We start from the raw sequence: 137,621 nt of genomic DNA on the forward strand, positions 1-137,621 counted from the left end.
TCTTGGTATCAATTCCACATTGCTATGGCGGGCGAAAGTCTCTCCACAGAACAAGCACGGTTGACTTTCCCCACAAAGTGGGTACTCACTTTATCGACCGCTCCGCCGCCGCCCCGGAGTGATGATGGGCTGAGTTTATCCAGGATTTTAACCCGCGACCATCCTCGCCACCTCCTCGCTCTCCTGCTGAGAGGGCCACCTGAGCGAAAATGTCGAGGTACGGTACAACACCCTTGCTCTCCGTGGCGTGTATGTGCGTGCACGTATTTGTGTAGTGTGTACGTGTGTGAGCGTTGGGAGTGGTGATGTAGCGGTTAGCGCGCTGCGCTATGAACCTGGCGACCCGGGTTCGATTCCCACTCACGGCCAACACCAGTGTCGATTATCTGAACCGGTCCTGGGCATCCCCTAGGTCAACTCAGCCTCAAATGAGCACCTGGTGCGGTGTGTAAACATCGCCACTAGGGAGACAAAAGCGGCCGGGTGTGGTGCTGGCCACTAACTCCCTCGTGTGCCGTCCCGGCCTTCATTTGCGCTACCCGCAAACAGCACTTGCCCCAACAGTCTGTTAAGGCTATATAAGGATATTTTGTATTTGTGTGCAGGGGAAGACGTTTTTGCAGTGATTCGTCTCCTGCGCTACGCGTCGAGCCACTCAAGTTCGATTCCACATCACGGCTATCAGCAATAGACATGCATGTGATACCTGAACTGGTTCTGGGCTTTCTATCCCCTGAGCACTGGACATGTTTACACACCAATTACTACGTACACGAGTACTCTCTGTACACGTTCAATAATTGCAATCCGTGAAGCTAATATGATTTCGATTTACAGCTGGCAATAAATAGAGATAACATTAGAACTTGGCACTGTGTTATTGGTTTCAATGCGCTAACGCCTATCATTAATGGGTGTGTATATATGTATAACTATTACGGCTGTATATAACTTTACAATATACAGAAAACGACACACGTTGGCTATAAAATGCACGCGTTACTAGAATGTTACTCACACGTGCAACGTGTACGCGTGGCCACGCGCTATGAACCCGAGTTCGATTCCCGCTCACGGCCACCAACGCCAGTGGCAAACATCTGAACCGGTTTCGGGCTTCTCCTAGGTCGACTCAGCCTTAAATGAGCAGCTGCTGCGACGTGTAAAAAATATAAAATCAGCGCTGGGGAGACAAAGGCGGTCGGGCGCGCTCTTGCACATACAACCCTTTTCACGCGCCATACCGATCTTAATATGTGCTCGCTAACAGCAAGTACGTATCGTCTGTCTTGATATTTCCGATACATCTTCTTGGTTCTTTCGGTAAAGTCACGTAGAAGGGAAATAATAAAATTATAAAAATAAAACATAATAAAATAATTTATCACGACGTTTCGGCCACAACGCAAGCAGCCGTCCTCAGTTGAAGAACAGGTCTGTCGGGAAGACAGCGTCTGATACAGTATAGCCCAATTTCAGCTGGGCCTAAGATAATCTTACGCCGAGATAATCGCGTGATTTGTGGTTATTCGTCGATGATCGCTCACTGCCGTGTTCTGCCGATAAGACGATACGCAGAGTGACACGCTCCCCGTGATCGCTGCGCATGGCTGCCAATGCAGTGACACGAAGCAACACTTGCCTTGCAGTATAAGACGCACGGCTGGGGATCAGTGCGTCTTATACTCATCGAAAGACTACGGCAGTCGGATTAAGTAATCTCTGTGTAGTCACGCCTCAACCAGAACTGTAAACTACCCGTGTACGAACGCGCATATGTATTATATTCTAAAGCAGAGATTAAATGGGAAACTCTTAACATGTTAATTACATTCTAGATTTGAAGCTTTCGTGACTGCAAGGATTCATACTCTTAGTTCTTTCGGTAAAGTCAAAAGTCTGTATCAGATTGTTTGCTGTGACAGTTTCACCTGAAGACGGAAGCTTGTGTTGCCTCCGAAACGTCGTGATTTTATTGTTTTTATTTTTTATTAATTTAATTTCATTTTTTACCTACGTGACTTTACCGTCGTAGCTGTGACGGTTCCACCTGAAGACGGAGGCTTGTGTTGCTTCCGAAACGTCGTGAATTTTTTAATTTGTTTTATTTACTTTTATTAATTTACATTTTTTACCTACGTGACTTTACCGAAAAAACCTAAGAATATTTACCGAAAGAACTAAGAGTATGTTAATTACATTCACACGGAGGATATTAAGACATTTAGTTGTCTCGCAATAACTGATAAACGGCTATCTATATATATTTACAGTTTAAAATGTATAGCATGACACTTTGATAACACTCTAGAATGCTTTACTGCACAGTCGAATCGGAGTCACTTACCAGGTCAGCATCGCCGTGAAGCAGCGGCGATTGAAGTCGGAGGTTCACTGGATGTGCAAGAATCTGCAGAGATATTCTGACGGCTTAAACTAAATTAGTCTGTGTGTATCCGTGGCTGCCTGCAAGCCAGCACTGTAGATGCAGCAGCCAGGGCTGGTGGATCACCGCACAGATGGTCTGAAACTCCCTTTCTAGATTTGAAGCTTTCGTGACTGCAAGGATTCATACTGTTAGGTTTTTTCGGTAAAGTCGCGTAGGTAAAAAAATAAAATTAAAAGTTAATAAAAGTAATAATGGAAATAAAATAAAATAATAAATCACGACGTTTCGGAGGCAACACAGCTGATGCAGTAATTTTAGCTGTGACGGTCCCACCTGATGACGGAGATTTGTGTTGCCTCCGAAACGTCGTGATTTATTATTTTATTTCCATTATTACTTTTATTAACTTAAATTTTTTTTTTTCCCTACGTGACTTTACCGAAAAAACCTAACAGTATGAAACTCCCTTCTTCCCGTGGGGGTCGAGGAGCCGTACCCCGGCTCGCCAGGAGAAGGCGGTACAGCAAACTCCCTGTTCTGTGTGGATGGGGATAGAGCGTTGCTCCCTCGCACGCTTGGGTTTTCTCCGGGTGCCCCGGCTTCCTCCCACATGTAAACATTAATTAATTGGCCGATTACACCTTGATATATAGAGGACCGCTGAACGTCTGAAGATACGTGTCGGATGAATACAACTGGAAAATACATCAGGGTTTGTATACCTCGGGTAGTGACTGAACACCGGCTGAGATCAAACGTACTAAATCAAGAGGGCAGATTATTTGCTGCTGCGTTGGCAGTAGTGCATAAGGACATTCAACAACAAACACTCATCGTATTTACACTATGAGACCTCCTTTACCAGTGGCAAAATATAGTGATAGGTTTTTACCCTTTCAACTGGTACAAAAACTGACGCCTTTATACAAGGCATCATGTTTGCAATAACCACAACACAAGCAGTCGAAATGCAAACAAAAATAAACAACTCTGATAATGATATGCACTGTCCTTGAAGTTGATTGGTACCCTCCCGAGACAGCTTTTCTTAGAGCCTAGTCTCCATTGGTATTGGACTCATCGTATTTGTCAATAACATTGTGAACTTAAAATAAAAATATATAACTGGCGACGTTTCGGGCAATAGGTCTTCTTTATTGCACACGAAGAAGCGGATGGGAGGCGGCTGAAGTACTTTTGGAATGCTGAGCTTAGTAATGAAAATGAACACACTGTTGCCAATGTAAGGATTTTTTTGTAATTCACCTCTATATAAAATTGGGCACGACATGCTACATAGGACGTGGGCCAGAATCATGGACATTGGCAAATGCAATGGGACAAAGCTGAAAAGTGCATAAATCAATCATCGAAGAGTCAATTCTTCAAATTCCACCGAGACAGAGAAATTACCGCAACCACCAGGAACGTTTGACGATGACACCACATTTCGGCCGCCGCGGTGGCGAGATGTTTACTCCCTCGCCTGGTATGCACGAAGGTCGTGGGATCGACCCCGACGCCCGTGTTCTCCCCGTGGTTGCGTGGATTGTCTCCTCCGGTTTTTCCCTCCAACATTTGGTATAGACATGCGTCGAGAGCATTTGGCCGCTATACATTTTCCACACAATAAGCCACATCGATGGGCTATTATCTGTGATAGCCAGGTTGCTTTTGAACTATAGCTTAGTGGGTGGGGCCTTACCTGCTAAAAAAAATGTGAATAAAATAAAAAGAATATTATTTAATTTATTATTTTCTCTTTATACGTGACTTTACCGAAAGAACCAAAGAGTAATTCCTGCAGTCACGGAAGCTCCAAATTAAGTTTAAAAAGAATAGTCTCGAACGGGCAGGCGGTGCAGTGCTTTGCAACGGCAGTACGCCTATTTAAAGCTTTCGTGACTGCAGGGATTCATCTTCTTGGTTCTTTCGGTAAAGTGACGTAGAAGGGAAATAATAAAATAATAAAAATAACACATAATAAAATAAAATTATCACGACGTTTCGGCCACAACGCAAGCAGCCGTCATCAGGTGGAGACGGCTGCTTGCGTTGTGGCCGAAACGTCGTGATTATTTTATTTTATGATGTGCTCAGGTGAAGAACAGGGCTGTCGGAAAGACAGCGTCTGACGCTGTTATGACCGAAACGTCGTGAAAATGTTATTTTATTATGTTGAATTTTTATTATTTTATAATTTCTCTTCTACGTGATTTTACCGAAAGAACCAAGAAGACAGTACGGCACTCACACCACTGCGGGCGAAAGGGCCTCCACTAGAGGGAGCATTGGAGAGCCCCCTCTCTAGAGGCTATCTTGTTCACTCTCCCACGCACGCTGGGCCAGACGTCTTGGGAAGAAGTCCGAGTTACCAAGACTTGAGCACACGGCTCGTGACCTGCCGATCGACTGTGCCATAACCCAATTTATAAATATATGAATGTACATATCTATATATATACTGTTCAGTGGACAGAGGGAGGGCTGGTGTGTTGAATCATCTTGGCCCCCATTGTTTCCACTGCGGTAGGCATCAGTGGAGGTAGCAAAAATCCCCTTTGTAGAGGATTTAGCCATTTGGGAACTTGCTGTTTTTGATGGTGGTTTGGTCCATGATCGGAGGGGTGCGGTGAAGGCGGTTTAGAAGGGGGGGGGGTGGTGATGGTGATGGCGTAGAGGTTAGCGCGCTGCGCTGCTACGAACCCGGCGACCAGAGTTCGATTCCGGCTCACGGCCACCAACACCAGTAACGATTATTTAAACCGGTCGTGGGCCTCCCCTAGGTCGATTCAGCCTCAAAAGAGTACCTCGTGCGGTGTGCAAATGTCAACGCTGGGGAGACGTGGTGTTGGCCAAACCACCCCCACCCCCTCGTGCGCCGTTCCGGCCTTCATCGGTGATCGCTAACAGCACTTGCCCCAAAAAGTCTGTTAAGGCTATACGGGGGGATCTTTGTCTTTGTGGAGGGAGAGAGGGGGGGTGCAGGGGGTTTCGGGGAGGGTGTGACGGTTGTCCTTTGCCCGGGGTCATATAATTGCAATCGATTTTCACCCCTGCCTTTTTTCCAGATCCACGTGAATGCAAACACGGCGTTGGCACGAACGTGCACACGAGACGACACGCGCGCACGCACGCACGCACGCATATACACAGACAAAGGTCCCCTGTACAGCCTTGCACGGGGTATTGGGGCAAGTGCTTTTAGCAAACACGTATGATGGCCGGAACGGCGCACGGTAAGGGGAGTAGTGATGGGGCCAGATTCACGTCTCCCCCGTGCTGTTGTTTTCACCCCGCAACGGGTAAATTTAAGTCTGAGTCGACCTAGGGGAGGCTTATCAGCAGAGTCAGGCGCGTTAAACACGCTCGTTGTACGGGGGTCCTTACGATGTTACGATACTTCTCAACGCAAGGCCGTAGCCACGGAGTCAACATTGGGGGTGACCAAATCTTCCAGAGTGTCTGGGGGTCCCAACCCAGAAAAATATATAAATTGGAAAACTCATTTCCTGCCTAAAATATTAAAAAATTCACGAACACATGGGATGGACTTTTAATTGATTTTTTACAATAAGTTCTAATAGTATATTATATTACATTGCTCTGTTTTTACTTTTTTTTTACGATTTCTTGTTTCATTGTATGTAATGGCAGAGATTAGGATGAATAAAGTACAACCATAACCACAATCATATAAACTATGCATTGATTTATATGAAGACAAGTCCAGATATTGTGGCCAAGGCTTATCAAATTGTTGTTTTTATTTACAAAGCATAGCAATTATATTTTTATAGCAATATATTGGGGGGGGGGACATTTTAAGCATATTCCCCCTCCAATATATATTATCATTACGGCCTTGTCTCAACGTAAACAGCAATCGGTCGATGGACTGAAATATGCCTCATTGGTTTATATGTGAAGACACTTAATGGAGTTCTGCTCATATTTGCAAGTACATCTGTTATCGCGCTCCGTGGAGAGGGTTAACACTTATGGCTTCAATGCATACGTAGTGCATTTAATACCGACTTAACGGCCGTGGTCATAAATACTGATAACCCATACCGAACCGGGAGTTATTTATATATATATATATATATGAGCACTACTACAGAGAGCATAACGTACTAGTGAACCCTACGATGTGCTGTGAGAACATTGTTGAAGAAAAAAAACGTGGTTTGTTTACGAGGGAGGGGGGGAATGTGAAATAAATCCTGATAGATGCTTAAAGAAGCCTGGAAAGATGCACGTTTATTGTGATTACAGTGAGATGCAGGATGGGAGGAACACGCGGATTCGAGAACACACTCGCATATTAAATTTCGATTTAAAGCTTTCGTGACTGCAGGGATTCATCTTCTTTGTTCTTTCGGTAAAGTGACGCAAAAGGGAGACAGACCTGGTCTTCACCTGAGGACGGCTGCTTGCGTTGTGGCCGAAACGTCGTGAGAATTATTTTATTATGTTTTATTTTCAAAACATTTATTTATTTCGGTACAGTCACGTAGAAGGGAAATAATAAATTAATAAAAATAAAACAATCAAATTCTCACGACGTTTCGATTGCGACACAAGAAATCATTATCAGGTGTGAAACCCACAGCAAGAAAATTTGAAAAAAACGCCACTTTTTAAACATTTTCTTGCTGTGGTTTTCACACCTGATGATGATTACTTGTGTTGCAATCGAAACATAGTGAGAATTTTATCGTTTAATTTTTATTATTTCCCTTCTACGTGACTTTACCGAAAGAACCAAGAATGAATCCCTGCAGGCACGAAAGCTTTAAATCGAAACACACACGCAGTTTAATAATGACATTATCTTTGCCAGGAGGACCCTAGTGGCAACCTATAAAATAATTAGATAAACATTTGTATTATTGTTTTTGGCCAAAGTGTTTCGAGAGCCCGCATCACACGCGGAGCTACCCGAACACAAACACAGCAGCCTGGTATACAGCAGATGACAACAACAACAACAACACATTCTGACTAAAATAAACAAGATAGGTGATGGAATAAACTGCGTCTATTCAGCTTCATGCTCCCCCTTATTATTCTTGATAAATAATGTCGACTGTCGTTACATTTTGTCGTCACCAAGACGTTCCATAATGACCCCATTCCCTCCCACACTTAATCAATTATATTTTAAGTAGAATTATGTTTAAGATTAAAAAAAAATTATTTTTTGTTGAACGGCTGCCCGCAAAGGGGGCAGCCAAAGAGCCGCGTGGGGGGAAGCCAAAGAGCCACCGCCAGGTTATCGAGCCCTGGTCCAAGCCGTTAAGAAACGTTATAGTAAGTGGGGGGGGGGGAGGGGGGGGGCAAATTCATTATTCCAACATTTTCAACGCCATGGCAAAAACGCACCATGATGGCCAACTGGAAAGAGCCACGCACCCACCGACACTGCAGGAATGGGGCCAATAAATAGTCAACAATTGCCACTCTAGGGGCGTCTGAGTGCAAAATGAAGAGACACGGAGTGAAGCTCGCCACCAGACGTGAAACCCCTTCACTCCCTGTCCTCCAGCGGCCATTGATTCTTAAGACCTTTCATTCGGGCATTGACGACTCGCCCCCACCCCCCCGTGCATTTTCTTCTTCTCCTACAGGAGTATCAGAGCTTAGGAAGACACCAGAGGTCGCAAACGGGTTTTGATTCCTTACCCGTACCCGGCCGCACCAGGGTCGCAAACGGGTACCCGTACCCGGCCGTACCCGTACCCTTCCCGTACCCGGCCGGGTACGGGTATCGGGTACCTGATTGCGACCTCTAGGATGAAGCCATGTTGCAGGCGCGGGTGGGTTGATTCTAGGAACTTGAATTGTGAGAAGAGACAAGACGTTGGGAAATGAGTGACAAACAGTTACTCACCAGTGACTCACGGTCTACCCGTACCTGTACCCGGCCGCACCAGGGTCGCAAACGGGTACCCGTACCCGGCCGGGTACGGGTAGCCGGGTATCGGGTAGGTTACGGCTATCGTGCACCCGGTTGCGACCTCTGGAAGACACCCACCAGGGCTGTCAAGTTTATTGAAACAGGCGGCTTAGACAGGTTTCCATCGCGCGGTAATGCGTAACGCGTGTGTTTGTGCTGCTGGTGTCAACCCCGTTGCGTATCGTCTGTGTCGATAATAAAAGGTACTTTTGGAGAAAAATTAAAGCGAAGTAAAGTTAGGAGAATAGGTTTTCCCCTTTTTTTCTTCCAACAAAACAGGTGTTAAGATGTTACAAGGAATCATGTCTGCATTAACCACAATGATTGTGGCGTCCTCTGGTCTAACTCCGTTTGGAGACGAGGCTCGAAAGAAAGCTGTCTCTGGTGTGGACCAATCAATTTAAAGACCATGCATTTACTATCAGAGTATGTTTTTTTGTCTGCATTCTGACCACAAGTATTGTATCGCTAACAGCATTTGCCCTAACAGTCTGGGGGGTCTTTGTCTTCGTGTGTGTACGTGTATACGATTATCTTGATGTGTGTATGCGATTGTTAGTGTGTGTATCTTCGTATCTGTGTGCGTGTAGGAGCGGTGGTGCAGTGGTTAGCGCCTTGCGCTTTGAACCTGGTGACCCGAGTTCGATTCCCGCTCACGCCCGATAACAATATCATTGGCGAATATCCGAACCTGTTATGGGCATCTCTTAAGGTCTACTTAGTTGTATTGGTATGTGTGTGTGTAAGTATGGATATGTGGGTGATATTTATGTGTGCATGAGTGTAATGTGCTTGTAGTTCATATCTCTATTAGTGTTATTGTATTGCCATTGATAATGTTGCGTATTGATTTGTGTGAAAAGCCTATCTCAATTGCACATTTTGTGCGCAATCTTATCAATCGCCGCGCGTGCCACACACATACATACATAACAAAAATGTTTTTTTTTTTATGAAAGCCATAAAACTCTGTTTACCAATCTCTCTCTCTCTTTTAATTGCCCGTGACGTTTCCGTTATCAATGCCGGCGAAATCACCTAGGCAAGCACGTGTCCCAGACTCACCTCGACCCACGCTCACCACCAGCAAGACGACGCAGCCCCGCCAGGACAGATTTGGCATCGCATTTTTATTTTAAAATCGCTGTTCTGCAGAGCGGTTCACGCGAATGGCTGTCGCAAGAAGGTCACACGTTTGGCGCAACGGTCCTTCGCCGACCATGCGTGTGGACCCAGCGAATCAGGATCTGTGTTTATACTGAAGGAATCCAATGAGCTGTAAAGCTCTTTTTTACAGATGTCCAGTTAGGGGCACGGGGTAAGAACGTTACAACAACAACAAACACGACAGTAGGTGCAGAGGACACACCGCTATCCCCACCCCGCACCCCGAACGGGCCAAAACACCAAGCGGCCAGCAACGAACAGCACCGTTAACCTTCTTCTTGGTTCTTTCGGTAAAGTCACGTAGAAGGGAATAATAAAATAATATTGATAAAACATAATATAATAATTCTCACGACGTTTCGGCCACAACGCACCGTTAACGTTGCGAGAGATACGAGTGTAACGCGTGTCTAGAATACGTGCGCCCGGTTATAAGATACCCAGGAACAGACACAACGGGCCTGAAATATGTCGACTGGAGTTGATAGTGTTACTCTCTCATGGTCTTTATTTGCCGTTTTGGGTAATGACATTTCTCGAGGGCCATTGCCCGAAACGTCGCCTATTATATACAGTACCTTTTTAAGGCAGCGTTATCGACGAATGTAGGGTGTTTTCTTGCTGTTGTTATTTGAGCTTGTGCACCACTGCCAACGCCATATAATGTGTCGAGACCTTTTGACACACAGCCCTCTGTCAATTCACTGCTGGATGAGGGCCTTTTTCACGCCGCGCGGTTCAGGGGGTGTTGATTTGACCATACTTCACCATGCTGGTCAGCGCAGCCCATTGAAGGTGGGGAGCATAGATGCCGAAGCACAGAAGTGCAATACAACTTTGCTTTTGGCACTGCCCTCTGCTACCCACCACGTAGCCCCGGACCAGCCGTTATAGCAAATTGGTGTGCATGCTGATCACACATCCAAGCATTGTCCAAATGCTTAGCATTTTAGGCATTAATTAAACCCGTGGCATACTTTGTGCGATCGGGTCATATGCCACCTTCTTTACGACCAAGTTATAACGAATATATTCCTTTATTGACCCAAAGAAGCCTCCTCACTGAGGGCCCAGCTACATTGCGGTGTGTGGCCCGTTTGCTGAGGCATTGGGTACCGCGTTGAGCAGATGCGTGTCACGTGACCTGTCTTATGGCCTTAGGAGCCTTATGATGCACACCAATTAATGAGGCAATATCTCCACGTATCTGTCTCTCCACGTGAAACAAAATCAAGGACATCTCACGCAACCCATCGGCCAGTGCGGCCTACTCTGGGATGAACACGATTTCAGCAGCATTGGTTCAACACACGAGCAACATCTCTGCACCGTCTTCTTGGTTCTTTCGGTAAAGTCACGACAGCCCTGTTCTTCACCTGAGGACGGCTGCTTGCGTTGTGGCCGAAACGTCGTGAGAATTTTATTTTATGATGTTTTATTTTTATTATTTTATTATTTCCCTTCTACGTGACTTTACCGAAAGAACCAAGAATACGAATCCCTGCAGTCACGAAAGGTTTAAATCGAAATCTCTGCACCGGTTTCGACACACAGTGTCTCGTCAGCAGAGTCAGGCTTGCGTGGATCAATGCTGGTGAACTGCCCCAGATGTTAACGGCAATGATTCACTCACTCGCTTTACGTCATGGGTTCCCAGTTCGACGCAACACGATGAACTCATAGATAAATAAAGCTTTCGTGATTACAAGGATTCATTTTCTTAGGTTTTTTCGGTAAAGTTACGTAGGTAAATTTTTTAAATTACAATTAATAAAAGTAAAATAAAAATTAAATAAAAATCACGACGTTTCCGAGGCAACACAAGCTTTCGTCTTCAGGTGGAACTGTCACAGCGCGATTGCTATATCAAGTGATACAGCTATCGTGCTGTGACGGTTCCACCTGAAGACGGAAGCTTGTGTTGCCTCTGAAATTTTGTACCTACGTGACGTTACCGAAAAAACGAATAGATAACCAAAAACAACTATTCGCGTCGTTGTGGTGAAGTATGGTAACCTTAGTTGTGTTTGTAGGGTTGGATAGTGGGGGGCGAGGACCCCCCCCCCTACTCAATCAAGTGGTCTTAAACTAAAACGAAACTATTTTTTATATTTTACAGATAAGGCCCGCTGAGCGATGTAGCCCTTTTTCCGAAGCTTCCTGGCTACAAATGAAAGCTCAACGAAGTGGCTTATCACGTGGAAATGTATAGCAGCCAGATACTCCAGTTGATTGGGGGTGTGGGTGGCGCCATACCAAAGAGGTTGCGAATACACCGCTCTAAAGTTTTGTGGTATTTCGGAAATTCGCAAGAACAGCAAAAAAATCAACGCAAATTCACTCCGCATTCCGCCCCTCCGATTGGCACGATTGACTACGTACGGTCCAAAAGAAAAAAATCAACATACATAGATACATCGATCCAGCTTGTCACGCTTCTTAGTCCCTCCGGATACTCGTGTCGGATAAATACGAGCCATGGAAACACAACCGCATGCGTGTGCGTGTGAGCGTCAACGGGGAGTGGTGGCGCAGCGGTTTGCGCACTGCGCATGCTACGTGACCGGCGACCCGAGCTGGATTCTACCTCGCGGCCTAAACATCGGTGACGAATATCTGAACCGGTCCCGCGCTCCTCCCTAGGTCGACTCAGCCTTAAATGTGTATCTGGTGCGGTGTGTAGACATCGCGTGCCGTCTTGGTCTTCATATGTGTTTGCTCGCTATAACAGCACTTGCCCCAACAGTCTGCGAAGGCTTTAGGAAGGGGGGTGGGGATCTTTGTCTTTGCGCCTGAGTATTGATCGCCGGAGTATATCATAGTCCACGCTCACCCACGCACGTTCAACTCACCCTTAGCCCCACACCTACCTCTCGACCCCCTGTCTCTAAGCTACCCGGGGTGAGGGGCGGGGAGGGGGAGGCCGAGGGTCGGGGTCCGTGGTGACGTCTGTGCCCGCGTTGAACCCGCCTCGTGCATTCGTGGCCTTCCGCGGGTAGACTCTGGTTCAATTGGTGAATTGGTTTTTGTCAAACCGCCACCATCACCACCAACTATAGTTTAACCACCACCACCGACAACTATAGTTTAACCACCACCATCACCACCACCGAGTAGAATCCAACCACCACCACCAACAACTATAGTCCAACCACCACCACCAACAACAACTAAAGTCCAACCACCACCACCACCAACAACTAAAGTCCAACCACCACCACCAATAATCGTGCATTGAGCGTGTGGATATGTGCCCTCGCCCACGTTTGGATCGGGAGGTGATAGGCAATTGGCAGCATTGCATCAGTAGCGAGTGCGTGTTATAGTAACACGTGCCCCTCGCCTCTCTCAACCGTTTATTTGTTTGTTGTTGTAACGTTCTTACCCGCCCCGACTGGACATCTGCGAAACAGAGCTTTACAGCTCATCGGATTTCTCCTGCAGTCTAAATCCCCAACAAATCACTCAATCGACGCATCAGTACACGCCAAGTGGAAGAGACACCGGAGCCAAGGGAGTGAGTTACAATCCAATTCACCACCCCATCGTCTCTCTCCGGGTGGTCCATGCGCCATCCCTGCTGCGCCAAATATTTGAGCCCCAATGAGTCGATTCGGGAAAGTGTCCTCCTAGCAAGGGAGAGGGCGGCCGCACGGGGCAAGGGCCCGGGCCATCCCCGGTCGCCCTGGCCATCACCACCCACCCTGGCCATCACCGCCCGCCCCACTCCCCCATCCTTGCTACGTACGAGCGCTGAGAAACGCGAGAGAGTTTGCGAGGTCGTGAACATATCAGATTGTGCCCAGTGGCCTCACGCGCTACATAAACACCCCGTAAACGGGGCAGTATAATCCGCAGTAAACTCACTCGGCCCCTGAATGCCGTCCCCTCCACACACACAAACATATATCCACGTAGTTGCCTTTACACACTGTCGGGGCAAGTGGTGTTAACGTGTAGCACCTATAAAGGTCGGCACGGCTCGCGAGAGGGTGGGTGGTAAGCACCACGCCCGGCCGCCTTTGTCTCCCCCAGTGCTGATGCTTACTACACACCACACCAGTACTTATTTGAGGCTGATTCGACCTCAGACAGACGCACAGACACGCGCGCGCGCGCATCCGATCGATAGGGGACTTCGTCACCTGCCCTTGGTAGTGGTCGCGTCGAGAATGATTCTGGCTCGGGTCGTGTTCGATGTTCACACAAACACACGCACAAAGACAAAGATCCCCCGTATAGCCTGAACAGACTGTAGGGGCAAGTGCTGTTAGCGAGCACCTACGCACAAAGACCCACACACGCGCACACACACGCGCAGGTTAATAGGGACTATGACGATGATATCGTTCGGACGAAAGAGCCACGTGCAATTTGCAGTGTACTCAACACATGAATCAACAACGCCGCCCTGAGATACTAACGCGAACAAAATTAACTATTCTAAAATAGACGACGTTTCGGGCGATGACCCTTTTCATAGGCGATAGAGTGGACAATTTATTTTAGCCAAGAAAGTTTCGCCAAGTCTCAAGACTCGTTTTCAGGAGGATTGCTGCCTTCCGTTGGGATTGTATCCAATCACGTGCAAGTGCGTGTCCGCGTGTCTTCAAGAAACCAGAGGGCCCGGAGGAAAGCCACTGGGCAGTATACGAGGGGCACAATTCGGTTATTAATGCGCCGCACAGATGGATTCCGGAATTCATTGCGGTGCTACAATCTCCGAGCCACCTTGCCACCAAAGCCCTACAGGATCCTGCACTCCAGGCAGTTTCCTGTCCAAATACCAATACCAGGCCTAAAGCCTGCTTAGTTTCTGAGATCTGATGCATTCGGGTGCTCCAACGCTCTCCCCTTAGACAAATCTGTCGCCGGGCAACATTCTTTGTCGATGATGTCGATCAAGTAAAGTTCGAAGTGTATTCTTGCGAAAATGAAAAATAAATCGGCACTCATTTTCAATGGTGGCTTTAAGCCTATTCGAAATTGTCTAAATGGAAATTCCCAATTCTCATGGTCGAGCATGGGATAAGTGTGTGTGTGTGCTTCTTTGAAAGTGTGTGTGTGCTCCGTGAGGAGTGTGTGTGTGTGCTTCGTGGGGAGTGTGTGTGTTTCACTGGAAGTGTGTGTGTGTGTGTGTGTTTCGTGGAGAGTGTGTGTGTTTCGATCATCTGAACCGGTCCTGTGCCTCCGCTAGGTCAACTCAGTCTCAAATGAGTACCTAGTGCGGTGTGTAAAAACATCGCCACTGGGGAGACAAAGGCGGTCGGGCGTGGTGCTAGCCACTCACCACTCGTGTGCCGTTACGGCCTTCATAGGTGCTCGCTAACAGCACTTACCCGAACAGTCTGTTCACGCTGTAAGGGGAGCCTTTGTCTTTGTATGGCATATTAGTACTCTTTCGTGTCGTACCACCCTTAATAGGTGCTCGCCAACAGAACTAACGGGGGGTTCCCAGTGTCTCTATGAGGCAGCTGGTGCGGTGGGTGTGAGCAACAAGGACTGTGGTGGTGTTGTCCACACCGGCGCATCGTGGTGTGCCGTGCCACCTTTGGTGAGCGCTCGCCAACGAACGCTCGCCACGGGCCCAACAACAGCGAGTCTGTAAGGCAACGTGATGTTATTCCCAGTCTCTGTAATTTTTTTTAGTTCGTGATATTTTATTTTTTTTTAAGGAGATTGTTGCTTTGTTATGTTTGGCCAATGGCCAGTCTCTTATTAAGTATTTCACTTTTTTTTGTGTCTCTTCAGTTTTCTTTTCACCCGACGCTGTTTCTCTTCTTCTGTCTCCCCCCCCCCCCTCCCGTAGACCCCCCCCCCCCCCACAACCTCCACCACCCCGCCTCTCTTCCCCCCCATAACCCGTACAGAAAATCCCTCCACATGCCTCCCCCCCACCACCGCACGCCCCCCCCTACCTCCCACCACCCCGCCCCCTCCACAGTCTAAAAACGGAATCTGACTTAAGCCATAACCGCTCTGGCTCTGATAAGAGCCGCTGCTATTTGAACAAGGCGCCTATGAGGCAGGGAGTGAGTTAGACTTGGGACTCATGGGGCAAAGATCCTAGGCCACCCTCTCTCAACTCCACCACCACTACTACTCGCAGGATTACCACCACCACTACCAAAAGCATTATCATCATCATCATAACCTACATTACCACCGTAATTACCAACAAAGGCAGTCCTGTTATAGCTTTCACGACTAACAGGACGACCACCGTAATTTCCACCGCCAATACCATAATAACTACTACCATTTGTATCACCAACACCAAAAACATTATTCGCATAACTACAACTACCACCGCAATAACCACCATCACCAAAACTACCGCTGTAATAACTACAACTACCATCAGTACCACTACCGTCATTGCCACCAACACCAAAACCATTACTCCCGTAACTACCACCACCACCACTACTACCACCGTTATTACCACCGACGCCAAAATCAGTTGCACACTTTTCAGCTTTAGTTCCACTTTCTTCTCGTCGATACCCGCGCCACTGATCCGTAACGGCGCAGCTCGCGACAAAACACGTGGTGGGGTTTTGTTCATTTTCATTGCCAAGTTCAGTTTTCCCGAGGCACACCCAACCTGCGTATTGCATAATTGTTTATCCCAGTTTGTCTTAAACAACTTCCCAAAGGGATACATATGGCAAACAAAGATGTGTCCGTTTGACAAACACATTTAGATGTTTTACAGAACACGTTGAACATCTGTATATCTAATTCAGCTGAAGCTTCCCGTAAAAGCACGTGACTTTGAATCCCTCCTCTCTCATCTATTGATCTACATCTCTAGACCTAACTCAGTTTAAACCTCTCGTATATCACGTGACTTCTGTGTGCCCCCCCCCCCCCCGCCCGCTGTGGTAACAGACGCCGCTTCGCCGTGCAGTGTCGAGGCCCTGATGTAGCATCGTCCTCCCCATCCTCTTCTCTCCTGAACCCTCTGCTCCCGTTTCTCCGTTCCTTTTCCATCCTCCCTTATTTCGCTTCTTCTCCCTTGCCTTTCGCCTTCCTTGATTACCTAGCAGCCTTCTTTAGTAAGTTCACCATCGGGGGTTTACTTCACCACGCTGGTCAGTGTGGGTTGGCGAAGGAGGAGGGGTCTGAGTACCGGTGCGGCTATTACTTGCCACTGATGCTAGCCGTGGCCATGAATTACTATTAAACTCAGGTAGCCGAGATGATAACGCAGCGCGCAACCAGTGGTGGTGGTGGTATTTCAGAAACATTTTGAATGTGGTGGCCTCGAGTGGCTGTGGGGAACACGTGGAACCAATCGCATGCAACATTGTACACGAGCTTGAGAATTGGTATTAATTTGGAGGCATCGATGCGTCAATAGAATTCTAAACATTGACGTTTGAAACAAACCAATGAAGCCAAACGGTTGAAGGGTATTTGCCAAGTTACATGTGTAGTGTTTTTAATTTCCCGAGGTCGACTCAGCCTCAAATGGGTACCTGGTGCAGTGTGTAAACATCGCCAATAGGGAGACAAAGGCGGTCGCCACCCACCCCCTCGTGTGCTGTCCTTGCCTTCATAGGTGCTCGCTAACAGCACTTGCCCCAACAGTCTGTCAATACTATATGGGGGATCTTTGTCTTTGTGTGTGCGCAGTTGATGGTTGGCCGTGCTGAGACGGATCAACTAGCTACACTATAGAGCCCAGTCTAATCGCAGGGAGCCAAACCCTAGATTCGAATCCAGGATCCCAGTGGCTCACAGCTCTGACCTCTACGCCACCCGGCCACCAGTCATCGTGAGGTCGTAATCGGTAGAGATTGGCGGTTGGGCCGAGGTTGAGCGCGTCTGATGCCTCAAGATCCCACGTGATGGGTTTTCCGATTTCCTCCCACGTGAAGCTAAAACACTCATGGTGAGCGGAATTGGCCAAGCATCTCAGTGGAGCACCCTCTTGTCAGAGAGTCGTGCGACTCAGTGGAGGCCTTCCTGGTTCAGTACAAGGTACATGTATTATTATTATTGTTGTCCTTCAATACATTCAATGACAAATTCTCTTGTGCAGGGGGCACACCCCTCTTTTGTAAATTATTATAACCACCATGCATGGGAGTAAAAGTGCACGTTTAGAATGCGTTGGCTTTTCAATACCGAATATGGTAAAGGGGCAACCCGTGCAATTGCTTGCTCGCGCCACTGCTGGCAGATAAGGGAGCTCCAGGCAGCTCATCTAAAGTGTATTTTGGCCTTCTCTTGTCCACTGCCCAGACGACTTTGTAGAGGTGGGAGTGCCCACACCTTATCCCACCACACGCGACTTGGCGGTGGACTACCTGTGGTCCACCGATTTATTTATACTGCTGGATGGCGGCAGTGGTGGTGGTAGTGGCAGTAATGCATTTGGTGATGCTGATAATAATTGTGGTTGTGGCGTGGTGGTGGTAATGGTGCTAATAATGGAGTTGGTGGTGGTAATAGTGGTGGTGGTGGTGGTAGTGGTGGAGGTAGTGGTGGTGGTGGTGGTGGCGTAGCCGCCGGATGTGACGACGGTGGTTGTTGTGGCGGTGGTGGTGGCGGTAGCGGTTGTTGTTGTGGTTGTGGTGGTTGTTGTTGTGGTTGTGGTGGTGGTGGCGGGGAGTAGAGCCTTGTTTTCCCGGGGTATTGTGAGCAGGCAGAATGGCAGGAACCTCCTGGCTGGTTCCCAGGCAGTGAGCAAAGCCCCCCGCTCCCCCTGCACCAAGGGGCTCCGCAACCCCTCCCCTCTCAGCCATCCACGCTGACCAACATCGCAACACAACATCACCACCACCAGCACCACCCAGCACACTGCGTGTGAAACATCGGGCAATTTCACCGCACAGTCATCGCACAGCACCGTCACGCGACATCGCCGAACATCATGGACCCATCCTCAACGTACAACGTCATACAACGTCACAAAGCCAACATCAACACGCAACAACACCCCACATCGTGACCACACTACACATCGCCACACGTTGTCACCCTGCGCTTCAGCAACAACCACCACCAACTACCACCAGATACTGTTCCATCATCTACCAACACCCACCAACACCGCTACTCAACACAAGAACCTACCACCATCCACTGCCACCAAACTGCAAAGAAAAGGCAAAGACCCCGCCGTGTAGCCTTAACAGACTGGTGGGTCAAGTGCTGTAAGCGAACACCTATGAAGGCCGGCACTGCACACGAGTGGGTGGGTGACCAGTACTACGCCCGACCGCCTTTGTCTCTCCAGTGGCGATGATTACACACCACACCAGGCACTAATTTGGATGCCGAATCGACCTAGGGGAAGCCCAGGACCGGTTCAGACAATGGTCACTGGGTCGCCGGGTTCGTGGTGCAGCTACGAACTGCACATCCACTACCACCCACAGCCACCCACCACCACCACCACCATTCACCGCTACTGCCTGCCAATAGGCACCACACCCATCAAGCCAGAGCCACCCACACTCCACGAACCCCGTGTGGCACTCGCTCACTCTCTCTCGGCTCAAATTAGAGTCGCTCCTTAAAAGCGTCATGACGTGCTGATGCTGGGGATGTGTCGGGCGATCTTATCTCGCTCACCCCACGCGTGTCTCCTCTTATCTGCTAGATTCTCGGCAGGGGTGGTGGAGTTGGGGGGGGAGGAGATTTCGATGGTGGATGGCGGGTCGCCGCGATATGGCGACACTGCGATTCATCGCACGACATGAGATCAACGATAATGGGCGCCGCGGTGGCTAGGAGATGTTAACTCCCTCGCCTGGTGTACAGGAGGTCGTGGGTTCGATCCGGAGCCCTGATGCATGTTGCTGTATATCTGGAATTCGCGTGTATCTCTCTCTCCCCGTTCTCTCTCTCTCCGTGACCGCGTGGATTTTTCTCCGGGTCCTCTGGGGTTTCCCTACACATTTAGAGTATTTAGCTGCTACAAATGTCCACGTGATGATGATAAGCCACTTAAGTTGAGCTATCATTTGTGATAGCTCAGTGGGCCTTACCTGCGAAAACAAAAAAAAAAGGTTATAGCTTTAGAGTTGTAATGGTATGGGATAATCATAGCGCAGTGTGCCAACCACTGTGCCACCGCTCCACCGCACGGATGTACATAACCCGTGATGTTAATCGGAGCGCGGTGGTGAGAGCGGAGTGTGAATTAAGTCCAATTCAACTCGTGCAAGGCTATGATTGTCAGTGGGGTTGCCACGTGTTTTATTTGACGGCACTCCGACGCATCGTCTGATGTATAAGGTCCGCAATCTCTGTAACCGTCCGTTTTGCAAAATGTACTCAGATCGTGATTATCGTTTCTCGATTGATTATATATCTTTTATTGGTGTTAGAAAATATTTACGTGAATTTTTTTTACGAAATCACAAAGATTGGAGAGACCCCGGGGCCGGCTCAGGACACGCCTGGGGGGACGATGTCACTCGGCTGGCCTGGGAACGCGTGGGAGTTCCCCAGAAAGAGCCAGAGTCGGTGTAGTGTAGTAGTGTAGTGTATAATGTAGTGTATAGTGTAGCAGTGTAGCAGTGTATAGTAGTGTAGTGTTTAGTAGTGTAGTGTATAGTGTAGTGTATAGTAGTGTATAATGTAGCAGTGTATAGTAGTGTAGTGTATAGTAGTGTAGTGTATATAGTGTAGTGTATATAGTGTAGTGTATATAGTGTATAATGTAGCAGTGTATAGTAGTGTAGTGTATAGTAGTGTAGTGTATAGTAGTGTAGTGTATATAGTGTAATGTAGCAGTGTATAGTAGTGGAGTGTATAGTAGTGGAGTGTATAGTAGTGTAGTGTATAGTGTAGTGTATAGTAGTGTATAATGTAGCAGTGTATAGTAGTGTAGTGTATAGTAGTGTAGTGTATATAGTGTAGTGTATATAGTGTATAATGTAGCAGTGTATAGTAGTGTAGTGTATAGTAGTGTAGTGTATAGTAGTGTAGTGTATATAGTGTAGTGTATATAGTGTATAATGTAGCAGTGTATAGTAGTGTAGTGTATAGTAGTGTAGTGTATAGTAGTGTAGTGTATATAGTGTAATGTAGCAGTGTATAGTAGTGTAGTGTATAGTAGTGTAGTGTATAGTAGTGTAGTGTATAGTAGTGTAGTGTATAGTAGTGTAGTGTATAGTAGTGTAGTGTATAGTAGTGTAGTGTATAGTAGTGTAGTGTATAGTAGTGTAGTGTATAGTAGTGTAGTGTATAGTAGTGTAGTGTATAGTAGGTAGTAGTGTATAGTAGTGTAGTGTATAGTAGTGTAGTGTATAGTAGTGTAGTGTATAGTAGTGTAGTGTATAGTAGTGTAGTGTATAGTAGTGTAGTGTATAGTAGTGTAGTGTATAGTAGTGTAGTGTATAGTAGTGTAGTGTATAGTAGTGTAGTGTATAGTAGTGTAGTGTATAGTAGTGTAGTGTATAGTAGTGTAGTGTATAGTGTAGTGTATAGTAGTGTAGTGTATAGTAGTGTAGTGTATAGTGTAGTAATGTAGTGTATAGTGTAGTGTATAGTGTAGTGTATAGTGTAGTGTATAGTGTAGTGTATAGTGTAGTAATGTAGTGCTGGAGTCTGTAGCCACTACTCAACACGCAGCCGCCGCGACCCTCACCAGGACAAAGCGGACCGAGAAACGAGCGGAACGAACGCTACGGTCGTACAAATTCGCCTCTTGTTGTCGCAGATGGTTGATGGGTTCGAATCCAGCGGCCGCCCTGGTTATCGTCACTGCGGGCGTGTTAACCGTGAACAAACAACAACCACAAGCGGTGTGTTGCTTTCACCGTGGGCGGTCACGATCCCCGTTACCATCGTGTGGCCGTGTCACGGTCCAAATTAGAAAAATAAGTACCCACATAAGTACTCAGTTTGGGGGGTTACGCATCAGACTTCATCTACCCCCACACTCCACCCCCGATCACTGCTCGCAATGACTGCGAAAATATTAGCAGGGTTACGACACATTTATAAATAACGCGATCTAAACCCAAAAACGTTGATTATGAATATTAGCAGGACTCTGCGGAAAATGTTAAAATAAGGGGAGACACAGTGAGGCTTCACTGGGTAAAGGAGTATGGTCATAATATAATCATCGTCATCACGATCCATGGGGCAGATAGCCCCATAGGTGTCCGCTGCACAGTTCGTCACTTTATTTCCACTTCACTCTCTGTCTTGTGTGCCGATACGGCTCGAGTAGTGGCCACATCCTTTCGGCACAAATCTCTGTCGATGTCGCCGTCAAACCATTCTCTCCGTGAGGTCTACCTTTCTTTCCGGTTCCTTCCGTTTTTCTCTCCGAACAACAACAACAACACGCTTTTCATGTATCTGTTGTTGTCCACCCTACTACATATGGTGTCCATTTAGTGCCAGTTTCCTTCTCGTAACTTTCAGGTCGTCTTCTATGTGCGACCTTATTCTTCCTTCTACGTTGGGCACTCTTTGGGTCCAGTTCAGTTGCAGTCTCCAAGACATTTCTGGTGCCAATATCTTATCTCCGTCAGTCTTTTTCGATATCCGAGTCTCGCGGGCATGCAAAGCTGTACTGAACACGCACGTTCTAAAGACGTTCCGATTGGCCTTGTAATGTGACCCGCTTGCTTCTTCTCCAAGGAGGCACTTTGCGGGCCATCCTGAGCCTAAGCCACTTTTGGAAGTGTCCACATTCTCACGGCAGGATCAAGTCTATCCATTTGAGGACGACCTTTCAGATTCCCAAGGCGTTGTGCTCGTGTCAGCACTGGCGGCGTCTGTGCCGTGTCTCGACGCGGCGTGGAATGCGGCGCTGTGCGATGCCACATTGTATGAGTTTTAGTCTAGCCAGGAGAGGGGAGAGAAAAAACATTTCACCGAGAGATAGAATGAGAAACGCGTGGATTATGTACGCACGCGTACGTGCGTTGAACGTCTTTCGCGCCGTACGTAGCCAACCGTGCTAATCGGAGATGTGGGGGGGGGGGGACAACGAAAGATAACATACACAGGATAGAGACATCACGGTTACTGTTACGGTGAATTCAACCGTGAATTATTCCACAAAATGTCGAGGGCTCGGGTCGAGCAGACACTGGCTGCTTTTTGTCTCTCTCACACCGCGTTCGACCATCGCAACGGCCACAATTTGGGAGAATTGGTGGAGACAGAATGGCTGATAACGATGATGAGTGAATTGTACTTAAATATATATTTGGTTTTGATAGAGCCGATTTCCCTCACTGCCGAGTGGCCTAAAAGTTACGAACCTCAAATGCTGTCCCATAGCGATGTATTGTCACCACAAACTCGAGTGCATAAATGGAATCAGAATATATATCATACTAGAGGAATCCAATGAGCGATAAAGCTCTGTAAAGCTCTTTTTCGCACATTTCTATTACGCGTAAAGGTGTCGGCAATTATTCTTATAAATTATCGGGATTGCATGTCACAATCGGTCTTTGTCAATCCACTGCTGGATGAAGACTTCCCCAGCTGCCATTGCCACTGCCTTCTATAACGATCCGAAGCGCTCGCTCGTCACCGTGGCGTGCGCGATGACACCACAACCACGTGACTTTTCTTTTGTATTGTGCGCGGTGCTTTCAGCGCCACAGCGCGTGGATTTGTAACGATTTGTTTTCTTTTGTTTGCTGGTGACTTTGTGTATTTCATATTGAAATCGCCTCCAGTGCTTTTGCTGCTGGCGGCAATAAACGTTGTTTAAAAGTCAAGTCTATAACGATCCGACGCTACAACAATCCACCGGGCACTGCCACTGTATTGTAAATAATATAATTGTTTTATTTTATAACCAAGCGGCCAGGTGGCTCCAACATCCCACCGGGGTCGCTAAAATCGGCACCACTTTGTTGTGAGGTCGACAGCGGCTGCCTCTGCTAGGGCAGTAAACGGGAGGCGAGCGCCAATGGCTCGGAAACTCGCGATGAACAGGAGACTTGCCTCGGTTCAAATCGTAGTCCGCCTCGTGTCATTGCAAACTAGCGGCAATGCCATCGATGTTTGTGGAACATTCATCCCCACTTCTCCCTTCCCCGTGGCACGGTTATGATAGCATTGTTCACGAAGAAAAAGTGTGTTGGGCACGGGGCAAGACATATCAAGGCTAGGAGGAGGTATGGGGGGGGGGTCATAACGACGATGGCAAAAGGGACGAGAGGCCGGTGATGGTATGGCAGCCGAATAAGGGGTTAGGGAAGAACACGCCACAGAGATGGAGCAGATGACATCAGTCTGTGTCCCGCGTGTGCGTGTGTGTCAACGAGCGGCGGTGAAGCGGTTAGCACTACGCCGCGCTACGAACCTGGCGACCCGAGTTCGATTCCCGTTCACGGCCAACACCGGTGACAATTATCTGAACCGGTCACGGCCCTCCCCTAGGTCGACTCGGCCTCAAATGAGTACCTGGTGCGGTGTGTAGTAAACATCGTCGCTAGGGAGACAAAGGCGGCCGGGCGTGGTGGTGGCCACCCACCCCTTCGTGCGCCGTGTCGGCCTTAATAGGTTCTGGCTAACAGCACTTGCCCCAACAGTCTGTCAAGGCTATACGCGGGGGGGGGGGGGGGGAGAATGTTTGTCTTTTTTATGGGTGGGGTGACTCCGTATTGGTTAGCGCACTGCACTATGAACCCGGCAACCTGAGATCGATTCCCTACCGCGACCATCACTCGCGGCGAACGATATCTGAACTGGTCCTGGGACACCCCTAGCTTGACTCAGCCTTAAAACGAGCACCCGGTGCAACGTATAAACATCGGCACTTGGGATATGAAGGCGGCCAGGCATGTTGCTGGCAACAGCGGCCTTAACAAATGCTTGCTAAGGGCATTCGCCCCAGCAGCCTGTGAAGGCTATATGGTGGATCGTTATCTTTGTCTTCACGAGTACAGTGTACGGGTCTGCGTGCGAGATGAAATTCATGGCCAAACATCCCAAAGCATCAACACCCTCCTGAAACAGTCTCGAGCAGTGTGGATATTCTTCTTATTATTAACCTGGGTGCACACGTTGCATCCGCGCTGGGGGTGCGAGATGCCCTTTCTGGGGGTGCGGGACGTGGCCAGATCTTTTTCGAAGGCAAAGAATCGAAAACACAAATTAAGCACGAGCACGTAAGTCCCAACTACTTTGTTTCATCAAGCCCCTGTGTATTTACATTATATATATATATACACGTGTTGTTTTAACGGTGATAACCAAATGGGTGCACTGCTGCGGTGAGGGTTAATCTGCCACTGGTCTAGATACTCATTGAGGCTTTCTGGGGTATCATAATAATTGTAATAAATACATCTCAGCATAGGAATGGGGAGGCCCTCATCCAGCAGTGGATCGACAGGTGAAGGGGCCGCGCAGGTACAGGCGGAAGAACGAACGTCAAGTGTCTGACTTGCTGGGGGCTGGGGAGCAGACGAATCTGGGATAAGGGGCCGTCCATAAATGACGTCACGCAACTAGGGGGGGGGGGTCAGACATTTGTGACGATGTGTGACGAGGGGGGGTGTGTTGAGAAATGTGACGTCGCATAAAAATGCGCAACTTTAAATAAAGATAGACAACACGTTCTACTTAATAAATAGACGTTTTTTTTATTTAAATGTTTCTCCTACAACATCAACTGCACACTAAATACGCACTACAATGACAATAGTTTAAAGCGATTTGAAGCATGTTTATTTTATTTGGGGGGGCAGAGCTTTGTGACATATTTGAGGGGGGGGTCTGACTTTTTGTGACGCCGTGTGACGAGGGGAAGGGGGTGGTCAAAAATCGGCCAAAATCGCGTGACGTCATTTATGGACGGCCCCTAAGGTCAGTTGTGTTTACAACTCTACATTGCCTACCCTGTAAACCGGGGCTAACACCTCAATGGGCTTTCGCGTGGTTTAAATCAACAAAATGGCAATTGCCCACTAAATCAATATATCAATAAAATAACTTTGCTGTCAATTATTGCAGTCGCGGCAGTGAAATTAATTATACGTATTTGTGTGCGTGGTTATACACGGTTACACTTAGAGCATCATGGGCGTACGGCAGGGGATAGAATCAAATCACGTTCAGGCGTAGGATTGATCCATCACGTCATCGTGAACGGGATGGTAGAGGCTTGGGGTATTTAATGGTTGTCTTCTTGTCACAGGCTGAGTCACAAACCGTACCTCTCCATAACAAAGGCTCAGCCTTTGTTATGCAGTCTATTCTTAGTTTTAAGCCTCACCTTACCATATGAATAAAAAGTGTGCTTTACTTGGCCCCCCGCTCTCCAACCATTATATAAACGGAGTGGTAGCTCCTGCAATCTCTCATTTACTTGATACAGCTGTCGTGGCTGTGACGGTTCCACCTGAAGACGGAAGCTTGTGTTGCCTCCGAAACGTCGTGATTTTTATTTTATTTTACTTTTATTAATTTTAATGTTTCTACCTACGTGACTTTACCGAAAAAAACCTAAGAATAGCTTGGGGTAAGCTAACACCTAGCAATGGATTGACCATTGTTCGCATCCCATACCGCCACCAGCCTTTCAATGTGTGTGGAAGAGGGGGGGGGGGGGCACGGGACACAGGGTGTGGCATGGATACCGTGCAGTAAAATTTTGAAAGTGTACAGGGAACGTTAGCACCTCGTGTCGGCGTCAAACACACACTGATACACCACGTGAAACACGTGGCTTACTAACACAAACTCATTGATACACCACGTGAAACACATTACTAACACAAACTCACTGATACACAACGTGAAACACATTACTAACACAAACTCACTGATACACAACGTGAAACACATTACTAACACAAACTCACTGATACACGATGTGAAACACGTTACTAACACAAACTCACTGATACACGATGTGAAACACGTGGCTTACACCACGGAGGCAATCTCTCTCTCTGTGTTTTGGGCCACTGAGTAACCTTAGTTGTGTTTTGAAGCTGAGAAGAGGGTGGACGACATGGGATAAGGTGGCCTTGATTTGGGGGGGGGGGGGTGGTGAACATTCTAGGGGTGAATTTGTGATTTGGGATTTGTATGTTTTTTCCAGAAATATTCACATCAGTCTGTATCTTCAAGCTCACAAAAAAGACGTCACTTATGCCCTGTAACACTATTGTTGGCAGAAAAACAACAGAAGTGACGTCATATTCGTGGCGTGACTTCCCTTTAGATAATCCAAAACGTGTCTTTATTTGGGATCGTCCAAAATGTAACATCTACGCCTGGGTTTCAACGTTTTTTGCGGGGGGGTTTAATTCGAAAATCTAGAGCACATCCCAACGCCATCCATTCCACAAAAGGCCGAGATCACCAACTGTAAACAAACCAGCAGAGAGAGAGACAGAGAGAGAGAGAGTGCGTAGCATGGAGTGAGAATGAGATAATGAGACTACGATAATGATTGATGATGATGATGGTGATCAGTAGGATGGCTCCTCTCACAAGAGAAGGAAGAGAGAGGTGGCTGGCTCTGGTTTGTATCTTGCCAAGGAAGGATGCAGTGATCGGTAAATAAACTATCTCCTAATGCTCATTGAATTCTGTATGTAGATAAATAATCTACTTCTGTGTGGCCACCTCCACTCTGAATCTCTCCCCGCCCACTGTGAAAACAGACGCTGTTCCTCCGTACAGCAGCAGCAGCATCGAGGCCTTCATCCAGCCTTCTCCTCCCCCATCCTCATCTCTCTTGACCCTTGGATCCCGTTTCTCCATTCCTTTCCCTATTATGTTAACTACCTCGCCTGGTATGCAGGAGGCCATGGGTTCGATCCCGATCCCGACCCCCGACGCCTGCTCTATATTTGGAGTTTGGATTTTTCACCGGGTCCTCCGGTTTCTTTTTATTTTTCCCCTACACATTTAGAAACATTCGTTTAGAGTATTTGGCTGATTTGAAGCTTTCGTGACTGCAATGATTCATACTCTTAGGTTATTTCGGTAAAGTCACGTAGGTAAAAATATATAATACAAATAATATAAATAATAATAGAAATAAAATAATAAATCACGACGTTTCGGAGGCAACACAAGTCTCCGTCATCAGGTGGGACCGTCACAGCTACATTTACTGTATCAAGTGATACTTGTATAGTATATGGCTGCTGTAAATGTCCACGTGATAAGCCACTTCGTTGAGCCATCATTGGTGGCCAGGTCGTTTCTGAAAAGAGATCCATAGCTCAGTGGGCCTCACCTGGTCAAATTAAATACACATGTTAGTCTTACAGCTTTTTGAAAATTTCCCACTAGCTCTCTCTTTTCCCGTGACTTTCTCTTTTCCCATTCATTACAACCTTGACTCCCCTCCCCGTGTTGTGTAGCCACGGGTACAGAGTTGCGAGCAATGCGTAATCACGCAATTCTAGGCCGCTGCCTTTCCCGCATGACATGTGGTTCCTCCTGGCACGTCTGCGTCGTCCTCTCTCGCTCTCTCTCGACGAGAGCGAGCGGATATTGTGCAGTGGTAAGAGCAGCGTTAGAGTTCACATTGTGTATTCATGTATTTAACACGGCAGCAAGCAATCACCGAGTGACGTTCACGACGACAGTAGCTGTTGTAGTAGCAGCGATAGAAAAGTGATAAGAAGGCCACTAAACTGCCGGTGAGTGAATCGGTGAACGTTGGATCGTCGATGATCCTGAACTCCATGATGTGGATTTTTATCGGGGGATTGCGAGGTATGGAACTGGGTGCTTCATCCCATATGTCACAACAAGCAAATCAAGTTTACAAATTTAAAAAATGTTTCTTAGACTCATAACCCCCCCCCACTACACTCCCCCCTCAACCCTCGAGCAATTTCATGAACGATAACAATTGAAGTTCATAATTCCATTCAAGAATTAAATATTTTTCTTCTTGGTTCTTTCGGTAAAGTCACGTAGAAGGGAAGTAATAAAATAATAAAAATAAAACATAATAAAATAAAATAATTCTCACGACGTTTCCCTTCTACGTGACTTTACCGAAAGAACCAAGAAGATGAATCCCTGCAGTCACGAAATCTTTAAATCGAAATTTTAATATTTTTCATCTAATCTTCATGGTCTCATTTGAAATCATTGTTTCTCTCACTTGCATCATTGTGTCTTTTTCTGTCTCGTCGGTTCAGATTTGTGTGCCGCATCTGCCTAAATGCCAAGGGGCAGGATGCAGCCCTGAAATGTCTCACTCTTATCTCTCGTTGTTTGTAGTCGCCCCTTGTATCTGCCACTGATACCTACAGATTGTACATTATGTCTACACACAAAGACACTCTCCCAGCACGCCGTTGACCCAACCAACACCACCATCCACAAACCCACCCACCCACCGATCCACCCACCCACCCACACAGACGACTACACATCCATCCATCCACTCACCCACAGAAGTCACTTTCAAGCCACTCAGTCCTGACTCCCGACAAAAACATAAACAATCGCCCGGAGATTGCTCAATCCCAAATCTCTGCCACGAGGAAAAGTAGGTTGGCAAGTTGGGGGGAAGGGGGAGGGGCGGGAAGGGGGGGGGTGGTGAGGCTGGAGGGGTGGGGGCAGACGGTGAGGCCGGCGGTGTGGCGGGCGGGTGTGTGTGGCCTGCCTTGTGTCACAGTGAAGTGTCTCGCTCCTTATCCTGGCCGTGATAACGGCGGCGTGGGAGCGCTACATGGGCAAGTGACGCTGATGAGGAGGCTGCAGTGATGGCTCCGGGGGCCTTGATTGAAGGCAGCGCGAGGACAATGGGGCTGCCTTTGAGTCTGGGAATTCGTTGCACTCACACCGCGTGCGGAAAGCTTCGTACGTGCTGCACAGTTGCGTAGCGGAACACATTTATGCTGCAGCGTTGTTTATGCGAAACGCGTCTGAGAGAAGGGTACGTTCACCGTAGAGATGGAGCATTGAGATTGGATCGCTACAATGAGTCGGGGAGGCTGCGGCGGATTTTTTTTGGGGGGAGGGGACTTCATCCAGCAATGGATTGACAATGGCTGACGATATGAAACGCGAAACAAAAGCAGTTGTTCGTTATTATTTACGTTTCAGGTCGATGGCTTTGGCAGCAAGTAAGGAGATTAAGACATTTCCGTTTGGAACTCTCGCAGCAAGGAGGGCAGCAATCCCCCGCCCCCCCCCCCGCGTTCGAGAACGACCTTTCGAAGATGACGTCAGAGAAGTATTTGTGAGGTCACTTCAATTGCTTCTCATCGATCACGCGAGGCCGGCGCGCACCGAGTCACAGGCCCCGGCTATGAAGATTGTTCACAGCACTTCAAAGTCAACTAAGTATTTGTAATTTGTAATTCTCAGAAAGGGATGGGCACTGGAACAGAGTCCCGGATGGTTGATGAGATTTTAAGTACGAAACTTTTAAAGTAAAAAAATGGGTATATTTGTTTCTTTGATTCTTAAGTATGTTATTGTTAAGTGTTTCATGTCAGGTTAATGGCACGTGTTAGTCCGTGCAGCTGTCCAGTTGCCTGGGTGAAAAGTGGGATAGGTTTTACCCAATCCTGGCCAGCTGGCACAAAAACCCCGTAATAAACTAAACTTAAGTAACATATGAAAGTGAAATATTATGGGTGTTTTTGTTGTTGTTGTACAGTCATTGGTGACCGGATTCAGGCCATCAACTCGCTGCACAAGACGTAGTGTCACGTGTGTGTCCTCGTCAACTGTGACGCCTTTGCGATGGATTACCGAACGGTCCATTGATCGGATCGTCAGAAAAGTCGTAAGTTTTGTCCCAGTTTTCGGATTTTTACGTTTTCTATTTTCAGATTTAATGAGAAAAATGTTCGGGAACTCATCTCTGGCACGAGTGCATTGAAATCAGTAATGTACCATGGCACGCCGCTACTTTTGTGACCCGCCCCTACTGGACATCTGTGAAGAAAGAGCTTCATAGCTCATCGGATTTCCCGAGGATGAATTAAGATTCAGATTTTAAATGTTACAATGCAAATGGCATTTGTAGGGTTTTGTAAATGAGAATACAGCTCAGGGAACTGCACAGTGATGCACCACGCACAGACATCGTTATCACTTTCGACATTTTAAATTCTATCCCGACCAAACCTGAGTTTAAAGAAGAATGATTGATTAGGCTGCGATGAAAATCTTCGAAATTGATTTTGATTAGACCGTTATGTTCATTGTTTTTCGCTGCATTTTGTCAATTTATCAACATTTATCGCATTTTGGTGGTGTCTGCACCGGTCACGTGCCGCATCCCTTCACCAACCTGCACTGACCGGCATGGTGAAGTATGGTCAAACAGCCCCCAATGATCGACACGGAATGGGGAGGCATTGATCCAGCAGTGGAGTGACAAAGGGGCTGTATATAGGTGTGGTTTGATCTCATTTAATGAAACCACGAAATTTAAATATATTTCACAAATGAAATAAATAATCAGAGCTGCGAGCTTCTGTTTTCATGCAGTCGAGATGGCACTTTGGAGCAATTACCTTTCCACAAGGACCGCATTCTCCAAATAAAGGTCTTTGGTACTTCAAATCCGTGCTTACAAAACACCCTAAGCGGAGCAGAAGCTTTTACAATTCCCATATTTCCACGGCCACGTGTAAAACAAAAACACAGCGCATTCACAGTAGCAGCAGCAGCAGCAGCAGAATTCCCATCTGCGATTCGAACGCTGGAGAAGCGAGTGGTCACGATGGAGTCCCCTCCCCACCCCCCTAGCACGCGTGGAGTTCTCTACAGGTGCTCCCGTTTCCTCCTACACGTATGCAACAGTCATCGTTCATCTCAGAAAGGAAAACAACGTCTTAAAATGACAAATAAAACCCAATGTGGAAGCAGGAGAATCGTTACAAAGAGTCGTCATGCTTACACACCGGGGCGTCCCTCCTAGGGTGTTAACCAGAACACTTGCACGTCATTTTACACCCGTTTTGGCCTCACTGCACTGGCTTCCAGTTTCACGTAGAGTTTTAAAATCCTTTTGTTAACTACCAAGCAGTGTACCATCTTTCCCCAGCTTATATCATTGACATGCTGTACCCAGATGTCCCATCAAGGTTCCTAAGATCTGGGCATGATGCAGATATTCTCTCTGTATTCCCAGGTCGAGGTTTCGGTCTATGGGTGACCGATCATTTTTCCCGTGTAGCCCCGTTAGGAAATGGAACACTCATCCACGAGACATCAGGTGATATCCGAGTCTGTGGACATTTTTCAAATATGCCTTAGAACCTACTTATGTACGCTTACGCTTATTAATCGTTTAGTTCATTTAGTACATGATTCTTAAAATGTATTCATAATAGTTATTGTTATGCTGAGTGTCTGCTGCTGCTGTTGTCCTGTGCAGCGCTTTGAGATAATTGATGATAAGCGATATATAAATGTAATTATTACAAAAAAAATGTTCCTGGGTAGTAAGTGTTATTTCCTAATTGCTTATGCCTCAAAAGTACAGAAAATGGCTATTATTCCATACAAACTTTGCTTTTGTGACCAGAACATTGATATTTAGAAATTTACCTATTATCAATGAGAAAACGTGGTGTGCATGTGTCATTCCTTTACGTAAAGTCCTGGTCACAAAAGCAACGTTTCTGGGGAAGAATATCCATTTTCTATACTTTATAGGCATAATCAATAAAAAAATAACACTACCCAGGGACAAAAATCGTGTTACATAGTCAAATATACTATCATCATGTGTTCTCGCTTGCTTCCAACCCAACTAATGGCGTGTAAGCTTATTTTCTTCTTCCTGGACTGGTACACGCTATGCGAAAGGGCCATTGCCCGAAACGTCGCCTCGTTGTCGAGTTGTGTTATTTGTGCTCGTGCACCACGCTCAGGCGCAGTGCCGCACGAAAAAGTTTGGCACAGAAATTACGAGTTTTTCAACACTCGAATTTGCTACGTTTCGTTCCGTGCCGGTGGACATTTCGTTGTGCAGTATAAAGCCTCCGATTGCATACAGATTGTGGGTGAGCATAAAACAAAAAACACAGACAAGGGGTTTGTTCCATCCACCACGTGTTGAATAAAATAAAAATATCACGCAAACGCCTTTTGTGTCTGGTGGTGCGCGCGCGCGTGAGGGTGTAGGGGGCGAGGGGGTCCCCCATCTTGCCCCAAGTGTTTACCTGCAGAAAGCCTTGGCCGATTCTGATTAAAGTTGCACAACTGAGAATTCTCCGTCAAGGTCGCGTATAACCCTCCACCAGCAACAGTGCCTCCTCCTCCACCACCACCACCACCTCCTCCTCTTTCTCCACTCTTAATCCACGCAGTGCGCGCCAGTGGAACATTCCTAAAGAGAAAGAGGACAAACAGCACACAGGTTCCTGCCTACACATTCTGCTCCGGCCCCCCACCCACCCACCCGCCCTCCGCTAAAATAAAATTCACCTCCATCACACAATGCACTACAACTCCACCCCACCGCCACCACCACCGTCGCCGCCAGCTCCGGCCACAATTCGTTTTGGCACAGAACTCATCCGGTAACCCTGAGCCACGGTCCGTCTCTCCGATCAGAAGCGCAACCACCAGCCATCCTCACTTCAGCCGGAACGGTTTGCGAGGCTGTGGCCGGGGAATTATTTCGGCGCCCAGCCACGTTCATCTCTGCCACGCCGATAACGTTTGATTGTTATGGATGGGCGGTACCTTGAACTCTAGTGGTAGTGCCTTACGCCAATAACGCCGCTAACTGCAAGCCGGTCAATAGCAGCGTTCAGGGTAAGGGGCCGTCCATAAATGACGTCACGCGATTTTGGACGATTTTTGACCCCCCCCCCCTCTTCGTCACACGGCGTGACAAAAAGTCTGACCCCCCCCTCAAATATGACGTCACAGAGCTCTGCCCCCCCCCCCCCCCCAAAAAAAAAAACATGCTTCAAATCGCTTTAAACTATTGTCATTGTAGTGCGTATTTAATGTGGCGCTGCACTCTGATGTTGTAGGAGAGAACGTTTATCAAAAAGTATATTTAATTGAGTAGAACGTGTTGTCTAGATTTATTTAAAGTTGCGCATTTGTATGTGACGTCACATTTCTCAAACCCGCCCCCCCCCCTCGTCACACATCGTCACAAATGTCTGACCCCCCCCCCCCCCCGCCTTGGGTGCGTGACGTCATTTATGGATGGCCCCTAATATCGAGCGATTTAGATATTAAACCCCGAGCGTAACTATGGCGGGTGCGATAAGCTCTCCTAATTCGATTTAATTAAAACAAATCATTGACACCGATATGAATAAAGCGGCCACTAGCGGCTGCAGGGGTGACTTCAACAACGACCAAAAAAAAAACATTTCGTACAACCGAATAGAAAAGAGAAGACAACAGCAACAACATGAAGCGAGTCGTTTCGTGGTGGTATCGTGGACTTACGAAGAGTGGGGTACTGATCGATACACGGCGCGCAATGGGCTTAGACTTGGCCATATTTGTGCGAAGCGTCAGAGAGAGGTTTGTTTAGCCCGGGGTCCAGCAATCAAAGTGAGAAGGAGAAGATAAGTTTTTTTCTAAATCGGTAAAAATAATTTGGAGACAGTGATGGTGTCCTTGAATAACACTGGTCAACAAAAAAAACATTTTTTTCTGGCCTGGACTTTTGCAGCTGTTTTAGACTAATTTCAGGGTGCTGATTCCAAATCTGATCTCAGATTTGCTCTATCACATCATTTTTATGCTATCGGCATACCCCCTTTTCATTGATTTTACCCGAAATTAACTCTGTCACTTATGATTGCAAGTTGTTGCGAGTCAGTGACTGCTTTAGTGTTAAAATATGGTGTTGTATTTTTAGGACGGTGTGTTTATAATATCATTTTATGTAGATATCCATGTTTATTTAATATTTTTCTTCTGCAGTTTTTATTGAAAATGCAATATTTGATATCTCAAAAACCTGATGCCAGATTTGGAATCAGCACCCCAAAATTACCTTACAACCGTTGGAATACCTTATGACAGAAAAAGTGTGTTGACCAGTGTTAGAAAACCGTTGGAATACCTTATGCCAGAAAAAGTGTGTTGACCAGTGTTATAAGACCGTTGGAATACCTTATGCCAGAAAAAGTGTGTTGACCAGTGTTAGAAAACCGTTGGAATACCTTATGGCAGAAAAAGTGTGTTGACCAGTGTTATAAAACCATTGGAATACCTTATGCCAGAAAAAGTGTGTTGACCAGTGTTAGAAAACCGTTGGAATACCTTATGCCAGAAAAAGTGTGTTGACCAGTGTTATAAGACCGTTGGAATACCTTATGCCAGAAAAAGTGTGTTGACCAGTGTTAGAAAACCGTTGGAATACCTTATGGCAGAAAAAGTGTGTTGACCAGTGTTATAAAACCATTGGAATACCTTATGCCAGAAAAAGTGTGTTGACCAGTGTTAGAAAACCGTTGGAATACCTTATGCCAGAAAAAAGTGTGTTGACCAGTGTTAGAAAACCGTTGGAATACCTTATGCCAGAAAAAGTGTGTTGACCAGTGTTATAAAACCGTTGGAATACCTTATGCCAGAAAAAGTGTGTTGACCAGTGTTATAAAACCGTTGGAATACCTTATGCCAGAAAAAGTGTGTTGACCAGTGTTATAAAACCGTTGGAATACCTTATGCCAGAAAAAGTGTGTTGACCAGTGTTAGAAAACCGTTGGAATACCTTATGCCAGAAAAGTGTGTTGACCAGTGTTATAAAACCGTTGGAGTACCTTATGCCAGAAAAAGTGTGTTGACCAGTGTTAGAAAACCGTTGGAATACCTTATGCCAGAAAAAGTGTGTTGACCAGTGTCAGAAAACCGTTGGAATACCTTATGCCAGAAAAAGTGTGTTGACCAGTGTATGCGACGTAATGAAACGGTGGCTTTAAAGAGCCGCACGCGACCTCCCGATGCACAGGCTGCCAACCCACTGAGTCCACTGGGATTTCACATCACTCGAGTCACCACCGCCTCTATTAAGACGAAAAGAGATCACAACAATCCTGCTTTCAGTTCCTCTTCTATTTGTCCGGGAAGGGCTTCACGTAGTCTCAAGTCTATGCGTCAGAGGGGGGGGGGGGGGGGGCCTGATACGTTGGGATGTTTGGTCAATAGTTATAATTCATTAATTTGTGTTATTCAAGTATAAGAGGCTATACACGTAGTAATACGCATATAGCCTGCATACACACACACGTATCCTGCACGCACATCATCCACAATTACTGTATTGTGAACAGACACACAGCTTCCACATAGCATGCACACACATAGCCTGCACACACAGCATCCACAAATAGTCTGCATAGACACACAATATCTTGCACATACACACAGCCTGCATACGCATAGCCTACACACACACAAATATAGCCTCCGCACACCACCAAAGCATGCGCACATAGCCAGCACACCACCGCATTCACAAACACACACAAAGCCTACGCACATTTCATATAGTACACACACACACGCGTGTGTGCTGAATGGTACATCTCAAAGGGGCTGTGTATGAGCTCACTGTGTTTGGGGGAGGTGGGGAGGGGAGGTGGTGTGGAGGGGAGGAGAGGGGAGAGGAGGGGAAGGGAGGGGAGGGGAGGTGATGTGGAGGGGAGGGGAGGGGTGGGGAGGTTTTCCTGACACAAGGGGGTGGCCAGGATTTGTTTTTTTTTGCTAGAATATAATTGGGACGTACAAGGCCACGTCAAAGTTAGACTGTACTCGTACCTTAAACAGTGTGCGCGCCCCACACAAAGATAAAGGTCCCCACCCCCCCAACCGCGTAAAGCCCACGCAGATTGCCGGGTCAAGTTAGCTAGTACCAATTAAGATCACTACTTTGAGAAAGAAAAGACAAAGATCCCCTGTACAAGCCTGAACAGACTTTTGGAGCAAGTGCTGTTAGTGAACAGGCCGGAACGGCACACCAGGGGGTGGGTGACCAGCACCACACCCGGCCGCCTTTGTCTCCCCAGTGGTAATGTTTTCACAGAGAACCAGGCGCTCATTTGAGGCTGAGTCGACCTAGGGGACGACCACCGTGAGCGGGAATCGAACTCGGGTCACTATATATACACACACACACACATCCACCCAGCCACGTACACAAACACACTTAGACACACGTATACACGTATATATACACACACACACACACGTAAACAAAGACAAAGCTCTCCTGTGTAGCCTTAACAGGCTGGAGGCAAGTGCTGTTAATAAGTAGCAGCGCCTATGAAAGCCTCGGCGTGAACCAGATTGTAGTTCAGTTTTTCACGTCGATTTTAATTAACCAGGTGATAGCTGAAGAGGTCCGGGTAAGGTCTCATTTGCAAGAGCGACCCGGGGCATTATTCTGCCAGTAGGGGGCGTTGATTGCTACACGAGTTATCGTCGAATGTTGGCAAATGTGGACCCTGACATAGGAACGCAATGGCCTAACCCCTTGCGAATGTCATCAGATCATCTTCAACGTGCACTGTGAGCGAAGCAAACGGAACACATTGTTGTTATTGCCGAATTAGAATTACCCACCGCAGTATTAACTAGGGCGGCCGCTCGGATTTGAACCGTGAACCTATGCAACAACAAACTGCGAACGAGCTACCGCCGGGCCATGGAGATGTTTGACGGAGGTTGGCGAAATACGTTCAAGAGGGAAGGGAGGTTTTGAGATGTTGACGGAGATCCTCAAAGATGTTTGCTCCAGTGTGTGTGTGTGTTTGTGGGGGGTGTTTTCATTTTATTACACGCTTTTTATTTATCTCACTCTGTCTGTTGTTGTTGTTGTATCCTCAAATCTTGTAACTCAATTTTAACCCACTTCACAATGTGGTATCGACTGCAAACTTGGTATACTTATGTCATACTGATGACAATACTATATTCAATCAAAAAAATATATTTTAAACATTCTTTTTTATATGTTATGTTTCGGCTTGGGTCTAATTGTGCACGCTCAACTGACGTTGGCTGTAAATCACCACGGCCCCTTACGTTGTGGCAAGCTTTGCGGCCACATCCTGGAGTCGTGGAGTTCTGCCATTACGAGTACGGTACATTTCATTATAGCGTGTTTTTAAAAAGTATTTTTAAATATTACTTATTTTTCTCCAGGAGTGACAACAGCGGCCTTGGGAGCCAAGGGAACGCAATGGAGGGCTTGGAGGAAGGCACGGTGATGTACGTGGGTAGGCAGCGAGAGAACGGGTTTCGTGGGCAGCAGAAGATCGATGATTGACGTTGACTTGTATCTGTCGGAGATGATTGTCTGATTCTCACGTACGGTGCGAAAGAAGTTCAGCATACAGTACACACACATGGTGGCAGGCTGGTGGATGTCCGGGGTAGGTGGTGGGGTGTTGGGAGGAGACAGGGAGCAGAGGTCAGACGTCACAGCACTGATTTTCTCGACGATTATCGAGCAATAGAATGCAGCGTAATTCGCACGAAGCAGCGATTCACATCTGTTGGATGGTAGACTGCCTGTGGGAGACAGGTGTTGTCGGCATGTGCTGCGAGGTGGCCAGGAGACGCCAGCACAGCAATGGATTGTTGGAAGAAAATCTGCGCGGAAACTTCGAGTTTTACCCAATGCCGGATTACGCTAGTGAGGGGGCCTCAAGCATATGTTATAAAGGGGCCCTAAAAAAAAAGAACACGTAAATATTAAAACACACATTTTTTAATCCTTTATATTAAGTTCGCTTGCTTGCTTGCGTGCTTGCGACCGTGCAAATCTTTCGGTCATTTTTTAACCCACTTCCCGTGATCCAATCGAGCTGACATTTTCCACACAGACTCGTTGTGCCAGACAATTAATGTTCGTGAAAAAAAATTCCCAAAATTTTACACTTTTAGGAAAAAAAAAATATTTTACATATATTCAAATAGAACTCATTCTTGGCTTTGGTTGAACGTCACAGTATAAGAGCCCAGAGCGTAACCCCTCCACAGGCCGTGGCGGAGTAGCGCAGTTGGTAGCGCCCTCGCTTCCCATGCCAAAGGTCACGGGATCGATCCCCGCGTCCTCCACAGGCGAATATATTTTTTAATCCTTTATATTAAGTTCGCTGCCACGCATATAAAGGATTTATAGTGAAAAACTTTGTTTTTACGGGTTATACTTATTTTACTTGCACAGTAAAGTAATTGTATTTTTTCATTTGCTACATAGCCAGATAATACGACAAATCGCTAACCTAAAGCACCCAGTTGTTCATTAAAATTGAAGGCAGTTTAGTACTATAGTAATAAAGCAAGTGCAGAATCACTGAACCGGAATTGATAGCTTGAAAACATTTAGCGCGGGGCCCTTGAAAGTGCGGGGCTCGTAGCATTTGTAGCCATTTTTGCTACGAGGATAATCCGACACTGCGTGTTACCCCTGGGGTTCCACCCCCTCCACACTCTACTCGATGCCGTGGATGCAATTGGATGCAATTGGTCAAAACATCCCAATGCAGGCAGGTAACTCGGTACCCGTGGGTTTCCCCGTGCGTGTCTGCCGCATCTCTCTATCCAATGCATTGAAACGCGCCTCCCTCCACGTGGAGCTAACGGGCCCAATATCTTTCTTTACTCTAGCCTAATTCTCACATGCGCACACAAAAACACACGTGTTTTTTTAAAAACACTCCTGCGGAGGGAGCTGGTAGGAACGTTGGGGTTGCTCGGTCAATGGCCAGGGTCAACGGCGGCGTGGTGTATTCCGCAAATATGGCCGACTGTGAGGGCGGGCACAAGCCGGCGTGAGTAGGTTAAACGTTGAGTTTTATAAGGGCACCACGGGGTGACCAGCCCCTCCCCACCCAGCCCCACCCCTCCCACCCCCCACCCAGCCCCACCCTCCCCACCCAGCCCCTCCCCACCCTCCCCTCCCCGCCCGGCCCCTCCCCACCCTCCCCACCCAGCCCCTCCCCACCCTCCCCACGCTCCCCTCTCCACCCAGCCCCACCCCTCCCATTTTTGGATGCACGACCGACGGACGGACACAATAATCCCCTGTGGGCTGGTGTACCCAGGCGGTTACTACCAGTAACACTGAGTTTAACACGTTTAATTGTATTTAGTATGCTTTGTTTAATTAATTGATCAGTTTTCTATAGACATTGGTTTTTTTTGGTGTGGTTTTCATATAAGCAATCGTGGGGTTTCCAACCTCACATGCACAACTTTTTTTAACCTTTTTTTATTACCAATTTGTCTATCGCTTGTTTTTGTGTGCGAATAAACAATGCAATGCTCATTTGTGACTACACAGAGCAGCGGCAATCATTGCCTTACGTACGATGCGAAAGAAGTTCAACATACATACAGACATACGTCCCCCCTGCCCCTCTACTGGCACGCTGATGCCCACGTGCCAAGGTCCACTTTGTGTCGCACAGGGACAGCTGCCACTGGGGATGCCCTTCCAATGTTTTGAGATGGGATGTAATTCGACTGTCACGCCTAAAGCGCTCCGAACTGCCCCTACGGAAAAAAGGGCGCTCTATCAATAACTCATCACATTATGATTATTATTTGGTAACAAATCTCCCCTTCAAATGCCTCTGTGGTGGCCCTTTTTTTTACTTTGTGTTTCCCAGGAGCCAGTTCATCGCTTGTTCTGGCTTCTCGGTCGTGTTCCATTCATTGTACGCGACTCGACTGCGAGCCACCTCATTCCTCGTATGCGTACTGCTCGTTCTTCACGTCTCGACAATTTGCGTACATTGTTACCACGTTAAATTAACGGCTGCCGGACCCACTTGAAACAATGAATCTCTGCACTCATGTTGGCTTCTCGGAGTAGGTAAAGAGGTTGGCTAAGTACGGTGCGAAATTAACTTCAACATACGTACAAACGTACGACAAGGCATTACTATAAATATTCTTATTATCTGTATAAAACGAAGATCTTGGGAGTTGTGCCACTGGCTGTGGGGTCCTATCGTATATCTCTCCGGGTCGGTCTCGGGAGCTTGGGCCCGGGGCTTCGACTGGTTGGGTGGTTGGCAAAGGGCACCTTGCCCCAGCACGGAATGTAAGTTTTTTGGCCGGCCCCGAGAAACACAAATAAATAATAAAACGTAAGAGACGAGAGAGAGAGAGCGCGTGAGTAGGGAGAGAGAGACAAAAAAAAACACGCACACATACATCACCTTGAGATATTGCAGATGCAGCAAGTGAGGATATTAAAGCTTTGCTGGGTTAAAACTAACCAAAAAAAATTAGCCCGTGCCTTGTCTATTCATGATTATTGTTTAGAGCAACCCGCGCATAGGTACGCTATGCATGTGTCAAATTCGGGAACGGCTTCTGGCAATAGTGGAAGAGTAGGCCAAGGCTGTCACCCTCTGAAGGTGCTGCTCTAGATGCCCCGTCGTTCTGCCAGCAGTTGGAGTGATGCAAGTCGTTACAGGGCTGCGCTTTTATCCTCTTTACTGCGCATGATCGTCACTCGTGGCTTGTTAGTGAGCACTCCGGCATCGGGCGTTCATTTGAAACACAGTTGCTTCAATGAGCTGAGCTCGGGTTATTTCCACGCGTGTTCAAACGTTCCCACCTGATTAGGCGTGCCCTCGTCATTTATTTAATCACGACTCGAGTAATTTCCCACTATCTCGTTAACTCGTGGCGGGTTTTTTTTTTGTACCGTCCCCCAATAGAGTCGGTACATTTAAACGAAAAGCACATTGTATGCAAGCACTGTATACAAATAGTAATAACAACAATTTAACGCGTAGTCTTTCGCGACCAATATTATTCATAATAAAGGTTATTGGGTTGTGGATTTACTCTCCAACACACCGGTGGGCTGAAGTAGTAAACTACTTGGCACGTTTTATTTACGTGACACACCTTACTGGCTGTGTTGGGTGGTGGAGGGTTACAACACATTTATACTTACAGCGATCTAACCCCAAAACCTTTACTTTGAACAACAACAATGTTAATTCCAAATACTTATCAACTGACCGAATATCAACGCTCTTTTTGTTTCAAGAGAGCGTTATCACATTGGAATGTTTGGCCAATTGCCTGTATGAAAGTTTGTTTCTATAGAAATATATTTCTATTTTACCAGGTAAAGCCCAATATGGGCTATAACTATCTTTCAGACCCGACCTGGCTATCACAAATGATAGCTCAATGACAGTGGCTTATCGTCACGTGGAAATGAATAGCAGTCAAATACTCTTCTTGGTTCTTTCGGTAAAGTCACGTAGAATGGAAATAATAAAATAATAAAAATAAAACAGTATAAAATAATTCTCACAACGCAAGCAGCCGTCCTCAGGTGGAGAACAGTCAGACAGGTCTGTCGAGAAGACCTGTCTTCTCTACAGACCTGTCTGACTCTGTATTCTCGACAGACCTGTTCTCCACCTGAGGACGGCTGCTTGCGTTGTGGCCGAAACGTCGTGAGAATTATTTTATATTGTTTTATTTTTATTATTTTATTATTTCCATTCTACGTGACGTTACCGAAAGAACCAAGAAGATGAATCCCTGCAGCCACGAAAGCTTTAAATCGAAAGCCAAATACTCTTAAACGCATGCTGATTCTAAATGTGGAGGGAAAAACCGGAGGACACGGAGAAAAAACGACGCGACCACGTGGAGAACGCACAAACTCCAAATATACAGCAGCAGGCGTCACGGTCGGGATCGAACCCACGACCTCCTGTATACCAGGCGAGGGAGATAACATCTCCTTGCCACCGCGAGACACTCAGCACTGCCACATCTCCTGCCTTCAACGCCTTGCAAGCCCTGTCTGCCATCCATCTACATATAATTTGTGTAACTCTAATTTACCCAGGAAAACCTCACCGAGTCCGAAAACTCTTTGTTTCCAGAAGGGTGCTGCTGCTACGTTGGGATACTAAGCCCGCATCGAATACACCGTGTGTGTGTGTGGGGAGAGAGTGGAGAGTTTCCCATACCTGGGCAGTGTGCTCATGACCGGTTACGATTTGACAGCACAGGTCTCACTCCGGATCAGCCGAGAGGCATTATTTTTTTTTACGGTTGCGTAACGCTGTGTGGAAGCTACCTGGTCTGTCGCTCCACACGAAGCTTCAGGTCTTCTCGGCCACAGTCATGCCCTTCCTTCTCTCCGCTTGCGAAACGTGGACCCCCCCTAATGGAACATCTTCGCCGGTTGGAAACATTTAGGCTGGCCTGTCTACGATCCATCCTGGGTTTAACCAGGCTGGATTGTGTGAGGAGCTCACAAATCCTTGAACAATCTGGACAAAGTCCCATCGGCGAGTTCCTCTGGCAGGCAAGGCTGCGTTGGCTGGGTCATGTAGCCCGCATGCCCAGCCACCGCATGCCTAAACAGCTTTTGTTCGGCCGGATAGAGGGGGCTAAACGTGCACGGCACGGGCTAGAGACGAGATGGAGTGATGTGGTACAGGAGGACATGGAGCTGAGAGGACTTGCCGATGACTGGTACCAGCAGTGTCAAGATCGGCCTCTGTGGAAGAGGTTCGTGAAGGACGCTACTGGGCAATTGGAGGCAGTCGCCCTCCAGCAACAACAGAGGGCAGAGGAGCGACGCTCACAACAACGAGTGGAGCGATGGGTGGATAAAATACAGCAAGTTGGCACAGTAGGGGGCACAGGTGGTGCATCGGCCAGTAATTTCAGTCAGTCGACCCATGGCACTTGGGTCTGCCCCATGACCTGCCAGCGGCCGTTCGACACTTCACGTGGCCTTAACGTGCACATAGCCTGGCACAAGCGTCGTGGTGACCTCACCACCACTTGGTGGAGAATGTTGGTGGTTGTTGTTGTGCTTAAGGCTATGGAAAGAAACTGGAGAAGCCGGAGGAAACTCATAGAGAACAAGGGGAAACATAAAAACTGCACACTGAGCCAGGGATCAAACCCAGGTCCACCTTGCTGCGAGACACATCACTGCACTACTGTGCGCACCGGTAGTTAACAGGTAAAAATAAATCATGCTTAGCCTCCGAGATCTGAAAAGATTGGGCCCATTTAGAGTGACAGTACAATAATCGTTCTATATCTGTTTAATGTTTATGTAACTTACTTGTCATTGTGCTATGATCAGTTTAATACAAATAAATATATCCGCCCGAGCAGACTTACACTACGAGCAATGCATTACACTATGTAACACAATTTTTGTTCCTGGGTAGTGTTAATTTTTTAATTATTTATGCCTAAATAGTATAGAAAATGGCTATTATTCCGAACAAACTTTGCTTTTGTGACCAGGACTTTATGTGAAGGAATGGCACAAATGCACACCACGTTTTCTCATTTAAAATAGGTACATTTCAAAATATCACTGTCCTGGTCACAAAAACAAATTTGTGGGGAACAATAGCCATGTTCTGTACTTTTGAGGCATAAGCAATTAGGAAATAACGCTTACTACCCTGGAACAAAAAACAATGTTTGTTACACAGTGTTATCTCACACTGATTTATGTTGTGAAATATTTTCTCGCGCGACGCTGTTGTTTTTGTTTTGCTGCATTTGCTGTACTTTATTTTTTTTTTACTTCTTTTATAATTTCGGTAACCCGGGTCACTCTTGCGATCCAACATTCGTCTCTCGAGTTCTCACCTGGCTCAACAACCTACACTTGAACTTCACTCATTCACGCACTCATTCATTCACACACTCATTCACGCACTCATTCGTTTATGCAGCAAGACTTGGTTTGATAATTGTTTTTAAATCCTTTATATTAAGTTCACTTGACATTTTGCACACAGACTCGTTGTGCGAGACAATTAATGTTCGTGAAAAAATTTTCCTAAATTTTACACTGTTTAGGGAAAACAAATAAAATATTTAATTACCAATTGTTTAATACTGCAGACAATCATCTGACCCATAGGTGGCAGCCATCTCAAGCCAGAGGACGAGAGGACTCTAGCCGCCACGCATATAAAGGATTTATAGTGAAAAACTTTGTTTTTACGGGTTATACTTATTTTACCCTTCTAGCTGGCAACAAAATTGACACCGTTTTTACAAGAAGTCATGTTTGCATAGACCACAATACCTGCAGTCATAATGCAAACAAAAAACATTACTCTGATAATGTATGCACTGTCCTTGGAGTTGATTGGTCCACACCCGAGACAGCTTTCCTTAGAGCCTAGTCTCACATGGGTTGGAACAGATGACGCCAAAAGGCGCCTAGTCTCACATGGGTTGGACCAGATGACGCCAAAAGGCGTGTTTTTTTTGCATTATGACTGCAAGTATTGTGATCTATGCAAACATGACTCCTTGTAAAAAAAGGTGTCAGTTTTGTTGCCAGATAGAAGGGTAAAAAACCAATTATCATAATTTTTTACTGGCAAATGAGGTTCCAATCGTGTAAAAGACTTGCTTTCCCGTATAGCCTTAACAGACTGTAGGGGCAAGTGCCGTCAGTGATGAGCGCGTACGAAAAGTCTGAACGGCACACGAGGGGGTGGGTGGCCAGTACCACTCTCGGCCGCATTTGTCTCTCCAGTGGCGACGTTTTACACACCGCACCAGGTACTCATTTGAGACTGAGTCGACCTGTGGGGCAGTTCCAGATAATCGTCACTGGTTGTTGATGGCCGTGAACGGGAATCGAAGTCGGGTTGCCGGATTCGTAGCGCAGCATGCTAACCACTGCGCCACCACTCCCCTCGTTTATACGTGTGCACGTTGAACTTCTCTGGCAATGTACGTAACATACATACTCACTCACTCATTCACACACTCACTCATTCACTCACCCACTCATTCAGACACTCACTCATTCATTCACTCATTCACTCACTCATTCACTCACTCACACACTCACTCATTCACTTACTCACTCATTCACTCACCCACTCATTCACACACTCACTCATTCACTCATCCACTCATTCAGTCACTCACTCATTCACTCATTTACTTACTCACTCAATCACACACTCACTCATTCACACACTCACTCATTCACTCACTCACACACTCACTCATTCACTTACTCACTCATTCACTCACCCACTCATTCACACACTCACTCATTCACTCATTCACTCATCCACTCATTCACTCACTCATTCACTCATCCACTCATTCACTCACTCGCTCACTAACACACTCACTCATTCACTCACCCACTCATTCACTCACTCATTCACTCACTCTCTCTAGCAAATGAGATAGACTATCCTGGTGTCTCTGGAATTATCAACTGCTTAAACAAAATGAACTTGAAACTTGCACGCGTGCTGGGGATTTCCACCCGAATCCTTCACACGAGAAACGTCCCAGATGACGAATAAAAGTGTCCGTAAACGACTTTTCGTTGACCAAGCGAATTGTGTTTTGCGCGGACGTGTGTGGGTCAAGAACACGGCCCACGAACACAAGAAATGAATAAAATATTGAAAAGTAGAATCTACATTGTGAGACATGGGGGGGGGGGGGGGGGTGGCGACACGGATAATTATAGAGGGAACAATACGCAGGTTAATTACGGCAAGCAAACTGTGAAGAAAAGTGGGAGACTTGAGCGGTAAGCAGAATCATAATATTTAGACTGGAGGAATCCGATGAGCTATGAAGCTCTTTTCACAGATGTCGAGTAGTTTTTACGGATGATTCCCAATGGTCCCGGTGTATTTTTTTAGCCTTGGCACATCATCGTATGAATGTGAGCGCCATGAATGTGGCACTGGCTACCTCTGGCTTGACCTCACGGCTATCGGAGCGGGTGATGGCCGAGAGAATGAAGAATAGCGATAGAGTTGGCGAACTCAGGGATGGAACGCGTCCGCGAGCACCCACCCCAACGGAGGGAGACGGAGCGATAATATCAGCAGGGGCTGGATGGATTCACACTTGATAATCATGAATGGGTTTTACGAGTCCCATTCATCATGTGCACCACGTGGTGCATGCAGGCGACACTGTCGTGAGGATGAGGATGGATCCGTCGAGGTGCGCACAGTCGTGGCGAGACCTGCTCCCTGGGCAAGGGTTCCATCCTCGCCTTCCGCACCCCCATGCTACTGCGGTGCCGGCATTGCCCCAACATCGGAGCTACCATCCGCTATTCGGCTACACATTCGGGGGGCGTCCCCCCCCCCCCCAGCTTCGGGAGGGGTACCATTCGGAGCGGTATTGGTTGCGTGAATCTGTAGTTTTTTTTGTAAAAAGTTAATTTCTATCAAAATAATTTTAGAATAATACCGCTGCGTATATCCTCGTGTGAACTCAGCGTTGGTTGGAGGCCCTCCTCACTGCTTGTTGTTGTTGAGACTCTGAGTCGGCTCCCCCCTTTTTTTTATTATCTTACCGGAGATTCCTCGCGGGTTTAATACAAAACAAATTGTACGGCTTTTTTTTCTTCTCCTTTGCGGCTCACGACAACAACAACAATAATAATAATAATTGCGGATAAGACGAGCAAATAAGAGTTGAGCCACTCCGCCCCGTGAGAGAGGAGAGAGGAGAGAGCCGCTGAACGAGCACGCTTCGCAGAAGAGTGCAAAGGGTGAAGCCGGTCAAAGTGCGGAGCCAATTCGCCCGGGGACCGCTTCAGGCTTGGACCCCCCCCCCCCCAACCCCCAACCTCTTTCTCTCCTTCACCCCCCCCCCTCCTCTCCTATATCTACATAAACACAAAGACAAAGATGCCCCGTGTAGCCCACGGGTTGTCGAGGATAGTGTCGTTAGCCAACGACGGCGTTGTTGAATACTCTTAGTTCTTTCGGTAAAGTCACGTAGCAAAAAAATTGAAATAAAAAATAATAAAAATAAAACAAAAAATCAGTTTTATTGTTTTGTGATTTTATTGTTTATTTTTATTAATTTTAATTTCATTTTTTACCTACGTGACTTTACCGAAAGAACTAAGAGTATGAATCCTTGCAGTCACGAAAGCTTCAAATCTGGCGTTGTTGAAAGCCGGCACGGCGCACCAATCGGATGGTGTGGGGGGCAAATGCCACGACCGGCCGCCTTTGTCTCCCCAATGCTGTTTTAGTTTTGTTTGTGATCTCGTGGATTTCCCCCCTCCACGTTTAGAAACACGAGGCCGTGGATCCCGCGCTAACGCCTGGGCAGTGCTAGTCGTCTATATATATAAATACAAAGATCCCCCGGATAGCCGTCGCAAACTTTTGGGGCAAGTGCCATTAGTGAGCACCTTTCAAAGGCCGACACGGCACAGCAGGGAGTGGGTGTCCAACACCACGCTTGACCGCCCTTGTCTCCCCAGTGGCGATGTTTACACATCGCACCAGGTACTCATTTGAGGCCAAGTCGACGTAGGAGAGGCCCAGGGCCGCTTCAGGTAATTGTCACCCAAGTTGGGCGTGAGCGGGAATCGAACTCCGGGTCGCCGGATTTCGCAGCGCAGTGCGCTAACCACTGTCCCACCGCTCTACGCTTAATACACAGCCACGCTATATAAATACATCGAGGGGGGGGGGGGGGGGTTACCGCACACGCGTCGCTGTGTATGTCGGACAGCACAGCGTCACGCCAGCGAGCGCATCGCTCTGAATGGGCCCGCTCTCGACAGCTCTCCGAAGCTCAGAGGGTTCAAGCCTGGTCGGCAGCGATTGTATAGGCTACGCTGTGGGCAGCAGAGTCGGTTTGTGCAACATGATGCAATGCTGTACTGCTGCATGCTGGCTCGGCTCCGCGTCTTCACCAGCCTGTGTACTCTGCATGACCGGTGTGGTGAAGCATGACAAATGATCCTCCACGGCGTGCGAATGCGCTCAATCAGCAGTGGGTTGGCAGAAGGGCTGTAGACGCGTCTGCAGAAGATTGTACCGTAGGTTGGACTTCTTGCGTACCGTACGCTGCAAATCCTGCATTACTGGGGTAGATTGGTGGCGCAGTGGTATTCTTCTGAATGTGTGTGTTAGACCAGCTACGCTCAACCCGGTGGGGGGCGGGGGGCGGGTCACAGGCTGCGGCATGGATACCGTGCAGAATAAATGTCGAGTCGAATGCGCACGGCGAACGGCGGCACCACGTTACGGAAACATAAATAAAATAAACTCGAAATAATTACACAAAATGTTAAAACAAATGCCGTATCTACTGGCACTGCATTGACTGTGATTCTTTGACTCTTATTGCCCTCTACTGCAAAGAAGGGTCATTGCCCGAAACGTCACCTATTAAATGTACCCATTTACGGCGATGTCACTGTGCATGTGTTGAGTTTGTTTTTGTGTTGCTATTGTGCACCACTGCCAGTGCAGTTATCACCAAAAATGTTTTTAGCTTAATAGCAACACGTTGCAGACCACGAGCCCAGGCTGTACACGTATCGTGCCTACCTCTGTGTGTTTGTATGTTGTTAATGATCTTTGCTTTCCAGCCGGCACTAATATCTCTGTTGCAATGGGGTTTTCTCGTAATTTTACTGATTCGACATCATTATTTGTGCACAGTTTTATGGCATTACCTGGGATCCAAAATCAACACCTCATTTGAGACCCAAATATCGCACCTCATGGCTTAGACATTCCTCCTGTTCCTTGAAGACAGAATCAGAATACTCATTTATACCCGAGGAATCGGATGAGCTATAAAGCTCTTTTACACAGATGTCCAGTAGGGGGCGGGTCAGAACGTTACGAGAAACAATACAAAAACACTATAGGAGTGCAAAGTATAGGAAGGGTAAGAAAACATACAACTTACAACAAATGATAGCTCAGGGAAGAGGCTTATCATGTGGAAATTTATAGCAGCCAAATAATCTAAATAAACAACCATGCACCATAACATCGCGCGCATCTCCGTGATAAATGGATAATTAAAAATAAAAATCCACAGTGAGATTGTGGCCATGCAGCCAAAACTATGGACCATATATTAAACCCATAGAGACACATTAGAGATATATAGGCACCCATCGAGATACATTAAAGATAAACCACCGTGTGATCGTGGCCATGTAACCCAAACTTAAACCAAACAGTAAACCCATAGACACATATAGCTGCATTGAGACCCATAGAGATAAAGCAAAGATAAGCCACTGTGTGATAGTGGCCATGTAACTCAAACTGTGAACCAAACAGTAAACCCATAGACACGTATTGAGACCCATAGAGATACATTTAAGATAAGCCACTGTGTGATTGTGGTCACGCAACCAAAACTATGGACCATACAGTAAACCCATATACACGTATAGCTGCATTGAGACCCATAGAGATACGTTAAAGATAAGCCACTGTGTGATTGTGGTCACGCAATGAAAACTATGGACCATACAGTAAACCCATAGACACATATAGCTGCATTGAGACCCATAGAGATACATTAAAGATAAGCCACTGTGTGATTGTGGTCACGCAACCAAAACTATGGACCATACAGTAAACCCATAGACACGTATAGCTGCATTGAGACTCATAGAGATACATTAAAGATAAGCCACTGTGTGATTGTGGTCACGCAACCAAAACTATGGACCATACAGTAAACCCATAGACACGTATAGCTGCATTGAGACCCATAGAGATACATTAAAGATAAGCCACTGTGTGATTGTGGTCACGCAACCAAAACTATTGACCATACAGTAAACCCATAGACACGTATAGCTGCATTGAGACCCATAGAGATACATTAAAGATAAGCCACTCTGTGATTGTGGTCACGCAACCAAAACTATTGACCATACAGTAAACCCATAGACACGTATAGCTGCATTGAGACCCATAGAGATACATTAAAGATAAGCCACTGTGTGACTGTGGTCACGCAACCAAAACTATTGACCATACAATAAACCCATAGACACATATAGCTGCATAGAGACCCATAGAGATACATTAAAGATAAGCAACTGTGTGATTGTGGTCACGCAACCAAAACTATGGACCGTAAATCCACTATTGTCTGCGCTCCTTCCACGGAGCAGGAGGGAACAGCGACACGAACTCTCTCCTGAAGCCTTCTCGTCTTTGCCAGCAGCAGACCTCAACATTGGCATCGTGTTCCTCTACATACGGTCATCATGCGCAAGAATATAATAGTCACCTGGGGGGGGGGTGAGTGGGGCTGTTAGGGGAGGGGACATTAGGCGGGGGGTGGGGGCTTATGTGTTGGGGGGGCTGTGATCTTGATTGGCGGTGGGAGAGGTGTCACCCCAAAAATGATTGAGAGCCACTGCATTATGCGTTTCGTGGCTCCGAGACGCGCATGCTTGTTTGCATGCGCCGTGCTCCGCTCGGGTTATAACGCGGCGTGTTGGTTAGGAGGGGGGGGGGTACGGCGGTTGTGATTCTGTGTTTGCTCTGAGCTGCTCGGATTAGTGTTTTCTGCCGACGTTGCCATTTGGTGATGCAATTTGTGCTTTGCCAAAGACAAACATACCAGCGATGCCCTGGAGCTTTCTAACGCTCGCGGCACCAACAAGACTCTCGGTGGATTTGAAATCCATCTGTGCGGAGCTTTTGAGCGTTGTCATCCCCGCACCGGGTTTCCTCCATCACTCGAGGCCAATGGAATTATATATTTTTTGACAAACCAAGCATTGTGGCAGGAACCTCCCTGAAAAGAGTCTCATAACGGCGAGAGGCTTTCCGGGGACAACGCACTTTAAACGCCAAACGTGCACACAGTATTATATTAATTTACAGCCCTCTAGCAAATTCCCCGTGCTGGCATATTTACGAAAAAACACGAGCTCAAGGCCAGGGCGGAATGGGGAAGGAGGAGGGGGTACGAATATCTCGCCACTGATGTAAGCCGGGGGCGGAAATCGAACTCAAAGAGGCATCGTGCGCTCATCGCAAGCATCGCCGACTCCCCCCCCACCCCCACAATCAAGAAGGGCGTCATCATCGTTGTTATTATCACGATGAAACCGGCATCGGATTTTCAGCGTTTCATCGAATTTGCAGAATCTAATCCTTGCGAGATCTGAATGGCTACGCGTCCACGCAGCTCGTTGCATTGTGAGCGCGCGCGCGCGTGTGCGGCAATTCAAACGTTGGCTTTGTGGGGAAGCGGTGGTATTGTGGTAAGCGCAACGCGCTACGAACCCAACGATAAGGTGTTTGATTCCGCGGGGGCCTCCCCCTAGGTCGACTCAGCTTCAAATGAGAACCTCGTGCCGCTGTGTAAACATCGACACCGTAGAGTTGACCACCCCGCCTCCTTGTGTATAGTGCCGGTCTTCAAATGTGCTCGCGAACAGCACTTGCCCCAACAGTCTGGTAAAGGCTATACGGGGGATCTTTGGCTTTGTTTAGTCGCAGCCGTGTGTGTACTCGTTGGGTGCGTGGGATTGCAAGGAGGTTATTTCCAGACCGCTGCGCTCTTTCCTGCAGCAGGCTGCACGTTGCGTTCCCGGGGCGCGCGTGCCTCCCAGTGTTCGCGTGAATACTTCAGTTAAATATTTCTCAACGAGGAGATTGCGGTCTATCAGTAATGGAAGGTAAATCATGCCGACCCGGGTGGAAGAAAGTGTTCAGCCCGCGCAGGTCTCGCAGTCGATCTGCGCAGGACTCGAGCGGGCAAAGCAAACGTGGGTAAAAGATTAAAGGCGCGCGAGAAAGTGCGTATGTGTATATGTACGCTGAACTTCTTTCGCGCCGTATGTAGCCGAACGTGCGGAGAGAGAGAGATGCACGTTGGGCATTGCACCGAGAGACGTAAGAGGATCGCACAGATCAGGTTCGAAACGCGACTACATACACATCGTATTGGGCTTCATCCAGAAGCGGACAAGCGCGGCCACCCGCTGCCAACATCGTAGCCAGAGGTGCGTCCGTGTCATCTCCCAAAAACAGTTGGCTACACTGCCAGCCACTTACGTTTCCCCTAGGCCTCTCGGTGTGGGCCCCCTCTAGGTCTGCTCAGCAGGTAATGATCTCCTGCGTGCGATCTACATCTTGTGGGCGATAACACGCGCGCGGTTCGTTGCACATATTTACCGGATAATATTTGCTCAGATCAATGTAAATAATCAACTGAACAGTAACGATGCCGAACTACTCGGGCTGCCGCGATATAAATGCTCACATCGTGATGAGCACAGTCACACCTCCGATTAGCAAAGCTGGCTACGTACGGTGTGAAAGAAGTTCAACATTTCTACATGAAAAAAGTACGAGGAGATACGCAATTGGAATCGGAGTGGTAAACTAAAAGAACAACGCACATATCAAGGAGCGAACGCAAATCAGAGACGTAGTATTGGTCTTCACCCAGCAGTTGGATAGACCATAGGCGTTAATGGTGATTACAAAAGCATAGGATGTAATGTTTAGAATTACAGTGGGTTCTGGAAGAGGCACGCGTGAATCAAGGAACAAATGCAAGTCAAGGGACATCAAGTTGACCGCGGGGAAGAGTGGGCTAACGGAGGACTTCACCGTGATCCAAAGGGACCGATGATTGATGGACGAGTCTGGTCACGGAACGTCAGCCCAACGGGGGACGAGGGGGGGGGGTGTGAACACGCCCGAGAAGACGACCATCGCGGTGATGGAAGGGATGGGATGGGTGGCGATTAAGGTGTCTCGAGGCATTTACCCTGAAGTAGATAAAAAAACGGTCCATCATGTGTTTTTGTTTTAATATGCGTAAATATACGCCTACTGCACTTGTCTTAATTACACACACATTGTATATGTGTATGGAATATAAAATATATAATGCACCTGCAAAAACGCACGTAAACAATCATTCGATTGGCCGTGAAAATGAGTGGAGAAGTGCTGTTTGCGAGCACCTATTAAAGCCAGCGCGGAAGACTATGGGGCTGTTTGGCCAACAAAATGCGAGCCTCAGTCCGCAACAATGCAGCGCTTAGGATTAGTCAGAACAGTCCTGAATGCGGTTTAGGATTATTATGTCGGTACGCTAAAGTAGTATAGATATGTACATAAGTCACGCAATGCTGTTTGTACACAACACATCTTTAGTTTGCGTTATATTATTGTTTCATGTTTTCCCTATAATATGTTCGTGTACGCTATTGCTTTTGGCGTTGAATGGGATACCAATTAAATTTTGATTTAAAGCTTTCGTGACTGCATGGATTCATAGTATTGGTTCTTTCGGTAAAGTCACGTAGAAGGGAAACTTTTGGCTGTGTTTTATATTTTTATTATTTTATTGTTTCCCTTCTACGTGACTTTCTCGAAAGAACCAAGAATAGGATACCAATTGTTTTGATGGAGTACTCTTGCCAATAATATCTGGTAATACAGCAGCATGAGTTTGACAAGCCTGGTTGCTGATGAGATCCAGAAGACAAAAGTCTGATGCACAAATCAAGTGTTTTATAATAGTGTGGAGACAGAGTGGAGTTCTGCTGGTACTGGCTTTACCCAACTTTCCGATAAGTCAGAGGGCACAGATGTGTGAGCAACTACGTAGAGCAGAGGAGCGATGCTCACAACAATGAGCGTTGTGTTGAGCGGCAAAAGCTCAATAAGTTGACACAATGCGAAGCACAAATGATACATCTGACGGCCAACCCGTAACACCTAAGTCTGTCCAATCATCTGATAGCGAGCCTTTGACAACTTCATGTGGCTTCAAGGTGCACCTAGCCTGGTACAAGTGCCGTGGTCACGTCCCCACTACCCTAACAGTGCGTCGTTGCGATTGGCAGTTCTTGTTGGTGTCAATCACAGAGCTTAGATCGCCCTCTAGTGTCAACTTATCTTAGGCGACGCAAGCTGAACGACAACTATAACCTAACGTTCAACGCTTTCGTCAGTACAGTAAAACCGTGGCCTTAAAGTAAACATACAACAGGCAACGTTTTGGGCAATGAACCTTATCTTTAAGAGCACAGAATAATCAGCGTGATGTAGAATATAAATATCGGGCCGTTTCGAGCGCGGTGGTGTGTTAAGTCACGGCACGTGTGGCCACGTGACAAGACGATAGTGACGTCACAGCCGGAAGTGACGTCGATGCTGACGTCACAAACCACCGTTTAACACGAGCGAGCAGTAAGCACGCTGCACGGACGACGAGCACGACCGAGACACGAAAAATGGCGCGTTCTGGGGAAATGTCCGTCTCTTACGTGAAAATGTTCTACGGCTGGTTTGACGCTAGAGGAGACGATGCTCTCAATCCCTGCGCCAGCTGCTCGTGCGAGCTGCCCCGTTCTACGAATCCTGCTGTGACCGGAGCGGCAGTGACTGCCGTACTGCTGGTGGCCTGGCTCATGTCGGTGATACTTCTGAGCCTGCTCACCGTCTGTTGCCGAAGGATCTGTGGTAAGTACCAGCATCCCCCATGTGTTGGTCTCTGTTTAACCTCCGTGCGTGTCGATGGCTGTTCGTATTAGTGACGTAGTGATTAGCCTTATGAACCTGGCGACCCGAGTTCGATTTCCGCTTACGGCCACAAACAATGACGATTATCTGAACCTGTCGTGGGCATCCCCTAGGTCGACACAGCTTCAAATTAGTACTTGGTACTGTACGATGTGTAAATATTGCAAACCAGGGAGACAAAGGCGGCCGGGCGTGGTGTTTACCACCCATCTCCTTGTGTGCTGTGTCGGCCTTTAAATGTGCTCACTGACAGCAATTACCCCAAAAATATTCTAAGGCTATAGAGGGGTCTTTGGGTGAGTGAGCTTGTGTTTAGGTGTATATATGAGTCAGTCTCAGTGTGTTTGGGCATCTGTGCGACTGTGTGTCTCTGTGCATGTCGTTAGGTCTCTGTGTGAACGAGTCTATGTCTCTATGGGTATCTAATCTGTCTACATGTCTCGGAGTGCGACCTAGGCCTATGGGTCTTTCTTAACAGACAGTATTGCTCATGACTATGTAAATTTCAAAGCCTTTTTGCTTAAACGATTTTTTACGTGACTGACAGCATGCATGGTACAGTATTCTCTCGTTGTTTACAAACTTGCTACTATTTTTTTATCTGCAAATCACATCTTGAAGCTGAATAAGCATCTCCAGATGTTGCGTGTATGATATTCATAAGCCAATACATAATCCCTATGATTTGAAGACTCATGACAGGCTCATGTTGAGTAAAATTCAATTAAAGACCGTTAATTAACTTTTTTATTATGTCCAGGAAATATTGTGAAAGGGCTACATGCAAAGGCATGACACATCTTCCCAGAATCTATGCCAAACCATGATATATTTCGGATAAAAGACAATAAAAAATCTAAGTTCAATGCCAGAAACAATTGTACATATCAATAACCGCATGGCATTCCCTGTCCCCCAATTTCCCCCACCACAGGACTTCACCGGGAGAACGAATCCTTCTGTCTCCACATCGAGAAGCTGCGTTGCCAGCTGCAGAAGCAGGAGGACGAGTTGATCACCCAGCGGAAGCAACTTGCACGGCAGCACGTCGATGAAATGAAGCATCTGGCCACAAGATGCATCACCGCCGTCCACGGCGCCCCCAACATCGTCATGTCCTTCAAACTGGCCTTCGGATGTATCAAGAGATACATCACCGCCGTCGGCACATCTGCCACCACTGTCACCGGAGCTGTCAGCACCGTCACCAAGTGCTGCTCGGATGCCGCTCGATGCATCCACAGGCCCATCGATGCCATCATAAACTCTGCCAGCTCTGCCACTTCCGTCACCGCGACAAGATCCTCCACTGCCAACCCCACCGCCACCACCGGATCCATCACCCATGCCATGGCTGCCACCACCCCCACCGCCCACGTTGTCAGACGCTATAGATGCAAGCGCTGGAACAGACTTAGAAAGCCATTAAATTCCAGCACTGGTCGAAGCTCAAGAAAGTTTCGTAAACATTGAAAATAGGAAATATAATTTTCCCCTCATGACACAAAACCCCAATTAAATAGCTGGACAAACACAACACATAAGTGCACACACTTTGACAAAGATCCCTATTTTGACTTTAACAAGACTCATGGGAAGTTCTGTTTTTAAACACCAATGAATACCGGCATGGCACACAACATCATGCCTGGCTACTTTTGCCTCCCCAGAACTGATGCTCACACACTGCTATTTAAGGCAGAGTCGAGCTAGGGGAGGCCCAAGACCAGTTCAGACATTCGTTACCAACGTTGACTGGGAGCTGGAATTGAACGCGACGTTGGAGCTGCAGTGCAATGCACTAACTTTACAGACACATTAACTTACACACAGTTATGAATGTCGGTAGCTGGGCAGATAAAAACTCACGACAGGTGACTCCCGACTTAGACGGCTCAACTAACGACCCCCCGCTTTTACGACAGTTCGAACCCAATCTGTCTTAGTGCTTCATGTAATATGTTAGCCATTATGTGTTGATGATAAATGCAAATAAAATGTACCTGAATATATATCTTCATATGATGTTGGATTCGTATTTGTATTTGTTGCGAGATGTGTGCAGCCTGCTGGGCACACATAAGATTCGCACTTCACCATTTCATCCTCAAACGGATGGTATGGTTGAGCGCCTACACCGAATGCTTACCTCTATGTTGAGCTACCAGGTGTGCGAGTCAGAGGTTGATTGAAACCTTCAAATCCCTGGTGTGCTGGCCGCATATAGGATGGCGCCCCATGCGGCTACGGGGTTTTCACCGTTCTACCTCATGTATGGCAGAGAAGTCTGCCCCCCTGTAGATGTGCAGCTGCACATCAAACAGCCATCGACCAAGTCTAAGATGGCCGATCATGTTCGGGTATTCTTCCACAGACACCTCTGTCAGCAGTGGAGTGCCACATCAGCTGATCCCGTCTGACAGCGAGTAATGTGGTGTAATAGTGTAAAAGAATGTTGTCTTTAAGCAAACATGAATTGTTAATATTCTTGGTTCTTTCGGTAAAGTCACGTAGAAAGGAAATAATAAAATAAAACAAATTTGGAAAAATATTTTTTATATTATTTTATTCTTTTTTTATTTCCCTTCTACGTGACTTTATCGAAAGAAACACGAATATGAATCCCTGCAGTCATGAAAGCTTTAGATCAAAATGAATTGTTAAGGGAAAAATGTGAAATTTAAGTTAGTGCCATTTGGTGTTTAAGTTATAATTCAGTGATGAAGTGAACAGACAGTACAGTAAGTGGATTAGGCCTGCCTCCACAACCTCCGTCACATACCAAATGGAAACTAGCAAATCCTCCTTCTTCACGTGCAGTGCTGGTTACTGATGGTAAGTGTTACCTTTTTTGCTAAATATTTATTGGAAAACAAATTGTTTTTTTTTTCTCTTGGGGAAGGAGGCATTCGGGAGTTCCACTGGACATCATTCGGTATATTGGATAATTTGGCAAAGGGGCCGTTCATAAATGACGTCACGCACATAGGGGGGGGGGGGTCAGACATTTGCGACGATGTGTGACGAGGGTTTGAGAAATGTGTCGTCACATCAAAATGCGCAACTTTAAATAAATATAGGCAACACGTTCTACTTAATTAAATAGACTTTTAATAAATGTTTCTCCTACAACATCAGAGTGCAGCGCCACATTAAATACGCACTACAATGACAATAGTTTAAGGCGATTTGAAGCGTATATATTTTTTTTGGGGGGGCAGAGCTTTGTGACGTCATATTTGAGGGGGGGCCTGACTTTTTGTGACGCCGTGTGACGATGGAGGGGGGGGGGGTCAAAAATCGTCCAAAATCGCGTGACGTCTTTTATGGAAGGACCCAAAGTCAGAGCCCCATTTTTCGAATAAACAAGGGTTTGCTGTAGAGGTATATAGACCACGATCGGAGAATGTCAAACTCTGTATAAATAAGGCGTGTAGATTTAAACTGGACATCTTTGAAAATGGAGCTTCATAGCTCATCGGATCTTTCCAATCTTTAGGAAAGATTCTGACTTTGATCCTCAGCATCGGATTCACTCAACCTGAAGTCTAAGGCGTTTGCTCCGTGACATGACATCACCGCCCGGCTAGCTCAGTCGGTAGAGCATGAGACTCTTAATCTCAGGGTCGTGGGTTCGAGCCCCACGTTGGGCGCGATTGCTTTTTTTGCTTATTTGTTTTATATGTACGCTTAGATTAGTTTTTTTTTTCTTGTTTGTGGCCTTTCAGACTGAAGCCTGATTGTAGTATTTGTTCAAAGAGTAACTCGTACGAACAAAAGCAGTGTTGTTATACGTGTGAACATGATCGTCTTTGTAAAATGTGGTCGAGGCGCAAATGTGTAATGCTCAGATCTGGTCGCTAGAGGGAGGAAGAGAACGCACGGCAAGTTGTGTAAAGTGCGCGTGCATGGCGTCATCTTTATTTAGATTGGGAGGAATCCGATGCGGCTGTTCGTTCTTTTTATATCCTTTATATTAAGTTCACTTGCTTGCTTGCTTGCGCGCTTACGACCGTGCAAATCTTTCGGTCGTTTTTTAACCCACTTACCGTGATCCAATCGAGCTGACATTTTGCACACAGACTCGTTGTGCGTGACAATTTATTTTCGTGAAAATGTTTTTCCAAAATTTTCCACTTTTTAAGAATTTTTTTTTTCATATTTAATTTAAAATAATAAAATAAAACCGATGCCACGCATGTAAAGGATTTATAGTGAAAAACTTTGTTTTTACGGGTTAATTTTTTTCACAGATGTAAAAGATAATTCTTGCTCCAACGAGCGCTGAGACAGTGATGGAAATTCCACATTCTTATGGCGGGGGCGAGTCTTTTCATAGGGGGCCGTCCATAAATGACGTCACGCACCGAGAGGGGGGGGGGGGTCAGACATTTTTGACGATGCGTGGCGAGGGGGGGGGAGAAATGTGACGTCAAATCAAAATGCGCAACTTTTAATAAATATCGACAACACGTTCTACTTAATTAAGTAGACTTTTTAATAAATGTTTTCTCCTACAACATCAGAGTGCAGCGCCACATTAAATATGCACTACAATGACAATAGTTTAAAGGGATTTTGAAGCATGTTTTATTTTCAAAATGCAAATATGGTTTTTTGGGGGGGGGGGGGTGGCAGAGCTTTGTGACGTCGTATTTGAGGGGGGGGGGGTCTGACTTTTTGTGACGCCGTGTGACGAGGGGGGGGCGGGGGGGGGGTCAAAAATCGTCCAAAATCGCGTGACGTCATTTATGGACGGCCCTCACCAGCTGTGGCTGAGATACCGACCATCTCAAGCGGCCGGGTTCCTTACGCGTGAGTGCGAGACCAACACGCACTCCGCTCCACTCCACGGTACCGTTAAGCGAATGACGCCACTACAATGTACGGTGGTTTTTTCAAAAAGAAAAAAATACTCCACCACAGAACCGCTCAATAAATCATACCTCGGGTGTCACGAGGGCTAATTCTAATGGGTCGTGCTGGCGAGAGTGTACGAGCGATTGCGTGGATGAACGTATCTCTTGCCAAAGTTAATATATTGCGGCTTCTGATGAATTAATCCCAGCAACGTCGTGCACTACATTACCCGCTAATGTAATTGGACGTGGGTCCTTGGCACCGTTAAGTCTCCGCGTGCCGTGTGCGTAAAAATAAATCCAGTGTGAAAACGGAGAACTGTGAAACCCTATAGGATTCACCACCAACCCACTGGGGCGTTTCATCAAGTGGGGGGGCGATGTTCACCATTTGGATCGGAATGGTATTGCCTGTAAAGTCGAGCAAGTTAATGCTTTACATCAAGCTGCAACTTCATCACCACCACCAACGCCAACTTTTCACACAGTACACTTGCCGATTGGGGCCGTCCATAAATGACGTCAATCATCTAGGGGGGGAGGGGGGGTCAGACATTTGTGACGATGTGTGACGAGGGGGGGGGGGGGTTGAGAAATGTGACTTCACATAAAAATGCGCAACTTTAAATAAATATAGACAACACGTTCTACTTAATTAAATAGACTTTTTTAAATAAATGTTTTATCCTACAACATCAGAGTGCAGCGCCACGTTAAATACGCACTACAATGACAATAGTTTAAAGCGATTTGAAGCATGTTTATATTTTTTGGGGGGAGGGAGGGCAGAGCTTTGTGAAGTCATATTTGAGGGGAGGTCTGACTTTTTGTGACGTCATTTATGGACGGCCCCATGTGTCGAATAAACAAGGGTTTGCTGTACAGGTATATAGACCACGATCAGATCATGTCAGACTCTGTATAAGGTTTGTAGATTTAAACTGGACATCTTTGAAAAAGAAGCTTTATTGCTCATCGTATTTTTCCAGTCTTCAGGATTCTGACTTTGATCCTCAGCATCGGATTCACTCAAGCTGACGTCTAAGGCGTTTGATCCGTGACATGACATCACCGCCCGGCTAGCTCAGTCGGTAGAGCATGAGACTCTTAATCTCAGGGTCGTGGGTTCGAGCCCCACGTTGGGCGCGCCTGTTTTTTTTTGCTTATTTATTTTACGTGTACACTTTAGATTAGTTTTATTTTCTTATTTGTGGCCTTTGATACTGAAGCCTGATTGCAGTTTTTGTTCAAATAGCAACTCGTACGAACAAAAGCAGTGTTGTTTTTCATGTGAACATGATCGTCTTTGCAAAATGTGGCCCCATAACTCCTTAATATTTAGAGGACCGAATGGCTTGGTGGGGAAATTGGCTGTTGCGCTCCCGAGTAATTTCCTCTCAGTAGGAGAGGGAGCCGATACTGTGCAGCGGAATATTACAAGTTTAAATCTTTACTGTTAAATTTCGATTTAAAGCTTTCGTGACTGCAGGGATTCATCTTCTTGGTTCTTTTGGTAAAGTCACGTAGAAGGGAAATAATAAAATAATACAAATAAAACATAATAAAATAAAATTATCACGACGTTTCGGCCACAACGCAAGCAGCCGTCCTCAGGTGAAGAACACGGCTGTCTTATTCAGACGCTGTCTTTCCGACAGACCTGTTCTTCACCTGAGGACGGCTGCTTGCGTTGTGGCCGAAACGTCGTGATAATTTGATTTTATTATGTTTATTTTGTATTATTTATTATTTCCCTTCTACGTGACTTTACCGAAAGAACCAAGACGATCTTTACTATTATTAAGCCCTGGATATCAGCTTCCATGGAATTTACCAAGTGTTGTGGTAGGTGTAGGCAGCAAGGTGGCTGGTCAGAAGATGGAATTTACAACAAAATCATTAAGTCTATGCAGAGCCTTCCGAGTGTCACCCCTCCTCGTGAGCATGGCGGGTTTTCTCCAGGTACCACAATTCCTCCTCCCACGTGAAGCCGAACGCTCATCAATGGATTCAGCCAAATATCCCAATGCGGGACTGTTCTCAGTGACAATAAAAGTGTATTGAGACTCAGTGAAAGCCATTATTACAATGTCTACTTTCCTTCGTCATCACCATCATCTGGCCTGTTTCCATCGTCTTAGTTGGGTGCCACTCCAAATGCACGTCTCGGATTGACTTATATTACTTTTAAAGGCAAGTTCCTGGGAACGTTGGCGTTAATTTATGAATGACCCGCGTGACTGCGGAGTACATGAGTGGCGACGCATGCCCGTTGAGTGACCTCGCTTCAAAGGAGAGACTTCAAATAAGGACGCAATCCAAAAAACTAAACAGCTCTGTGTGGATGGTTGCTAGACGATACGGCGATACGGTGATAGACATCTTTACAATATAAGATCCTCACGTCCCAACCCCTCGGCTACAGATCCTCCACACAGTCGGTCTACCACTGCCTCATGTCCACCCCCTCGGCTTCTTTGGAGTAGAGTCACTGGCTACCGTTCCATTGCAGCATGCATTCTCAGGAAGAACGTAATCAACCAGGTAGGGTGTTGACTGTTATGTTATCCGACTCTCTGTTGTATTACATTACATTTATAAGTATACTAGATTTGTGTTTCTATTTCATTTATACCTGATGATGATTGCTTGTGTCGCAATCGAAACGTCGTATGCTAGTATTTAATTTATTATTTTATCTTTATACGTGACTTTACCTGAAAGAACCAAAGTGTATATAGATTGTTGGTACCAGCTATGGGACAGTGTTCATTAACCCCATGACAGCAAGCACGTGTTAATAATCTAAGGGCGATACAGCAGCCAGGAGTTGTATAGCAAGCACTAATGCCCTGCTGACGAGTGTTGACACTGCAGAAGGTTTAATTTCAGATCATGTCAACGTAGGGTAGACCCAAGACAGGTTGAGACGGGATGATGAATGTGGAACTTCTTTTGCACCGTACGTAGCCAAGCATGCTAATGGGAGGTGCGGGGAAAGGACAACAACCCACACACATTAAACGTTGTTCTAAAGAAATTAGTTTTCGATGCAGATTAAGAAATATCAGCTGGCTAGACTTGAGAACCCGGTTTAAGAGTTCGTGAGCCCACACCAGAGACTTCGCTTGTTCGTACGCCCCTGAAGTGCCGTGCCGCGACTTTAGCGGTGGCAATTTTCTTTGTGGCTAAAAACGGCGAATTATGCAAAAAAACACGCGGAATGAGTGGATTATCAAAATGTTTATTTGTATTAGCCATGTAAATAGATTGGTACGATTCAAGTTTTGCTACAATTAGGTGTCACCGCGGATTATAATAACGAGTGGCTGAAATCTGGAAGGTTTGAAAACCCAGGGTCTCAGCGGTGCCATCTCAATGCTCTGAAACAGCCCAGGGCTTAATTTCACACTCGATATTTTCCGGAACGCTATCAGTCTGGCTTGGAGTAGGGAGTATTGGTGTAAGGCACTACCACTTGAGTACAAGGCTCACTCGTGCAATGTATAATAATCCTAGCTTATTGTACCATACGTTACTATAATCTCGTGATGATGGTTACAAACCGAGTAATCATTGGAAAGATGTGATTAACCATGCAAAAAAGATTTAACTACACTTATTTGGACCATCTTATTTGACAGACAACTATTACAGGTTATTGATAGACAGCCAGTTTTGTTTTACCAGGTTTAGTTTTTTCTTTTTCACACTTTTGTTATGTAGGCTAGGCGTAGTCACAAACCGCACCTCTCCATAACGAAGGCTCAGTCTTTTGTTATGCAGTCTATTCTTAGTCTTAAGCCTCACCTTACCATATTAATAAAAGTGTGCCGTACTTGGCCCTTCCCCTCTTCAACCATTATATATACGGAGTGGTAGCTCTTGTAATCTCTCATTTACTTGATACAGCTGTCGTGGCTGTGACCGTTCCACCTGAAGACGGAAGCTTGTGTTGCCTCCGAAACGTCGTGATTTTTATTTTATTTTACTTTTATTAATTTTAATTTTTTACCTACGTGACTTTACCGAAAAAACCTAAGAACACGTTTTATATACATCACAAAATAAGACCAGATGTATGCGGCGTGCTGAAATATTTCCCGGAACGGCGTCCCGGATTGTTTCCAGCTGAAATAAAGCACCGAGCACAGCCGCTGCGAGCTTCCGCCAACACCGTTATTCAGCCTCTTAAATGTCTCGGGGCATTCGGCAGATACGGCGGCACATGCAGTGCCGTGGCTTAATGAATGAATTGTCACTCTGGTTTGATTTACTTGCCAAGTAAACCGCAGCGGAACGGCACTTGAATCAATGTCTTCAAGAAGCATCATTCAAACGGGCATTGTTACTGCTAAATTGCTTCTCTGAGAATGAATTGAAATTTGCGCTTGGGACGCGGGTGGAGGGGGTGGGGGCTAGGGAAGGGTGAGCGAGGGGGGGGGGATTTACGGTTGTAATACTTTGCAGTAGTTTGTGGTAGTTTGCAGTGTATAGTCGGATCGCCCGTGTCATTGGCTCATGGCTTACTGGCACCAAGGGGGGAAAAGAATAACATCGCAGCCGAGAGGAGTGAGCAAGAGACATTTTTGTTAGTGGCGGTCATCATTCATTGTGAAGTTTATTTCAAGCATCGTGCCACAACGAATTCCGGTAATGGATCAAGCGTGGACATCACTAAGGGGCCGTCCATAAATGACGTCACGCGATTTTGGACGATTTTTGACCCCCCCCCCACTCGTCACACGGCGTCACAAAAAGTCAGACCCCCCCTCAAATATGACGTCCCAAAGCTCTGCCCTCCCCCCCCAACAAAAAAATAAAACATGCTTCAAATCGCTTTAAACTGTTGTGATTGTAGTGCGTATTTAATGTGCACTCTGATGTTGTAGGAGAAAACATTTATTTAGAAGTATATTTCATTAAGTAGAACGTGTTGTCTATATTTATTTAAAGTTGCGCATTTTGATGTGACGTCACATTTCTCAAACCGTCCTCCCCCTCGTCACACATCGTCACAAATGTCTGACCCCCCCCCCCCCTATATGTGCGTGACGTCATTTATGGACGGCCACTGAAACGAGAATGCAAGACGAGCAGAGCCCCATGGTGTGGCTCCACAGATACACGGACGAATATTGAGTCCATCAGCCCATTGGCATTCCAGGCCAATATAATTCACCAGCGTTTTGGTTTCAAGCAAGCCAACTCTGGAGATAGGAACGTGCTCGTTGAATAGACGCTGCTAGATGAAGAGCTGTCACTGGGAAGAGCACTCCAAATAAAATATTGTGTGGGGGACAAACGCAAATACTGTAGCAATAGCGAACACAGGTCCCATTATGCGTTATAGCGAGGCAGGCAGACAAGGAGGGTGTGAAAGTGTAGGTTGGTGAGGTCGAAAGACAGGTAGGCGGTGTGTGGGAAAGGTATCTCCCCCAAGGGAGCTATCGTAGTCATAGTATTGTGTTTTCACACTCGACCCACACGTGCAGAGTTGGAGGAGAGTCGTGTGTCACTGTTGAGTAGCTGGTTCCTGGACCAAAAAAAAATATCACAGTTGCCCCTTAAATGTGTCACCGTAAGCAGAACACGTGTAAAATAAATATCTTAAGGCGTTCAAATGAAGTGGCCACGGGAGATGAATTACGGGGTTCCCTCGCTTAATGCGGATTCGGGTTTTCGCGATTTAGCCCTGGATATGCGGCTAACCTATTGCGAAACAAAATTCGCTCAATGATGCGGTTTGAATTCACTCATGCGGGACAACGTTATGTGTGTAGTGTGTGTACTGTGTGCACTCTGCGTATTGTGTGTACTGTGTGTGTACTGTGCGTATTGTGTGTGTACTGTGTGTGTACTCGGTGCATTGTGTGTACTGTGTGTGTACTATGCGTATTGTGTGTGTACTGTGTGTGTGTACTGTGTGCACTGTGTGTATTGTGTGTGCACTGTGTGTGTGTATTGTGTGTGTACTGTGTGTACTCTGTGTATTGTGTGTGTACTGTGTGTGTGTACTGTGTGTGTACTGTGTGTATTGTGTGTGTGCACTGTGTGTGCACTGTGTGTGTACTGTGTGTGTGTACTGTGTGTACTGTGTGTGTATATTGTGTGTGCACTGTGTGTGTGTACTGTGTGTACTGTGTGTGTACTGTGTGTGCACTGTGTGCTGTATTTAGGGCTTGGCGGCCACGATGTTGGAGTGGACGAGATGTCCGTGACCGAGCTGAGAGCGTCCAAAAGCCCGCGACTCGCGCTGGTGCCCGTTGCAACAACACCGCTCGCCGGGACCCAGTCTCATCCCTCCTTCTGCTCCTCCTCCTCCCGCGTCCTCTTCCTCCGCATCTCCTCCACCTGCCGACGCCGCCGACGCTGCGATCATCTCGCCCGCGAGCCGCTCGGAGACACTCAGCAGCTCCAGCTGATGCTTGGCTGCCATCTCCAGCACCCGCTGCTTGTTGTAGAACTTGACGAAGTTGTTGATGATCGGGTGGATGGGCAGGGCGATCGCCAGGATGCCGCACAGGAAGCTCACGGCCGCGTTGATTTTGCCCAGCTCCGTCTTGGGGTAGATGTCGCCGTAGCCCACCGTGGTCATGGTGATGATGGCCCACCAGAAAGAGTGCGGGATGCTGCTGAAGAGCGTCTCCGGGTGGCTCTGTTCCACCGTGTAGCCCAGCGCCGAGAACAGGTAGACACCCACGCCCAGGTAGAGCAGCAGCAGCCCCAGCTCCTTGAAGCTGCTCTTGAGCGCGTACGTGAGCGTCTGCAGGCCGCTCGAGTGCCGCGCCAGCTTGAAGATGCGCGCCACGCGCATGATGCGCAGCGCCTGCACGCCCTGCTGCATGCTCGCCAGCCCCATCACGGAGCCGCCCATCTCGGTGAGGGCCAGCACCACGAAGTAGGGCAGCACGGCCAGCAGGTCCACCACGTTCATCGGCGACGACATGAACTTGACGCGGTCCGGCGCGGAGAAGAAGCGCAGCGCGAACTCGATGGTGAACCAGCCGATGCACACCGTCTCGATGGCGGTGATGGTCGGGTGCTCCTCGCCCGCCGCGCCGTTAGGCCCCCGGGCTCAGCTGCAGCTCGGGGATGGTCCCCAGGCACATGACGACGGAGGACACGACGATGAACGCGAACGAGGTGAGCGCCAGCGAACGGGCCAGCCTCGACGAGTCGGGCTTTTCCATGAGCTGCCAAACGCCGACCCTCGCCCGCTCGCAGTGCCCGCGGCCCGCGGCGCCCGCCGTTCCGGAGTCCCTTAGCTCCGTTTCCACCATCTGCACGATCTCGTCAAGCTCCTCCTGCAGCTCGGAGTAGCGGAAGCGGCAGCAGTCGTCCAGGTAGTCGGCGCCCACCCCCCAGAAGTCCATCTCATGCTTGAAGCACATGGGGCACGCCGAGCGGTCCATGTGCACCTCGCCCAAGTGGTACGCGTCGAGGATGCGGTCGAAGGCGCGCGGGTCGCGGTCGAAGAAGAACTCGCCGCTGTCGGGGTCGAAGTCGTCGTAGGGTGGAGACGAGGACGCGCGCGGACGAGGAAGAGGTGGAGGAGCAGGAGGGGTTGTGGACGTGGCGTTTGGCTGCCTCGGTCGGGACCTCTCCTCTCTGCGTATCTAGAGGGCGTGCGTCACGCGGCCGTGGATCTCCTCCCTGCGTACCACTCGGCTGAACGTCTTCTCCTTGTTTCTCCCCTCCTTGCGTCTTCCCTCCCCGTGCCCCTCCTCTGCGCGACGATCCTCCGCAGTCTTCACGCGAGACCTCCTGCACGCGCGCCTCTGCGTTCCCGCGTCCGACCCCGAGAGCGTCTCCCTCTCCGTCCGCTCCCCCGCGTCCACCCCCGCCGCGTCCCCGTCTCCTGCGTTCCTCCTCGCCGACGCGTTCCTCTCGAACCCGCCTCGCCCCCCGGCACGCGACGGTCGCCGTCTCGTCTCTCGTCGTCCCCGCGTCCGTCCGCGCCATCGCCGCCGCCTCGGCCGCCTCACGTCCCGCGCTCGGCCGCGTCGCTGCCCCCGGGCGCACGAGGAGGGTGGCGAGCAGCGAGTCGGGGAGCCGCGCGAGCAGCTCGGAGCGCAGCACGTGTCGAGAACCCCCCACGTTGACCGCGAGCTCGCGGTGAGGCGACCCCATCGCGCCGCGATCCGTCAACCCCCGCACGGCGTCCACAGCAGAGGTCCTCTTCATTCTGAAAGGGAAGTTGCGCAGCCAGTGACAGTAACAATACTATCAAATATCGAGAAGTTATTATGGGCTGAGTCGTTAATGCCACCACGCCCCTCGCCAACGCTTGCTGAAAGATTAAAAGCTGAAATGATTTCCTGCTCAAATGATAATCGAGACGGTGCTCCTGTCCTGCTAATAGACCTGAGCCGGTGGTGGGAATTCCTCGTTCCTATGGCAGGTGTAAGTTGACGCCAAGGACATATGCTTTTATATTCTCATAGAATATTTTTCCGGAGCCTTCCAACCCCTTAGTCCCTGCCGCAGGGAAGGCTAGGGGTGGAAGGGGGTAGGGGAGGGAAATATAAAAAATATATATTTTAGAGCTCAGCCCAGAACAACTCCTGCTGAAATTGTGCCCTGCTTTCAACCCTCTGCTAGCTGCTGCGAACTAAACTAAAACTATGAATTAATTTTATTTTATTTTACCAGGTGAGGCCCACTGAGCTATACAGCTCTTTTTCAGAAGCAACCTGGCCACACGTGATCGCCCACTGAAGTGGTTTATCACGTGGACACGTATATCAGCCAAATACTCTTAAACGCATCACCGATGTTGATTCTAAATGTGGAGGGAAAACCCGCGGAGAGACTGGAGAAAGTTCCACGCGACCACAGGGAGAGCACGCAAACTCCAAATATACAACCCACGACCTCCTGTTTACCAGGCACGCCCCAAGGAGACCATCGCGACGCCGCCACCTCCCGTTGTCACAACCTTACACAATCGCTACAGCAATGCTCGTGGCAGGAGCGGTGGCGCAGCGGTTGGCGCACTGCACGGTGAACCCGATTCCAGGTCACGGCTGACATCGGTGGCTGGAGGGTGATATATGAACCGTGCGTGGGCCTTCTCAGAATGCCAAACAAACGCGGCATTCATAATAGAGGTTTTTGGTGTGGGTGAGATCGCGTAAATATAAATGGGTCGTTAAACCCGCCACCACCCGACACAGCCAATTAGTAAGGTTGAGTGTCACGTAAAGAGAACTTGCCAATTCGTTACTAGTACAGCACACCGGTGTGTTGGAGAGTAAACCCACAACATTTACAATGCGAGTACGACGTTTTGCCAGTAATTTTATTTACGTGACAAACCTTACCAATTGGCTGTGTCGGCTGGTGGCGGGTTTAACGACACATTTATATATTTACGCGATCTAACCCAAAAAAGCTCTTATGGATATTGGATCGCGAAAGCCTACGTGATAAAAAACAAACACGGCATAGAGGCATTTATTTGAGCAAAAATATCATAGCAAGCATTAATATTAATGTATAAGTGTGTAAGCGGGGGGGGGGGGGGGTAAGCCCCCTACGACGGACGGGCAGCCGTGTCCATGTGTACGAGAAAATAACTCTTACCACTTAGCGCCTGGTAGAGGTGACTGCTGATATACACAGAAGAGACGCGGGGAATGTGTGTTGAACCAGAGTGGATGTTGACTGTGAGCGCAAGGCCCCCGTGTAAGTTTCGTCTCGTCGTAGTCAGTGTCGTCTCGCTCCTGCTCAAGTGGAGATCTCGAACGGATGAGTGGACGAGAACTCTCCAAACGTTAAAGTGAAGTTTTAGATATTGTGCCACTGCACCTTCGCGCGTTTTGCTGCTCTGCCTTTATGGATGCGTGCGCATTTGTATTTGTTTCTGCATGTGTGTGTATGTGTGTATGCATGTGTGTGCGTGTGGTGTGTCTGTTTGTTACGTCTGTATTTATGTATGTACGTATTTGTATGTGTGTCGGTGTATTTTGTAGTCGTATATATTGGTATGTCTGTGTGTCTTTGTATGATGAGGCACGTGCCTCTTTGCCAATGAATGTTAGTATGTATGTGTTTAGGGATATGAATGTGTCTGTGTATGCGAGTCTGTGTTCATTTATATTCGTGTGCACTATTGTGTGTCTTTCTCTGTGTCCCTGCGTGTCTCTCTGTCTGTGTGTGTATATGTTGTGTGTATTTATCTGTGTGTGTGTGTGCGTGACCCGCTATCCGACTGCGAGTCTTGAGTGAATCTGCCCGCGTGTCTATATCGTCTCCTGCCTTATAAACGGTGCTGCTATGCGGGCCCCTCCCCTCTCGCCATATGCTAAACAAGCCCAGCATCCGTTGTGCACGATTCAAAGTCTTAGTTATCCTACACACAAAGGAGCACCGACGCTGAGCTCAATTCCTGATTACAGCCCTGAGCCAAGTGATGGAAATTCAACATTCCCATGGCAGGGACGAGAGAATCCATACGATTACCGCTGCTGAGTTTCTTTCAAAAATGTATTGACCCAGGGAGATGTGATGAGCTTCTGGATCCACCAAGCGTATGATGATAACGACGATAATTCCATTCTAATGTTGCGTATGGCAATATGTTCATGAGCTAAATGCCACTGTCGAGGTCTGCTGGCCATGATGAGAGAGATTCAGGAGAGTTCGTTCGTGTAGTTTTGATCGTTCTCTTCCTTTGAACGAGCGCAGACCACAGCGGGTTCACGATTTGCTCCATACCTTTGGTTGCATGGCCACACTCGCGCGGTGGCTTATGTTAAACGTTCAATTTACGAAGGAGGATGGGTGCACCGGACTGTTGGTGTTTTGATGCGGTCGATTTTTAAACACCCCAGTGTATTTGAGTAGAAATGTCAAAGCCGGGAGGTGTGATGTTTTGGCCTGGACCTCAGCATGACGATCATGATGATCATGATGATCATGACGATCATGACGATCATGATGAATGTAAGAGATTGGAAAATCCCCCCCAAGAGATCAGCATTATTTTTTGCTGTAATATTTTTTTGCGTCTTTCAAGAATCCAGGACACAGTGGGGGCAATCAAAAGGAGGGAGGAACAACAGATAACGTACAACAGGCCAGGAGTAATGCTCACCCTCAACAATGGGGAACGAACGAGGCCATCCGGGCTCGCTGTCCTACCGCGGTATGGGGGTAACGATCAGGAGCAGTGAATTTAAAAGGAAAGGAAGAAAATGGGAGAAAGGGCGAGAGAGGGGGGGGAGAGAATGCAACCGTACAGAACCCAAAATAAAATAACATAAACGCGATGTCCAAGTTGATGAATCTTGTTATCATCTCCTAGGAGCAGCGGTTACCACGCATTGAGGAGGGGTTGTTGTTAAAGATCCGAAATGTTCAAATCCGAAACTCATCCCGAGCGCGCGCGCGTGCTGTGTGCGTGTTGTATGTCAGTTGCTCAGAAACAGTCGCACGCACAAACAACAACAACAACCGCCCTGTCATCAGTGAAGCCAGTGAGGCCGAGGCGTAAAATTTCCATCTGCGCCTCCCTCCGTCGGCACCAACCCTCACTCAACTCTGCACACGGCAATGAAACTCCAGCCTTCGCGATCACAATTAAAACACGGGGTGGTGGTCCATATGTCTTGTAACCCCCCCCCCCACCCATTAAATTATCTAAAATTTTAAGATGTTTTTTTTTTATTTGAAAGGCAGGTTTATTTAAAACAGCAATTAATATTGAATGGCAAAAAAACACATGGCAGGCGTCAATTATTTGGGAGTCACAAGACATCTGGCGCGCCCTGTGTACCGTAAATTCGATCACAACCACCGTTTGTGTTAATACGACCACATTATAAGATGCGACAGAAAGTAATATGCACCCAAAAGTTTGGCAAATATGAGGGTTTGTTGTTGCTGTTAAATGTGCTTGTGCCCCATTACCGGCGCAGTGCGGCTTTTGGCCAACCATCGAACAAAGATGGCATCGCTCGCTTTCAGATGCTGCTTCTGTGGCCGTTTGGAACGCTCTTCTTCCGATATTAGAAGCCACTGGAGCTATGCACCTTTAAATCATCTAGATTTTTTATTTATTTGTAACTACTTTTTGTCTTTAGTTTGTTGTCCTTCCCCCGCACCTTCAATGAGCGCGGTTGGCTACGTACGGTGCGAAAGAAGTTTAAGACGCGTACGTTCAATTACAGCAGCAGCGTCACCTAATAATGTTTGCCAAACTTTGGGGTAATTTTGAAATAAGAGTCTGTTTTATATCCGCGCCGGGCGGTGGTGGCGATGCAGGTGGCTTGTAATCCAGCACTGGTGGAGGCATGGAGGGTTGGTGGATTGGAACAATTACAAATGTAGTGAGAATCCCTTAGGGTGAGCATGGGGGAGGTGGAATCCGCCTGGCTTGCCAATAAAATTTAGTCCAGCAAAGTGTGGACTAATATCATCTGTCCCTTCTGTGTGGGATATAGAGTGTTGCCCTTTTGTCATCTGGCTGATAATGTAATGGTTATGGAGAATAGTCTTCCAGAAGGTAATTTGAAAAGCTAGCCATAATCTATGTTATATTTATCTCGTCTGTATCTCCATTATCTCGTCTCACTCCAACTTTGTCTCTTGTCTAAATATCTCAGTCATCTCCATCTCTCATCTCAATACAGCTCTCTACCTTTTGCCTCACTAGGAGTGTATGAATCCACAGGGGTGGTGGGGTGTGCAGGGATATTCTCCACAGGCCCCCCCAATGGGCATGGATGGGTTGGGGTAGGCATGATGGGGGGGGGGGGGCATTGTCTTCCCAATGCATCTTTTCATGTTCAGCTTTGTTAGAGTCGTGGGGGTGAGAGTGTGGGAGGGCGGCGGGTGGTCGAGGTTGCAGTGATCATCCTAAACGCGACCTTGCCTTGATTAAATGTGGGCTTACCGCCTTGGCAGCAGCTGATGAATGGTGTCGCGGTGTAGAAAGAACGGACTCACAAGGGCGCAGGGCGGTTTGGGTTCCCACGTGCGCGCCGAGTCATTTAAAATAAAGGGGGGTCAAGGGACAGAGAGCCACTGTGAGGAGGGTGCGTAAGCCAGCCGATCTCCACCTGTGTGGGGGAGCAGGCCGCGGCGTGGATACTGTGCAGAAGAAATGTAGAATGTGTGTCAGCGCCACTTTGCGTCGACACAACACACTGATATACAACGTGAAACATCAGCCATACTAACACAAAACACACCGATACACAAAGTACATCGCATGGCTTACTAACACAAAACACACTGATACAAAAAAGTGCACCACATGGCTTACAAACACAAAACACACCGATAAACAGTGTTCATCGCATGGCTTACTAACACAAATACATCGATACACAACATGCAACACACGGCTAAATAACACAAAAACACCGATACAGAACGGTGAAACGCATGGCTTACTAACACAACAACACACCGATACACAAACGTGCAACACACGGCTTACCAACACCGCGTTGTCTCGAGGCGTGGGCAGCAGCTGCCAGTTAAAGTAATTCACGCGCGCCAATAGATATGTTTAAGTGCCATGCGGGGGGGCTGGGTGGAGGGGAGGGTGGGGCTGGGTGGATAGGGGGGATAAGGAGGAGGGGGGGCAGAGACCAATACTCTTGATGGGGTTTCCGCAATCCCAAGTAGGATATATATTTTAAAAAATATGTATAACTAATTTTGAATACGACTTCATCCAGATTGTGCTATCTACTCAAGCCGATCTCAGTGCAATCTCCAAAAATCGCTTGAGGTCATCTCTGGTCCACACACTGCTAGAGGGGTCCGGACTTCCCACTCGTTCTGCATACGAGAGTCAGGTTCGTCCCGTGGCATTCAAACCGATATTCTATTCACTGCACTACCCGAGTTCCATTCTATCTAGGGGACATTTTTGCCAGTATGATGAACAACAGTGGTGAGACAATGCCGATAGAGAAGGCTGTCTTTGGTGTAGGCCAGGAGTGGGGAACCTTTTTTCTGCCAAGGGTCATTTGGATATTTATAAACATCATTCGCGGTCCATACAAAATTATCAACTTAAAAATTAGCCCTGTTATATTTGGTCAAACAATTAATTAAGTCGCCCCTAATGTGATGGCTGGAACTGCTTCTCTTTGGTGAGGCGTGTGATGTTAGCTGGTATTGATGATGTAGCTACTCGCAACTGCTTTTCCAGGTTTGCTCCTAGATTTATTGAATTTCCGAGTCCCGCCTGCGGTTGCCTTGGCAGGGCCGGACGTTCCCCACCCTGGTGTAGGCCAATCAGTTTCAAAGACAAGGCGTATTTCATCAGAGCGTGTTTGTTTGCATGTTTTGCCACACGTATGTGTGGTTCATGCAGACTTGATTTCTTGCAATAGGTATCTATTTGATGTTTGAACAGCTTAACACCTGTTTCATTGCCAGGAAGGGTCAAAACTATTCTTATTTTTCATCAGTGACAAATATATGAACCGGTCCTGGGCCTCCCCTAGGTCGACTCAGGCTTAAATGAAAACCCGGTGAAGTGTGTAAATATATCAGCGATGGGCAGACTTTTACCTCGTGTGCCTTCACCGGTGCTCGCTAACATCACTTGCCCCATCAGTTCTGTGGTTATCAGGGGGATCTTTGTATGTGTGGTCATTGTTTAAATGCTCCCGTGCTCAGCTGGGATCGATACATCTCGTTAGGGTAAGAGGCTTGCTAATCTTGCTTTACTCGCCTTTTGCCCGTCCAAGGACGGGTGTATTGCAGTAAATCTGAAGCTTGCAAGCGAAAAGCAGATCCGCGACATAATATTCACTGCATCAATTCGTGTGCAATGTGTAAGGGCGCGGTGACACAGACCTATTTCATTTAAAGGTTATAATCCCTTGTTCATCGTGACGTTCCTTTTTACTTCGATGTCTCAACAGCGTTACAGAGATCACGTGACGTGAGGGTTCTGCCTTTGTAGTGAGGGCTGTGAGTTGACGCCGAGGAGGGGGGAGGAGGCGCCTCGGCCCCCCCCATGTGGAGTGACGTCACCCGCTAATTATTATTAATGGGGGGGGGGGTGTCCATTTGGAGGGCGTCACCTTATAATGATTATTAATGAGAGGGGCTGTTCGATGTGGAGTGACGTCACCTGCTCATGATTATTAATGAGGGGGGGGGGGTCCATGTGGAGGACGTAACCTGTTCATGATAATTAATGTGGGGGGCTGGTCTACGTGGAGTGACGTCACGAGCGTTGCACACAGACATTCTTGGCTCGTTATAGTTGGTAATCATAATGGAGTGGTGTCAATTTGGAGGACGTCACCAGCTCATGATTATTATTTTTCCCTGAAGACGACCGCTTGTGTTGCGATAAAAACTTCGTAGTTTTTATTTGAACCTATCTACGTGACTTAACCGAAAGACCCAAAGAATATGAATTCCTGCAGTCACGAAAGCATTGCGTCAAGATTCAGCTCATGATCATTAATGAGGGGGGCTGTTCGATGTGGAGTGACGTCACTTGCGGATGATTATTAGTGAGGGGGGGGAGAACTCAATATTGAGTGACGTCACCCGCTCATGATTATTAATGAGGGGTGGGAGGTGTCCATTTGGAGGACGTCACCTGCTCATGAATATTAATTAGGGGGGCTGGTCGATGTGGAGTGACGTCACGAGCGTTAAGGACAGACATTCCTGGGTGATTATAGGAGGTATGTGCGGATACGTGCCGGGCAGCCTGTACTTTCCTTTAGGGTAGCGGGGATAAGTACACATACAAGTAGCGTGTATCATCACATGCCAGTGTATAGGGCGGCCCAGCTTCCGCCTGATAAGAGGACAGGTTCAATTCGTGAGCAGGGTCGACCAAATTATTAGAATCACGATGGTTATGATGGGCGTTGTATGAATCAGTAATCATCGACATGCATTCGTTCATCAATAATCAAACGTTCATTTACTCAGCACTCATTGTAATCACACGCATTTACCATCATCATCATGAATCACAACCGCCCATCATCATCACCACCACCATCATGTGAAATGAGGAAGACGATTTGATAAGCACTCGCTACGGTGTCTGCGGTTGTCACCACAATTGCAGATTCATTGTTTTGATACAGGAGTTGTGATCTTGTTGGTTGCGCCTTGAGAGGGAGACGCTGAATCAGGGGTCACGACCTGTATGCTGTGCTCTTGTTCAAGGGTGCCAGCCCATCTGAAATCGCTGACAAGGTTACGCAATTCTAGATTTGAAGTTTTCGTGACTGCAAGGATCCATACTCTTTGTTTCTTTCGGTAAAGTCAAGTAGGTAAAAAAGAAAATAAAATTAAAATTTTTCATTTTTTTTTCATTTTTCATTTATTTTATTTTTGACCTACGTGACTTTACCGAAAAAAACCAAAGAGTAAGGTTACACAATTATATATTTTAAAATCTTATATATTAAACACTCTTTGTCGATGTACTAACCTGGTTACAAAAGAGTCAATACCACAACTTACCCAACTATTTATCTATCCCGATCCTGTGTCAAGATAGATACCGTAGACAAATTTAGTTTGTGGGTCTGTCTTATCTTAGACATATGCACCATATCTAGATCTAAACTACAGGGTAGACACATCTGCTATGGCTGTCTCTGTCTATCCGGAGATGCATGCATGCCGTCTCAAGATAAACACTGCAGAATAGAATCTAGATTTAAAGTTTTCGCGACTGCAGGGATCCATACTTTTTGGTTCTTTCGGTAAAGTCACGTAGGTAGAAAATAAAATAAATGTAATCACGACGTGTCGATTGCAACACAAGCAATCATCATCAGGTGGGTAAACCAGAGCAAGGAAATGTTCCCACTTCAGCAAAATAAAATTCTTGCTGTGGTTTTCCCACCTCATGATGATTGCTTGTGTTGCAATCGAAACGTCGTGATTTAATTATTTTATTTTATACCTACGTGACTTTACCGACAGAACCAAAGAGTACTTGCAGAATAGATCACGTGAGTGACGTGGCACCGGAGCCTTGCGTGCCCTTCACGTAACCGACCCGGACTGAGCGCTTCATCTTTGTGAGATCGGGTTATTGGGGGCGACGGGCGGTCACTAATTTGCTTTTAATATTTCATTATTGACGCTTCGCTTTGCAATGCTCTTCCTTGAGGGAAATGCTGCTTGGAGCGATGGGGCTTAAAGAAAAAAAAATCCCTGCCGCCTACTTTTCAAGGGCCATGGCAACGGAAGAGGCAGAGAGAGATAAATCTATACAATTAAAACAAATTCAAAGGTTGGGGTGCAGTCCCTGCAATTTCTTGCTTACGCCACTGTTGACAGAAGAGCCTCCTCCACGATACAGGCGTGGTCCAGGTGTATTGTGACCCTCCCCATTTAATTATCTAAAACGTAATATCTTCTAAAAGTAAGGTTTATTTAAAACAGAAATGAATACGCAAAGTGAAGAAAAATTAGGTGGTCAATTGTGGGGGGGGAGTGGTGGTCACAAGACATTTGGACCACCCTGTAGATTGGAGCTTGAGAGCAGTGGTTTCTCGCCTGGTTTCAGTTTTGTTTATTAGGTAGAGCCCTGTGAGCCATTCGGCTCTTGAATCGGGTGCAACCGCAACAAACAAAAACATGATCAAGAAACATTTTAAAGTGATGATGCTGGCAGTCCACAAGGCCCTGGAAAGTGGTCCGTGGAACCGTTGAAGGTTAAAAAGAATTTCCACTAAACATCAGAATTCTTCACTGCATGCTGGCCCACGAAAAAATTAACCCGTAAAAACAAAGTTTTTCACTATAAATCCTTTATATGCGTGGCATCGGTTTTATTTAATTATTCATTTCTGTTTTTCTTGAGTAAGAGTTTCATTTTTATCACATTGGTATTTTAAATTAAATATGAAAAATTTTGGAAAAATTTTTTCACGAAAATAAATTGTCACACACAACGAGTCTGTGTCCAAAATGTCAGCTCGATTGGATCACGGGAAGTGGGTTAAAAAACGACCGAAAGATTTGCACGGTCGTAAGCGCGCAAGCAAGCACGCACGCGAACTTAATATAAAGGATTTTAAAAAAAGCGTTACGGTTGACAGAAATGTTGAGTAGAACCACCCTTCTAGAGAGTTCCTCTGCAGGGTATTTTGGCCTCCTCTTCAACGATGGCCAGTGGTCTCGGAAGAGGTGGGAATAGCCACGCTTTACCCCACCACATGCGTCCTACTTATTTGTCTAACAGCGCTGCACACAATTTTTTCCCGATGGCTAAACAGAGGTGGCAGCGTTTACGAAACTTTGCCAGAATTTCAGCCTCCTATACATTTATAAAGCGTGCAACAAAACTATGCCACGTGGCTTTGAGGCGGCCGTCCTTCACTGAATTATTTGTGGCACTGTCGAAGTGGATTTGAACAAAAGTTTTGAGACTGCACCATTGATTTTTCTTGCTTTCACGTTAAACATGACCATGCTTAAAACACAATGATTGGCCTTGCCCTGTTGTTTGTTGTTTGTAAGTACAGCGGTCATTAATTTTTTGAAACGCATGGCAATATGCCAGCACGACGATGCATAAACATTGTATAATCCTTCCGTCAATAAGTTGCGAGATGAAGGCCTCCCCATGTATCGTTGGTGGAGATTTTTTTTTTTACCATACTTCACTTTTATAGTCAGGGCGTTGGTGAACAGGGTGGGGGGCAGAGAGTTACAGACCCGAGGGGCATCAGAGGGGAGTGAGCGGACCTTCCACGAAGCGAAGTTTTAATGGGTTCATCGATATAAGGTCTTGGTTGCTGGAGTAGAGAAACCAAAAATGCATGGAGGTTGAACTTCTTTCGCACCGCACGTAGCCAGCCGTACTCATCGGAGGCCGCCAGGGTGAAGCCTTCCAAAGTGACTCGAGTTTGTGGGCACTGCAGCTCGGAGTCGAGGGGGTGGCAGTGGTGTGTCACGGTGGCGAGATGTTGACTACCTCGCCTGGTATACAGGAGGTCGAGGGTTCCATCTCGACCCGGACGCCTGCTGTATATTTGCAGGTTGCACGTTCTCGCCGTGGTCGCGTGGATTTTTTCTCCGGGTTCTCTTTTTTCCCCTCCACATTTAGAATCAACATGCTTGAAGAGTATATATATACATATTTCCACAGTATCAGCTATCATTTATGGCCAGGCTGCTTCTGAAAAAGAGCCACATAGCTCAGTGCAACTTACCTGGTAAAATAAAAATTGTTTAATAGTTTAGTTTGGTATGGTGCCATAGCCACACGTTTGGAGTTGGTGGGGGGCAGGGAGTCCTACTCTTACCACTACCCTGGACGAGCACAGGCCCGTGAGCTGTGAGGTGGGGTCAGGGTTCATGGGGTTAAGTGTTTTACGGGATCCGGGATTTTCGGAGGCAGGGTTAGACACAGTTACAAGATAAATGGGAGGAAGGAGGGTGAGTGGCCGGGCGGGCAGTCACAACAGGATGGTGGTTGGGCGGAAGGTTGTTGAAAAAGTGGACGTGTGAAAAAATAAGGAGTTTGGATTTTGGGCGTTACCTGCAACGTCTTGACCAGAGGATTTTGAAGATGATCCCGATGACGTTATGCATTATGTATGTGTGCATATTGAACTTCTTTCGCACTGTACAGAGTCAACCGCACTCATCACCAGAAACAGCCATTATCACTCGTGCGAGTTGAACGCATCTCGAAGCCACCGCCATCTCACGCTCCTGCGATGTAGCAAGCCACCTCGCACCTGTACACGAGCTTGAATTAAATCATTCCACCTCTGCCGCGGTTGCCCTCTGGATGCGTTCTCCCCTTAGCTATTCCGGAAGGAGTGTTATTCTATTGACGAGGGCCCCGAGAAATATGTCGATGTACATATATGTGTTTCAATATATTCGTGTAATGACAACTTGACACACTTCTCTTGAGATGGCACTTTATTGCAGACACGTTCAGTTGACATCAGGTGGAGACCCCCACTGCACCAGCCCCGAGTCTCCCGCGCATCTCCCTTTTATACGGACCGAGGCCACGCCCCCCTTCCCGACCCTTCTCGCTGACTCTGGACGCTCGCTCCACCGGCAGACTCCACCGTCCTCTTCCATCACCTGACCACGCTCCCTTCTCGATCATTCCCATAGCCACCAGTCCCTTTGCACTCACAGCTGACTCCCCTGTCATTACCTCCCGTGGCCACCAGTGCACTCGCACTGCAGGCTGACACCCCTGTCATTACCTCCCGTGGCCACTAGTGCATTCGTGCTGTAGGCTGACTCTACTGTCATTAGCTCCCGTGGCCACTAGTCCACTCACACTGCAGGCTGACACCCCTGTCATTACCTCCCGTGGCCACTAGTGCACTCACACTGCAGGCTGACTCCCCTGTCATTACCTCCCGAGGCCACTAGTCCATTCGCACTGCAGGCTGACTCCCCTGTCATTACTTCCCGTGGCCACTAGTCCATTCGCACTGCAGGTTGACTCCCCTGTCATTACTTCCCGTGGCCACTAGTCCATTCGCACTGCAGGCTGACTCCCCTGTCATTACCTCCCGTGGCCACTACCCCATTCACACTGCAGGCTGACTCCCCTGTCATTACCTCCCGTGGCCACTACCCCATTCACACTGCAGGCTGACTCCCCTGTCATTACCTCCCGTGGCCACTAGTCCACTCACACTGCAGGCTGACTCCCCTGTCATTACCTCCCGTGGCCACTACCCCATTCACACTGCAGGCTGACTCCCCTGTCATTACCTCCCGTGGCCACTACCCCATTCACACTGCAGGCTGACTCCCCTGTCATTACCTCCCGTGGCCACTACCCCATTCACACTGCAGGCTGACTCCCCTGTCATTACCTCCCGTGGCCACTACCCCACTCGCACTGCAGGCTGACTCCCCTGTCATTACCTCCCGTGGCCACTAGTCCACTCACACCTCATGGAGGCTCTCCTGTCATTGCATCCATATCACTGAAGATTCCAGTCGTTATGGTCGTCATGACACCTAGATATGAATCAATGGCGAGTGATACCTTAAGCGGTTTTGCTAGCCATCCTCTCCGATTCAACGATTAGCGTGAAGTATGGTCAACACACCCCACGAATGACACGGCATAGGTTGGCCTTCATCCAGCAGTGGATTCATTGACAATGGCTATAAACTATTTTGGTAAAAATTAGGTCAGTGGAAGAGTTTTGGTGAGGAAGATGATGATGATAAACACATTCCTGCGGAGGGAGCTGGTTGGGTTGCTCGATCAATGGCCAGGGTCAACGGCGGCGTGGTGTATTCTGCAAATATGGCCGACTGTGAGGGTGGGCACAAGCCGGCGTGAGTAGGTTAAACGTTGAGTTTTATAAGGGCATCACGGGGTGACCAGCCCCTCCCCACCCGGCCCCACCCCTCCCACCCCCCACCCAGCCCCACCCTCCCCACCCGCCCCACACCACCCAGCCCCTTCCCACCCGCCCCTCTCCACTCCTCCCATTTTTGGATGCACGACGGACGGACGTACACAATAATCCCCTGTGGGCTGGTGTAACCAGGAGGTTCCTACCAGTACAAGAGTATAGAATAGGGAATGGTGATAATCCTGCTGTCGACTATTGTTTGCACATCACAAGACCTGAAGCTGTCACTTCCTAATTATGGCACATTCCAGGTTTTTCAATCAGGAGATGGTTCAAATGCCCTCTGCCGTTTCCGCTTATTACAATCATTTCATAAATCACTCGATCCCGTCAACCCCGATTAAGCTTCCCTTAGGTTGATTAATTTAATCACTAATTCCAGTTTTGTGTGCGATGCCTGGTGGCCGGTGATGTAAATCACGGATCGGACTTTCATTCACGTTCTTCAGAAGCGCCATCGGTGAGGCAGACCCATCGTGTGGACGGCTAAGCCAGAGATTGTCATGGGGTTGTTTTTTTTTAGTGACGTGAAGCCAGATTTCCCGAAGGAGCTCAGATCGGCGTTGCGTGTGGCAGACTGGATGCCCTTCTGTGGCCGACTGGAGCGCTCTTCCTTCCGATATTCGGAAGCCACTGGAGCCATGCACTTTTACATCTAGACTGAAAACGAATCTCTTTAGAACTGCTTTGAGTTTAGTTTGTTGTCCTTCCCCCCACACCTCTGATCATCACGGCTGGCTACGTACGGTGCAAAAAAAGTTCAACTTGCATACACACACGGCTGCACACAGCATCGTAAATTGTCTATGTCAGCCAAACAAGATATCCAGTTTAGCTCTTTTCAGGATGTACCACATGTTGTTTGGCACAATGTCTGACGATTTGCTCCATTGTAGTATCTTCATGATGAGCAGCTGGCACTCTCTCAGTTATATAGAGTGGAAAAGTTGACCGAATCATCGGCGAGTGATATCGAACCGATGCTGCCACGCATTCCTCTCCCCCTACCCGAACCTTTGGCCAACTTGAAGTATGGTCAAAACCCTCCATGTTTGACACGGCATGGGGTGACCTTAATCCAAAATTGTATTGCCAATAGCCGTAAATGATGGTGGTAAAATAAAGCCAGTGAAAGCCAGATGTGTTTATAACATACTCATATTAAACTTCAAATTACATCTTTACCTATTTCAGAGCGGCACATTCATGATCATCTTCTGGAAGACGGCTCTCCGTAGTGCAGTATTGCTGTACCCCACCTATTGTAAAACACATTTAAAAATGATTATTTGGTTCTTTCGGTTAAGTCACGTCTAAAGATAAAATAATAAATTAAATTAAATAATAGCATACGACGTTTCGATTGCAACACAAGCAATCATCATCAGGTATAATGAAATAGCGACATAAAATCTAACCAGAAAACTATAGACAGACATATTAGCAGACAGATATCACCAAGATACATAGAGGGAGCAACACAGGAACCAGAGAGGGGTGATCATCTCTGTGGGGTGGCCTTAAATAGACAGAGGGGGGAGGAGGCAGAGAGAGGGAGGGGGTTGGAGAAAACATTTGCATATCAATGAGTGGTCCAAAAACAAGGTTCTGCAAGTGCGATGACACGGCAAGCAAGTCTGAAAATCAGAAGGACAAACTAAAATTCAATAACCTAGCAAAATATCGAAATGTAATGTAATACAACACAGAGGGTCGGTCAACACACAATTAACGCATAGCCTGGTTGATTACGTATTTCAAAGATTGCTAAGTTAGAATTTAAGTGTGAACATTCCAAAGAGAAGACACAGGCAGAGAGAAGAGAGAGAGAAAAAAGGATAAGCTCAAAACTTCCCCGTAGAAGTGGTTCAATCTTAATTTTAGAACTTTCGTGACTGCAGTAAATAATTATTTGGTTCTTTCGGTTAAGTCACGTCTAAAGATAAAATAATAAATTAAATTAAATAATAGCATACGACGTTTCGATTGCAACACAAGCAATCATCATCAGGTATAATGAAATAGCTGATGATGATTGCTTGTGTTGCAATCGAAACGTCGTATGCTATTATTTAATTTAATTTATTCGTTTATCTTTAGACGTGACTTAACCGAAAGAACCAAATAATCATTTACTGCAGTCACGAAAGTTCTAAAATTAACATTTAAAAATGTCCCTTAAGTTTTGGGTGGGCGCCTTACTTTCTGGAGCATCTTATAATGTCGAGAAAACGGTATATACATGTATTATTTTGTTAGAGGGCAGTGTTAATGACGGATTGCCACGAGTTTTTTTTCCATCGATATTCAGCGAACGCAGCAGTTCATGTTCCATACTTTCATTTTCGACATCACGAGTTCCAGCTTTTCACCCGTCACCGTTGAAGAGATGCGAGGTGTGATCTAGAGCGCCAAGGGCGAGTGGCGGTTAGGTCCAAATGCCACTCAAGTCTGCTGGAAGACCTTTGAAATGTTATTTGGAGGGTGGTCGGGTGGCTTAGTAGGTGGCCAAGCTCCTGTTAGAACATCGAGCCAAAACGCCGTTGAGATTGCGAGTTGGAATCCGGGCAGCCACCCACAGATAATTAACTTTGTTGTTTCTGGCCAGGTCGCTTCGAAAAAATAAGTCAATACCTCAGTGGGCTTTGCCTTGTAGGATGGGCATGGTTTAGTTTTCATTTGTATGTGTTTGTGATTTGTTTACCTTTCTTGTACTTTTCATTACTATCATGTTCTTGTATTGTTTGTTGTTGTAACGTTCTTGCCCGTCCCTACTTGACATGTCAAAAAGAGCTTTAAAGCTCAGATTCTTCCAGTGTAAATATTCTGTAAATACAACCGATTTCCAAGTGTTCAAACTCCCATCAGAAGTATGTTGTTTTGTGTGACGATTTCCATTGCTTTATTTTTATGCATATGCCTGTGCAAGAAATATAATTTCTTTGAGACAAACACTTTAATATTATTGCAATAAAATTACGCGGCCTTTTTGTTGTTGTCCTTGCCAAAACGACATGACCTGTTCCTGCACTAACATAGGCTACCGCAGGACCTGCAGATGTGGGAATGCCAAAACTTTGGGGATCTGGCTTGCTTCAGCTTGGCTGTCCCTGCCCACCAGGTTCTCTGTATGACAGAACCTCCCCCGGGGTGGAGGAGGCCAAGAGTTTGGCCACAAGCCTCATGAATGAACATTACTAACACAATTAGTTTACCAGAGAAAGTCCCCTGAGCAACTTGGCTCTTTTTCAGAAGAGACACGGCCACAAATGATACCTCGACAAAGTGGCTTATGATTGTGGGAATTCATAACAATGTAATACCATAAACGCATGTTGATTCTAAATGTAGAAGGAAAACCCGGAGGACCCAGAGAAAAATCCACGCGACCACAGGGAGAAGATGCAAACTCCAAATATACAGCAGAGTCGAGATCGAACCCATGCCCTCCTGTATACCAAGCGAGGTCGTGAACATCTCGCCACCGTGGCACCCCATCGACTGTTACTGTTGTGAGCGATTGTCACTGTTTATTGCCAGAAAGGGTAAAACATATGCTTATATATTGATACTGGCAAGGGAAGTCCCATGATGCAGCTGCTCGCCCCGAGATAAATTGCTCTGATAGTGCATTGTCTTTGTGCTGTTCACCTTATGGCGTCCTCTCTTCTAACACTGTTTGAGACTAGGCTCTAAAGATGTCTCTGGTGTGGACCAGTTTCAAAGACAATGCATTTATTACCAGAGCATGTTTTTGTTTGCATGTTCACAAGTATGTGTGGTTAATGCAGACATGATTCCTTGCAACACATTCCTGCGGAGGGAGCTGGTAGGAACATTAAGTTGCTCGGTCAATGGCCAGGGTCAACGGCGGCGTGGTGTATTCTGCAAATATGCCCGACTGTGAGGGCGGGCACAAGCCGGCGTGAGTAGGTTAAACGTTGAGTTTTATAAGGGCACCACGGGGTGACCAGCCCCTCCCCACCCAGCCCCACCCTCCCCACCCAGCCCCACCCTCCCCACCCAGCCCCACCCTCCCCACCCAGTAGTATGCATTCAGGGTATTAACAAAGAAGGCTGTAGGTCTCGAACCTCGCAACCCCTAAAACAAACAGCAGACATGCTACACAGTAGGGGGCGCAATATCACATACGCTGCTATGAGATTATTACGTGACAGTCAACTTCATATTTGGCATTTCCATAGCTGCAATTTAAGCAAGTGTTAATGTGGTGGCTTTTCCGGCAATTATTGGTGACCAGGTTACACACCGTAAATAAGTAAATTCTATGTTTAATAAAAAAAACATCAACATCCCTGCATGTTTTATTAAATTAATATTTATTATTCGATTTAACAACATATTTCAATTACATTCAACAACCATTACTATACTCATATTTTACAATATTAATAGCAATTACTCATCTGATGGATTATTTCGTTCATTTGCAATGAACTGCACAGCTTGTAATGCAAGTGATGAGAATGTGGGAATAATTTTCTAACAATCAATTGCAGGTGCATTTGTCCTTCTTTTTCAATAATTTTGACAGACAATATTACTGACCGTGCCCTATGTGAAATGGCGTTAGCTTGGGAAGGTCTTCATCTAGCAGTGGAAAGATTATAAAAAATCGACTTCTCACGTGTACACATTTTTGTACCTATCACAAGCGTGAGAATTGATTTTTAATTGACGAATTATTATATGCCAATGCAGCCATGATGATGATGAACACGACACAGTTTGGAACGATATAGCACCTGCGTTGACGACATCTCAAGATGCTGGTGTTTAGCATCCACTGATGCATCTTAAGAGCTGTTAAAGTTGCACTGTGCCCCAGTTACGTAAATTCGCGTCTCCCTTTTAACCAAGGATTTATTCCTTCGCAGGGATTAACTGAAATCCAGTTGAGAAGGAAAGCAGTACGAAGCCAATTCTGCACATTATCTGAAACCTTGCAGAAACAATTGAGTGGAGTAATGTGAAGACGCCTCGCACATGATGGCAAACTTGCATATTGTTTCAAATCCAGTGTTTTTCCTTCAGCCCATTTGCGTGTTTTGCTCAACAAGCAATGCCTGCCTTTCACAAAATTGTATCATCATTCACTTCATGGGATACATGATGGTGAGTGCAGCTATTATCTCTGCCTGAACAAAAAAAACATGTGAAGTCAATGGTACAAGTGTGCAATCTTCATGCAAGATTGTTGCTTAGGAATGCTGCCATGGTGTAATGGTTACCACACTGGACTTGCAATTTAGGGGTCACCGGTTCGATTGTATCTCCCGGCGCAACAGTTGAAATAATGGGGCAATTTGATAAAATCTCTCCTCCTCTTACCACCCAGTAGTATAAATGGCTATATTAAAGTTGATCGGCGGACAGTGTGTGTCTTGGGGTAAAGTGTGGGTACTGTCACCTTTTACCAGACGTCTGCCCAGCATGTAAGAGTCGGCCCTTTCGAGGGGCTCTCTTAAGTACCCTCCAGTGGAGGCCCTTCCGCCAGCAGTCGCACGAGTAAGCAATTGCGGGGCAGCACCTTTACCTTAATTATTGTAAAGTATAACCGATTTTATTTCGATTTAAAGCTTTCGTGACTGCAGGGATTCATCTTCTTGGTTCTTTCGAAAAAGTCACGTAGAAGGGAAGTAATAAAATAAAAATAAAAAATAAAACATTAAATAAAATTATTTTATTATGTTTTATTTTTATTATTTTATTATAACATAAAATAAAATAATTTTATTATGTTTTATTTTTATTATTTTATTATAACATAAAATAAAATTATTTTATTATGTTTTATTTTTATTATTTTATTATAACATAAAATAAAATAATTTTATTATGTTTCATTTTTATTATTTTATTACTTCCCTTCTACGTGACTTTACCGAAAGAACCAAGAAGATATAACCGATTTTCTCCGTTTAAGATGAGATGCAACACGGAGTTAAGTTGCAGTGTTGTGCAACTCAAAGCAATTTTCTTCGCACTCAGTTTGAAATGTATTGCCTTACGATTGGCTAGACGGAGTTTTGTGGTCATCACAAAGACGCTCAATCAAATGCGGCCAATTTGTTACGGATGACAATTTGTTAAGATTGACTAATCTATGTTTGGAAAATTGATAGCACACACACACACACGCACCTTCGTTATCATCCCCATATTTCGTTAAATTAATATTATATGTCTACAAAATCGTTACTTTTATTGTACATGTTGTTAGTCAGAGGCTTAGCCAGCCCCTTTACTAGGCCTGCCTGCTGAGGTGAATTTCCTGTGCCAACAAGGTGAGATAATGACGGGTGAATAAAAAATGAGACATTTCATTACCATATTCTCCACAACTACCAGATTATAAGACGTACCCCTCAACTTTTTCCATAAAAACAAGGGGAAAAAAGTCAATTTGATAATCTGGAGAATACAGTTAAAAGGTATTAAGATTTCTGATTGGGTGTAAGCATGACAATGGAAATCCATGCAGAAAGCCGGCTGGCAATGGAATGTGACGTGGTATAATTTAATATTTCACATTGTGCAGTGTTAGCTTTTGGAGAGGATACTACGATCCTGGCGACGGCATGAGTTGTATTCCTGGCCATGGATAACATCGGTAGCCAATCACAATTCACCAATTCACACTGACCAGTATAGTCAAACAATCCCCAAAACCACACAGCCAGTGGACGCCTGCATCCAGCAGTAGGATGATAAAATAGGCTGTCAATTGTGTATAGTGAGCATATGAATCAATTTCAACCAAGGAGTGTATGTGTTGTTACATATCTTGTAATGGACTGTTTGGCAAATAAAGTTTTAACCTAGTGCATCTTTGTAAACTCGGTAGAAATGGATGCAAAAATAAATTATAGGACCATCGAACCATGGAACGTATGGACGGACTGCAGTGAACACCTGGAATAAGATTTTAACTTCACACCATGTCCCAACTCTGTCCCCAGTACATGGGATGCGGTGCTATTAAAACGCTCGTGTCAGCTCACTCATGGTTGAACGGGCAAGCTGTCCCTGCCATCCGTCCACGCCATGTCCTCGGGGCAGCGGTGGCGGCGTAAGGTCACTCCCCGTTGGATCGCTCGGTGAATGCTCCCGGCGAATCGCACGAGCCGGGCCGCAGCCAAACGTCTGTCGCCGTGGTGACGGCGGAGTACGGGCGGCTCGGCGACACGAAACGGGCCAGGATGTCGTCTGGGTCGCCCAGAGAAACGTCGTCGCCTGCCGAGCGAGAGAGGAAAATGCTCAACTCAGCGGTTCTCGAGACCATGGGTCAGGGGAGGGCGCACGCGTATGCACAGGCTGTGGCATGGCTACCATGCAGGAGAAATTATGTTGATGTTCTACTGGCTCAAGAGCAATATCAAAATATGTAATATGACCGGCAGATTTGCATGTATATTGCCAAAAATAACTACACCGACTCAGTGCAATTATCATGATTTTAAGAATCAATTGAGATGTTTTACACAGTTGCTGAGCAAAGGCCAAAAGGGGTAACATTTTAAATGGCCAGCAACAAAAAGCCCATACTGCTCTTGTACCATCTCAGATGGTCTCAGTAAGATCAAAGTCACATTGGGTTACGAAAAAAGACATGTTTTGTATAAAAGAGACTACTTTGTGTGGTTATAATTCTTACACAATTGCTGAACACGGGTCCAAAGGCATCAAACGTCCCACAATGAACAGCACTATCAAAGTTATAATGGATTATAGTGCGTACATTTCTTGAATTGAGCAAAGTTGTATGAGCTTCTAAAGAGACGATGGAAGGGAACTCCAAATTCGAGCAGTGCTATGGAAGGAGAATGAGAAGTGTTTTGATCTGCAGTGCAGTGAGTGAGAGAGTGGATGAGTGCGTGGCCAAATGTGTTGTTGCGATCCGCATTATGGTGGACGAACACAGTGTGGATCAGACGAAACAGTCAGTGTGTGGTAGACTGAGCCCTCAACATTGGTGGAGGAATGAACGAGTGAAGTTTACGGGAACAGGAACAATGGTAGTGACGAATCGGTCAATCGTCTGCACAGCACCGTCTTTGTTGGGTCATCTGAGCTGTGTGTGAGGAGGACCTGGCGTCACCATCTGTTGGAGGCGTCGCATCCTCTCCGCGTTGCGTGCTCGCAGACGCTCAACGTTGATGCTCGACTCCGACAGGAGGGAAGGGCTTGCAGGCGGTCGCCGGGGCTCGTACATGTCCATCTAAATGGACCCAACAATAACCGCCGTTCACCACTAAGTGCCAGTGATGTCACCACGGTGCTTGTGCCATGCTAGGAGCATATTGAGGCCACGTGAAGTGTTGAAGGCCCGCTGGATGGAGGTTATGGATCAGATCCAGGTGTCATGGGTTGACTGAATCACCCACACACATGCACAAATACAAAGACCCCCTTTTAGTCTACTTGGGCTTTTGGGGCAAGTGCTGTTAGTGAGCACCCTGTGAAAACCTCAGCCCTCTAAGGATGGGAACCTCAGGCCTGTAAGAATGGGGACCTCAGGCCTGTAAGCATGGGGGTCTCAGGTCTGTAAGAATGGGGACCTCAGGCTTGTAAGCATAGGGGCCTCAGGCCTGTGAGGATGAGGACCTCATGCCTATAAAGATTGGGATATAAGGCCTGCAAATATTGGGATCCCAGGCCTCTAAGGATGGAGACCTCAGGCCTGTAAAAGATATAACCCAAACGATGAGTTTACCGTTCATGCTGCGAAGTTTAACGTCGTACCTGGCGCTGCTCCAGGGGGGCTCTGTGTCTTTGCCGTCGCCTCTCGCGAGGGGAAACTCCGATGTCTCTGGACTCCGGTTCCCAATCCCAAGCTCCATCCTGGCCTGCAGTGGGAGCTTGATATCCCTTTGCATCCGTTGGGAAGACCTCCCCAAATGCACCTGACCACAGGAAAGATATGCTGATTAAACACACACTCTCGACATCTAATGCTTTCACGTGAATGAGTGGGTTTTGTCTTCTCCTAATCTACTCACTTCCCCACTTCACCTCAGAGGTCGCAATCGGGTACTCGATACCCGTACCCTACCCGATACTCGGCTACCCGTACCCGGCCGGGTATCGGGTAGGGTACGAGTATCGGGTAGGGTAACCCGTACCCGTTCCCGGCTGGGTACGGGTACCCGTTTGCGACCCTGGTGCGGCCGGGTACGGGTACGGGTAAGGAATCAAAACCTGTCTGCGACCTCTGTTTCACCTCCACCAATGTCAAGGACTTGATCTACCAGATTGTTTAATCTGTACTGGGTTCAACCACCATAGTCCAAGACACATGTCCCAATATACTCATTTCCTGACACGTCTCATTTAGGAACTGCCTCCCATCATCTAATTTCCCAAGTTCGTATAACCATTAGTGCTCTTAGCTGCTGGCCACTTTGTGTTACAGGCCTTCCTGGGTACTGGTGGAGATCGGGTGGCATTCCGGAAATGTCTTCTCTGCATCGCCTGGAGGTGTCTCGCATCGAGCAGTATTGGCTGTCGGTGCTGCCAGGCCAAAAATGTGAATTGTTACAATCAAAATCGTTGCATGCCAACTAACGACCTTCATTCTTGCACAAATTGTATAACGGGCACAAGCGCATACGTGGACACTTTGTGCTCGTGCTCAGTGCCAGCTGTGAAGTGCCTCGTGTGCTGTGGCCTAAGTCCCAGAGACTTACCGATGAACGCGCTGTCCGATTGCAGCATTGAAGACCTGGAAGCTCTCGCTCCCTCATCTTCTGGCGGCAAATGCTGAGCAAACACAAATGCTCATTGTTTCTTCACCACGAGACACACATACTTCTGTTTTTGCATAGATCTATAGGAGCTATGTGAGCCATACGTGAAACCATGCATTATTGTATCAAACTTAAATTATAAATATGTAACATAGATGACGCCATTTCACATTTTACACGGCAGGTGAGAGTGTTGTCCTATGTGTTGTTCTGTGTTGCTCAGTGGGTGATTGTTCTGTTTAGCCACGTACCAAACCCAGGTCTCTTGTTTTCATTCCAAGAACTTGGTTCTCAAAAGAGCCTGTTTTCAGAAAAGAGAAAAAAAATCTGCTATTTATCCATCAATAACCTCCTTGTGGTGGAATTTTTTTTTATCACAAGGACCATGCTTTGGGATGTTTGGCCAATTCCTCTATAAGATGCTACGATTTGAGATAGAAAAAACTCAATTTACTTATTTATATCATCTAAATGCAATTGCCTCTCAAGATGTTGTAGGCACATTTATTTTACAGACAGACAGAGGCAGTGAGTCTTCAGCGAAGGGAAAAAAAGGAAGGTTTTGAGCCTGGAATTTAACAGGGGCATGGAGGGGAGTTCCATAATATGGGAGCAGCAGATAACAATGATATACCTCCTCACTGACCAAAGGTTGGCTGAGGTCTTTGACATAAAGCCTTGGTTGCTGGAGCAAAGTGTGCATGCAGAGGGAGGTAGGACGGTCTTGATGATGGTGAGTGTGATCTTGAAATTGATCCGGGATTGGATTGAAAGCCACTGGAGGGAGTGAAGTTTTGGAGTGATGTGACCTCGTCTATGGACGCAGGCGAGAAGTCTGCCCGTGGCATTTGGGATCACGTAGAGTGTGGAGTTGAGGAATTTGGAGCGAGGACATAGAGGAGATCAGTGTATTAGCCTTGTCGATATATGATGCAGGCAAATGTTGGATAAGACCAACTGACGAATTATAGAGTTGAATAAGCTTAACACTATGGGGACCTCATTTGCCAGTAAAAATATGATAATTGGTTCTTTACCCTTCTATCTGGCAACAAAACTGACACCTTTTGCGGTCTATGCAAACATGACTCCTTGTAAAAAGGTGTCAGTTTTGTTGCCAGATAGAAGGGTAAAGAACCAATTATCATAAGCTTAACACTGTTCTAGATTTGAAGCTTTCATGACTGCAAGGATTTATATTCTTAGGTTTTTTCGGTAAAGTCACGTAAGTAAAAAATAAAAATAAAATAAAAATCACGACGTTTCGGAGGTAACACAAGCTTCCGTCTTCAGGTGGAACCGTCACAGCACGATAGCTGTATACAGCTATTTCATTTTTATTTTTATTTTTTACCTACGTGACTTTGCCGAAAAAACCTAAGAATAAGCTTAACCCTGCCCAAACCCAGCAGTGCCGGGGCTACCCTCTCACCGGGGTCCGGGCGATGCATTGCGTCGTGTCGTCTCCTTTGGTCCCGAACGAGTGCCGATCGCTGGATGTCCAGCAGCTCATCATCTGCACAGCGTCGCCAGCATTGCAAACAGAATGCACGCACGCACGCATGCACGCACTGATTAGATTTTTTTTACCGAACATTGGTCAACAACTTGGTAAAATTGCCCGGTTGTTTATAAGTTAAGGCTTGAATAACAACACTACTTTAAGACAACATTTTACAAAAATGGGACCATCTTCATGAGAGTTACCATGACCCACCCGCTAGAGAGACACACGGATGGACATCAAGACAGATGGACAGATAGCCAGACGTATTTATGGACATAGCGAGAGAGCGAATACACGATTGGAAAGTGAAAAAATAATATTTACAGACAACTGCACGGACAGTCTTCTGTACCTGGGTAGTTGAGGGTGGGTGGTGGGGGATGGTGGCCAGCGTGCGGCCCATGTTGAGGGACGCCCTTGGAGCTAGGTCGACGCACTGGGGCCTGGACGCGCATCCTCGCCAGCTCAAACACATCGCGAGACGCTGCCCTGCTGTGCGCACTCCTCTGGGCCCTGACGGAACACGGGACGCCGCGGTCAACCCCGGTCGTCATCCCTCGTTGTAACATCCACAGCAATAGTAAATAATTACAACGCAAATTCGTTTATCACAACAATTGTCAAATGCTCTTTGGTTCTTTCGGTGAAGTCACGTAGGTAGAAAAAATTAATAGATCACGACGTTTCGATCGCAACACAAGCAATCGTCATCAGGTGAGACAACCACAGCAAGAAAACTGCTGAAGTAGGCTGTAGTTGTCTCACCTGATGCCGATTGCTTGTGTTGCGATCGAAACGTCGTGATCTATTATCTTTTCTACCTACGTGACTTTACCGAAAGAACCAAAGAGTATGGATTCCTGCAGTCACGAAAGCTTCAAATCAAAATTGTCAAATGATTAAAAATTAATCTTCTTGGTTCTTTCGGTAAAGTCACGTAGAAGGGAAATAATAAAATAATAAAAATAAAACATAATAAAATAATTCTCACGACGTTTTTATTTTCCTTCTACGTGACTTTACCGAAAGAACCAAGAAGATGAATCCCTGCAGTCACGAAAGCTTTAAATCGAGATTAAAAATTCGATATTGCACCGTGCAAAATGATATCGCGGCAATCATGCCGGTGTGTTACTGTGGGGCAAAGGGCACTGACCCCGGTCTGCTCCGTGCGTCCCGGTGCTCCTCGCTGGACTCCTGCTGCCGCAGCTGACTCTCCAGACGGCGCTGCTCGTTCTGCAGCTGTTTCCGGAAGAGCGAGAGTTCGCCCAGCACGTCCGTGCCCATTCCTGCAGAGACAGTCGCCCCAACAGCTTGCACTACCTCGCGGCGAATTCACCTGGCCATACCGCCACTCGTCGCACTACTTTACACACTTGGAGCTTGAGAAGCAAGGCTGCGATCATCAGTTCAAGAGATAATGGTAAAGTTCATATATTCTTGGTTCTTTCGGTAAAGTCACGTGACTTTACCGAAAGAACCAAGAATATGAATCCCTGCAGTCACGAAAGCTTTAAATCAAAAGTTTATATAGTTCTGTGTATTTGCAAAGAACTGAGATTCTGTGTGCGAATTACATGTGTTCCCACATGCAAATCTGTGTGTACAGATGTGCAAATCTGTGCTGCAATGTGTGATTCTTTGTGGTCGGACATGCGATTCTGACTCACCCTCTGTACGCAGCTGATTGCGTCTCGCAGGAACCGGCGGAGACCCTCGTCCCGTGCTCACACCGTCCTGCCAACAGCAGCGCGGCGTCAATGTGCAACAACGCATTAACCTCAGACGTTCAACAAACCACAAAGCACACACGGTTCAGTGTGGCCAAATCTCTAAATGACGAGAATAACTCATCAAAACAGATGTGATTGTTTTTTGCATTAGCCAAGCTTATGGACCCCATAGTGTGGAAGAGGGGACTTCACATATATGGTTCCCAGAAACAAGACTTTGCAGCAGTGAACACTGGTGACTATACTGTACTGATGAGTGCTAAAAAGATGAAACCGTTCTTCAATTGTCAATCTGTATCACTGCTGCCTGTCAGTTGGTTATATCTGCTCAAATTCGTTTTTATGGGGATCTCAGACAAGAGGACCACAATGCACTTCTTCAGGTACTGATGTTTTTTTGTTGTATAATCAACAAAGACCGACTGCTGTTCACACATTTGCGTACGTTGTTTGGAACCTCCAAGCGGCCGTCACAGCCGACTCACGTTTGCCGTAGTGGTCGCCCGGCTGTGCAGGTCAGCTGGGTGCCTCTCCCGGCTGAGTGGCGGCTCAGAGCGAGGGCTCATGTCGGCTCTGCGAGATGACACGCCCGGGCTCGCGTATCTGGCCTCTGGCACCTGAATGCCATTTCCCTGCTCCTCCCGAGTGCCAGGAAAACCTTGCTTCTTCACAAGTGCTGGAATGGGCGGTGATGCCCCACGCTGCATCAAAGACAAAGATCCTCTGTTTAGCCATATACACTTTTTGGGGCCAAGAGTTGTTCATAAGCGGTGGTGGTGTGGCCAAAACGTTGTTGTCTCCCAATTTGAAGTTCACACATGGCAATAAGTACTCGCTTAAGGTTGACTCAACCTAGGCAGGGCTCAGGACATAGCTCAGATACCACCAACTACTGCCAAAATCTTTGGCCAAGGAATGGAGTTGATAGTCGACTGCGCAAACCACTGTGCCACCGCACTCTGCTACGCTGTACCGTACACATCAAAACACACGTACATATGCAAACACATGCAGTGATAACGAGAGCCAGCAAACATTTTTTACGTACGTTTACCAGTCAATAAGAAACCACAATTGATCCATGATTCACAGTGCGAGTACAAAGAATAAACTCAAGAGCGTGGTTCTCCATGTGATGTTATAAATTATTGAAGAAAAACACTTAAGGACTGAAAGCCCCAGTAAATTCATCAGTCTGGTCGTAGTGCATTGCCCAGAGTAAAAGTGACGCCCGGTCTCTTTTCCGATTTATTGAAATTGTGCTATCGGTATTGCGTTGGGAGCCAAATACTCAATATGGAAATCTCGCAACAGAGTGAACCCCCTTTTGTCAGAGAAGAGCTGATAATAGATTTGTCACAATCCACTTGAAAAACATTTCAAGTGGCCTCTTCATCGTTTACAAAGTATGGGGTGCACGTTCCTACACAATCTGCCAAGAGACTGTCGCATGACAGTAAAAACAATATTTTGAATTCTCAGACCTGGAATTGAGACAAATTCAATGCAGCTCAAAATTGAACGTCACGGTCATTGGTAACGAGGTTGAGATCATCATATCGCTGCACTACAATAAAATCTGGTTGGTGCATGCCTGGATTTAAACCAGGGATGTCAGCGGTACCGACTTGGCGTTCTGACCTTTGAGCCACCCAAGGCAATTCCAGAATCAATTTATTATAATCTGAATACACTGGGGCTTTGAGTTCAGGCACACACAGAAAAGAGGACAGTGTGGGCAGATAAACATCTCCACATGCGTTAAGACTCGAGTGCAAATTAAGAAAACGTGTGGACACACATTTATAAAGAGGAATACTGAGGAATCAATCTTATCCCATGGCCACAAAGAAGCACTCCTGCTTTGCCTTGCTCCAAGAAGTACAGCAGGAAGCATGCAACAATCTGTGTGCATAGTGCAGAGTTGGCAGTCGGTGAGGTTAATGAACAGGTCTCTTCTGAAAAAAGATCCGTGCCGCAAATAAAAGCAGGAGCGCTTCTTTGTGAAACCCGCCGGTTTAGTAAGGTTCATGCCCTAATCAAGGTTAACCACCTTTCGAGAAACAGAAATATTTGTTTAGTTGAATAAAAAGCACACACAGGGCCAGAGCTGCACACACAGACCGTTGACTGGTGGTCAGTAGCACCAGACTCGTTCCTTTGTTGTCGCCTGGCCTGTGGATTCTGTGCAGAACTTGTCTTTGGGAGGAAACAAATAAAAGCAAAAGAGCATTTCAGGCGCCGACAAGCAGAGGCCACGCTTGTCTTCCGACCCGGTCTGTTGCGACACAGGCTAGCGTTACAGACGTATCAAGGCTGTGGATGTAACACATGAGACTCGTCACTGCCATCGGCTTCATCTGCGCGTACGGTTAAGCTGAAGTTAAGCTGTGCAACTTTCCTGCATGCAAATTTGCTATGGTCAACAATGCAACTTTGTTGTTACTGGTGGTCATGCCATGAGATGAAGTGTCCATTTTTCAACTCTTGCAGAGCGCTGCATCACATCGTGTTATAGAATTGCCCGTGGAAGCAGATATCACAGAACTACTTCTGAGATACCCTCAAGTTACTATTTTGTTTATTATCCACGTTTGCCAGGAGGCTGTCAAGGCAATTTTTGTAACTCTTAAAAACTGGGATTTTGGCTATTTCAGTGAAAAAGAAAGTGTATGAATGTGTTTTTTGTGTCACTGATGACTGTACTGAGATCGTCAACTCCCTATGCTTGAGAACACAACTTAAACAAGGGTATCTGAAAACTTTTGTTCGACTCCAGGATCTCAGCGGTGCCAGATCAATACACTAAAATGTTAACTTTAGATTCATTGCTTCTGTTTTACAGCATACTTTTCAAATGCTTGCACAATACTGAGCCATCAACGCAACCATTAACCATTAACGCAATCTCTGCCTGTGTCTTTCATTATTAATAAAGTATCGTGAATAAAGTATAGGCTGGGAGGCGTTTATCTTGTTACCAGACAGACCAGCCCAGGGACCATAGTTTGTGCTGATTCAACTTTTCAATAATACAACTATCCAGGGAATTTAGGCAAGGGAAAAGTGAGAACACGAGAAAATGAACCAAAAGTGGTATTTACTTTTTTAAAGACACTATTCTGCCACGTTTGTAGTTTGCCATGATGACCTCATGACCCCATCCAGCCAATCAGAGCACGTGTTTGCTTGCGCAATAAAACATCCGCATGAAGGCATTTGACCAAAGTAGCTCCGAGCACCTTTATTAATGTATTCACCTTCATTTGCTTGGCATTGCAGCGCATGTTACGTGGAGCGGCACACACACGGCAGTGTTGCTTTTACGCAGCAATATTCCAGGAAAATTGCACGCGAAAATTCAACTTCAGGTTGCGAACTGCGACGGTGCGTGGTGGAGTGCGGCGGGTCGTGGAGGGGGCAGCGCAGCACTCACCGTCTCGACCTCTTCACGACGAGCCTGCCTCTCTCGCTCAAACTGCCGCCGGTACTCATCGGTCCTCTTCTCCTCGTCCTCCCGCCGCTTGCGCTCCACCTCTTTCTTGCGCTCCTCTGCCTCACGAGCAAGCTCCTCGTTCTTGATCCTTTGCTGCTCGGGGATCCGACGCAGAGGACCGCGTGGGGCATGAAGACACTTTGAAAGTAATTCACTTAAAAGTAATTTGTCCGAGCCAACTAACATTCTAGGAATTTTTTTATTTCGTTAATATTGATTTATGTTTGGTCGCATTTGAAATTGCAAGTGATCGTTAAGCTGCTGCAATTTAATGTTATGTACACATAGGACTACGTGTGATATTTTGCTGTACTTTATTTAATTGCTTTTGTAATTTTATTGACCCAGGTCACTCTTTGCAAATTAGACTATATTGGTTTCTTGAGTTCTAACCTGGTTAGTTAGACTATATAGTACATATACAAACGTTATTGTGCAGCAGAGGTGTGTTTATAATAGATGTTATGTTATCTACCAGAGTGCTAATGGCAGGGCATGTTCACTGGTTCAAATATTACCTTCACAATACATGTATCGAATCCTGCATCTCAGAATCGATTATTTACGATTCATGCAAGTTATATGTTGCGAAACAAAAATTGGATTTTATCTGTGTACTCTGGTTTCTTCCCAGTTCCACACAAAGCACTTGAGACTCAGCGAATCTTTCCTGTATAAATACAAGTATTTATCTTCTTGGTTCTTTCGGTAAAGTCACGTAGAAGGGAAATAATAAAATAATTAAAATAAAACATTATAAAATAATTATCACGACTTTTCGGCCACAACGCAAGCAGCCGTCCTCAGGTGAAGAACAGGTCTGTCGGAAAGACAGCGTCTGAATGACAGACCTGTTTCTTCACCTGAGGATGGCTGCTGTGGCCGAAAAGTCGTGAGAATTTTATTTTGTTTTATTTTTATTATTTTATTATTTCCCTTCTACGTGACTTTACCGAACGAACCAAGAAGATGAATCCCTGCAGTCACGAAAGCTTTAAATCGAAATACAAGTATTTACTTTTATCATTCCTGTAAAATTTGAATGACATCGCTGATAAGGTGCGTGCGAGTCGTAGAATCTTCAGAATAAAATCTCTTTCACCCCGACTAAGAGAGCAAACAAAGTGTCAAATACAAAAGGGTAAGTTACCTCCTCCTCCTTCTTGCGTTTCTTCTCGGCTTCCTCCTCGTACTCGCGCTGGATTCGTTCGCGCTGTTCGGTTAGACGTCGCTCCTCCCTCTCCTCCTCCTCTCGGATCTTCTCACGCTCCTCCGCTTCCCGTTTCCGCTTCTCCTCGATCTGGGCAAGGTGGACGAAACAAATCGTCTGTTGCTCGCACGTCGGCTTTCAATTAATCGTCTCTCAAGCTCTCGCGCGAAATATCCCAGGTGGATTTGAGGCCTTTATGCAATGGTGAATTAAGAAAGGGCCGTAGACATCACTGTATTGTGGGGATGATGTATGATGTACAGACTAATTGTTTCCACCATTAACATCATACATCTTCTTTCAAAACAATATCCTGAAGCAGAAGATTAGTGTTGGATATAGTCACATTTGCGAATGTGATTTATAACTTTGATCATTACGTGTGTATCGATAGTTTAATGTCCATTTGCCATTTCATTCAGAAACTGTGCGTTATCTTGGCGTGTTCTGGGATTGTTTTGTTTTTGCTGTCTTACTCTTTGGTTCTTTCGGTAAAGTCATGTAGAGTATAAAATAAATTAAATCACGACGTTTCGGGCGCAACACGAGCGTCCGTCATCAGGTGGGACAAACACAGCAAGAAACAATTGCTGAAGTGGGCAAAAGGAGCTGCTGTAACTAGAGGCCTTATAGGCAAGAGAAGTGGGGGAGGAACCAGGGAGGAGAGACAGGGAGGGTTGGGGTGTGGGGTAGGAGGAGTGGAGGCTACAAGTAAGACGCAAGCACAGCAGAAAAGGCCAGGGTGGGGAGGGGAAGTGGGCGGGGCTGGGAGTGGGAGGGTTAGGAAACTGGAGATGCGGATATGAAGGCAGGCCAAAAGCAGTTATGGTTTTACCAGGTTAATAACATCCTTCAAATGATTGCTCAATCTGTATTCTTAGGTTTTTTCGGTTAAGTCACGTAAGTAAAAACATCAAAATAAAAATAAAATAAAAATAAAAATCACGACGTTTCGGAGGCAACACAAGTCTCCGTCATCAGGTGGGACCGTCACAGCCGAATTAGCTGCATCAAGTGAAGCAATGATTCAAGATGTAATCCCTTATAAGCAAGTTGAAGGGAGGTGGAGAGGGGGGGGGGGGGGTTGGAAGGATGTCGTTCCTGACTTACAGTATCCTGGAGTCTACAAATTGAGTTGCATTTGTGGTGATTGCTACATTGGAGAAACAAAACGTCATGTGGCTGATCGTGTCCGCGAGCACAAGTCAGATCTGAAACACGGCAGAACTGTTTCTTCGGCCGTTGCCGATCATTGCTACAACTCGGCGGGCTCTCATGAAATTGTCTTTTCCGAGACCAAGGTTCTCTGCAAACCTCCTGGCTACCATCAAAGGTTTGTACACGAAGCCATACAAATATACAAACACAGACATAATTTCAACCGTGATGATGGGTACAAACTCAGTAATCATTGGAAAGATGTTATTAACCACGCAAAAAAGACTTAATTACACTTTTTTGGACCATCTTATCTGACAGGCACTATTTTAATGTACTTCACCGAGTGTTAACATCCCCACGTGCAGTCTTTGATCACCGCTCACCCTCCGTCCCGACACGTTTCCATTCATTGTGTTGAGCACTACGTGATGTCTTTGATCACCGCTCACCCTCCGTCCCGACACGTCTCCATTCATTGTGTTGAGCGCTGCGTGCAGTCTTTGATCGCCGCTCACCTTCCGTCCCGACACGTTTCCATTCATTGTGTTGAGCACTGCGTGCAGTCTTTGATCGCCGCTCCTCCTCCCTCCCGATACGTTTCCATTCATTGTGTTGAGCACTGCGTGCAGTCTTTGATCACCGCTCCTCCTCCCTCCCGATACGTTTCCATTCATTGGCTACCACAGTCTGATAAGCTCTCCAACCCCCCCCCCCTCTCCACCTCCCTTCAACTTGCTTATAAGGGATTACATCTTGAATCATTGCTTCACTTGATGCAGCTAATTCGGCTGTGACGGTCCCACCTGATGACGGAGACTTGTGTTGCCTCCGAAACGTCGTGATTTTTATTTTATTTTTATTTTGATGTTTTTACTTACGTGACTTAACCGAAAAAACCTAAGAATATGAATCTTTGCAGTCACGAAAGCTTCAAATCTAGAATTAATGCTCAATCTGTATCCATCTTCCCGGTTGAAGTTATGTCTATGTTTATATATCTGGATGGCTTCATGAACAAACCTTTAATAGTAGCCCAAAGGTTTTGCTGTCTTGCCCAATTTTGATAAATAGGACTTGTATAATTAACGTGTTTATTTATATTTAGTGTTTGGCTTACCATTTTATCTATTTTGCACTCAGACCGTTTTTGAATTGTTTGCTGTTCACCCCCCCACCAAACTGGACATCTGAGAAAAAAAGCTTCATATCTCATCGGATTCCTCCTGCAGTCTACATAAAAGATTCTGATCCTGTAATGATTATGAGGAGAGCACGTGTTGGTGAATGGTTAACCTGCTGCCTAAGGAAGTCCTTGTACCGCTCTTGCTCAGCGGCTTGCGGAGGTAGCGACGGGTCCAAAAGTGTGCCCCCTCGCGGTGTCTGCCTACTCCCATCTCCGTGCACAGCTGTGAAATGGGACGGCAGAGGTGTTATACAAGACCGTGCAAAATTGAAATGTATTCAACTTAATATAAATGCCGATGCATCTCAAGGCGTTAAATACATTTTTTGCGAAGCTCCCAGTTCAGTGAGAATTATTTTACTTGGCAAGAAAGCGACAAGCAATTGCAAGAGAGAAAGGGACATAAACACAATGATAAAAACACAAAATAAATTAGGAAACGCACCGAAAATTCAATACAATAGTTAATCATTCCAAAAAAAAAATATATCGCTCAAGAAATGCACATATACACAGCAGAAGGTAAATACAATGAAAAAAACATGTAGAAAATGTGTTATTTAAATTATAACGCACTTAAACGAAGATGCAATGAAACACCAAAAGCATTATTTTCTTTTCAATACACACCTAGGCTGCGGTAAAAACATATTTATAGGTTAGAATATATTCACAATTGAAAATGCTTTGAAAATTATCATCACTGGTAATAATTGCTGGTTGTACAGCGGAAAATATGTATTAAATACAGAGGCAACGTGAGACCGGAAACCTAGAGGCAGCCTTAGTATCCCGCTCAACATGGAGGCAAGGGGGCCACCACTGCTGTGCGAGTGCGTACCTGCGTCGTCAGGTGTGCCGGGACGGTGGTCGCCGTGGTTGTAGAGTTGTGGATCGAAGGAGGAGGGGGTGCCTCTTGAGTCCGGCGCCACACGGCGCGCCGACTTTAGCGGGTTGTGCACCGCAGCCTCGTTCTGCCGCCGCATCTGCTTGAGGTCGGCTGCACAGATGGGCGATACGGCTTTCTGTCGCTACCAGGCACGCAATGGTTCACCCTCCGCCAGAAATTCACCAGATGCTGATCAGAAAAGTTCTTCCCATTTTCAAGAATACAAGAAGGAAGAAACATGCTTGAACAGGCAAAGATGAAAATGCTAAGATGGATGTTGGAAATATCTGTCAGAGAAAAGAGGAGGGTTTAATAATCTGAGTGAGCATGAAAGGCAGGTTAGACACAGATGGTGTGGGCATGATGTGACACAATGAGGATGCAATTAGAAGGCTATGGCGATGCCGGTGCAGGGAAGGTCGGGGACCGAGGGCAAAGATAGAAGGATGCCGTGGAACGAGATACAAGAACAGTGGTTGTGATGAGAGAAGAGGTACAGAAGTAGAAGAACAAGGATAGAGTTTATCCGAGCATCAGAGAAGGAGAATTTTAAAGATTCACCCACATGACAGGTGACGTTGGAAGCCCCGCACTCACTGACAAGGTTGCCGTGGTCATCGCGTAGGGGAGCCCCTCCGCCTCCCTTGCCCCAGGGGTTGTATGTGTTGGCCTCCGCCTCCAGCCGCGCATCCTGCCGGTCTCGCTCCATCCGCTCCCTGCGCTTCTTCTCCTCCGTATCCTTTATCTGCCGCGTATATTCCACGCCGGTCACGCAAGGCCAGGTCAGTGGCTCATGACCCCACGCACGGTGGTCGGGGGGGATAGGTCAGCCAGAAAGCAAGTCGATGCTCAATTGTTCAGGTTGTTGCCCCACAACTTCTGCCTTTGCTAGAGATGTAATGATTTGTTGATTAACATAACTTTGTTGGAAAAGGTGGGCATACCAAACTTTTACCCCACCACAGACTACCTTGCCCATCAACTGGCAGTGGTGTACCCAATTATACTGCTGGCTGGGCCTTCAAAATCCGAGGGCCCGGGCTGCACCCACCAAAGCCTCACCGATACGTCTTACCTGCCTTTGCAGATCCTCCTGGTATTTGTTGAAGGAGCCTCTCCTCCCCTCAGTGTTGTTGTTCGTTTCCCCGAGTCCACCGAGGCCGATCGTCAGCCCCGGGAAGCCTCGTGGGAGCTGCGCAACCTCGGGTGGCGGCCCTAGGACTGTGTTATATTGAGCCTGGCCCAACGCGGCCTGCGACCAAGTACTGGACACACAGCAATTGCACGAAGAGACAACAAGAGGAACATGGGGATCAGCTAACAGAGCAGAACAGTGGAAACACTATTCTGGAAATTACTTCGGCATGCTACATCCATCTCTCGCCTTATTTTGTGACAACAACGGTGAGTCATTGCATCTTGTTTGTATAAACCTGTTCATAATATAGGATTACTCAGAATACGTGCATGTTGTACTCTGGTGGTAGTGCCTTACACCTATAATCCCAACTCCAAGCCAGCCTAGAGTGAGAAATTAAGCCTTGTAGTGCGGTATGAATATGTGCCCAAGGCATTGGATAGAGAAGCAATTACAGGCAGAATAGATAAGGCATTAAGTAATGGGAGGTCATGTGCAATGTGAACAAGCAAGAGTTCAGACCCTAGTAGTAGTAGATGAGAAGTGATAGCCACACAATGAGCGCAGCATGACTGGGGTGGCCACAGAAAGCCTTGGTTAAGAAGCATATATCAGACTTCTGGATAAATGATATTATCAGAATCAGAATATTTATTTATCCTGGAAGAATCTGATAATCTATGAAGCTCTTTTTCACATATGTCCAGTAGGGGCAGGTAAGAATGTTACAAAAACAAGTAATTACAAAAGCACGATAGTAGGAAAATGTACAAGAAAGGTAAACAAATCACCCAACAACATAAAAAATGAAACTAAATCAAATCCATTCTACCTGGCAAAGCCTGCCGATGAATTAACTTGTTTTTCAGAAGTGACCCGGCCACAAATGATGGCTCAACAAGGTGGCTTATGATTTGGACATTTATAGCAACAAAACAATCTAAACAATTTAAATGCATATTTCTAAATGTGGAGAGAAAAACGGAAGACCCGGAGAATTGTGAAACCACTCACCCCGTGAGAGGCAAGCCCATGTTTTGCTGGGGTGGTAGTGCCGCCTGCGGAGGGTGAACGCCCCCGTCCCACTGGTTGGTGAAATTCGCCGCAAGAGGAGGGCCGTTGACTTGACCGTAATAGGGCAGGGGCGGCTGACCTTGACCGAGGCGCCCAGGTTCAACTGCAGTGTGAAAATGAGCATGAGACATGATCAAATAACAAAAGTAACTAAACACATTCATCAATACCACTGCCGTAAAAGAAAACATGTTAGGTGGCCTCTTCTTGGTTCTTTCGGTAAAGTCACGTAGAAGGGAAGTAATAAAATAATAAAAATAAAACATAATAAAATAATTCTCACGACGTTTCGGCCACAACGCAAGCAGCCGTCCTCAGGTGAAGAACATGTTTTTTTTTTTACTCTGTCTTATCGACAGACATGTTCTTCACCTGAGGACGGTTGCTTGCGTTGTGGCCGAAACGTTGTGAGAATTCTTTTATTATGTTTTATTTTTATTATTTTATTACTTCCCTTCTACGTGACTTTACCGAAAGAACCAAAAAGATGAATCCCTGCAGTCACGAAAGCTTTAAATCGAAATGTTAGGTGACGTTTCGGGCATTGGACCTTCCTCATAGCACGGTCACATTTATTAGACAGTTTGATCAGACTGAAGTTTTAAACATTCACCATGAGCAGAACATACAAGCAGCACAATGTTGTAGAGATATAGCACGAATAGCACTGTTACAGCAAATTTACATCTTGTGGTGAAGGTTTGTGAACTGGACACTTATTGCACATTGGGATCAATCTGGCGGTAGATAAACACAAAACGTCAGTCATAGTCACACTATACATGGATAATGGTACTTTACACAGGAGCGCCAGTTGTGTCCAGACGGGGGCAGCACTTACAGGTGGTAACGTTAACAAAACTGAAGTTCTTATCAATCTACAGGGATAGACAGGGGTGACAGTGATGCTTCAGATGATGGCAAGCGCATTCAGGGAAAGGATGGCACCAATTCACAGACAGCATCAAAATATGGGGGGGTAGCAGATATGTATAAGACGGTGGTAATAAGTTTCATGGTGGAGGGCAGTAATGCACAACAGTTGTAACAACATGGAAACGAGTGGCAATAACGCAGGCGATGACAGTAATTTACACAAGGGGCATTACTATTGTGCAAGGTGGGTGAGGGTGAAAGTGATGCAGAGGAGACCGTAGTAATGTTCAGCGACAGATATTTGCAGGGGGGGGGGGGGGGGGGAATGAAACCAACGTACAGGGTGGCAAGCCAGGCTCCAGTGGATTATGCACGGCATAGTAGTAGTAGGCTGGGTCGTACGGTGTGGCGAAAGATGCCGGATAAAACCGCCCGCCAGGCCCAGGTAAGGCGGCAGTGCGGGCCCCCTGGAGGCCGTTGGTATGGCGATGAGCAGCGGCGTCATTCTCGTTGTCCAGGGGAGGAGGCGTGTGGAAGGCGCGGCGGGGCCGGTCCGGGGGCGGGATGTCTTGAGGCGGCATGGGGAAGCGCGGCCGCTCAGTCGTACCGGAGCCCAACATTTTCAGCATTCGCAACGGCTGCGGGGGATCCAGAGGAAATGGAAGTGGGAGGAGGACGAGGTGGCGGCAGGGGTGGGGATCGGAGTCATGTAGAAGATGTGGGAGATCGGAAGAGCGGTAAGAACCGAAGGAGGGAAGGAAAGATGGTGATTTTGGTGAAGTGGGATGGGGAAAAAAACAATTTGGGAAGAAGAGTGCAGTGTGAGAGAGGAAAGGAAAAAGAGTGTGAGGAATGGAGGATTGGACAGATTACACATGAGTGAACAAGACCATTAATCAATGCGAGAATAGGGTCAGAAGAACAAAAGGCATAGAGCCAAAGGTTAAATGGGGAGAAAAGATGGCAAATTCAGCTATTTGTTTAGGAGCATTGTTAATACTGAAGAAGACACAGACTGCGATGCATATGTCACAGCAAATCACATTTGTGGATTCGATAATCCCCGACATTGAATTTGTCACTTCAGTCGTGCACAAAACCCATTACCTCATCGTCTGCGTCCTGAAAGGCAGTATGCAAAGGGGAATTAAAGGCTGCCATAATTAGGCTTGGACAGTTTTTGGTTCTTAACACATGGAGATAGAAAAAAAATATTAATAAAAATTCAAGCAAAAAACCACGATGTTTCGATCGCAACACAAGCGGTCTTCATCAGGCGGAGAGAAAAGAGGCATCAAGCCTTCAAATGCAACTGCTTATAAGGGTTCATATTCTTAGGTTTTCTCGGTAAAGTCACGTAGGTAAAAAAATAAAATTAATAAAAGTAAAATAAAAAATAAAATAAAAATCACGACGTTTCGGAGGCAAACAAGCTTCCGTCTTCAAGTGGAACCATCACAGCACGATAGCTGAATCAAGTGATACAGCTATCGTGCTGTGACGGTTCCACCTGAAGTGACGGTTCCACCTGAAGACGGAAGCTTGTGTTGCCTCCGAAACGTCGTGATTTTTATTTAAATTTTATTTTACTTTTATTAATTTTAATTTTTTACCTACGTGACTTTACCGAAAAAACCTAAGAATATGAATCCTTGCAGTCACGAAAGCTTCAAATCTAGAATGCTTATAAGGGTTTTCAGAGTGAGCAAAGCTGTGCGGCTGTGTGGCTTTGCGATCGAAACGTCGTGTTATTTTGCTTTAATTTTTATTTTTTTATTTTCTATCTACGTGACTTTACCGAAAGAACCAGCAATATGAATTCCTGCAGTCACGCAAATTTTAAGGCAAAATTTTACACGTGGACTTTGTGCATTCATTCTTCAGCCACACATTAAAATGCACTTAAATGTTTATTAATTTATTTCCTTATAAATAGTCATAACATAGTTTGCATAAACATTATTTTGCCAACAGTCAATGAAATGTAAATGTGCAAAAAACTGAATGAATTTGAAATGTGCACAAGACTGGCGGTCTAATGCAATGAAACACTGAAGAAAAAAAAATGGTGCGATATCATTTGTTTATTCAGGAAAGCTCCGCTGAGTCTCAAGACTTTTTTTAGGAGGGTCCTGCATTAGGATGTTTGGAAAATCCAAGTTTACGGATTACTTCGTAGAAGAAAACCAGAGTATCTACAGACAACTGTTCTGCCACCGCCTAGCTTCCTTGCAGAACAGCATGCTTGGGAGTTTTCACCAATTTGCACTATCACCCGACCCTTGCATGGAAAGCACTGGATGTTGTGTGTGCACCCCCAAACCCAGAATTTTTTTAAGGTTTTTCAACTAAGGTTAAAAGCATTTATGCATATAGCTGTGTCCGTCCATGACATGTGGGGCGCAATAACTTTCTGAAAGAAGAGCCAATGTGCACCAAACTGTAGTATAATGTTGTGTTGATGTTAAGGACTTACCCTAAAGAAAGAAAACTGGTAAAAACATTCAAAAAGTTGCCAAAAACCTGGAGATGTAAACCAGTGCAAAATGGTCTACGTTAAAAAAAGATAACTGTCGGCTTCTGCACCGCTAAAAAATACGTCTGAGAACAAGCGTATGTTGGAAAGTCTTCCATAATCCACGTGTGTGCAAGATCTTTTAAAATATTTGTTTAAGTCCGTGTGTGCATTCTTACATCCTTCTGAGGGTCCACTACTCCCGATACTGGCACGGCCAGGTTCCATTGCTTCTCCCTAAAAAGAAAACCACATATTAATAATTGCTTTACAATACATGCGTACGTATGGTCATTTCTCACATCGTGAAAATACAGAATGGGGCACAGAACCAAATAATCAAAAAATGTAACACAAGCCATTGGCCCATTACAGTTTAGAAAAGTTATTCCACAACAGTGTGGCTCAATACATGTGAGCCCATTTCATCGCCGTGTCCAATATGTTTTCATATTCTTGGTTCTTTTGGTAAAGTCACGTAGAAGGGAAATAATAAAATAAACTAAATAAAACATAATGAAATAAAATTCTCACGACGTTTCGGCCACAACGCAAGCAGCCGTCCTCAGGTGAAGAAACAGAGCTGTCGGAAAGACAGCGTCCTAATGAACACTGCTAAGCTTGGCAGCGTATTTTAAGCTGGGTGAGAGGAGGACAGCGCCTTGACAAAGGAGTTTACATATCAACAGAGGAATTTAGCATATTGATGACAAATTAAATTTTGATTATTTTATTATTTCCCTTCTACGTGACTTTACCGAAAGAACCAATAATATGAATCCCTGCAGTCACAAAAGCTTTAAATCGAAAAGTGTCCAATATGCTTATTTTTCTGTTACCATGGCATTATTCATATATGTATGTTGAACAACATAGCACGGGTGTATTGATGCCTCAATCCGTACAATTATATTGATTCTCACAATCACGACACATGCATCATATTGTTTGTGTAAGAATCATGTTATCAACATAACGATTATGAAATCGAATTGTAACAATGAATTGAATGGCATGGCGATAAAACGCTACACCCCAAATACACAGCACTCTTATTTGCACTCTCAACGGCAGCCAGTCAACACATACTCGTTGCACGTCCTTGGGCTCCTGACCGCACGGCATAGGGAAAAGAAAAAAAAATTAACAAAAAAACAACTCCACCAATATGAGTGACACTTTAACTTTTTGTAATTAAAAAAAATCCCCTTGTTTTCACAGCCGGCATTCGTAGCCAACGGTAAAATCCTATCACTAAAAACCTCAGCGGCGAAGCATTAAATTAAACTGTGCCACAGCTGCCACGGTGGATTCGGGCACTCGTGGCTTAGGCCTTCGCTTAAGACCGTTCTTCCCGCGCGTGCTGTGCGCTACGTTTACTTAAGAAATGTTTTGATCCAGCCAGGTGGCTCAGTAGCAGAGCAAGCGACTCAAAATTAAAAGGGTGCAAATTTTCATCTTGGTTGGGGGTTGACTCAGCCATTCCCCACTGAGCACCCTCTTTAAGAAAGGCCGAGATACAATGGCATGTCCAATGTAGTTCATATGTGTGATCATTGAAAACATATGCGAATAGATTTTTTTAAATCGAACCGTCCACTATGACTATTTATACAAATGTAGTATTAGCAGCCATGGTGATAATACTGTTCTACAGGCTGTGGACAGTAACACTCGTAAATAGCACCAATGAAAACAAATAAAATCAGTTTAATGTAAGTGGTTTTAGATTTATGCAAAAGATATTTGTTCCAAGTCTGATAACAATAAATAACAGCCTATGGGAATCCACTGAGCGGAGCAGTGGTGCGGTGGTATAAGGGCATTGTGCTATGAATCCAGCTGAGTTCATGTCCTGGCTATGGTTTAACAGCAGTAGCGGGTACAAGTGAACCAGTCCTGGCATCTCCCCCCACCACTTTTCCGACGCAAAGCTAAGTAGGGTCAAACAACACCCATAAGTATCATGGCCATGGGGAAGCCTTCATCCAGTAATAGATTGACCAAGTACAGCAAAACCTTGGATTGCGAGTAACTTGGTCTGCGAGTAATTTGCAAGACGAGCAAACATTGTAAATAAATATTAATTTGATAAACGAGCGAGGTCTTGCAATACGAGTAGTACGTATGCGCTTTGTGTGCCGAGCGTCACGTGATCACAACTGATATACGAGTGCTTTGGATTACAAACACGTTTTCGGAACGAATTATGCTCGCAATCCAAAGTTTTACTGTACTGCGAATTATTATTTCAATCATTTTTTAGACTTTTCATTACTAGTTGCCTTGTTCCTACCTCAATTTGCATTCTAGCATCCAACATAAAGCAATTAATTCGACCGATAACCCTGCACTCAAATCACTCGAATCACGAAGTTGTATCTTCATGATGATTTTATTGCGACTGTGGTGCCACGGCCGTGAAGCAACTCTGCAAGCGCCGCGACTCCCCCCTGGCCCCACGCTGAGCACACACACTGAGCACCTGAGCACCCACACGCAGCGCACACATGTAGTGTCCTGGCGGGGGATCGCCTGGCGTAACGTGTTTTCATCCAAAGGGTCCCTATGAGGAAAGTCCCACGGTTTCCCCGTGCCATGAGAGTGGCCGACCCTCGCAGGATAGATCACCTTGCGGTGCCCCCGAGTTGGCTTAAATTGTATGGGCGCAAAAATAAAAGGTTCACTGGGCCAGCCGCAATGAGTTATTCACGACATCGGGAGGGACCGAGGGTGGAATGTTAAGCAAGAAGAGCAGATCATGAGGTCAGGAGAATCGCAGCGCCACTGCCGCCCATCTCGACCCTCATACCGAATACACACTCGCAGGTACACACTCGCAGGGTGTGTGTTCGCCAGCCGGGCGCCCTTCCAGACAATGAGCAACGAGGGATAATGAGTGGCCGGCGCTGCCACCGCGGCACTCCACGGAGGACACGTTAACAGGGGGCGGTAACCACAGGTAAGCGAACGATTGGCCGCGTGGTACGACGTCATCCCGGGCCTTTGAAGTTAAGGGAATAAAAAGAGTAGCCCGGGATGATTTTCGCTCTCTTGTCTTCAACCTCTGGGTCGCTAAGACCCACTCCCTGTCGTCCTGCCTCCTCGAGCCGCTCACAGCATCTGTGTGATGCCAGCGAGTGCTGCTACGAGGCAGTGATAAGTAAAGTTTTCTCTCGTCCTTTTCCGTCCGCCTCTCACAGCGTCCATGCGACGCCGCGAGTACAGCTCCGAGGTACGTGGTAGGACGTTTGAGTGACTGGGCACTTAGGCAGCAGTAGGCTAGGCTCTTCTCGCAAAATATTCCCCCAAGTAGTGTGTATTTGCGCCGTGAAGTTAGCACGGAGCATCGGTGTGGTGTCTGTGATTTGTGTGTGGAGCGACTGCGTGGGAAAACGCGCTGCGAGAGTTGACGCAGAGCCGCGGCACGGGCGCGCGGTGAGGTAATCGCTCGCAGGTGTGGGCGTACCGCTGTGCGCCGCGTTAGCGTTGGCTGTGGTGTACGCGCGTGTTAGGAAATAGTCGCCCGCAGGTGCGAGAGCGTTCACGCGCCTGTGTTAGCTGTGGTGTGCACGGGTGTGTGGTTTAACTCCGTGCGGTGGTGAGCCAGCAGCACGAGTATGTCCCTCAGAGAGGGCGCTAGGGCGGTGGGCCCGATCACTCGGTCGGCGGGGACCCAGCGGGAGCCGACCGACGCGGTGGAGGAGGGAGTGGAAGGGGCGGACATCACGCCCCACCTGCCAAGTGAGGGCGGTGGGGTGGACTTCAGCCCCCACACTACTCACACCGTCATCGTTTCGATGAATTCTACACCTTGACAACTCCAACCACGTCAAGGCCTTGGGTCTCTCATCTGTACCGTGTTGAACCACAACACTGCAGGACGAAAACTTTACTATCTTCCTTTCGTACTCAAAATGCTCGATTTCAGAACTCTTCCATCGTCCCTTTTCCCAAGTTACACAAACCCTTGCTAATTTAAATAAACGTGTTCGTTCCTAACTGCTATCGTGTCATTAGTAGTTTTAGCTGTGATCAGGTTTGCATTATAGGCCTTCGGGCCTGTGTTTAGCAAGTGCAAATAAAAAAAAACTATCAACCGACAGGTAACATTTTTAAATACCGTATTCTACAGATTATAAGACGCTCCGGTAAGTAGGAAGCATCCCAAACTTTTGCTCGAGTCAATAAAAGTAGACAAATCTGGTCTCGCAAGACAAAGACGAATACAAAGATCCCCTGTATAGCCTTAACAGACTGTTGGTGGCAAGTGCTGTTAGCGAGCACATATGAAGGCCGGCACGTCACACGGGGGAGTGGGTGGCCAGCACCTACGCCGGGCTACCTTCGTCTCCCGAGTGGCGAAGTTCACACTTCGCATCAGGTACTCATTTGAGGCTGAGTCAACGTAGGGGAGGCCCAGGACCGATTCAGATAATCGTCACTGGTGTTGGCCTGCGAGTGGGAATCAAACTCGGATCGCCCGGTTCGTAGCGCAGCGTGCTCGCCGTTGCACTATACCGCTCCCCACATAGTCTCAAAAACAAACAAATTTACCCGCACCGACCGGATTCATTATAAGAAACGTACCTCCAACGTTTCCTCTCAATAATAGGCGGGTGGGGGGGAAGTTGTGTGTTATAATCATCCGGAGAATACGCTGCGCATTCGTCAACCTGCAACGAGTGTATTACCGCCGCTTGTTCTGCTCCCTCTCGGCCATCTGCTCCAGTAGGTCCAGGCGATAGCGTTCCTTCCTCCGCTTGTCAACGCTGCACCTACCCTCGTGGACTGCAGAGAGGGTGGAGATGGTGGCTGTGAATGTCACCTACGTCATGAATCACCGCACCACTGCTCCCCCCTTTGTTGCACTTAGAACTGTCACATTTTGATTAATATGTTTGCATTATTAATTCCTTTGTTTTGCCTTGTTATAGCATTTCATTTTTAATAACACAATAATTAAAATTAAAATACTGTAGATATGACAAATTGATTTAGTACTTACAAACTTTTTCCAGTATAATCAATGGCGAGGCAGTTATACGACATCATACTTTTTAATATATACATTTATTATTTAATTGCATACTGTGTATAATGGACAGCATGTGCATTATCAGAGGAATAAGGTGTAAAGTTGTAATAATTAGCAAACTTATGGCAGGTTTCATGTGGAGTAACTAGAGTGTGAAAACTTTTAAGTACACTTTATGCATACTGAAATTACAGCAAGCACTAAAATAATACAATAAAATTGTGAAATACAATTACAAAGCTATGGGAACTCAAATTGGGAAGATAATCATCATATCGGTAACATTAATGTTGAACCATATCATAAAAATAATGCTGGCAATCGTAGTACGAGACCAGCAGTACTCAACCCATGGGTGCAGGCTGCGGCATGGATATCATTTGGATAATTAACTAATCAATGGCTCAGTAGCCTCCTGTAGGCTAATGATGTGTCACTCTACTATATCCTACACTCGATCAAGTTTGAGCCACATATGAAGTTTAGTATCAGAGGCGCATGCCAACACATGTTGTTCTGGATGCAAGCCAGTGTTGCTATTATACGTAAAATAATTTTGCATCTACGAATAATGTCTGCAAGAGCTGCCGCTACCACGACTGCTCTGTGTGTGTATTTCTCAGTGGGGTATGTGTGAGACGAGGCTTCGTGGTTGGGCGATGGGGCGACCTACCAGGCAGGATGCCGTGGGCACGCGCGGGGGCGTGCATAGGCGCGTGTCGCGTGCCGGCTGACTTGGTGCGCTCCTCCCGTTCCTCCCGCTCTCCCACCGGTTCCGCACCGGACTGGTGCCGGGCACTCATGTGGCGAAGCCTTTGTGGGCATGCCCACAGGGTTAATATACGTGGCACATTTAAAAGTGTTTAAGTTATATCCACACCTTGTGATTAAAATTACAATAACACTTTGTTCTAAACACTATTCAGACAATACACAGACAGCTCTATATGTAACTAGTTAACTGTTCTTATTCTTAGGTTTTTTCGGTAAAGTCACGTAGGTAAAACATCAAAATTAATGAAAAAAAGGAATAAAAAATAATAATAATAAAATAATAAAAAATAATTTTGATGTTTTACCTATGTGACTTTACCGAAAAAACCTAAGAATATGAATCCTTGCAGTCACGAAAGCTTCAAATCTAGAATTAACTGTTCTTGTGAATTCATTCCATATGCCCGTGTAGAGGACTCAGTCTACCAGATTGACTGTTTCGTCTCATCCATACTGTGTGCATCTACTGCACTGCAGGTCACAACAACGCACTTACAATCACTCACCACACTGCAGGCCAAATCACTTCTCTTTCTGCTTTTTTGGTCGCACTGCTCGACTTCGAAATAACCTTCCGTCGTCTCTTTTCCAAAGTTCTCATAAAATTGCTCAAGTTCAGAAACGTAATTCAGGCTTATCTATTACGCATTAAATAGTGCTGTCTGTCGCTGGTCCCTTTATGTTTTGGGCCATTGGATCTGTGCACAGCAACCGTGGTTTTTACTAAAAAAAGAAGTTTTTTTCAACAAATTCGCTTCAGCTTCCCATTGCCGAGTGACTTTACAGTTCGATGTAATCAATGTAATCACGATAAACTAAAGTTTCCCCAAACAGCGTGTATAGTTTTGAGCAGCCAATCTGAAGCCATTTGTTGTAACTTTCTGACCTGCCCCTCCTGGTCATCTGTGAAAAAGAGCTTCATAGCTCATCGGATTCTTCCACGATAAAAAAAAAAGATTCTGATTCTGCTGATTATTCAGTCTCAAGACTATATCAGGAGCATTCAGTATTCGAATTTTTGGATAATTAAACTTTAATAAGTGCTTTGACATATGGGCGGAAACGGCAGGACTAAGATGGGAAGAAAAATAAAACGCACGCTGCATATTAGGGAATGACAATCAGAGGTCCGCACAGAAAAGTTCACGAAGCTGCTTGCATGTCATGAATTTGGAAGTTTCACACAGCTATGTGATCCACTAACCGTTGCCTCCAAAGCGCTGGACTAAAGCCACATGCCACAACATGAGAGTGTAATCAAATATTATTTTACAAAACGATTGCGCGATATCAGCAGAATGTGGGTATTAAATAAATGCATATATTTTTCTGAAATAAATAACATACGGTCCATCGACTAAATGACCTCTCATTACTTGGAGCGCCACATGTTCATGGAAGGCTCATGTCAACACCAGACAGGCCACTGGCATTTGTTTCATGAGCCACACTATGCTGATGAGACTCAAGGACTGATCCATGTAGCTATTTTGGCTGTTATTCCAACTATTTTTGCACAATGGCAACCAAAATTCCACATCAAATTGGAAACAATCCGCCACCACTCATCGAATAATTGCGGAATCGTCCAAATTTGATGGAATTTTCAACGATTTTGTAACATCGTCAATCGCGATTCGAACGCGTAGAGGGCATGGCACCTCATTCCGCAACGTTGTAAAAATCTCGATTTAAAGCTTTTGTGACTGCAGGGATTCATCTTCTTGGTTCTTACGGTAAAGTCACGTAAAAGGGAAAAAATAAAATAATAAAAACAAAACATAATAAAATAATTCTCACGACGTTTCGGCCACAACGCAGGCTTCAGGTGAAGAACAGGTCTATCGAGAAGACCTGTTCTTCACCTGAGAACGGCTGCTTGCGTTGGTTATTATGTTTTATTTTTATAATTTTATTATTTCCATTCTACGTGACTTTACCGAAAGAACCAAGAAGAAGTTGTAAAAATCGTTCCACGCTTATTTTCCAGCATCTGATAATCATTGGTGAACATACAATCTGACCGGTGTTTCCAAAACGCGTGGACCAAAGTCAACGAGCATTCCCCGCACTGTCGTCTCACCGGGCGGTCCAGGGATCCCCAAGTCCATCCTCGAACGAGACGACCCTGCCCCTCCGGTGCTCATTGAGCAGCTCCTCGTACGCCTCCATCGATGTCGCCGCATCCTTCTTGCGCGAAGAGGTCTCATCCTGCTGCAACCGTGCACCGTCAACAGAGAGACCCCAACGTTTCTTACTGGGGTTTCGCTGTAAGCGGTTCTCAACCCGGAATGGATGTTGTGCGGCAGAAATGTATAATGTGCATGGGGAACATACGTGCCATATCGCGGCAACAAAACACTTATACACAACTTGAAACAAATGCCTAAGGCACTGTATGGACTAGAGGCATGGGCATGTGATCTTTTTGCGTATTATGGCCTTCGTAACCTGGAAAAGGGGTTAAAGTTGTCTTATTCCCCTCTCTGTACCTGTTCATGTCTCCTGTCGGCATAGCCCCGCTCCTCAAGAAGCTCGGCCAAAGTTTCCTTCACGTGTGTTCGCGGCCTCTCCTAGTGCACGGCAATGGAATGAACAAGAACACACATAACAGTTAAGTAGGAAGTGCTGTTTTGATAATATACCTCCGATTACCACGGTTGGCTATGTATGGTGTGAAATAAGTTAAACATACATACATTAAATCTGAAAATGCTATTGAAATAATTGTTAAGTATAATAGCAAAACATCTAACTTTCTGTGCCCAAATGCTGTGGTAGTTTCCATCAAAGGTTAAAATGAGACTGTCATGAGTTTCACAATGATCTGGTTGCTTGGTGGGGCTCAAATATCAAGTTTGATTGAATGTGGATATACGTTACCTTCTCTAGGGCTTGGCTGGGAGATGTGGTATCAGTCTCAAATGCCACGACTCCCTTCGAGCGGAAATTCTTCTGCAACATAACAGCAGCATGCTCCTCAATAATATACCATGATGTAAATTAAACATACCACTTATGTGCTTTTAATATTCTTTGGTGTGATTATAGATAACTCTCGGTTCAGGTTAGTACAGACACTAATGTATGTCAGACTTTATAGAGTATTACAGATTATAGGGCTAACATATATTAGAGATTATTAGTAGTGTTTGAGTAAAAAGGCAATGTGCATTAACTGTAAGAACATCTTAGGCTTAGTTATCATCAGCTGTGGTCAATCCACTGCTCCATGAAGCCCCTCACAAGCCAATGCCATCTGTCATTCCTTGGATGCCACTTTGTAATTATTATTGGTCAATGGGCATCATCCCTTCTTAATTTTAGAACTTTCGTGATTGCAGGAATTATTATTTGGTTCTTTTTTTATCTTTAGACGTGACTTAACCGAAAGAACCAAATAATAATCATCCCTTCTAGTGACAACTCTTGCCCAAGAAGACACCACGGGAAGGAACTACGTGGACAGGAAACACGAACAGGTAAAGAAAGGGGCGTAATAATGTATTATCCCTTTTCCACTGGCACATCCAAGCTGAGCCAGCGTAGAGCCCTCACAGTACGCATGGGTTTCCACTGGCTATTTAGCTGTGCTGTGCTGGAACCAAACTATGATATGCTCACCTCCCAAGACATCTGGATATGGCTCAGGCCCAAACTGGCTTGACTTCTGCAGTGGCAATACAACCTGGCGTCTCCCGAGCTGCACCAGACTGATTTAGAACAGCCCCGCCATGGCTTTGTTGTACAGTGGAAAATAGGTATTAGAGCAGAACTACCTGACAAGGTTAGGGCAAGCCTTAGGACTAGTGTTGGTTTTGGGCCAGCTGCTACATACAAGATGGGTGCTGAGGGATCGTCGCAGCTCAAACCTCGGCCATGTAGCGGCGGTAATCCTGCCGAAGCTGCTCCTTCAGCTTCTGCTTCTTCTTCTCGTACTCGGCCCCCAGTGGCAGCCCGAGGGTGGATGAGTCATCTGCTCCCCGGGGAAACACACGTCACCGTTACCCGGGCTCCCGTCTCCCTTTGACACAGGAGAACATGCACTCCTGGTGGGATCACCTGGGCCATGCGTATGCCACACAATCGCTCCGCTGTTAGATAATTTCCATGGTAAAATGGTGACCTAGCTTTAACACATATTTAATAGATCACCACGTGAACTCACCATTATATTTCAGCTTGTCATTGCTTCCCCTTTGTGGAATGTTCTCCTTCATTGATTCTGATTCATGGTCCTGAATATGAGTGTGTTGCTTTGGTTGTGCCTGGGTTTTTTTTTCAAACAAAAAGAAAAAAGAATGATAAAAAAACTCAAACGTTGCTAAAACTAATAAATTATATGAATATATAACCCCTGCAAATAGAAAAACGTAACTCAAGTTTGCCCTACTTGTATGCAGTGCTCTAATCAATTGTACTTCCTAATTCCATTATTCGCTTAGCAACTTGTTTTATACTTGTGTGGGGTGTGATTTCAAGTAATAATGGTGATTGATGATTACAGATAAACAGCTTATACAATCAGCCCCCAGTGGCTCCTAATTATGTTCATTAAAGAGGATTTCCATTGTATTGCAGACTTTAAAATGAAGCAATTTAAAAAGTAAACGTTTTAATCTAAGCCAAGAGGCATATCTGCACATTCTGTTCTGTTGTTTCCAGCTGTGACAAATGGCAGTAAGACAAACAGAAAACGTAATTTCATTTGGGCAATGCACCTGCATCTCCATGTAGGGCAAGTCCCTTTCCAGCTGGGCCTGGTCGCGTGCAATCTTGGCTTTCTGCTCACGAAGAAACCGCTCCAGCTCATCGTCGTCCATTCTTACTGCACCAGAAGGACATGTCGCTAGAGTCAGCCGGGAGAAAAAACACAACTGCACATTTTATTTGGCTATTTTACAATGCCATCTTCATTCACCACCACAAAACATTAGGCAAAGTGTTTAATCCCAAAAAGATTCCCACCAATCAACAGTTTGAGAAAAGTGGAACTGAATCTGTAAACTGATATATGAAAATATATGTTAATGTTTTCGCCATGAGAGTGTAAAGTGTGATATTCTGTAAATATATCTATGCTCACTCTGTTCTGAAGAAGGGCCAACACGAAAATCATTAGCTCGATATATTGTTATGGTATAATAATCATCAGCCATGTTAAATCCACTACTGGATGAAGACCTGCCAAAGCTGTCACATCTCACAATCCTGCAATGTAATAATCCACCTAGCACCTGCATATGAACTAATTTCAATGCTCCATCTCCTTAATAATAATTTACAAGACTTTGCTAATCCGTTGCTGGTTGATGGCCAAGTACAACCGATTGGAAATTATAATAATGGTGGTTTTCATGTGAAATGTTATCAATTGTTTATAAAATGCAAGTGCAATGATTATGTACTCTGGGCTCAACCGATACAATTACACTTGATTCCGCAAACTTTGCTGCGAGACCTTTTAGGGCCACACACACATTGGTAGAGAGTGTTCTTGCTTTTTAACGGCACTCTCCCAGACCAGTCGGGGTATGAATTTGGACTGAAATTGGAAATTCCCTGGACACTGGGTGAGAACATAAGTGACCACCACTTGGCCACCACAGCCACAATGTTTTTTTCCATTGCAAAGTTCATACATTTTATCACAACTGGCATGCAACAGTTGTCAGATCATGATCATGAGATGCTCCCAAAAGGAAGACACATTGCTGACTTTGGTGTAATTTTGAAATTGAGTGTTTTATAATTGGGAGAATACGGTACTATGAAGAGCTGTCGTCCGAAAGATTATTATGAATGTGCTATTTTAAAATGGAGAGAGATGTATAATAAAATATTATTCTGAACAACTTGATTAAAACATGTTTTCTGGAAGAATGTATTTTCCAGATTATAAAATTTACCCCGAAGTTTCCTTAAAAATGCAAGGTAGAAAGTTTATATTATGGTATAACCAATCACACAACGATGGGCAAACAACGACACTGAAGATATGTCAGGATGAACTGAATCAAGAATACATAAATCCACAATGCGGTAAATGAAGTACTACAGAAGCATTATTATGAACACAAAAATAAGCCATCAATTTTGATACATAAAACCCAAAATGTTAAAAAACGAAGCAGCCCAGGTTTTCCAGGGTCAAGTACTATACGTGTGCAATGATGGATCAATTAATCAATTAAAATGAACTCTCACTCACATTCCATTCGTAGTATTGCATATGAGAATATGTTATTAATTATTTTCGCTAAATAATATGTGAATTGTATGCTACTTGGCCTCAACCCAGCCATTGCACCACGAACCCGATAATCGGAGTTTGGATGCCTGCTAAGGTAAAATGATATCTGAACCAGACCAGAGTTCCCACCAGCTTTACAAATCCACATTGTTCAGCATGGTTAAGTATGGTCAAGTAGCACCCATCACTGACATGGCATGGGAGGCCTTCATCCAGCAATGGATTGTATGTAAGTTTAACTTATTCTCGGCAAAAAAAGTAAAATAATTCATATACATAAACTGTATAAGTCTTTGGAGGGGCCAAAATTGGACATAGAGACACAAAAATGATAAACAAAGGAAATGTAAACAAGGAGAATAAACAAATTATTCTCAAATCAAATAAGAGACTCTAAATTGTGACTTAAAAAGATTGGACGGTGAACCATTACATGCAATAGTGCTAATGAGGCCACAGGCACTGATGGCCACAGCAGTCTGAATGAGTGACAGTCTTAGAAGTGGTTAATGCCACATTGGTGGGCCACGCCTGACTCGAGTGCCCTGGCAACCATTTAGCGTCTCCCGTGTCCAATAACATCAGCAGAATGTTTATTCCACACGCAGACACCAAGCATGCGGTTAATGTAACTCGCATTTATCATCCTAATTAAGCTCAACGTAAATTCGCCATACCTGTCAACCCGTATTCTTGTACAGGAGAACTTAATTTTCAGGTCTATACGGCGTACAGTCGTTTCAATACGGGCAAAAAACATTTGTGTCTAATTGTTTGATTCTCCCTTGCGATGGGACTTCGTACGATGAACGTTGAGATGTATAAGGGGCACGGGGTGACCAATAATGTCTTAATTTGTGTGTAATAAGGTAGAGACTGATAAGGGGTTGGCGGGTTTGGGGTGAGTGGAGGACTTCAAGCGCTGATGCTTGTGTGCGTTCACGTGTGACAGGTAATGGGATGGGTCTCTCAGTGTGCGTGTCACACGTGCAGTGCTTGGGACTCGTCGGGTTGACAGGGGTAATCGTGTTCTTGTATCATGAACAAATAATTCAATTTCGGCGTTACGCATGGCATTCATTAAAAACGTTGTCAAGCGACGCAGACGCTGTGACATGACAAGAAGACATAGGCATGACCGAAGACACTCACGCAATCAACAGGTCTCAATTGTCTGTGCCTGGAGCAGCAATGCCTTATACAATTACCACTCAGAAGTCAAGGCCACCTCAAAGCAGCTGTCAACCCTCTTCTGCAATGTGTTTCTTGCGAGGCTTTAAATAAATACAAGGTGCGCACTTCACGTAGACAATTAAATAGAGTTAACACAACTGTACGATGTGACGATTTAGTATTGATGCATGTCGTTTAGTTTGGAAGTCAACTGGCTTAAAAACAGACAATGCAATAAACAAATTAGCGGGTATGCAGTCGATATACAAGTACAGTATAAATAAATAAAAACTATTACAACTATGCAACTCTTGGCTCTATGACAACCGCTCACAAACACAGGTAGTCTACGTCAGAAATTGCCAAGACACAAAGACAACGGGGAAAATCACGAGTCTTACATGAAGTTGTTAGATAACACGATCGTAATTAAATCACTTTTAAACCAAACGCATTCCCAGTGCGCGTTCATAGAGTTTGCAGTTTGGGGGACTCCCGACTCCGAGGAGGCCTCGGTGAAGCCTTACGCCTTTCCTAGTCGGCCTGCCGGAATAGGGGCCCGCCTCTCCCGAAGGCCGGTGAAGGTGATACCGCCAGACCACGTCAAAAAAAATACAACATTCAACTTAAACCGCGGCGCACCTTACCGGTCGGCTAAACGTGGACAACTTACAAAGAATGATGCTGTTCGCGTAACCCCCTCTCCCGTTGTTATAACGGTTAAAGAGAAGAGAGAGTGGTGGGGGGGGGGGGAGGTGTGAGATCGACACGGTCGTGATGGACGCAAGTGGCGTCACCGGTCGCGACGAGCCGCTCTTTAAAGGGGCCGCGTTCCCGTGCGACGAGAACTGCCAAGCGGATCGTGGTTATCGCGATATCTGGATTATCACGATATGTGGATTATCGCGATATGTGGTTATCGCGATATGTGGTTATCGCGATATGTGGGTTATCGCGATATGTGGGTTATCGCGATATGTGGTTATCGCGATATGTGGATATCGCTATACGATACCGAGCGCGTGCCATTACACATTTGGACTTCGGAGGGCCTAACTTAGAAAATGTGTATTTTTAAGTCCTTTATATTAAGTTCGCTTGCTTGCGTGCTTGCTTGCTTGCTTAGGACCGTGCAAATCTTTCGGTCGTTTTTTAACCCACTTCCCGTGATCCAATCGAGCTGACATTTTGCACACAGACTCGTTGTGCGTGACAATTTATTTTCGTGAAAGAAATTTCCAAAATGTTACACTTTTTAGGAAAAAATAATTTTCATATTTAATTTAAAATACCAATGTGATAAAAATGAAACTCTTACTCAAGAAAAACAGAAATTAATAATTAAATAAAACCGATGCCACGCGTATAAAGGATTTATAGTGAAAAACTTTGTTTTTACGGGTTAATTTTTAAGTCCTTTATATTAAGTTCGCTTGCTTGCGTGCTTGCTTGCTTACGACCGTGCAAATCTTTCGGTCGTTTTTTAACCCACTTCCCGTGATCCAATCGAGCTGACATTTTGCACACAGACTCGTTGTGCGAGACAATTAATGTTCGTGATATATTTTTTCCAAAACTTGGCCATGTCCAGAAAACGCTGTGCTCAGCCAAACCCTAGCATAATCACGGGTGGCTGAAACTTGGATTTAAACCCAGGATCTCAGTGACACTGGCTTTGGCAATGAATGACATGTTATTACGAAAACAAATTAAATATTTAATTACCAATTGCTTAATACTGGCAGACAATCATCTGACCCATAGGTGGCAGCCATCTCAAGCCAGAGGACGAGAGGACTCTAGCCGCCACGCATATAAAGGATTTATAGCGAAAAACTTTGTTTTTACGAGTTTACTTATTTATTAGTCACAAGAATGTATTAGGGGTCGTCCATAAATGACGTCACGCGATTTTGGACGATTTTTGACCCCCCCCCCCCCTTCTCGTCACACGGCGTCGCAAAAAATCAGAACCCCCTTCAAATATGACGTCACAAAGCTCTGCCCCCCCCCCCAAAACCATATTTTGAAAATAAAACATGCTTCAAATCGCTTTAAACTATGGGGCCGTCTATAAATGACGTCACGCGATTTTGGACGATTTTTGACACCCCCCCTTCGTCACACGACGTCACAAAAAGTCAGATCCCCCTCAAATATGACGTCACAAAGCTCTGCGCCCCCCCCCCAAAAAAAAATAAAACATGCTTCAAATCGCTTTAAACTATTGTCATTGTAGTGCGTATTTAATGTGGCGCTGCACTCTGATGTTGTAAGAGAAAACATTTATTAATAAGTCGATTTAATTAAGTAGAATGTGTTGTCTATATTTATTTAAAGTTGCGCATTTTGATGTGATGTCACATTTCTCACCCCCCCCCCTCGTCACCAATCACAAATGTCTGACCCCCCCCCCCCCTCGGAGCGTGACGTCATTTATGGACGGCCCCTTAATAGATATAATCAGAATCTTTTATCTAGACTGCAGGAGGAATCCGATGAGCTATGAAGCTCTTTTTCACAGATGTCAGGTAGGGGCGGGTGTGGTGCTGGTGGTATGGTTGAATTGGGAGTTTCGTAATAACATGTCATTCATTGCCAGAGCCAGTGCCACTGAGATCCTGGGTTTAAATCCAAGTTTCAGCCACCCGTGATTATGCTAGGGTTTTGGCTGAGCACAGCGTTATCTGGACATGGCTAAATTTGTTAGATTAATCATATTTACACATGGGAATCTATCTATTTTCACAAAGTTTGATACATAGGCTTTCGCGACCAATATTATTCATAATAAAGGTTTTTTGGGTTAGACATATGTGAAAAATAGCTTTATAGCGCATCGGATTCCTCAAATGTAAATCCATATTCTGATTCTGAAGTATAAATGTGTCGTTAAGCCGCGACAACCCGACACAACCAAATTTAGTAAAGTTTGTCACGTAAACAAAACGTGCTAATTAGTTACCACTGGTGTGTTGGAGAGTAAATCCGCAACATACTGACGGGATCTAACCCAAAAACCCTTTATTATGAATATTTTAATAAATGTTATGTTCCTTTCAATTAATCCAGGGTATTATTGAAGACATATGTCCTCATGAGGAATAAGGTTGACAATGGCCAATGGATAAAACATTGTACAAGAGGGTATTCGACCGTAACATTTGAGATATGTTGTTGGTTCTAGATTTGAAGCTTTCGTGACTGCAAGAATTCAAACTCTTAGGTTTTTTCGGTAAAGTCACGTAGGTAAAAAAATACAATTAAAATTCATAAAAGTAAAATAAAAAATCACGACGTTTCGGAGGCAACTTTTATTCATTTTATTTTTATTTTTTTACCTACGTGACTTTACCGAAAAAACCTAAGAGTATATGTTGTTGGTATTTAGGTCAAAAAGGGGGGCCCCTCCAAAAAATCATTTTTAGAGCCCTCGATGGGCCAGCACCATCAGCTGGATGAATGCGTCTGAGAAACATGTTGCAATGTTATTTTCTATATCAATGTCACGTGAGAAAATATGAGAATGCAGTAAAATTGTGGGTTTGGTGCAAACGAAAAAAAAAATCACAGCATCCTATTTTTTCCACCAAATTATCATTTCTGAAACCCCCATAGCAGCTTGCGTCTGCCAAATGTCCCCACTATCTTTTAAGTGTGGGCATTTTTGCAGTCCCGCTTCTAAAATGTCCTTCGCTGAGCTATTAAAAATGCAGCCGTACGTGGGAAGCATTGGCCAGCAGGATGAAATACGGAGCGTTTTATCAGGCTGAGTGGATAAGGCTCGTCCAATATAGCTGGATGTGCGGCGCCAAACAATCTGTGGGGTATGGCACAGGGCTGCGTGTAGAGGACGGACCCAAGGAAAAACGAGTGCGTGCAGGTCCCCGCTCCGTGTGGTCATTACGATTCGAATAGCGCACAGAGCAGGCAGCGCAAGAGCTTTAAACCGCACGTAAGTGTACGACGCACGCACGCACGCAACTCAACGAATGTGCATTTGTATGGAGTATGTTGCGAGTTGCAGCGCGTTTATTGCTTGTTGCAGAGGCTCGCAGTGTCAAGAACCTAAGCCGCCTTGGTTAATACTGCCGGTGTTACCAAAAAAATACCTGACGTTTGTTTCCCGTGATGTTATTCGAAAGAGGCCACGGGTGCATAAAAAAATTACCGCAAATTGCAATTTTTAGTGAAACTACGTAGTATTCTTGCCCCTATACAACTGTGAAGATTAACACCCTTGTAATCGCCTTGCACAATAAGAATAGCGCAAATGCCAAACGTAGCGTGTTCATTCTTTATTATAATTCCACGGTAACGGGATTACAGCAAGGGATCTTCATTTGGAAATATAAAGTATCTAACGCTTCTGAGATGGCAGGTTTAGTGCGTTGCATTAAACGCCACGTCTGATGATTGCATTGCTCTTTTAATTCTGTTACTTTGGAATCATCCATATGTGCTGTATACATGAAGCTGTGCAGACGTTCCATGTTGTTTTTAACGTGGTTTTGGTTATTATCCTCGTTCTGTCCACTCGTGAATGAAAGCTCCTGTTGGTCTCATTACGTGCCGTATTATAACACACTGAGATACACGAGTGAATATGTAAAGGATCACTTTGAGCATTTTGTAACCACGGATTTTGAGCACCAATGCCTGTAGTCACATTTGATCGAGATTTGCGATTGGGGAAGTCACCTGAACAATGAGGTTTCAAATTAAACCCTTCCGAGGACAAATGTGTGCAGAAACGCGTTACAAAATCCATGTGTATGCACACTTTTTTTTTGTTCAGATTGAAATATCCAACTTTTAGCTACATGGATCCCATCCATCCCGTCCGCACGGCCGGCCCCACACGCCAACCCTGCATCGGAGCGTGGGGCACACAGCGCAAGCGGACCACGCGTGGGCCATGCCAGGGCACCGGACCCACGCCGCAGCAGCAGCAGCAACAACAACAGCAACAGGGGTCTTCCCAGCGTGCGGAGACCCCCATCCCGAGGGGGACACGAGACTCGAACGTCGATAAGGAGTCGTCGGGTGCTAACAGGGAGCGGTCACGCGTGAGAGCCATGCGTGCCGCCTTCCTAGCGCTGCAGAAGAGCTTGCCAGCTGTGCCGCCCGACACCAAACTTTCCAAACTGGACGTGTTGCTACTGGCCAGTGCGTACATCGCGCACCTGAGCAGGACTCTTGGCGTGGAAACGGGTCGTCCATACGGTGACGGGGTTCCGCCTGCTGTCGCCGCGCCAGACCACGTGGCCAGGGAGTTCTTGACAAGGAGGGCGCATGGAGCCACCAAGGGGCCCCAGTCTCTTGATCAGGATAAAGAGCAAGCGGAGGCACGCGCCACGGGGAACTTTCCAGGATTTTTACACCCAATGAAGGTGAGGACTGCATTGGCTTTCAGGGTCACACAAAATGTATTTGGTCACCTTTTACTGGAGGTGGGCTTACTCACGCTTTACCCTACCTCATGTGACCTGCCAATTGACTGTGATGCACTAATTTATACTGCTGGTTGGGCAGAAGCAGGAGGATTTAATCTGCCTCGCTGGGAGATCGAACCAGCGGCCACTGGATTGTTATTTTTACATTCTAGAATGAGAGGTCTCTCTACTTGTTCTGTGCCTACCTCGTGTCTTTATAATATGTCTCTACTTATTGTACACATGCATCTGCTTTAACTTAAATACGAACTGTTCAACATTGCGTGTGATTTTGTTAATTTTATTTACTTTTAGATTCACTTCGTTTTAGTAACATGGTTTATTTATTCAGGAGAGTCCTGCATTGGACTATTTTGCCAATTGCTTTTGAAGCGTTTTAAGGAGTCGTTTGTTGTTGAGGGAGGAAACTGGAGTTTCTGGAGAAAACAAACGACATAGAAAGGGGGGGGTAACACTGAAAGCGTGTTGGGGATTGTCACACAAGTACATCATCTATCAACGCTTGCTTCCAAAGTGCTAGATTATGGATGCATACAGTATAACCACCACGCCTAGATCACTTGTCACCTCTGTGCTCATTTTTTTTTGTATTCTGTCGTTTGCATTTTTCAGAAGTGGCCAATGCGCTCTCGGCTGTACGAGGGGATTACCAAAACAGCAAGGCTTCCATCGCTCCAGAACTGCCAGGACGGAAGAGAGAAGGCCCAGCCAACCTTTCTCGCATGAGTGTTCATGTTCGACGAATCAATGCGCACTCATTGGTTCTTTCGGTAAAGTTACGTAGGTCGAAAAATAAATAAAACAAAAAATAATATATCATTATTATCACTCTGTAAAGGCATACTTGAATATAATTTGTGATTTATTTGTACTGTACGAGTGATTATACAATGGAAAACCGTTTGGAGTTTATTTTGTTTTATTTTATTTTTCTACCTACGTGACTTTACCGAAGGAACCAAAGAGTATGGATTCCTGCAGTCACGAAAGCTTCAAATCGAGATTGAATCGATGTGCCTGTCACTGCTATATTGCCATAATTCCTTGGGAAAAATCAATGTTAAGTATTGCCAGCATTAATCGACCTGATGTCAATTCCCGGCCATGCCTTGCATAGTTGGCAAGTGATATCAGAACCATTGTTGAGTCCCCCTTTGCCAACCTGTCATGAGCAGGGCGATCAAGTTTGGTCAAACAAGCCTCATGACCGACGCATCGTGCTGAGGCCTTAATTCAGCGGTGTATTGACACTATGCTTGTACATTATTATTACGTTGTATACTATTTACAAATAACGGGTTAAAATATAACAGTATGTTTATTTTTTTGCTGCCGTTGAGGATATTTTTTTTGATGTATTAGGAAATGCATGTTACGGTAACATTGTTATTCTGTATTATCCGGATTATAAGATGCTCCGGAAAGTCAGACGCGCCACAAACTGATGCTCGGTGTCAATCAAGTCGTAGAAATCTGGTGACACACCTCTGATTAGCGCGGTTGGCTACGCATGGTGAGGAAAAGTTCAACATACATACAAATAAAGCCTCACCGCTAACTTTGCGTTACAATATGGGGGGTGGGGAGTCAGTGCGTCTTACAGTTGAAAGAATATACAGCATTATTTGTAATCAACTTAATATTATGTAGGTTCACTGCAGAAGAAACGATGTTGTTACAATTTACACATTAACTCAAGCGTGCATTAAAATAAACTGTGTACACTCTGTATACGCATACTTGAATAGCATTTGTGATTTATTTGTACGGTTACGAGTGATTATACAATGTAAAACTGTTTGGATTATGCTAGTTTGGATACAAAGCTATTTTAGCGGTTCTGGCTTTGCATGCTTAAACAAATGTGTTTTACTATATATCAGGATAACGGAGTTCGATTCCCAACCGCTGCTAACATGATTGATATCTGACCCAGTCCTGCCCCTTCCTTTACCACCCTGCACTGACCAATGTGGTGAAGTATGGTCAAACAACCCCTATGACCGGCACAGCCTTTGTCCAGCAGCATCACGAATCTTCACAATTTTACAAACAAAACAACCTGAGATGTTGATTATGGAATGATGTAACAATAATAATGATTTACAGCCCTTAATCAATCCACTGCTGGATGGAGGCCTCGTGCTATGTAGAACATGGGGGTTGGTGAAGGGGTTTATAGTCCAGTGTACTAACCACTGCACCACCGATCGCCCCAATAGTGAGATATGTTGAGTTACTCAAGAGAAATACAACTACATTTGAGATTGACCTTGAAGTGCACACACTACTGCACTACTCTCTGTACCTAGCTAGGGGGGAGCAGTAGTGTTAGTGGTTAACGCACGTGCTGCACTAAGTATCTGGCAACCCGAGTTTGATTCGCACTTACGGTCAACACCAGTGACTATTATGTGAACCGGTCCTGGCCTGAACCTAGGTCGACTCAGCCTCAAATAAGTACCTGGTGCAGTGTGTAATCATCGCCACTGTGGTTAGACAAAGCCGGCCGGGAGTGGTGCTGACCACCCACCCCCTCGTGTGCCACGCCGGCCTTCATAGGTGCTCGCTAACGACACTTACCCCAAAAGTCTACTGAAGCTTAACGGGGGATCTTTGTCTTTGCATCTAGCAAAGGCTATGTCAGTTCACTTGCCCCTGGCTACTATCTTCACAATGCACACAAACTATTTGGGGAGTTTCAATCACAATGCCAAATAAAAAAAATCAAGCCCTGGCCTTGAAATATCAAACCCTGAATTTATGCAGTGGCCTCCCATCCTCGTTGGCTTCGGATAACTCAATTCAAACCCATTCCAGACCCCCAAGTCACTTCCTCCACTCCCCCTTTAATGCCGGGTGACTGAGCTTTAGACACCAAGACCCCTCCCGAATCCTGAACTCGACTCACATGGCAATTCATTATAAGCGTAATGGCTTATAGTTGCTGCACTGTGGAAATGCCACGACATACTTGTTATAAGATACTAGGGGTTGTTCTGGAGCCCATGTGGCACCCCTCACAATCATTGACGGCCTTCGGCCAGGAACGTCACGAAAAATTGCACACGAACGACGCATTCACGCAAGCACCCGATGCTCCGTTTTGAAGTTTTACAATTAAACATCTTCGAATTGTGTTATGTTTTGAATTAGATAATTGTATTTCTGCATTAAAAGCTTATACCATTTTACATCTGGAAGACTTCATTGAAAAGTACATTTCGTGTGAATTTTCTCTCGTCGTTAAGTAGATGGCCTTGCTGGGGGTTCGGTTCGATGCGGACTTTCACCTGTTTGGGATTGCGGGATCGAGATAAGGCGACATAGAGCTGCTGGCCATGCGAAAAGACCGCCGTCTGCAGATCGATTCCAATGTATTCGAACGTCTGTCCCTGCGCCTTCGTCGTTCATGCAGGGGGCGCGTAGGTTTGCAGCGCCCCCTGCATGAAAACGACGTAAAGTGCAGCGTTCATCACAGATAAAGTTGTGCGCTTATATAAGAGTATAATAATATAATATCCACGATCATCTACCATCCATTTTGATATTGTTATATCGCAATTATCGTGGCTCGTGCGAAATGTAATTACAAAATGTGTCAATATAGGAATTACAGATGCAATAAATATCCGTTATCCGCTCAGTAATAGCTAGATCAGAGGCGTCGTATTCATAGTTGATTGTTTATAATTGCTGATGAAGATGAGCGACTTGGTCCCTGTGTCACAAAGCTTCTCGCCACCTGGGAGGTGCGGGGAACTGGGTAGGGAAACCAGGCAAGGCAGGCCTGACCCCATAGGCCCTATTGGTGATGAGAACTTCTGCACTAACACTTTCAACTTCAGTTGGAAGGTGCAACATTTATATATTTTTTTGAGTCTGTTGACGAATGGGGCACAGGAGTCGAACTCAAGCTGTTGAGATCGTAATGCAGAATCTCCATTAATGAACCCAGCCGCTTCATGTCCCGAAATGAAACAAGCGGAGCCAGCATTTTCCAAGGACGTTTCAACCCCGGCCTTTGAAAGCCCAGGAACCAAACTCCTTTGAATACCTCCCCCGTTATCGCGAGATAGCCCTTCCTTTCCTCTCCCCCCGTTCCTCTGGCCAGGCAGTAAATCTGTCGCGTTACTTGTGGCTGCACTGGCACATGTATTGAACAACCTCCCAAACCCCCCCACCAAATATGTTAACTTGGCAGCAGAATAAACCCCAGGATGGACTGGAGTGCGGTACGTTATAATAATAAGACGTATTCCGTCTACGATCTGGGTGGGATGATGCCGTGGTGTAATGGTTAAACAACACTGCATGGGCTTTGCAATCTGGTCTAAAGTCACAGTGGAGTTGCAATCCAAGGTCACACTGAACTTCCAATCCAGAAGTCATACAACTCTTCCAATCTGGAAATCACACTCGACTTCCAATCCAGAGGTCATACCGCACTTCCAATCCAGAGGTCATACTGCACTTCTAATTCAAAGGTCACACTGAACTTCCAATCCAGAGGTCACACTACACTTCTAATTCAGAGGTCATACTACACTTTCAATCCAGAGGTCACACTTGACTTCCAATCCAGAGGTCATACTACACTTCCAATCCAGAGGTCACACTTGATTTCCAATCCAGAGGTCATACTACACTTCAAATTCAGAGGTCACACTGAACTTCCAATCCAGAGGTCATACAACTCTTCCAATCCGGAGGTCACACTCGACTTCCAATCCAGAGGTCATACTACACTTCTAATTCAGAGGTCACATTGGACCTGCAAACCAGAGGTCAAACTACACTTCTAATTCAGAGGTCACACTGAACTTCCAATCCAGAGGTCATACAACTCTTCCAATCCGGAGGTCACACTCGACTTCCAATCCAGAGGTCATACCGCACTTCCAATTCAGAAGCCACATCGGACCTGCAAACCAGAGGTCATACTGCACTTATAATTCAGAGGTCACACTGGGCTTGCAATCTAGAAGTCATACTACACTTCCAATCCAGAGGTCACACTTGACTTGCAAACCAGATGTCATACTGCACTTCCAATGCAGAGGCCACACTAGATTTTCAATTCAGAGGTCATAATGAACTTTTAATGCAGAAGTCACACTGGTGAGCCCATTGCCCACTCTGGCCAGCGTATGATTATCCCGATTTTGTTTTGTTTCAGAGTCACGCAGTTTTTTAGCACAAGCGACCAGAAACAAACAGCACGACTGAATATATAATACAGTATACTGTATAAGAGTTCAACTTTCATGAATCGAGCAAGATTATACGGACTTGAAAAAATAAGAATTCTAAAGCGAAGCACTACGAGTGAAGAAGCAGATAAGTGAAGTGTCTTCATCTGCAGTGTGATGGTTAAACGCTGTGTGGACGAGGCCAAATGTACTGGGAGTTCTGAACATGCGCGGTGGAATCACCTAGTGAAGTTCACGGGAATGGTAACGATGTAGTAGCCATAGCGATAGAAGTAGTGGTGATAGAAGAGGATAAAGAGGAGGGCTGACCACCAGTGATCGTGTGACTGGAGTGAATTTGCCAGTGTTGGAAATGTTTGTTTCAATTACTGCATGTAAATACACTCTTAGCAGTGAACGCTTTGCGTGGTTCATACATTTGAATTATTACACTATACTTCCATCTACTGGCCACAAATGGGGAATTCCTTTCCGTGGTAGCAACCTTAATATATAAAACACTCAGTGGCTTGGCACACGACGTATAATCGATGACAATTAATTATTACCACGGCTTAATATGGACAACGCTGTATTGTCTATGTCGCTGGTTAAATTTATCAGACGGCGCATGACTAGTAGCCACAGATTGAAATTTATTGTGGACGTGGTGTGCATGGTGCCAGATAGACATTGCTAAAATTAAGCCCCGATTAGTAGGTTCAAAGTATGCGTCAACCGACTTTTAATCAAGTTTAATTTGCCCAGCAATGAGCGATGTTTTGTTTACCTGCTATTGATTACTTGTTGTGTGTATTGTCACACACTTTCTGATGGCTTGGTCATGAAAAGCTATTAACGTCCCATTTACGATTTTAATTGCATTAAAAGAATACCTTCAACATTCCTTTATCTAAGTGTCCCTTGACTTTTGGTGTCAGTGGTCTCTGAATTAAATAGTAAATAAATATTATGCAGGGGTACACTGCTGTATAAACATGATTATACGTCAGCTGCTAATTAATTTGACCATTAATTGTTTTTTAAGGCAGTCAAATAAGTATCGTAAAGCAATTAAGCGATGTCACCCAAATTGTACACACACAGTTAAAATATAGTTCTTCAAGTTACCACAACATATAATTTAGTAGAGTGTGTTGTGTTTATGAACAGCACTTATTCCGTCATTTTGCGAAATACACCGACACATTATTTGCCTGCAATTCCGTGAAATACAATAGGTGGCAGTTTTGCCTCAAAAATGAAAAAAAACGTGAACAGCTACAAGGTGTCAGAAAAGCCATACGGTGTATATATTGTACAGTGCTGTTGCTTAAGGTAACTAACACATTCCTGCGGAGGGAGCTGGTAGGAACGTTGGTTTGCTCGGTCAATGGCCAGGGTCAACGGCGGCGTGGTATATTCCGCAAATATGCCCGACTGTGAGGGCGGGCACAAGCCGGCGTGAGTAGGTTAAACGTTGAGTTTTATAAGGGCACCACGGGGGGGGGGCAGCCCCTCCCCACCCAGCCCAACCCCTCCCACCCCCACCCAGCCCCACCCAGCCCCTCCCCACCCTCCCCACCCAGCCCTTCCCCACCCTCCCCACCCAGCCCCTCCCCACCCTCCCCTCCCCACCAGTAACCAGGAGGTTCCTACCAGTAATATGTGTAGCCTGGACTGTTGAAAAGTAACTGCATTTATTGCGAGATGTATCCCAGGTCTGTTTGGTATCTCAAAGGGCTCTAACCTGGTTAAATAGTTACATGCACTCAGAAATGTGTGCACACTTTGTCACGCACAAAAACAAAGGTCTCGTCAATTTATTCCGTACAACTGGCTGGGGAAAGTGCTATTCGTTTTGGGTCGCAATGCCCCTCCTTGTGATTTGCAACAAGTGAGGACAACAAGGGGCATGAATGACATTTGTCACACCAACACCCAGCGTCTTTAACAATGGGATTATTGAATTAAGCAAATTGGCAACATCAACAAGACAAAATACGCGTTAACAGGCAGCACACGAGAGTGAGCAATTACGCGCAACAACGAACCCAAACAATGATCAGTGTGCGGAAATTTTTGGAAATATAATAAAGGACGGCAGACGGTTACGAAATCACGGAGGGAAAAGGGGGCGATGTTTTGGATTAACGAGCAGGTAGTGGATAAATAGCTTTGTTTGAGGAACAAGAGGAGGCCGGTATAACAGAGGGACTTTGAGAAGTCCTCAACGTCCCATAAGGGGCTGCACAATGACCAATTTGTCTCACGGTACAGTGAGCAATTCCACCCTTAACTCAGTACATCCAAACAGCGCTCGTCTGGCACAAGCATCCTGTGTGTGTGTGAGCACTATGTGCGGCTGAATGCGTTATTGCGAGCGGGAGTGTAGTGGTTGGCGCACTGAGCTCCAAATCTCGGCGTCCCGAGTTCAATTCCCGCTCACAAGCAACACCATTGACTAGTTTCTTAGTATCTTAATGGATTCTGTGCATCCCCTATGTCAACTCAGCCTTTAATGAATACTTGGTCTGGTGTGTGAACATCGAGGTGGAATTGCTGGCCACAGCACCACCTCGTGTGATGTGCTGGCTTTCACCACAGCTGCTTAACGGCACTTACCCCAACAGCCTGTGTAGACTATAGTGGTGACCTTTGTCACCTGGGTTGGATTGCCAGCCACGGATAACGTTATCCCTTCATATACATGGAGGTTGGTGGAGGGGAATGCACTGATGTGGTATCCGAACCAGTCTTGGTTCACAACCCACTTGAAATGGGGATGCATTCATCCAGCAGTGGATTGATGAAGAGAATTCATTTATTTACTTTTCGATTTAAAGCTTTCGTGACTGCAGGGATTCATATTATTTCTAGATTTGAAGCTTTCGTGACTGCAAGGATTCATACTCTTAGTTATTTCAGTAAAGTCACGTAGGTAAAAAATGAAATTAAAATTTGGTACAAATCTGGCTGTGACGGTCCCACCTGATGACGGAGACTTGTGTTGCCTCCGAAACGTCGTGATTTTTAATTTTTAATTTACTTTTTTATTAATTTTAATTTCATTTTTTACCTACGTGACTTTACCGAAAGAACTAAGAGTATTCATATTATTGGTTCTTTCGGTAAAGTCACGTAGAAAAAAATATATATATATTATTTTATTATTTACTTGTTTAGTAAGCCTTTTGAAAATGTTTCTGCGTAAAAAATGTGCAACTTAAAGCATTCCCATTAAACAATTGTATTCACGGAAAAGTGTCGGTGCAGTGTTAATTACTCAATTTGGATTACACGTAGAAATCATCGCCCCGAACCGCGAACACTTGGCGTGACTCTCCTGAAAGAGTCACAGAGCTGAGTCGTCCCTGAGGAAACCAGCAGAATAATTAAACAACGTTGTGGGGATGATGGAAAAGCTCCACTGATTAAAGGCGCGCTTCGGATTCAGCGCCTCCGATTAGTTCCCGCACCTCTGATTAGCACGATTGACTACGTACGGTGCGAAAGAAGTTCAACATACATACAGCAGGTTCTCAAACTCCTTCTCAGAGTGAGCATGAAACACCCGACTGTCAGCATACATAACATTGTCGATCGGTCGGGAGCCATCCCTTGAACGCCCCAAGTGATCAATCCTCCTCCTATTGTATCTGTGCCAGATGGAAATTCCTCTAGTATTGCATCCTCAGAGGGATTTACAGAGGACACAAACATACAGGCACAGATCCAAAGACCCCCCGTATAGCCTTTAACAGACTGTTGGGGCAAGTGCTATTAGCGAGCACCTATGAAGGCCGTCGCTCCACCACCAGTAATTCATAAGCTTACCATTCTTGTTCTTGTTAATCTAGAACAATTATAACAATTTGAATATCATCTTACGGTAACATCCATCCCTACAGCGGCAACAATGGAAATAATCGTGAATAAAGTTGTTATCCTGCAATGGATGAAGATTGCAGTGGCTACAATTCAAGGCACGGTTCAGCAGTTTAGCAATCGGAAGGTTGCGAGTTCAAATTCTGGTCAGTGGTTGACTCAGCCCATCATCCTTCTGGGGGGTAGATCGACAAAATGAATATACCACATTGTGATGAAGTCAACAGTGGTTAAATTTCTATTTAAAGCTTTCGTGACTGCAGGGATTCATCTTCTTGGTTCTTTCGGTAAAGTCACGTAGAAGGGGAGTAATAAAATAATAAAAATAAAACATAATAAAATATTGTATTATGTTTAATTTTTATTATTAGAAAATAATATTTATTATTATAAAATTATAAAAATAAAACATAATTAAATAAAATATAATATTTTATTATTTTTAGTTTTTATTTTTATTATTGTATTACTTCCCTTCTACGTGACTTTACCGAAAGAACCAAGAAGATCAACAGTGGTTGTCCTCTAGATAGACTCGCAAACGCCTTAGGAATGTGGAATTTACACCACTGCTTCATGGCTGTAAACAGGAGACGAGCTCTGCCCCAATGCTCATTTGAGCAGCAAACCACGTGGGGCTTTAGTGATTTTTAAAACCTTTATATTAAGTTCACTTGCTTGCTTGCTTGCGTGCTTGCTTGCTTGCTTACGACCGTGCAGATCTTTCGGTCGTTTTTTTAACCCACTTCCCGTGATCCAATTGAGCTGACATTTTGCACACAAACTCGTTGTGCGAGACAATTAATGTTCGTGAAATTTTTTTTCCAAAATGTTACACTTTTTAGGCAAAAAAAAAATATTTTACATATATTCAAAAGAACTCATTCTTGGCTTTGGCTGAACGTCACAGTATAAGAGCCCAGAGCGTAACCCCTCCACAGGCCGTGGTGGAGTAGCGCAGTTGGTAGCGCCCTCGCTTCCCATGCCAAAGGTCGTGGGATCGATCCCCGCGTCCTCCACAGGCGAATATATTTTTAAATCCTTTAAATTAAGTTCGCTGCCACGCATATAAAGGATTTATAGTGAAAAACTTTGTTTTTACGGGTTATACTTATTTTACCTGAATGCTTAACTACCAGCCAGGCCCCACAGTGGAGCCACAACTGCACGCACCCGAATAGACTTTTCCCCGGGCAAGAGGTATAGTGGCACTAGACTGTGAAATCTCCAAATTGAATTAAGCGCTGCAGACTTCTCTAGAAAGCATTCAACTGAAACCCACCTTCACGGCAATGAGAGAAGCCAGGCATGGCTCTCACTTATCACTTGCAGCATATTTTGGTAAACATCACGCCACAATGTACAACGACAAATTGTAATTTACCAAAAAAAAAAGTATTTCCGGATTTCAAGTTTATTTTCAGGAGGAGCTTGACTTTGGATGTTTGGTTAAGTGTTATTTTAGAATGTTTTATTTCTTGCTAGACTTAAACAAGAGTACACGGATAAAATCCACACGAACAATGAGACACTGCTAAAACTCCAAACGGAAAGATAATCTGGCTACCTTCTGTGCTGCCTCATACATGTGTGCGGTATTGTGTGTTCCCTGCCTGCGCTAATATATGCATGGTTGTGTCGTGATGAATTCACTGCGCTACGAACTTGTAGACCTGAGTTAGATTCCCGTTCATAGCCAATTCATTTAAACCGACGAATATTTCAACCGGTCTTGGGTATCCCCTAGGTTGACTCAGCATTACATGAGTACATGACGTGTGCACATCACAACCGAGGAGACACACACCACCCTAGTGTGTTACGTGCCTGCCTTTCTAAGTGTTCATTAACACTTGCCCCAACAGTGGGTTGAGGGGGGGCTACACGGAGGATGTTTTTGTCTTCTTCTTGGTTCTTTCGGTAAAGTCACGTAGAAGGGAAATAATAAAAATAAAAATTAAACATAAAATAAAATTGCATTATGTTTTAAATAAAAATAAAATAAAAATCACGACGTTTCGGAGGCAACACAAGCTTTATTAATTTTAATTTTTTACCTACGTGACTTTACCGAAAAAACCTAAGAATATGAATCCTTGCAGTCACGAAAGCTTCAAATCTAGAATTATGTTAAATTTTTTATTATTATTTTATTATTATTTATTACTATAAAATACAATTTTATTATGTTTTATTTTTATTATTTTATTATTTCCCTTCTACGTAACTTTACCGAAAGAACCAATAAGATGAATCCCTGCACTCACGAAAGCTTTAAATCGAGATATTTTT

At 45.8% G+C, this 137,621-nt stretch overlaps 3 protein-coding genes, 2 non-coding genes and 1 pseudogene across 10 annotated transcripts; 4 read left to right on the top strand and 2 right to left on the bottom strand.

Annotated features, from left to right (window-relative positions):
- The first annotated feature begins 54,477 nt into the window (after window positions 1-54,477).
- On the top strand, window positions 54,478-56,398 carry LOC133353235 (uncharacterized). The gene is made up of 2 exons (XM_061569320.1): window positions 54,478-54,706; window positions 55,701-56,398. Exons 1-2 carry the CDS (start codon window positions 54,478-54,480, stop codon window positions 56,237-56,239), a joined length of 768 nt encoding a protein of 255 aa, XP_061425304.1. The 3' UTR covers window positions 56,240-56,398.
- A 1,948-nt stretch (window positions 56,399-58,346) lies between these two features.
- TRNAK-CUU (transfer RNA lysine (anticodon CUU)) lies at window positions 58,347-58,419 on the top strand. Its single transcript has one exon. It is a non-coding gene; the product is annotated as a tRNA-Lys (tRNA).
- Window positions 58,420-60,698: 2,279 nt separating this feature from the next.
- TRNAK-CUU (transfer RNA lysine (anticodon CUU)) lies at window positions 60,699-60,771 on the top strand. The gene has a single exon. It is a non-coding gene; the product is annotated as a tRNA-Lys (tRNA).
- Window positions 60,772-64,611: 3,840 nt separating this feature from the next.
- Window positions 64,612-69,838, bottom strand: LOC133353313 (potassium voltage-gated channel subfamily F member 1-like; annotated as a pseudogene).
- Window positions 69,839-86,886: 17,048 nt separating this feature from the next.
- Window positions 86,887-121,597, bottom strand: LOC133353283 (centrosome and spindle pole associated protein 1-like). 6 transcript variants are annotated; one of them, XM_061569391.1, is made up of 29 exons: window positions 121,467-121,597; window positions 118,089-118,195; window positions 117,536-117,635; window positions 117,240-117,343; window positions 116,251-116,322; window positions 115,860-115,940; window positions 115,451-115,581; window positions 113,267-113,406; window positions 112,250-112,346; window positions 107,735-107,792; window positions 105,381-105,678; window positions 104,105-104,267; window positions 103,028-103,217; window positions 102,550-102,697; window positions 101,905-102,063; window positions 101,174-101,286; window positions 98,660-98,809; window positions 97,450-97,602; window positions 96,138-96,212; window positions 94,499-94,714; window positions 93,951-94,017; window positions 93,437-93,569; window positions 92,633-92,793; window positions 92,206-92,289; window positions 91,025-91,074; window positions 90,714-90,786; window positions 89,770-89,930; window positions 89,116-89,245; window positions 86,887-88,260 (listed from the first exon to the last, which is right to left on the bottom strand). In XM_061569391.1, the coding sequence occupies exons 2-29, from the start codon at window positions 118,188-118,190 to the stop codon at window positions 88,103-88,105; spliced, it is 3,567 nt and encodes a 1,188-aa protein (XP_061425375.1). In that variant the 5' UTR covers window positions 118,191-118,195; window positions 121,467-121,597; the 3' UTR covers window positions 86,887-88,102. The 6 variants fall into 6 exon arrangements, with proteins under 6 accessions (XP_061425375.1, XP_061425378.1, XP_061425377.1 ...); XM_061569394.1 differs by having other exon boundaries at window positions 116,251-116,319; window positions 118,089-118,216; window positions 121,467-121,580; XM_061569393.1 differs by having other exon boundaries at window positions 115,451-115,578; window positions 118,089-118,216; window positions 121,467-121,580.
- A 3,035-nt stretch (window positions 121,598-124,632) lies between these two features.
- Window positions 124,633-126,975, top strand: LOC133353268 (transcription factor 23-like). Its single transcript, XM_061569369.1, has 3 exons — window positions 124,633-124,748; window positions 125,592-126,186; window positions 126,862-126,975. Exons 2-3 carry the CDS (start codon window positions 125,617-125,619, stop codon window positions 126,973-126,975), a joined length of 684 nt encoding a protein of 227 aa, XP_061425353.1. The 5' UTR covers window positions 124,633-124,748; window positions 125,592-125,616.
- The last annotated feature ends 10,646 nt before the right edge of the window (window positions 126,976-137,621 follow it).

This window comes from Lethenteron reissneri, chromosome 43, assembly GCF_015708825.2.
Source record: "Lethenteron reissneri isolate LAM-NWPU_2019-01 chromosome 43, ASM1570882v1, whole genome shotgun sequence".
Taxonomy (NCBI): Eukaryota; Metazoa; Chordata; class Hyperoartia; order Petromyzontiformes; family Petromyzontidae; genus Lethenteron; species Lethenteron reissneri.

Excerpts from the sequence above, each read along its gene's own strand:
- LOC133353235 (XM_061569320.1), top strand. The coding sequence starts at position 54,478 with ATGGCGCGTTCTGGGGAAATGTCCGTCTCTTACGTGAAAATGTTCTAC. Across the intron at positions 54,707-55,700 it reads CTGTTGCCGAAGGATCTGTG|GACTTCACCGGGAGAACGAA; the intron begins GTAAGTACCAGC and ends CCCCCACCACAG.
- LOC133353283 (XM_061569391.1), bottom strand. The coding sequence starts at position 118,190 with ATGGACGACGATGAGCTGGAGCGGTTTCTTCGTGAGCAGAAAGCCAAG. Across the intron at positions 102,064-102,549 it reads TGACCACGGCAACCTTGTCA|CCGACCTCAAGCAGATGCGG; the intron begins GTGAGTGCGGGG and ends CCATCTGTGCAG. Across the intron at positions 89,931-90,713 it reads ATCGGACAGCGCGTTCATCG|GTGCATTTGGGGAGGTCTTC; the intron begins GTAAGTCTCTGG and ends TCCTGTGGTCAG.
- LOC133353268 (XM_061569369.1), top strand. The coding sequence starts at position 125,617 with ATGGATCCCATCCATCCCGTCCGCACGGCCGGCCCCACACGCCAACCC. Across the intron at positions 126,187-126,861 it reads GATTTTTACACCCAATGAAG|AAGTGGCCAATGCGCTCTCG; the intron begins GTGAGGACTGCA and ends TGCATTTTTCAG.